Raw genomic sequence first — 103,199 nt, 5'->3', positions numbered from 1 at the left:
TCCACTTCAAGCTACGCTTGCAAAGCAAAGCAGTGGACTAAGAATTAAATCAGGAAATCCAAAATGTCTATTCAAAGTTAAAGAGAAGTAAGACTGTTGATGCCTGAAACAGTGCACTGGCCTGGGTGATGTACACACTGTGTAAATGGTAAGTGGCCACAGGACCAGGTCATTCTGACAGACTGAGGAAGGGTGTAAGAGAAGAGTGTGACACAGAATATTTTCTATTTTTTCACTAATTTTTAAATCAGTCCTTGTATCTGATCATTTTAACACTTAAATGTTTGCAGAAAGAAAAAAGCAGAAGAACAAAGTTTCTTTGCATTTCTACCAATTTCCTTGTGACAAAAATAATGATAACAACCAATGTTTTTAACAAATGGAAGAGATAACAGTTGATAATATCTTAACAATAATTAAAAACTCAAAACTTAAAATGGTTCCCTAATTACAAACACTTACTTTTGGCATCACATACTCAAACCAGGAGGTAGACATGACTCAAGCAAGAAATGGTAGAGCAGGCAGTTAACGGGTTTTTTTTTTTTGTTTGTTTGTTTGTTTATTTGTTTGTTTGTTTTTTTTTATCTGATAAACCTCTCATCAATGTCTTATCAATCATCTAAGCTAAAAAACAAACAAATAAACAAACAAAAAAAACACCCAAAACAAGAGGTGAACCAGTGTTGTGATGCATAACAATGGGGCAATTTAGCAAAGAAAACATTAGATTCTTGTCAAAATAGGATTTTGTTAAGAGTAAAATAGTATTTTTGTACACAAGTTGTAACAAGTCAATTCTGAAAGTTATTAGCAGAAAATCTGTCATCTTGATAAAAGTTGAAGAAGCTGGACAAGTGAAGAACAAAAGAAGTGCCAAGCCCTAATTAATCTCTACAGGAGTTGAACAGTGGTGTCCTTAAAGAGGCAATAAAGAACACTGGCAGATGTTCTCAGTGGGGCGCCCCCATATCGATCACTAATTCGGCATCCATCTTGCATCCTGCCTGGACTGTGAGCTTTCTCCAGACAGTAAAAGTCAGTGCTATGTTGGCTCTTGTCTCTTCTCTTGTTCTGTCACTTTCTGTCTTTCTTTTCCTCTCTTTCTCCGATAATGTCCTCTTATGTTTATTTGGTTGAATCAACCACTCTGTGTGTTCAAAATGATCAGTGTGTTGATATTATCTGATTGCTAGCGTGTGACACGATGCACAATAAAGTGAAACTCAGCTGCAACGTCACGCAGTGTCCCAGAAGCAAAAGTTGTGAAGTGCGGTTCTCAGCCTCAAGACGATGCTGTGATCACATGTTTAAACATGTTAAAACAAACTGTTCTGTATATTACTCATTTTCTGGCAATGCATAGGTAAATGAGGCATTTTAAAGCCCATTTCAAAAGACTGTATAGGCTAATGAATAAACATTGAATGCTAGAAGTATCAAACTTGGAGTCACATTGTCAACTGACAGAGTACTCTTCCTCTGGCCTACTGAAGGGATGTGTTATTTGTAGGTATATGTTTATTTGTTATAAAACATGAACAAGAATACACTGCTGTCTTTAAGTGAGCGCAGCTAAACCTCAGTGTCATTATGTTCATTCAAATACACCATCAACCCTGTGTTTGAGGCTGTGAAGCCAAGAGTTTATTTTGGGTGAGTGTAGAAGGTGTTCACTGTAGGTGCAGCTAACACCGTGTAGATGTCAATGTCCCTTCATCGACAGGTGCAGCCTGAAGGTGGAGAACAACTTGCCAGGATTAAGGCAAAAACCTTTCATCTTGTAAAAATATATGACAGACAGTTAAAAAGAGCTTTTGATTTATAGGTTATTGTGGAAGTCAGGCAACATCAACAGGCTGTGCTGGCGTTTCATCATTCCTCTTTGATGGATTCATCCTGAGGGCACAATGGCACTTCCTCTCAGTGTGAATCATAAAGCCTTCACTCAATAAACGATATCAAACAAACGAAAGAAAAACCCAGACTGCCACTAAATTACATGCTAATGGTTTTTTTTTTCAAAGCAACACGAGTAATTCTTCTTCTTGTTTTCTCTCTTTGGTTTTTTTCATTTAGATGCCAGGAAAAAGTATATGTTAATTTTGTGATTTAGTAAGACCAACTTTTGCAACAGGTATACTATCTCCAATCCAATCTCCAATCCAGTGACGTGACATACTATACAAGGTCAATATAAATCCCAAATTGGCCACCACTGCAAGTTTGAGAATGCATGGCTATAAATGGAGACAGAATCCAATGTACATGTGCTTTGTTTGTATGTGTGTGAGTTTGTGTGCGATTGTGTGTGAACTATTATGAGGTGTGTTTTTTATTTTTTGTTAAATACTTTGGTGTGTGAAGGCTTTTAAATTTCATTTTTGTTACGTATAATTTGTTTTTATTATGTAAAGCACTTTGTTGCTTTGTGCATGAAAAGTGCTCTATAAACAAAATTTGATTTGATTTGTTATGAAGGCGGGGCATGGAGAAGCAAGATGGAAAAGATGACCCTGCTGGCTCTATGGATGAATTTGAGAATAAAAACATTAATAGAGCAACACATGGATGTTGCCCTCGTGGAGAATGAGGGTGTTTTAATATCCACTTTTTTCCAGGTGAGAGGGTTCCACACCTGCACTTTTCCCGTATTTTTATTTAATTTTTTTTTACTTATCCTGCATTTGCACCAATGTGTCTGCTCTATTGGCTCTCTGGTCGTCTTTGTGTTTGTGAAGCAGCTGCTGCTTCTCTCTCCTGTCATGTTGTTCTGTGAATGGCTTGGTGATCAGCTGATCACTGGCTTTTCTCTCTTGCTGCATTTGTTTATCATTCAGCTGAGAAGGAGAAAACTAGCGGTTTATAGTTCACACCCTGTGATGGCCGTACCTACAGCCACATATTTAAAGGCGGTAACCCCCACTACACCAACACATTTCAGTTATGTTAGTTTCACTTGTTAACACCAGTTAATAAGGTCAAAGCGATTGAATTCTGTCCTCTTCCACAGACCAAGAAGCAGCCAAGATCTTTTCTAGGTGTGGCTCGCTTCTACCATCGCTTCTACACGGGAACGTGTGTGGTTCCCTGTCGTGTGTGGTTCCCTGTCGTGTGTGGTTCCCTGTCCTGTGTGGTTCCATGTCCTGTGTGGTTCCATGTCCTGTGTTTCGAGAATAAAACCTTGTCACCAGCACAGTTCTGCCTCCTGCCTTGACTGCCTGCATTTGGGTCCTCACCTCCGCCCGCTACACGTGACCAGAACCGGACCCAGCGGGCAGAATGAGCCGGCCATATAAGGAACTCTCAGAGCGCGACCATTTGGTGGACTGTTTATTCCTGGCCACGGATTCCTACGTCAGTAGTCTGGCGGGGCCTTCTCCACCCTTTGTACGGGTGGCAACCGCTACCAGGTTGGTGAATTTATGGACTAAGTACCTCACCTTTCCTGGAGCAGCTGACCTAGGGTTAGAGGCCGTTGTCCGAAAGGCGAGGGCTGAACTCCATACGCCGGCTCCCAGGTCTGCTCCAGTGCCCCAGCTCTCCAAGCCGGCTCCCAGGTCTGCTCCAGTGCCCCAGCTCTCCAAGCCGGCTCCCAGAACTGCTCCAGCGCCTCAGCGTTCGGCACCGGCACCCAGGTCCTGCCCAGCTCTTAAGCGTCCCACACTGGCGCCCAGGTCCTGCCCAGCTCTTAAGCGTCCCACACCGGCGCCCAGGTCCTGCCCAGCTCTTCAGCATCCTATGCCAGCTCTGAGGTTCTGCCCAGCGCAGCAGCATCCCACGCCAGTTCTGAGGTCCTGCCCAGTTCTGCTGCGTCCCACTCTGGCGCCCAGGATCTGTCCAGTGCCTCAGCTACCTCCTGTGCTTGTGGGGGTGCCTAGAGGGGATGCTCTTCTTCTTGTCCTTGCTTCTGAGAAGGTCCCTGAGGGGGACACTTTTCTTCATGTCCCTGTCCCTGAGGAGGGACCTGGTGGGGACGCTTCTCTTCATGTCCTTGTCCCTGAGAAGGTCCCTGGTGGGAACACTTCTGTTCATGTCCCTGTTCCTGAGGAGGTCCCTGGTGGGGACGCTTCTCTTCATGTCCCTGTCCCTGAGGAGGTCCCTGGTGGGGACACTGCGCTTCATGACCGTGTTCTTGAGGGGGTCCCTTGTCAGGACATCTCTCTCCTTGCTCCTGTTCCTGGGGGAGTTCCCTGTGGAGATGCTTCTCCGTCGACCCCTGTGGGCCGCATCACTCAGGGGGTTGCTCTTCCTCCTCCGCCTGTGGTTGACAATTTGACTATTCTATGTTCTCTGGTTCCAGGGCTTGTCATGTTATGGTGCCTATTGAGCCCTCTGGAAAGTCAGCCCCAGTTAGTGCGCCTTCCTGAGGTCCAGCCCCTGTCAGCCCACCTAACTGAGGCTTGGCCTGCAGAAGTCCAGCCAGCTCAGCCTGCAGAGAATCTGTCTGCTCAGCCTGCAGAGGTCCAGCCTGCCCGTCCGCCGCCAGAGATCCAGCCTGCCCGTCCGCCGCCAGAGATCCAGCCTGCCCGTCCACCGCCAAAGATCCAGCCTGCCCGTCCTCCAGAGCGCCGGTCCAAGCCTGCAAGTCCGCCTGAGAACCTCCTGCCTGCGCGTCCTCCTGGTCATCCTCCAGAGGTTCTGCCCCGGTCCATCCAGCCCCCCGGCCGGCCTCCTGACCTGATCCTGCCGTCTGTTCAGCCTCCAGGTGGCCCCCCCCTGAACTTTGTCGGGGGGCCTGTCTTGTTTTGGTCAGTCGGACAGCTGTTAGCTCATGCCCTCACTAAGACCTCACTAAGAGCAACAAAATGGATTATATAACCCCAGTCCTCAGATCTTTACACCTGCTTCTTGTTTGTTGTTGGTATTGTTTGATACCAGAGGGGTATTGCACGAAACCAAGATAAGCGATTAAGCCGGGATATGTTGGTTATCCTTGCTGAATTTAGCCCTAAGTCAGTTGCATGAAAGCAGCTCAAACTAATCCCGGCCAAGTTACTGTGGTTATTTATCCGCTGCAGCTAGCCTGCTCCAGACCAGGCTAACTGCTCAGGCTAAGATTAATCCTAGCGAGTCACCGGCATGTCCAACGTCAATTCTATGAGGAATTAATGTGTTTTACAGCATGTCCATGGTCTTCCTAAGTATGGCGCGTCATTTTAATCATCCAGTATTAAAATATTACATATACAGTCACTGTACATTTAATCGAAATCTGTTCGTAATCGCAACAGCCTTTTTATATGGATTCGAGTTGTAGTATTATTATTCTATTCTATTCTACAGTCATTTAGCAGATGCTTTTATCCAAAGCGACTTACATTTGAGAGTAAGAACAACACAAGCATGAATTCAAACAAGATGGGACGTCATAATTAAGTGTTAGTCAGACCGCTTTTGAGTCCAGTTAGACCCAGGTGCTGTCGTGTAGTGCTAGTGCAGTGCATATATATAATTTTTTTTTTTTTAAGTTTTTTTTAAGTTTTTTTTTTTTTTTAGTCATTTTATTTAAATACAGGATCACGATTTCATCACACAATATCAACTTGGTCATAAGTGCATGATTTCATCAGGCCAAGTGTTATATTGCTATGCTAATGAAGACTGCTCGTCAAATTGCTGTCAGAGTTTTTATAAATATGTGTTTTATTGCAGTAATTGAGATTACAAAACACAGCTGATGAGGTTTCAAAGGTGTTTTCAATTTAATCTGTGACGAAGACAATGTAGAATATATAGGTCCAACTCCCCTTCACCTGTTCCCTCTTCATAATGGCTTGCCCTTTTTCGGAGGATGTGCTGGATGAGGAAGCCCGCATCCTCAGAAGAGCATTCAGACGTGAACGAGTCTTCAGGGACAGCTCACATCCCCTGGCCTTTGGAGATGACTATGTCATTGAGAGATACAGATTTTCGGTTACTGGATTTCCAGGTCCAGTTTTCTGAGTGTCCGGCGTTTAATCTCAAGATCCAGCTCCATTCCTTGGAGCTTGCTCTTTTTGAGTCAGCTTTTAACATCTGCCAGCTCTATCTCTCTCTCCAGGTGCCCTAAATAAAGCGTTCTGACAGTTTGTGAGGTCTGTAAAGGAAATGTCAATTAGCACAGCAGGATTTGTGCATAACGTAGATGTACTTTAGCCAATACTCACAATGTTACCTGGCCACTTAGGAGACTGTGCAGCATCCGGATCCTGCTACACATTTTCTATTAGCACCACATCACTGACTTCATATCCTTCATGGAATAAATAAGCAGGCCAATCCCATAAAACTGACATGCCTCAAGCCTTCTGGACTCCACTGACACAGTCTCCTCATCTGCAGACATGCATTCTGCAGCTGCAGATGTGCCTTCCCCCTGCCGTATACATGCAGCGAGAGGACTTGGATTAAGATTTCACAGAACATACCAAGCCTGTGATTTCGAGACACTGTACTAACCGGATCATCTTCTGGTGGCTCCAAAAGTGTAATTGTGTTCCCAGACACTGCAAGGTTATCCAAAGTCAGACACTATATTATATTTGATTGTGTTCCATGTGCAGTAGAATTGCAGTACGTGATGTACCTTGTATGAAGCGGACAGTTTCTGTGGCTGGGACAGAGTCAGTTATTGTCCCTCCCTGGATCCCCTCCATCACTGGCCTCCCTTTATTTAAATGGAGGCCAGTTCCTCTGCTGGAGTCACATCCTGGCTTGGTGGGCCGCCCCCTGTACCAGTTTATAGGCCTGTTTTTAAACTGCTACAATCATACAGACATTGAACATGTCAGCAGACACCTCATCTATTCACCTCATTAGTTCACGGTTATCTACTTTGGAGTCACTTACCAGCCTGCAAAATGTTCTTATATTTAATTTTTACTTGCTGCCAGGTCCTTTTATGGCCAGACAGGTTTGTCCTTTATGAAGGACAGAAAGATAAAATAGATAAAAACGTAACATGAGGAAAATAGATTAAATGACACATTGTGGATAATTGTTTGCACCTAATCATACTCTACATTTCCTGAGTAACATGCACCTGCTTGTCACTCTTAAAGTATACAACAGTTAGTGGATTTGAAAAGTAACTCCTGTAATTGTAGCCTAATTATGACAGTTCCAGTGGAGCACTGTTTATTAATTGTACAGTTTTTGACTACTTACGCATTGAGCCGGTCGGCTATTGTCTGCCAGGCTTTCTCGCGTTCTTTACTTATGGCATTGGTATTGGATTTTTTCCTTATAATATCCTTAACTTCGTCAGAGAACTCCGTCAGGAGCTGTTGTTCAACGGCCGTGACGTAGGACGCGCGACTTTTATCCATTTCCCCATCGGTGATTCTGTGAGCGATCGCGAGGTCTGCTTCAGTATGCCGTGCACACGCACTTATCCCAACTATCTTCACCTGGCTTAACCTAGCCGCACCTTCTCATCCTGGCTCAGCAAACGTGCAACCAATTAAGCCAGGACAGGCCGCGCAAGCTAGGTCAAGCTGGGCTTGCTTAATTATCCTGGATTTCTTTATTCTGGTTACCCCTCAGGTGATAAAGATATTTTTTTTCTTGCAGAGGGCTTTAAGGGTAAAAAGACAATGTGAATAAGAGCCACCCAACTTGCTTTTTTTGTTTGCTTTTTTTTTTTTTTTTTTTTTTTATTTGTTACATTGTTGTTACTTTATATTTACAAACAATAAAAAGCTTAAATTTAATTTTCTCAGTTCTGCCATAATTTGTTAATGAGAGGTTTTATTTGGCAAAAATCTTTGTACTGTGATTATGATTATAATCATTATCAATAATTAAAGGAAAAGTCATTAAATGATAAAATTTCAAGTAAAAAAGCATCAGTATCGGTATTGATATTCGTATCAGTATCGTATCGGCAATACTGGACCTAATTTTACTTTTCGCAATATCGCCCAGCCCTATACTTTCTGTTCCCAGTTTCTATTTTCCTCACATGTGGAACAAACTCCCCAAAAACTGCAGATCTGCTTAAACTCTGGGCTGTTTTAAATCAAGATTAAAAACTTTTCTATTTCCTGCTGCCTTTTATTAAAACAATCGTTTAATTCTTCCTCCTGTAGTTTTTATTTCTTGCTCTTTATCTCATTCTATTTGAGCCTTTTTTGTTTCTGTTTGATTTATTTACCCTTCGTAGTTTGTTTTAATTCTCAGATTTTTAATACACTTTATAATTCTTTTTACACCTTGCTGTAATGCTTTTTGTGTTTTATGTAAAGCACTTTAAAATTGTTTTCTATATAAACCCACTATTAATCAAGAGAAGAAACACAAACCAAGCTGGCAAGCTACAGCAGAGTGGACCAGAAATCAGAGGGAAGTTGTCAACCGTGTATATTTCGTGTAGCCAAATAAGCTAGTGAAATCAAAGAATCAGTAAGTGGAATTAATAAATTAAGTGTACGTTGTTTTATATATTTTACAAGAAGAAGGTATATTAAATGAGAGCCTAGCAAATGAGGATAAAAACTATTATTTGCATGTTTGTTTTACTTTTCTGACTTGGGTTCCCCAGCTGTTGATTACTGGATGTTATGCGTCATGTAGCCAGCAAGAGCTTTTCAGTGCAGTGAAATAACATTGTTTGTACCCATGACACGCAATGTTTGTGTGTTTAGAAGTGACTATGATTAACTGATGAGTAAAATGTCATGGCAGGGAACACACACACACAACCACACACACAAAAGACCAACAGAAGCATGCTGGAAGCGCGAGCCCAGAGAAAATAGCGCAAGAGTTTTAAACTGGAACCACAGACATCACTTTCCCTCACAGAGATAAAAGAAGAGAACGTTATGACCAGAAACGAAGAGTTTCTTCATGTCGGCTATAAGCAGGTGGAATCACGTGAAGCTCTCCTGATGAGGAGACGGATCTACGATGTCCAGCAGTCTGAGATTCATGTAGAGGACTTTTTTGTTAGTAATTTATTCTATTAAGCTTTCATGTCATTCATTAGTCAGATCTAATGTTCTGTTTATGATTAAATGAACACGCAGATACATTTGAAGTTCAGTTGAAGTGAACATATTTGAACTTTTTTTTAAAAAGTAACTTAATTACTTTCCTGAGTAATGAGTTATTTTATAATGCTGTAACTCAGTTACTAACTCAGCTACTTTTTACAAAAAGTAACTAATAACTATAATTAATTACATTTTTTAAAGTAATGTCAACAGCACTGGTGTTTATTACTTTTTATACATTCATTTTATTTTATTAGTCATAATATTTTATTTTTTGTGCAACGATGTGCCATAAAAAGAGACGCATTCAGCAACAAATAAAGAGCTGCATGAGGCAGACAGTCAACAGGCACCAGCAACACACAGAAGAAAAACAAGAAGGCAAATCCTATTGGTGTGGTCATCCACAATAAACCACTTCCTATAAGAGTTAGCAGGCTTTGAGGACATGTCACACTAAGGTGTAACACCCAGTTTGTTTGTTTGTTTGTTTATTTATTTACTTACTTAATGTCTGTAGTGTAATTTCATGTTAGAATTTGTTGCTAGAGTGGTCTTCTGGATGGACTGCACTGTGAGTATTGCAAACCAGAGTATCCAGGTTGCTTCATTTGTTAGTAGCAGCATTATTAAAATACACTAAAAACACTTAAATATTGGGCTTTACTGTCTAGAATTTCCAGTCAGATTTTTCTGTCACTTTTCTATGCTGTGACCATTCCCATTTTTTTCCCCCTCTTTTGCATTTTGCATCTGGTTTGTAATTGTAATGTAATGTAAAATAAAATCTATCTGTATTGCAGTATAGTACATGGTGTTACATCTGTAACAGCTGTGTCATTACCAGATTCCAGCATCACAAGCAGCCTTTTAAAATCAGGTTTGATGTCCCACTTCTTTTACTTTGAGCACCTGCCCCTTTAGAGGTCTCTGCACCAGCCTGTTCTTCCTCCCTTAGAAAACCAGTGGTTACTCCTCTGACATCAACGAGGGATATTTTCTCTTTTTCAGACAAATTCTTTGTAAATCTAGAGATGGTTGAAGTGATTAAAGTCACTTTAATCCCCTTTCTCCTCGTGCTGATGCTCAGATTGACCTTCAGCAAGTCATATTCACCATGTCTACATGACTAAATGCGTTGAATTGCTGCCATGTGATTGGCTGCTTAGATATTTGTGTTAACAAGTTATTAAACAGGTGTGCCTCATAAAGTGCATGTAGCTAATGTTTTGTTTTTTGTTTTTTTTGTTTTTTTCAGTGACAACAGGGTGTTTCCATTGCACCTGTTCAATGTTTGTGTTTGGGACTCATCACCTGGTGAACAAAAATTAAAAAGCATGTATCATCAGATTTTCAGTCAATGTTGTGAGAGGATCTACTCAAAGACAAGGTCTGTTGTGTTGTCAATGTTGTGTTTAGTTGTTCATGTCTAAGCCTAGCCCAGTCATTTAAGTGTCTATAAAATGTAAAGTGAAAGTGAAAGGTGGCAGCAAGCAAATCCTGTATTTAAGTTTATAATTAAGTGTAAAAATTATTGTGTCCAACTGGTAGAAAAAGAGTCTGCCCTGACGTTTTCCTCTAACCATATATGTCTTATAAATAAGTAAGATGTGGAACAAAGGTTTAAACATGTAAAAAATTATGCAAACGTGCTTAAAGAGGTTTGGTATCAAAACATAATGTCATGATTCCATATTAAGAAGAATATATGAGCTTTTAGTACTGCAAATTTATGGTCTTTTTTTCTGCTGATTACATGAGAAAGTAACAAGGCACTGATTGTACTACATTATTACCATGTGGAGCAGTTGCAGAGACAAAGGCCCTATATGTGTCATGTAGCTATTATATTTCAACAAGTGTTAGAACATGAGTGCCTGCAGGATCACTGATTTGGCCTAAAACTGATGCAACACATTTGTATCACTGTCAGGTCTACTCCAGTATTATGCGCTTTATACAAAGTAATCACATATAAGATGTTAGACAGATATAAAACCCTGCATTATTTTTTATTGTCTCTACAGTCTGTGTTTAGCTGAATCATTGGCACAGTCTTTGTTGCTGAGAACTCCACCTCTCAACACAAAATATCTAGTTAACACGAGAGAGCAATGAGCGAGTCTTGGACCATAATTGCTGAAAAGCAAACTTGTGAGTCATGCTGTGGGAACTGGAATGCAAAGTGGCATACCTGTATATTTGCACACTTACATTTGAGGTGTATGCTGAAAGGTGGACACAGTTGGCACCACACCCATGCATGAATATCTTCTTCCTTTACTTCCTTCCCTTGATGCCCTTTTTCAAACACATTGCATGGATTTACATGGCTACAGTTTGTATGTTGATTTCAAGGATTTTTACTTGTTTTATTGTGTAATATAAACTAACCAGCAGCTTATTATTTATCATACAGAGGTTGTATCAACCTCTCATTCAACTCCTGTCCTGTAAATTTATAAATAACCCCAGCTTGGCAACTATGGCTAAAAATTCTCTAACAGCTTGTTGGCCTTTCACACAATTTATCGCATCACTGTGTCACTGAATGTTAACTATGCAAGTTCTTTCTCTAATCACACACGCCATCACTGCAGTCAGAGATGTCAATGTAATGATAAGTTTTGCTATATTTGCTTTTCATTAAGCATTGTCATTACTGGGAATTCTCTGATAAATTTACTGACAGATTCTCCAGTCTTTCCAAGCAGATGGCCTCATCCAATACTATAATATCCCCTAGAAATGTTTATAATTAATCATATTGTAACTTTTTATTTGCCTCTGGTGTTTCCTCACACAAACTTCTGGGTTTTAAATTAATATTTTAAAATGCATCAGTATTTCCTCAGCTTTTCACTATTATGACCCTCTGAATATAGTTTAGAATAAATTCCTTTTGTTGAATTTATTGAGGTGGGACAAGGCGAATTTTGCATGTACAATTTGTAATCAAATATGTGCTATTCAGTTGTGCTATATACAAATAAATTCTGACTGACAGCCTGCAAATGTTCTAAAACCACATTGCTACCGTTTGCACCAGTTAAGATCATGAATTGTGCCAAAAATCAAAGTCATTCATGTGACACTTAAATACTATTTTACAAACATATTTTTTCCTTTTTCTTTGGAACCACGACAATCACGACTGCTCATAAATCGCATATCTAAGCTCAGAAATGGCATGAGATCAAATCAAAATAATTTCTTACCCGACAGGGTGATGGGCTGTTGGCAGATGTTTTTGTAACTTTTGTTGCGGCACTGGAGGGCAAACTGGATAAACACTCTTGTTACTTAAGACATGATATAAGTGGCATTTCCTCATGAGAATTACTTTTCTCATCCAAACTGATTGACTAGGACAATTTGTAAAAGGACACATTTTCTTTGTTTTTCCTGTAATCAAAGCAGGATTGGCGAAGGAGAGGACAGTTTTAAATCGGTGTTTACGAGATGCGCACATCTCATAGATGGGTGGATGAAAAGCTGGGCTGCCCCGAAGGGATCAAAATTTATTTAAGCCAGGTTACACCCACTGGCAAAAACACCACCACTATTCTCTGTCATTCTCACACACGCTCATGTCTGTCGCTGACAAGCATCCATCCAAGCTTGCACATACCTGTAGCGGCCAAAACACGCACACACTCTCACATGCATTGTGTTTTATGTATAAACCAGGTGTGGCAATTCCTTCTGTAGTTTCTGCTTCTTTAACAGTCCCGTATCATGATCACCATCGTTAATCTCCTGCTGTGTGAGACGTGCGAGCTAACAGGCTGTTGGATTACTGCCTTCATTTATCACACATGCCACAATGGCGCACAACAGCAGCCGGTGCTGTTAACACACTTTTTCTTTTTTTTTTTTATCTCCCTCTTCCTGGATTGCATAACGAAAAAAAGGGGTTTCTACTCACTTTACCCTCATGCTTTATTGCTGTGTCAATAAAACTCACATGCCACCACCACAGCACCTCAGAAATAAGTGTAACTGTTAACGCAGACGTTGTGAAAACACAAACCTCCAGCATGGCATGTACAGTAATGCGATCACACGCAAGGTTGTGAGCAGCTGTGTCAGGCCTCACGCATCCTTATTTCTTTATCTACTTGTCACTCACTGCAGCGCATATGAGATTGTGTTGAGACACAGAGGAAAACGATGTTGGAGTGCTCCACAATGCATGCAGTTTAATGTAATCTCAGTGGTGCAAAAAAAGAGAGAGGAAAAAAAGGGAGGGTCGGTCGCGGTGTTCTTTTACACCGTTGTCCGGCGGCTCAGTCAGTACATCAGCCGCTGTGTCATCATCCCGCCTCTGTTCTCCCACTGCGTGTAATGAATCCGATGTGTCTGAGCACCTGGCACGCACAAATGATTAACTGGTGGCAAAGGGAATTGATTAAAGAGATTAAATTTGGCACACAATGGCCCCAGCACTGCGCGTATAAACCAGAGCTTGCTCACGCGAGGGAATCAATCATGTGCTTGGATTATTATGCAAGATTTTGTCTTTTTTTATTTTATTTTTTTTTGCCCATGTCCCATTTCTCACTTCAGAGTTAAATCATAACACATAGCCATAATATAATATGTAGCAAAAAAGAGAAAGTTTGCGTCCCAGTGACAGAAAATGGACCCGTTGAAATAAACAGGGTGTATACATACCGTCCTGCTCAATCAATGATCCCTGAACAAAGTAATGTTTGCAAAGGACATGGCTTTTGGCAGTTCACATAGGGGCATGGGGGCCACATTAAAACAAGATGAGCAAGAAGAAGCCATTACTCCACATGATCAGAAAATATCTCAACTTTTGGCATCCATATTCTTCTCTCTTCTCATTTAAGGCTCTTTTCTGCATTACATAATGTTAGACACGGTGACCTTTTACTGCAGAGAGAGCAAAGTTTAAGTACAGAAGTGTGTGAAACTGAGACAACTATAATTTATTCAGTTTTTCTTCTAATGTTTTGTTGTTGTTTGTTTTAATTAAAATAAAGGTCTTGGGGAATAATTAATCAGGCTTTCTGTTCATCTCAGTGTTTCTGGTTGCTTTAAATTTATTTTCAGAGTTCTTAGTATTGTCACAGGTGAAGTCTTTAAGTATTAACTCAAGCTTTACACTTAAGTAAAACTGTAAAAGTACTGGTTTTCAAAACTACTTATAGTATAAAAGTAAAAGTAATGTTAAGGGAAAATAAAATACCATTGAGGACAAAAGCTTATAGGCCGCACCAGAGGGGCCTATAGTATGTTTCCTCACCCACCACCCAACCTCCCCCAAAACCTATTATTCTGAAGGCCATAATGACTATAATTTATATTTAAAATGTTAATGTTGAAAACTGGGGATGCTATAGGCTACCTGTTCTCTTGAGTCTCTGGCACAGACAACAGGCTATATGTCTGCTATGTCTTGGTTGGACTATGATGTGATTTACTGATAAACTTCACTGTATCTCTAGAAGAGGGGTTCACTTATGGAATAGCTGCAGTGAGAACATGAAATCATGTCAATCAATAGGAAGATTTTTAAAAATTATGAAAAATTATAGAATTACAAAGCAATTAATGAGACTTATTGAAAGCAATGCATATCGTGTATGATTTGTATTGTGCTTAAATATCCTGATGAAATGCTGCGAAAGTGTCAATATTTAGGTTATTATTGACAAAAGGGTTTTGGACTAGATAATTATTTAACTTCATTCTGAACCCTTTTCAAACTCTAAAAGTTTTGTTTTTGTGCATTAAATGCTCCCCTTTTTGTTTGAAATTTTAGTTAAAAAAAAATAAACAAAAAAACAACCTGAACTATAAATCCATAAGTGCATTTTTTTTTCTCTTTCCATTTTTTTCTTTCTTTCACAACTTTGCGTGCTGTCTAAAAAAAACGGAGGATGATTGTTTTGATAGAAAAGGGTGACCGATACCTCCCTCACCTCTCTCTGTACACAACCTCCCGACCCTTGGCTCTGTCCGAGCAAACACAGTCTGCACGCAAGGCACAATGATTAACCCGGAGATCGTCTATTGAGAGAGGAGTCTCTCAGTAGGCAGAAAAATCGTGGGCCAGTTTCCTGTCCACAGAATCAAAGCATACACTTTTGCTCCTATCTCTTCCTTGCCACTGTATTTTTATGCTCTTCTTATTGTCATCACTAGTAGAAATCTAGTTATTAGCTATGTGCAGTTATGTGACTGATGTGCATATTTTTTTTTCAGAACATACACACAAATATGATATCCAAATCTGCTACAGCAATACTAATATGTTGTCCTAACAGTGAATGGAAATACGTTGTTGCAGTGCTTTGATTGTACGCTGTTGTTGAAGATTTTAAAATTTTGATTAATTTCTGTTTTTATTGTTTTTGTTGATTATGGTGTATGTTGATGTGAATCTGCAGTTACATTCTAAACTCACTTCATGCATATTTTATCACAGGTGACAAGTCATACCGAGAAGAAGAGAAAGAAGAGGAGGATAAAGAAGAAGCTGTTAAGAATAAGAAACAATTCTTGCTGATGCTAATGCAAGCTCTCATGTGTCCATTCCTTGGGTTTCAGAGAAAAAAGAGCAGAGTGAGACCTCTTCAGTAAACCCAGGCTCTCTGAATTAACCATATGATGGGCTGGTTGATGGGCCCTGTGGTGTGCCCTTCTCAGAAGGAAGGTTGCCGTGGGGTGACGTGTGTGCATGTGTGTTTTCATTTGTGTCATGCATGGCTTGTTTTGCATGACAAGAATGCCCACATATAATTTCTACTATGGGAAAAGAAATATATTGCCCTCACACTCTTTATACTCTAGAGCAGTGGTTCCCATCCTATTTGGACAACCTTCATGCAGCTACCAAAAAGCTTGCAAGAATGTTGCTAACATAGTTGCTATGGACGCTGCTAGTGCATGGCTTATTCAATTCCTGTCTGGGCTGTTTGCCGTCAATGGGCTGCATTCCATTATAAATTATTGTCGACCAGCAGTATTAGAAGTTTTATAGGCTTTGTCTGTCTATTTTCATGTATATTTCAGGAATATACAGGAGGGTTTTCCATCTTTTTTATTTTTTACAGTTTGCAATACCATCTGATAAATCACATCAATATTTTGTCCTGCTTTTTACATCACGATGATGACTTGAAAGTACACTGACCATAACCGTACACGTGGGGGAAAACTGTTCATGTGTGCAGATCAAATCTTAAACTATTACTATAAAAACATGATCAATATGGGGTTACACTGGTCTTTATTAAACCCTGTTTTACGTTAATTTATTTAATCAATCTGGACTTAGTGTGTTGCTTTAAAACCTCATGCAAATACTGAAACATGTTATGTCCAGTTCAAAAAGTAATACTACTGCTTTCTGTAAATCATTTTTACATAATTAAAACTTTGTCAGTTCATTTAATGTTATTTCTCAACGGTGATTGAAATGGTATCCTATCCATGTGTATACATTTAATAATAACCCTGACTTCGATGAATAGACTGTGTGATGAGCTTAATTCAGCTTTTCAGGCCTTCTTTAATAGTAGTAGTAGTAGTGGTAGCTTATTTGAGCAGTTCACATTGTCACCCTCTACAAAATTCTCATCATTAAACAACTGAAAGTCAAAAAGGAATAGGCCGAAGCAAGAAAGCTTATGTTCACCTACCCAGATTTTCAATGAAGTCTACATTCATGCATTTCACAATAACGCAATTAAAAATTCAAACTAAACATTCTATTCTTTGAGTGGAAAAGTGTCCTCAGCTCAGTTACTGTGCTCTTTGGAGGAGGTGGCCCTTTAAATGTCCTGGACGCCAGGCTGGAAACAACTGTTCTACACTTTAGGAAATGTATAATATTATACTGTTTATGTGCTACTTGTCCATGCACACCCACACAACCATGGGCACATGGCTGATTGTCTCCACTGCAGGTTCTTTTTGTTCATTTCTCTCATTTACCTAAGTTTACATATCAGGTGAAGTTTAGGACTGTGACAGTTGTTAGCAACTATGTGTTGTGTGGCTGGCTGCTCAGCTCTTTCACTAAATTACAAAATTACCTGTAGTTATGAGACTGTGAAGCACAGTCACAATTGTAAGTTTCTATCAAGCTTATAGGAATGTCCTATATTGTGAATAATATTATAACTCTAAATGTGAACTCATTTCAGAATATACTTTACCAAATAAATGAAGGAAAAGTAAAGGCTTAACATTATAAACTGGCACCTGCAAAAGCTCGAAGAAGTGCATCACTTTTCACAAACAGGTAATGGGAATACGTTGGCATGTTTTATTAATTCATTAGCTAGCTTCTCACCATAAATGCTTCATTCTGGCTGACTTCATTCCTTTGATGAAACAAAAGTTAAGGTAATCATCAACACATAGACTTAGTTTTTAAAAATAAAAATAATACGGACAATGTGGCCGTTATCAGAGATGTCTTATTAATGAAATGGTGCAAAGTTGGTGTTTTCGGACCCCCAAAACACTGGTTCCATGTGAATGAAACACCCAACTTATAGAAAAAACGGGGCTACACTGTGACAGCAAGACAGCCTTGAGGAGAGTACTGAGTGAGTGCATTGTATCATCAAACCCTACCCACAGTGAAGAGAAACCGGAGCATGAGTCAAGATAAGACTTTCTTTTACTGGCTGGAGAGAGTCCACAGTACAGGTAGGACGCAAGATGGATGCTGAATAAGCCATTGATAGGGGTCGTGTTACTGAGAAAATCTGCAAAATTTCTGTAGCACATCTTTATATCACACTGGCTCTGGACAGTCAAAGCTCTGGGGACCCCCTGTGCTCTTTAGGGGACCCCAGGTTGGGAACTGCTGTTATCTTGTTATCTTTTTCATATAATTTATTAAAACTTAATTTCTATCAGCTAAACATACTCATGCATACCTTTTTTTTTTTTTTTGTTTGCCAGTGTGGGTCATAACTCTACTTTGACATGCAATCTTAAAGTTTTTTGTCCTCTCTGATCTCTTCCTTCTTGGCCTTGCCTATTTACCCTCAGTTATGACACCTTTGTGCTCCACTAGAGAGGGAGAGGTGACAGAAAGACAGATGACCGAGATATATCCGCACGCAACTATTGTTACTGCTGCTGAGCACAAATATACTGGCTTGCATAAGGAGAGAGGAAGGCGGTATGGTAGGGAGGGGAGACCATTAGCTCAGTTACTAATCTCGTATTCACACTTGGCTAGGAAAGGAAGGTGATCCAGTAACCCCCCTTTGCCCCCACCCTTACACACTCATCCACATGCACACACATGAAATCTGTGTGATTCCCATGAACACAAGGTTTACACAATATGTAAAAAGTCCTGTTTTCCCCTGTGGGACGCTGCAGTGTTTGTGTTGACTCAGTTGCGTGTGAAGGGTGTATCAGTGTGGGCTGTTTAGCAAATTTTTTTGTGAATATGGTGACCCATTCTGACCTGTTATCTACTGGCTGTGTCCTCAGGTTTTGACCTATAATATCAGCTTGACCCTGTCTTCTGCAACAGTCTCCTATCACTAAAGTCATTCTTCCTAAGATAAAGAGTCTTATCACTTCTTAATTATCCCAAGAGCAGTAATAAGGAAAGGGAACACCCAAAACCCAATCATTATTTATTGCTTTTTCAATCTGAGAGTTGTGATCCTTTCCTATTGATCCTATCAACATTAGTTTAATAGTGATTATAAGCAGCTTGAATCAAACTTCTTGTCCCTTTAAGGCCCGACCCATAAAAAATGGTAAGCAAAGTCTTTTTGTAAAAATTTTTTATGAGTCTTTATTTGACCTTTTAACAAAATGTAACAAAGAAATTTACTTTTTTGGGGGGTATCTACCATTTATTACAATGTGATATTTTAAAAATATTATAATGTGGCTTTCTGCTTCTGGTTATCTATTAGGGGACAAAAGACAAGTATCAGATTGTGTTCAACAGGATGGGTTAAGATATATATATAAAATAAATACAATAAAGAGCTATTAAAAACTGGGCATGTTAAGTTGCATGATGTATTCCCCTCTGATATGTTGGTTCAGTTGCAATTTTCCAATTATCAGAAAACTATACCATCATCTGTTCATTTAAATCAATGGTTGAGTATAATGAGAGATTTCCAAACATTTTTTAGGGAATTAACTCTCTTTTTAAGGGCCTTAACATGTGTATACATGTGTGGGAGAATCCTGAATATTTAATATTTTATATATATAAAAACAGCTTAAATTCATACTATTTGCTATTAACTACACCACATTAATAACCATCATTATCTGGCATTTCAAAGCAATCTTCTTTCATAATGTGTAACCTCCTACATAGATCCGCCTTCTAAAATGCAGCAATTTTGCAATCTAAGGCTCAACTATTGTAAAATCATCTACCACTATGTCTCTCTTTTAAGATTGCAATGCTATGTAACTGCAATGCCTGAAACTCTCACTCATGGCCAAAGAAATGCAAAATTGCTGCATTTTCAAGGTTACAAAAAGCCTTACATTCCAGTCTTTTCTTTTGCAAACTGCAACAGGTCTGTGTTTTTGCATTACATGAAAGTGTTACAAAAGTGATGTTGCACAATGATCACTTGCTCAAAAACACTTGCATCTGTACCACAAGTGAGCCATGTCCCATCTGACCACATGTTGTACAACAACTTTTCACTGTGGTTATGGTTAGATATTAAGAAAAACTAATATGTTACCTTTTTAAAAAATAAACACATATGGGTTGGGTTGGATATTAATAAATACATGGTTACAGGTCATTATGTCATTAGAAAGCTTCCAGACACAAAGCAACAGGTTGTGAACTGCATTCCCATCTTTCAGTTTCTGCACCTTTGTATGTTTATTATGTTTTGGACTTGTGGAAGAGCATAACCATTACATGTTCTCTTGTGAGACTGAGCTAATCATCTTCTCAGGTTTAGATTGCTCACAATGACACTGCACAGTGTTTATGAACTCCATTAAATTATCTCCACAAAATCTAAATTAACAAGATAAAAAGAGGTTAAATATGTGGATTACAACATCCCATAATTCGACTTTTTGATACTTCAAGTGGATAAGTTGCACTGTATTCATTTCATATAACAGTTTTATGTTTTAACTTTGCTATCATCACATTTCCATATGTATAAATTTGTTCTTAAATATTGTTTTAAAAATGAGTGGCTATGGCAAAGGATCCAGTTTTTATCATGTGAAATTAAAAATTAATTAGACTCTTTATGTAATTGTATTCTGTTAGATGGACATTTAGGCAGCAGTGAGTCAGCATCAGAGTGGTGCCCTGCAAACTTCAACCACAGCCTGGTGAAATGAGAACATTCACATCCTGGAAGCAGCAAAGAAATGTAATGTTAAGCGAGACAAAGAACTATGCTCATATCACCTGCATCAGGTAAAATAATAAATTATAAAATTTCATTGCACGCAGCTTTGTGGAGCATGACATATGCAACCAAACTAGCATACATCTGAAGAGTGTAGGACACAATTGCACCACTTTTTACCCCACATTAATGCTTATGTGCAGAGCAGCGATCATGACCTGCTGCCCAAAATAATCCTATTAAGAATTGCTCAATGGGGCACACACGCAAGGCCAGGAGGCTGTTCAGCGATGTCCTGAGGGGTAAAAACTATTGTTCCCCCTTCACCGCCGACCAACTGTGTCATTCTGCTCATATCACAGTGAAGTTTAGCTTTTAAATTAGCAGGAGCAGAATGGCACTCAGCATGGTTTTAAATGAGGCTCAATTTATTCATCACGAGGAGTGCTTGTGTGAGAATGGCTGTGCTTTCTATTGGTTTGGAAGATCTCCAGAGTTGATAATACAGTAAATCTAGTGCTGAAGGATGTGATGGTCCCATAATTTTCACTAAAGCTCAGCAGATCTTTGTGTTGATTTCATAAAAACTTCTGTCTGTCTCTGGGAAGTATCTGAAATAACTTGGCTGAAACTGTGCAAATTGTTGGTTTTTGACAAGGCACAGTCCATAAGTCATATAGAAATTAAAGATTATAACAGTTATGAATATTCGTTATACAGATTCTTCAAAAGCAATTTTTAAGAAAGTTTTTTCTGAGTTTGTTTGAACTGATTTTGTGTTTGATTCCTCATTTCAAAAAGAGGGTAAGATCATTGAGGGGCTACTGGCCACTTTTTGGCATCTATTTTATTTTTAAGGTTTTATAACTTAATAACTGCAGTAGGTGTGCAACTCATTCTGATGCAAAACCATAAAAAGCACCACAAAGAGAAAAACAACCTCCTGACAGCAGTGGTATGCAAAGAGAGACACATATAGTCAGGCAGAGGTACACACCTGCTCTTAAGGTGTGTGCGTGACAGCCTTTGCGTGAGTAGAGACCAGCAACCTTCACAGTCATTACACCTCCTTTTATGTCCAAGAATTCTTTAAGAGGTATATGGCTGAGGGCAAAACATTTTTTTCACATGTTTTCTGTTCTTTTTTTTTTTTTTTCTTCAACCCAGGTCAGTGAAAATGGACACAAGCTAACTAAAAATACCTCGAGACCAGTGTCCAAGCTCTCCTTTCTAATATTTTCCCTGTGCTCAGCTTTGGATTTGTACAGTAGCACATACTGATCACTTTCTGTAATAGCCTGTAATCTCTTTAATCTTTTTAAGAATTCGTAAACTACTTTAACAAGGAATCCCCCTCCACTCACAATTGGGCTACCACATTCCTCTTCCCCAAGTTGCCAACAATCGTGTCCGACTCCACTCCTTGACATGGCGTTTTTGGGACAGACAAAAAAAAAAAAAAAAGTAACTGGTTGATAATTTCAGGGTTAGGGTTTAGTGTTAGAACGCAAATCTCAAATGTAAATTTATCTACTCTAGAAGTATGTTATGATGAAGGACAGAGTACAGTTCTTTTTATGTGACACTTTCAGTTGCTGTAATGCTGCTCACCTCTTCTGCAGTTGAGAATGAAAGCAGCCACTGGAAACACAGTCATTGTCACATTCAGAAATGATGTACCGCCCTTTAGTTGGATCCTGTTAGAGCTTATTATTGATCACAGTTTGTGATGTTGTTGGAGCTGCAATAAAGTTTATAAGTTTGAAATCTATAAGTTTTTAGTTTTTTTGATTGTTTGTTTTGTTTTATTCTGGTTTTCCTCACCCTCTGAGCTATAGGGTGAAGATCTGTCAGAGCTGGAGACCTCAGTTCTGTCTTCCTTAAGACCCATAATATGCCTTTAGGTACAATAAGATGGCCTACAGTGACATTTATTTTGATTTATTGTTTTGTGGTTGTGTGGTAGATATTTCCCAATATACATTATCAGAATGAAAGGAATTAACTTATCTGACCTTGTTTTTACTGTTCAAATCAGACGCTTAAAGCTGCTTTGATTAGAGGGGTGTTTATTATCACACTTAAAAAAAAGCTGTTCTTTATCATTATCATTTTTCTCTGTAGGGAGAGAAATAAAATCTCAGAAGGAGAAACTGGTGATTTATTAAATAAACGCGTTTTCCTGTGACTCCTTTCATCTCTTGACTGACATAAAGGACGACTAACTTCAACCTTGATACCAGCTTCCGTGATTTGCTTCGCGCCATGTGGGGTTCTCGCCTGTGTGGCTCTGGTTTTACCCTGTTGCATGACTACAATGAGTGAAGCATGATTGGCAGATTGCATGACTCCAAAGCCGCAATATCCTCGCATTTACAGACGCTATAGCGCGCAAATATGTGCACCTTCGTGCAGGCATGAAAGAGAGAGAGAGAGAAAGAGAGAGAGAGGGAGAGAGTCTCGCGTCTTGCGCTCTTTGTTCTAGGAGTTTAAAACCCTTGTGTCTTTTCCAGAGGCTGCTGCCTTTGCGTGACTTGACCAAGCAGATTTAGGATTGTCCAGAAGACCGAGACCCTCCCCTCTGGACGGCAGCTCCACTTCTCACGCAACCTGCTGCACCAGAGGCGCAGCGCTGAGGCGCACAGAGTAGGAGTCCCTGTGGAGTCAATACAACGTCCCACAGGACCAAGACAGCGCTAGTTTCACCAAACTAGAGCACAAATACAAGTTTTACACTTTTAGTTTGTATTTGTAGTCACAGTTTGTTTAGAAAATTGTGGCCTCAGTTGGATCACAGTGTTCAAGTTTGGGATAAAATGATAACATTAGAATAACTTTAACACTGAAGGTGAAAAAATGTATCTCTCTCAAAATTTGGAACTAAATTTCTCTCCACTGATTTTCTTTGGCATAGGCTGAACTCCTGGTCGGTGCAACTAATCAACCACTTTTTTAATTAAGCAAATAACATCAGATTGTACAGACGCATCATCAAAACATAGAACTAAAAGAAAAACAGCAAATTCTATAAAGTTAAAAATACAAATGATTGAGTTGAATCCTATACAGCACCTATGAATGTGCACCGTCAATAACGTTTTTCTTTTGGTTGCTGTTTGTTTGATTTTTATTTGTTTTGTGTGCGTGTGTGTGTGCGCGCGCGCGTGTGTGAGTCAGCGTGTCTATTTTAAGTCCCCACACTGCAACAAACGGTAGATATTCTTTAAGGTGGTCTCAGCATTGAAAATTATTATCATTTTTACAGAAAAAAAACATATCCAATACAAGTACTATGCCCTTAATAGAAGTGCACAGGGACAAAGTTGGGTTTATTATAGAATAAATTCTTCTTTGTTGAAAACTTAATTTATGCACGCATGTGCTGCCTGTAAAAATTGGTCAAATGATCAAATTTTACTTTATAAGAAACAATTAAAAATTGGCTTAAAACTTCCAGCCAGACTATTTAAGACTTTGTGATCTAGATGCCATTACAGATTATTAATCCGTTTACAGTGTTGCACATTTTTTTTAGTATTAAGGCGCAAGTTATGGTTTTACAGAATCCAGAAGAGAAATCAGAAATTAAATGTGTCGTTCTTATCCAGTTTCACAGTAGTTTCAACTTTATTAACCAAATACGTGATACACAAGAAAAAGAAATGTTTTGAATAGTATTTATTTAACTTGCTAAATTCACACCCGTCGACACATTAAAGAAAACAGTCAAAAAGTTGCTTTTTGGGAGGCTCACACTTCATTTGAACAGCCGTGCTGTGAATGCATGCTCAGAAAATCTGGTTATCAAAGGTTGAAAAGAGGACAAATGAGGAGTTGCATTGACCTTATCTACTCGCGCGCTCCGGCGGTGCTGGCTGATACCCTCCTCCACCTCCCCTCCCTCCCTCTCTCTCCCTCCCTCTCGCCCCAGCATCTTCTGCAGAGGGGAGGTGAGGGTTTGATCAGTGCGCTCTCACGCAACTGGTCAATCTTTAACTTCCATGGAGAACACAGGTACACGCACGCAATTGCATGATTTTATCAGGACTCCAATCATGCATGCGAGGCTGGTGTGGAAGCTGTCACAAAGTCCTGTTCCAACCTCCTCGACTCTTGTTGGCATGGTAGAGGAAAGTTTACTGAAGATTCCGACTTACATAAAGCAAACCTTTTAGGATTCTTCTCCGATCAAGTCCTTAAAATATTGAGCACAACTGCAACTTCATGGGACAAAACATGGGTTTAAAAAAAACCCTTCTTACATATCATATAATCTATAATGAGGCACAAATATTGCACAAAAATAAATAAAAAAAAATGCAAGATTGCATCTGGCTGCACAACAGTTGTCGTAAGACGTTCAACACTATTATCATAGATAATAAATTATTTTACAGCAGAGGAAATTATGCTTGCCTCAGATGGTTATATGTCTCTTATGTCCATAAACTAGGAAACATAAAAAAAACATGCAGTCTGTGAATTGTGTAATGTTCATTGTATCTCAGATAGCACGCACTCACGCACGCACGCACGCGAACATTTTTTTCTGTTCTAATCTTCATTCATGAGAGAGAGAGAAACAGAGATGATGTCACAAACACCGACCAATCAAGTTGCAGAGCGCTCTATAAAAGGAGTCCACTCACAGTTTTTATGACATGAAGAGAGGTAACTTCAACGATCATCAAAAAGGATCACTTTTTGTTTTGCACAGTTTTTAGAAGCACGTCTTGGATCCTTGGATCTTTTTCCTAAATTAAAGGTAAGCTCAATATGTGCCTAGAAGGACAAACTTTTCTAAAAGAACACCAGAGTGGAGTTTATTAGGAATTAACTATTTTAATAATGAGTTTGCACATGCAGTTTTTGCTAACATGGGGCTATTACTAAATATCATGTAGATTACCTTCATATTTACACTTACCTTTGCATAGCTGTGATCAAAGAGTCAAACATACACCACAGTTTTCAGTTACTTTAACTTCTATAAAGCATTTTCTGTCACTGCCTTTGCTGTTCTCATGCCCCTCCTATTTAATTTGCAGGTTGAGCAAAAAGCAGGAAAAAAAAAAAGAAAAAAATCATCATGGCATTAATGATACTGCCATTCATTGGAGCACTATCAGTGTTTGAGGGTTTAATAGCCATTACAACACTTTGTCTGGTCTACCTGACCCTCAAGCACTTCCGTACTGAGATCCCTGACGGTTTTCGTCAGCTTCCTGGCCCCAAATCACTGCCTATCATTGGGAATTTGCTGGATCTGGGCAGCAAACCCTACCTGAGCCTGACTGAAATGAGCAAACGCTATGGTGACGTCTTCAAGATACAGATCGGCATGCGCCCTGTTGTCATTCTGAGTGGCAGTGAAACTGTTCGACAGGCTCTTATCAAGCAAGGGGACGACTTTGCTGGCAGGCCAGACCTGTACAGCTTCCGTTTCATTAATGATGGCAAGAGCATGGCTTTCAGCACAGACCAAAATGGCGTCTGGAGGGCGCGCAGAAAACTGGCCTACAGCGCCCTGCGCTCCTTCTCCACCCTGGAGGGCACAACCTCAGAGTACTCCTGTGTGCTTGAGGAGCACATCTGCAAAGAGGCTGAGTGTCTAATCAAAGAGCTTGACACTGTCATGAAGACTGAAGGCAGCTTCGACCCTTTTCGCTACATTGTTGTCTCTGTTGCCAATGTGATCTGTGGCATGTGCTTCGGCCGACGTTACAACCACAATGACCAGGAGCTGCTTGGCTTGGTGAACCTATCTGAAGATTTTGTCCAGGTGACAGGCAGTGGCAACCCAGCTGATTTCATCCCTGCTCTGCAGTACCTGCCCATGAAATCAATGAAGAGGTTCGTTGAGCTCAACACTCGCTTCAACAGCTTTGTTCAAAAGATCGTCACTGAGCACTATACCACCTTTGACAAGGTACAAAACACTCTCTTCTGGTAATAAGAATTCAGTTCAATCATGTCCTTTTTTTTGGTTGTCATTTTCTTATAGACTAACTGAGACTTCATAATTATTTCATTTCAGAACAACATTCGGGATATTACAGACTCTCTCATTGATCACTGTGACGACAGGAAACTGGATGAGAATTCCAATGTCCAGATGTCAGATGAGAAGGTTGTTGGAATTGTCAATGACCTGTTTGGGGCAGGTAGGTTGACTACATGTTGGTGATCTGTTAATAAATGATAAAGATTTACAGAACACATGAATCCTCACAGAATTTGTATTTTCTAGGTTTTGATACTGTTTCAACTGCTCTGTCATGGTCTGTGATGTATTTGGTGGCTTACCCAGACGTAGAGAAGAGGCTTTTTGAAGAAATAAGTAAGTGCAGATTTTTCTTCAAATATTTCCCTACATATTTTGAATTATCTTTCATGAGGAGAAATATTTCAGAAAAAAATTGATTTTGATTAACTTTGATTCAATATATATATAAATATATATATATTTATTTTCATTTTCAGAGGAAAATGTGGGCCTGGATCGTTTTCCCGTTCTCTCTGATAGAAACAAATTACCCCTCTTGGAAGCCTTCATACTGGAGCTGTTTCGCCACTCTTCATACCTGCCTTTCACAATCCCTCACTGGTAAGGTTTATCTCTTTTACGTGAAGGAAAGTACCACATTTTCTTGTAAAAATAGCAAAAAAAATAACATACAAAGTCTCTTAGAGGTAAACAAAGTTGGACACAGAAAAATGGCATAACAGCATAAAGGAAAGACACATGTAACTACTCAGTGGGCTGACACTTGCTTGTTCTTTTTTTAGCACCACAAAAGACACATCTCTGAATGGCTTCTTCATTCCCAAAGACACCTGTGTCTTCATCAACCAGTGGCAGATAAACCAAGACCCGTAAGCTTGTTTTTTGTTATATTTGTTAATCTTTTTACTAGTCATATTTTAGTACTCATGGTAGCTGAAAATAGAGATAACAGTTGCCCAAACTGGATATGTCCTGGTTGATTAGGAATGTAAACCTCTAATTTGTTGTTCTTCAAGCACATTTAAGTTCTCTACTCTCTGCATCCTTCAGTGAGCTTTGGAAAGACCCCTCCTCCTTCAACCCAGACCGTTTTCTCAACTCTGATGGCACAGAGGTCAACAAGCTCGAGGGAGAGAAGGTGATGCTTTTTGGATTGGGAAAACGGCGCTGCGTCGGTGAAGTTATTGCACGAAATGAAGTCTTTCTGTTCTTGGCAATCTTGATCCAGAATCTGCAATTCCAAAAGCTGCCAGGAAAGCCACTGGACATGACCCCTGAGTATGGTCTCACAATGAAGCACAAACGCTGCCAATTGAAAGTCGCAATGCGAGTGAAAAACAAGCAGTGAAGCTAAATAGTCTGAGGTTGATGTATGTTAACTGTGACTCTATAGTCAATTAACTATCAAATGTAAGCACAGTGAAGTATAAGGAGAAGTTTGTTTCTTCTGCTCAGTTTTTCTACAGTCTAAAAAGCTCCCATTCAGAAATGATAAAACATACAAGACAACTTGTTCAGTTTTGGGACGATTTGTATGTTGTACTGAATGGATATCTCTATGAAGGGCATTGCAACTTGCATGTTGTCTGTAACATGAGACTCTGAATGGAAATGATGTCACAGTATACCATTCACACTTGTAAGCTAATTATCTTTATTTTATTTTACTGTAGATGTTAACACTGAAGCTATATTTGTATCCCAAAATGTGATTTATGTGTATACCAAGATCTCTGTATTTCTATAGGAAATGTTTATGTAAATACATATATATATATATATATATATATATATATATATATATATATATATATATATATATGAGGTGAAATACATTTGCTGGACATTGAAATTACTTTTAAGGGCAGTTCAATTTTTTTAAATATATAAGAAGGCTATACAATTCTGTCTTTAATGTATCAGTTATTGTAAAGGGTGCAATGCTGTGTAGCCATAAAATGAACAGAAATAAAAAAATAAAATAATGCTGCACTGATCCTCTGTTGTTTGCTAAAACCGACATAACCCTACACACGTGCATGCGCATAAGTGATCAAAATACAACAGCTTAAGCATAACAAGATAATAATGAGTTTTCAACCTTTTCTCATTTAAAAAATCAGAGACAGAAAAAAATCAAAACAAACTCACGTGGGAGATACGGGAAGTGACGTAGTGCACAAACACGGAAACAATTTAAGGAAAAACCAGGAGGTCCGGCCCTGTTATTTCACAGGTCTTTACAAGCTTATCCACGCGGTAAATTCATTCGTTTTCAATTGTATACGCTAAGATTGTGTGTTCAAAACGGTTAACATATATGTTTAGGTTGGTAAAAGTCCACTTAGATGAGAATTCATTCAAAAACCGAACAGAAGCGGAGCTAATGCTAAAAATGAAGTTAGCTAATACAGCTTGCTAGTTTGTGTTTGTTCTTGTTATGACCTGAATTAAGTGATTTCACTCATCTTTTTTTTTTTTAATGCTAGCCAAAAATAGATTAATTATTGTCGTTATTTCGCCTTGTGTTTTCAGCATTCAACTTGTTAAACAAACCTGTGTTTACTAAACACGTAGTTTACTTAAATTCGTTGACACTACTGCAGATATATATATCTTAATATTATGTCTTCATATTTGTTTTCATTATAATTGCTTTGTTGAGCATGGTTTAAAAGTTAAAAGCCAACTCAATCCTGAAAACAACAAAACTGTTGCTAAACGCGTCAAAACATGTCCACAGGCCTATAAAATGTGTTTGCTTTGTGAATGCTGCGTCTTATGACCTTCCAGGTGATTAAAGGCACTAACATGTTCTCTGTTGTGTGTCTTGTCAAACCACAGGGTCCCAGTGAGCAGAATGGCCACAGACTGGTTGGGCAGCATTGTGTCTATAAATTGTGGGGTTACGTTGGGGGTTTATCAGGGAGAAGTGTCATCTGTTGATCACACCAGTCAGACCATTTCACTGAGACAGCCCTGTCACAATGGAGTCAAGTGTCCCGTTTCTGAGGTCACCTTAAGGTAAAAAAAAAAGACAAAAAAAATATTACCTCTGTTGATTTATCCGATTATATACGGATAAATTATTTATTACAAGTAAAACTATTAACTTTTTACTGTTTAAAGGAGTAAAAACAGAGCAGTTGTATAGAAAAACCCAGTACCCCCTTACTTACACCATTTTTTTCAATTAATTTAAAATTAACTAATTGGTTCTGAATTTAGTTTCAAGTGACTAGCACCTATTTAAGGATTAACCTGATCATGTTACACCTCTCACATGTAATGCCAAATGTATGAAGTCTGGGCATTAGTACTCCAACACATCCAGTCCAAGGGCAGACTTTTAGATACAAATAAAGTATATGTAATCCCTAAAATTATTGAATTTATTATTGTAGTACCTTAAAGGCAGCACAAATGTACCCAGAAAAGAGGTGTATCAGAGCCAGATGTTTTTTTAAATATGATTAGGATAGACAGATAATTCTTTGAGCTGCAGTAAGAGGTATTGCTTCCATTGCATTGCAGGGATTCAGTTTGGGAGAGTTATCTCAGATAAAAGGCAGCTTGAAATAGCTAATTCAACCATGCATTCGCTGTCTTGTCAGAGTGCTTTGTGTGAGTGAGAATTTTTACTTATTAGAAAAAAAACTGTTTTTTTTTTTTTTTTTTGTTAATTCTACTAAAAACAGTCTTTTAAAGTATATGTAGTCCAACTGAAATTTTACTAAGCTGAATTAGTCAAACTAGGCCTAATGTACTCACAAAATGTGGTGGGAGTTTAAATTACTCCTGCTTGTATAAGCTCAGTGAGACTCAAACTGGCCTTGGCGCTCTGTGCTTGCTCCACAGTTCCCATCCTGGGCTTATTGAAAAAAAAACTGGTAACAACAGAGAATAACCACAAGGAATGGTGTGCATTTAATTAGTAAAAATACTGGAGTTAACAGCACGTGTGAAATGTACAGAGCTAAAAAGATGTTTTGGCTGTGTTTTAATAGGTCAGCTGGGGAAAACCCAGTACTAACAGGGTGAAAAAGTGAATCGTTCATCATCATTTTGAAGCTGGATATACCGATCAGTCAGTCAATTCATCTACTGTTTTTCTATGCAGGGACAAGGATCTTTAATGAAATGGTTGATCCAAGGTGAAACTGTAGTTTGACTTAAACTCTTCTTTGAAATGTGCTGAATGTGTAGCATTAAGGGCTAAAGTTAAAATGAAAGTGTAAGCAGGCTGTATCAACAGGATAATAATTCTCAGCGTACACACAAAAGAAGAAGGGTCATGGAATGGCCAATTCAAAGCTTGGATTTAAATCCCATTGAACTATTTTAGGAGGATTTAAAATGCGTAGTAGATGCAAGGAAAACTTAACAGATCATGCATCTGGTGGGATTTTACACAGAGGAGTGGTCCACAAGCTCAGCAAGCCGATGTGACTGATAATTATGTAAAATGTCTACAAGAGATTATACCTACTAAGTGGGGCAATAAGAGTTTCGGAGGTGAAAAGAGGATCATTACAGGTCCATTTATGTCTCTCTTAAAGAAGTGTTTTTTTGAGCAGATCATCTGTAAGCTATTTTTAAGAGAACCCAGTGTTTGAAACCATTCAAAATGAGTTAGGAATTAATTTAAGAAGAAAAATTCTGTTCTAGTTCAGTTGCATATTAGAGTTTGATCTCCAGGTAAGGTCAGTATGTTTTTTATTTATTTCTTATTTTTTTATGTATATATTTTTTATAGTGCCATGGATATCAAGGAATTGAAATTCTTAGACATCCAGGACACAGCAAATAAGTGCACCTCTAGGCAGGGGTCTGCAACAGAACCCAGCTTAATATCAGCAGGACGCCATGGCCAGGATAACAGATCAACTCACTCACATGCAACAAATGACAGCTCTCATTCCAGCGCTGCTCCGATCACCATCCTACGAAGAGGTGAGCAAACAAATGTGTTGGGGTTTGATAGCCACAAAGTTAATTTTTATTGATGGAGAAGACATAATGACATTGTTTTGAGTTAAAAATGATTAATGTGACAAAAGTACAGTACATTACAAATGGCATTTGTTTAATGCCTTAGATTCTTCACTGGTACCCCATGGAACAAAGAAAAAATTAAAGTGGTTCTTGATTCTTGTGATTTTAAACAGTCTTTAACACGATTAAAGTCATTCTTGTGAAAACTGCAGAGACCGTGAATGCACATGAAGTGGCAGAGTCTGAGGAAAAGTACTTATGACTCCTTAACTTATCAACACTGACTCCAAATAGAAGTAGATTACTTTAAAGGCATCAGTAGCAAGTAAAAGAATTTAAATGCTTTTGACCTTTAAACCTAGCAAAGCATGTGCTGATTAAGTTACATTTGATTACTGTTTGAAAAGAGCATGACTTTGAAGTGTCATATAAAGGGGTGGCAACTTATTTCAGTCATTCTTATTTAATAAAACAGTTTGGTGGTAAATGCTGCAAACAATAGTGTCAGAATAACCCAACCAAGTTTATAAGGTTGCAGCTAAGTGTAGGCCAAAAAAAAAAAAAAAAAAACAGGGCCACTCAACATCTCTCAGTTTTTGATTGTTCAGTAAAAATATTGACCACTTTAATGGCATCAGTTATTTACCAAAAGGCCATTTTCATAGATGATCAGTTAAAAAAATCTGATATTTCATATTCCTTTAAAAGGCTTTTCATTGAAGTCTCCCTGCAAAAAATAAATAAAAATATCCCTGGACTGATGTCATTTTTCTTAGATTTTTGAATATCTCTGTGTGGAAAAGTGTCTGTAGAGGGTTTATGATGGTAAACTTGTAACCACTTTGACCCAACAGTCCAAAAATATTTTCAGAGGTGGAGGATGGTTGTTTGTTGAAAGGGGGAACGGTATAGTTGCCATCTGTTTAAGTTCAAACTCTAATTAAACACTGTGGCTATAAAAAAAAGTGCAAGAGGACATTATCTGAGGAAGAGAGAATTGGACAGAGGGAAATATAAGACAAAAATCAACATTAGACAGACTTTTAATCAGAGGAAAGAGCTCAGAGTCGAGGTAGGATGCATGATGGATGCCGAAATAGCCGTTGTTAGAGGGCGCCTCATTGACAAAATCTGCCAAATTTCAGTAGTGCTTCTTTAAAGCAATATTTTTTCACATCCTCAAACATGTCTGTCTGGATATTTTTGTGAACATATTTGTTAGCTGTAGCCCTCATGCAGAAGTCCATCTTTGAAGAAGTTTAGCTTTCATAATGGGTACAAAAATATTCAATTTCTTTCTGTTGTTTCTGGAAAACATGTGTCAGATAGGTGTGTATTTTATATTTGCAGGGAACCAGCATTGTTTTCACCTGCACATTTTCTGCCGTTATTAACCTTATCCTGACCAGGGGATTGTAGCCAGCAATAGAGAAAAGTTATTTTAAGGTGATGTAAAAACGTACATTTTTGCTGTCAAGACACTGTGAGTCTTTGTTTAATGTTGTTTACTTTTATGCTGCCAACTCCTCCACTAGTCTAAATAAATGAATTTCAAAGTAACAGGAATGCAGCCCAGCAAAGTGACCCTAGCCAAAGCACTCTGCCATTGTGAAGCTTATGTTATTGTTTATGTTGCAGCTCTGACTTTGCAGTAGAGGGGACTTTGTGCTAAGTGCTCTGTAATGTGTGATTCTATCATTTGCAGTGTTAGCTTGCACGTGCCTTGTCCAACATCTTACAAACATTAGATAAATGTCAGTTTATGACCAGTGTTCCTCTTTGGTAGATGTTAATTTTCACTTGAGGAGTAGCTATTCTTCTACCGTTGGTGTCCATGGAACTAATACTTATTTTAGAGTATTACATTTTTAATCCTTATTACATTTTCTAGTTTATAAAAGATAACTATTAAGTGTTAGAAATGGCTCATAGGTAAACCCTGTATTTATCGTACAGTTTCTGTCAGTTCTACTTTTTTTTTTGACAAAATTAATCACCAAATGTGGTATGAAAAACTGTCAACATGGTTCCGCTGCTAAATTTTGCATTGGTAATGAGGCACATCTGCCTTCTACTGTGCATGTGGCTGTAAAAATACAAACGTGTATCTCAACTTTCCTGATTAGATAAGTTAAAAATGGCATTTCCTGCTATCAGCATCCAGTCAGCAGGAACTCTGCTCGGACAGCTATGTGGGCTCTGCTGGATTAAGTTAAAGTTACTTCACTGTCACATTCAAGGTCACCAAACAATGGAGAAGTCAGAGGTCAGAAAACCAGCTTATGCGTACTGTGTAATATTCTACACCATTGTTTAAAATTTACTTCTGTGCATGGAAGATGAAACTAGCACAAGGAAACTAGTCTTTATTTTTTCCTTTCTTATTTCATGAATTAATGAGTTTGACTCCTAACTTGTTAACTCAGTCTCTGTAACTCCCTTTGTGTCAGTGCTTTAGTTCCTATTGAGAAACTGGAGCTTGGGACCAAACAATGACCGCCTCCCCCTTCTCCATAAGATTCCCATAGCGTGCTAAACCCTTGTACCAAAGTTCCCTTTTACAATATGTGTGTGGCTAAAATCAATAAACATTCCCCCTCCCTCCCCTTGTCTGCTCCTAAAGAGAAGTTTATGTAAAGCCAGGCTTTCGTGCCCTCCTGTCCTCCCTCTCATCATCCCCCTGCCCTCGCTCAGTCCTGGCCAGCACAGGAAACTAACACCCCCTCCCCAACAGGAAGCCATGTTGTCTCAGTGTGCTCGGAAGGCCAAAGTGATATCAATTGTGGAAGCAGTGTTTACCTTTTGAGTTTGTGTTTTAATCTCTAGCTCTCAGGCTGGTGGCCAGGGACCTAATACCCAAATTGCATGGGGCCAAAGTGCTGAGTGGCTTGGGCAGGGCTGGTCCTTTCACACGCGATGCCATGCTCCCAAGAAGCCCCTGGTCACAAAGAAGGGAAAACAGTGGGCTGTTGCTTATACAAGATCACAAATTCCAGGAATGGTTTCAGAATATCAGGCATTGATCTTTCTGGGAGAGTAGAATGGGAGTTTTAGCAACTGGCTGCTTTTGTGGCTGATGCAAAGGCCCACTGAAGCACAGGCGAATGCCATCAGACGGGCATAAATTGGTATTTGGATGAGTAACTGCAGACTCTGTCCTTATGAAAAGCTTTTCCATAACAAGCATGCTACTGGTGAATGTGGTTAATAATACTCAGCCTAAAAGGGGATGCATGTCTTGGTCAATCTCTCCGTTGTCACCACATTCACATGTCAGCAACTGTCATCCTATCAGTGATCATAAGTGACACAGTACTTATTACCAGTGAGTTGACTGAAATTATAATTTAGTATGTATTTAACTGCTGTAAAAATGTGATGATCATCAGAGATGGCAAAGAAAAAGTGTTACAAAAAATCTTGTCAAGAGTTAACCCACTTCATTTTACTATTTATGTATTCAGCAGAAGAGTTTTACAATAACCTCTCTGCTAATTTGCAGTGGCGAGATTGTATGAAGTGAAATCAGCTCGTCTACTGCACTTGTTATTCATTAGCCTGTTTGACTTGGAGCTGTGCCCAGTTCATTCAGATTTTTGATTCACTGCATGACAAAACACTTCCTCGTAAATAAAGACATCGCTGACTTGCGGTTAAAAGGATGCCTACCTTGATCCTCGTTCACACAGCTGAACACTTTAACCCAGCACCTGTACGCTGATATATGGGGAGTATTCTGTTTAATGCATCACTCACCACCTGTAGTCAGCTTTGATTAGTAAATCACAACCAAACACTTATTTTATGTTTACTCGCTAACTTGCTTAAAGCAGCTGCAACCTTAATGTTTGTCTTGTGTTGGTTGGGTGTTCCTTAGAAATATATTTAGGCTGGTCTGAAATGATTTCAGTGGTTGTTAACAACTTAGTATTTTCATTGTTGATGTGACTTGAGACTCCCAGTTTGTAGCGTGAGAGAGGCCACAGCACCTTAGCTGTCATACTGACAGTAGCGTGCGACTGTGCCTGTCTGTCTCCTGCTTAGCGTGAGAGTCCTGGATGGTTGGAGTTGAAGGCCTGGTTTTTCCAGTTTTTCTTTCTTTCTTTTTTTCTTTTAATTCTTGGTTCATTTTGTTTTTTGTTTTTTTTTGTTTGCGCTTACATGTATGTAAACTTTACTGAGCGCTATTCCCCCAGAGGAGAGAATATGAAAGCTACTGACAGATAAAATGTACATTCGGAGCTGATTTAGAAAGAAAGCAGTCTATAAATTCGCTGAGGTTTAGTCAGGAGTCTCCATGCTAGATGTTTTGTGTTAGTAAATAATTCTAAAATTAATATATAATTCTCCTTTTTAATTATATCATTAGAATATTACAAAGATTATATGCATTTTTTAAATTTTAACAGGAATATTTTCTTGTATGAAATTTGAACTGAAATAAGATTATACTGGAAGGCCTGTTACACAGCCCTCAGTCCTGCAATCAGCCAAAGTTTTTTATTATTATGACATTTGTCAGTTATGACAATGATGATTAAAAATGGCTAGTTTAATATTTGGAGTGTTATCTGGAATATGATCTCATTCCACAGGATGACATGAAATGGGATGAAACTTTTAAATATGTTCAATATTTTATTTTTTAAATACTATAGTAAGTATTAGTAAAAGCACAGAATAAAGAAATAAGTCAAATAAATAAATATGCTTTTTATGGATGTGCTGTCTATGTCAAGTGATTTTAATTCACTTTTTCTTTCTTTTTTTTTATCTATTTCAGAGAATTTAGTTTCTAATTATTCTATAGTTTGAATATCCAAAATTGTAATAAAAAATAAATAAATAGGAAGCAAATGTGTATTTGGAAAATTAAAATAACCCTGAGATAGATGAATATAGAACTATAAAATTAAACCCCAAAGATGAATAAAATTGAATGCTTTTATTGATGTATTTAACTGATAATTTATTCCTCAGACATTTTTATTTAAGCATTTATTCACTAACTTTTTTTTTTCTTTTTTTTTTTGCGGGTTGAAAGTTCTCACAAACCACGATCGAGTCCCAGCCTTTGGGCCTTTATACTAACTGTCGTCTCCATTTCTCTCAGCATGCTTTCCTGTCTTATTTCCACTGTAAATAAAGACCAATAGTCCCTCTAAAATCTTAAAACAAACAGAACCCTATGTTATCTGAGTCTACTGAAACAGTCAATTATAATCGAATGCGCTGGAGTAAAAGTTTTGAATATTTCCTCAAGTAGCAATAACAATATTGCTACACTTCTCTAAAAAGCAAAATTTCTATAAAAAAAATCACAGAAAATGTACTTTGTCAAAGTAACACTTCCTGTTTAAATTTCTGTTTAATACCTACATACCTGCATTTTAGTGAATCACTTACTAATTATTCATTGTAACCTACTGAAAGGTTTGTATGTGACCCAGGTATTAGGAATATATTCTTTGTTAGAATTTGATACTTGTTAGTCATTATTTTTTCCATTACCCGTTTAAAAAGGGCCAAGAATTAAACGTGTTATTATGCATCTTTTTTTTTTCTGTATGTGTCATAAGTCGGCTGTTAGGATCACACAAATCCCTGATTTCTCCAGTTCCTGCAGGTTTATCTAACAGCAGAGGGGCGATGCATGCCACACCAAGGAGGAACATTGCGAGGAATGGTGGCTTTGGAGGGCCAGTGAGGTCTAAGGATGACGAGTGCTTTGGTGAAGGGACCGACGAAGACTTGGACACTGATTTTGACTTTGAAGGAAACTTGGCTCTGTTCGACAAGGCCGCTGTTTTCTCTCAGATAGATGGGACCAGTGGGCACACGAACAAGGCACAGCATCACAGCACGCAGACCGAGCAGAAGCCACAGTCCTATCGCCACGATGAGAATATACTGGAGGGGAAGCCTGTCATATACAGACAGATAACTGTGCCTCAACATGGGGGTAAAGAGTTCTGTACTGGTAAGAAAATATACATGCATTCTCAGAAATGATTTACATGCACCGTGTTTATATTGATTATTTTAACACAGTGTTAGACTGAATGTGACAACTAACTAACAAATATTTGGAAGTATTTTTGAGTGGTTGGCAAACAGTAGACAGATGTAAAGATGGCAGTGGTTACATCTATTGGATTTGTGTTAGAGCAGGATAGGAGGCTGTTCTGGTGAGATGAGGTTTAGTTTGTGCAAACTGAAACTGTGGTTCCAAGCCCAAAAACAAACAAACCAGATTTGATTTTGTTTTCTTATAAATTGGAATATTAACACAATCCAGACAGAGTCACCAGAGCATCTTCTCTCTCACATCTCATATATCTTCCTATAATTCCCATGAATTAATTTCACATGGAAAAAAAACAAGAGGAAACGTGATAGTATGAAGTCCACATTTAGTAAGTTGGCTTTGCAAGCACAAAGTTTGTTTTGGACAGACAGCTTTTTTTCCACTGGCCAAAGCTGAAAAAACTTTGGCCAGGAGTACAGTCTGGTTATGTAATAATGCTGTTTGGACAAGCACAGTAGGGAAGCTTCAGCTCCAGCTCTGGCTAAATAGCAAATATGCTAAACGTCCCCCCCGCCCCCTCTTTTTTTTTACACTTGATACTGAGCACTATATAAGCTCTCACTGCTAGAAGGAATGTGCTGCAGTGTCTGTTTTTATTCAACACAACAAGAAAAACAGCATGCACCATAAAGGGAGGCTCACAGTGGATGCAGTGCTTACTTCTACCTATTGGTAAGAGAGTTCATCCTGGGTCAGGATGATTGACAGTGCTCACCCTTGGTTCCTGTTTATCATGGGTGCGACCCCCCCCCCACTAGTTCCACTCCAGGAGAGTTACATAAGTAACTAGTACAGAAACAAGATAAGTAAACACAGGGCCCGGTGTCCAAGGTGTGAGAGCGGTGACATGGTAAGTGTATCAGTTTACTCCATGGAAACTAGACCAGAGAACAGTGAGTGGTCATGAGGGAAGGGCTGAGACCTTTGGTGTATCAGTACATGCAGATGTTACATCAGAACCAGCAGGATTAAACTCCTTATTTTTGTTGTCAGAGGTATATTTGTTCACCAAATTAACACTTTTAGATCCGTTGTTGTGCCCAATTATATTTCTTTTAAATGGTTAAGATACTGTAGCAGGATTCCTCAAATTCATAAACTTAAAGATGAAACTTTCTTTGTTGAATAAAACATTTTAAGGAAGGCTAGTGAGTTATCTTAGTTTGAGCCATAAGATAACAGGTACCTTAACCATGAGCTCATCAATGTCACTGCCCAGCCCTTGATAAATGAAATCAATTGAAGCCCACAAAAATAAAAAAAGAGCATTTTCAGGTGGTTTTTCCTCAGCTTGTAATACATATAGAGAAATGATAGTTAATGTGAACTATAAGGGTCAAGTTGAGGTCTGTCAGAAACTGAAAATATTCCTGAGAACTGCTCATAAGATTGCTAGAATTTAAAACCTCTACTAGGCTATAAATGAGTTTTCATGAAGATTAGGCAGAGTCCTGAGTGGGTTTGGATTATTCTAACCTCTGTCCCAAATGGAGGAATACCTTTCCTGCACTCCTGTCTGCGGAGTTTATCATCAGAAGATTGTAAATTAAACATCTGACCAAGGCAGAGAAATATTGTAAATGGGTCTTGTGGACTGGACTTATAAAGTTTTTTTTTTTTTGGGGTTGGGGGGGGGGGGGGGGGGGGGGGTGCTTTTGGGGTTGTGTTACAGCCAGAGACACGTTGAATAGTTCACTACTATTGGGAAGAATGGCTATAATGAAGAGCAAAAGAAGCCAGTGATAAAAAAAAAAGCACAACAAAAAATGCATCAGAATATCTGGAGAATACATGAGAGGTGCACGATCAACATTTCACAGTTACACTCACTGTTTTTGTTCATCATTATTGAAAATCTGTTGTTTTAGACCTCAGCAGCCCAAAATCTCTCAAGAGTAAAGCATTTTACAGAATAAATGGGCAAAAATCCCCCAAAGAGTGTAGAGTGTAGAGTGTCTACAAGCTGTCAAACTTGCCAAAGGGAGTCTTGTTAACTTTGAAGTTTCCCATTTTTTTTCTTTTTTTTATCCGTTTATTTTCATAAAAAGTTAACATCTTGCCTTTTTTAAATAAGCTAATCTCTTAGTCCCACAGCTGTGCAAAGTATTTCTACCAGTAGTGGTGGCACAGCAGAGTTGTCTGCCATTCAACAAATAGCTGCCAAGCATTGCCTCCTTTTCTTACTGTGCAGACAGATCTGCTTCCCATGGCTGTCATCATAATCCCCATCCTCTGCACTCTGTAATTAGCATGCCGCCTTACATAAACAGCACCTTTGAAGCAGGAACAAACCGCAGTGCTCTTGACCTGGAATCTTTGCCAGTAAACAGATAAATCAACAAAAGGAGAATACAGAAAGAAAAACAGCACCCAGCTTTAGATTTGGTTGACATAAGTCACTGACATGGGGATTTGACAGACCTTTTTTATGGACCATTGTTTATTGTAGAAGTCTGTGTAAGTTTAGTTTTGCCATGATCTTGTTTTATGTGGCAAAACTGCAGCACAGATAAACCTGACTGCAACACATATCACAGTCCCAATTGCCAGTATTTTGTGCTGGATCACTGTGGAGAGAGCAGAAAGCAAATCCTGTATCATTGGGTCCTGTTTTTGTTTGTTTTTGTGTGTGAGTCTGTGTATCATTGCAACTGTCTGACCCATTGAGGGAATATCATAATCAGTCATTATGTAGGTTAAAAAATTTATCTGTGGAAATTTATGTGATTTCCTTAAGACCCAATTTACAGAATTTCTCAAACCACAGAATGTTGTGTATTTCAAGTAGTGTAGAATCTTAAAAACACTGGAAGATGTCTGACTTATACTAACAGTGTGTTGTAATATTCAGTACTCAGGCCTTTGATTGCTTGCGAGTTTTTGATAAGGGCTTTGTGCAAAATAGACATTTATCCCAAAGTTATTACCCCAGTGATTATAAGCAATCTCAGATCTTTGTAGTTTTTTTTTCTTTTTTAGTTTACATGCATCCCATGTTGCTTCTTCTGAATCACGCAACCTTAGGGTTTACACATGGCCTACATACATCATCTAGTATCTATACCTTTCGGCCCCGTCAGCTGTCATGCTTGAAGGACTGCATCCTGCTCAGTTTATTTAGCACCGCTGTGTATTCATGGCCACCCGGTTGAGCTAGTTGACTCGAAAGTGGGTGTGTGCCGAAATCATTGAATATGTGTGAAGGAGGAGGAGATGGCGTGTGTGAAATGGGGGTAGTTTTGGCAGCAGCAACCTCTGAAGCACGCCAGGTGGGGTGTTGGAAGGGCAACTCCCACTCCCTCTGTGCTTGGCACTCAAGGCAGCACTTTGCATGACAACAAGCAGTTGACTTTCCTGTGCTTATCGCTCACATGAGAATCGACATGTTCCGCATTTCTGTTACCCACTGAAACACATTAGTGAGTCCTTGTGTGGCATCTGTAAGAATAGTGGGAGCAGAGCAGAGACAAGCAAGATTTTTAGTTTGGTCTGGGATTAGTCTGGGATGTCCGGTTGGATGAAGTATCAATTTGTGCAAACCAATGGCAACCACAATTCTCTAATATCTGTAGTAGGCCATTAGAAACTTAACCGCCTCCCAGCAGCTTTATTTATCAAAAGGACTCTGAGCCGTGCACATCCCCCAACTTGACTTTCATTACCCTTTTAATATGCCACAGGCAATAGACAGCTAAGGATTAGCAAAATCCTTAAAGATTTCCAAACACTTTGGTTAGTACAATAATGAAAGGCCAAATTCTTATGTTATGTAATAATTCAAGAAGTACACAACAGAAAACTGTTCTAACAATGTGGGGTGATATTTAATGACAGACATATAACAACAAAAGGATTTAAACAATTACCACATGAGAAATCCGGTTGCTAAGTAAAACAAGATCTTCTGAACTTGTCCAGTCTGCATGCAGTCACCTAATATTAGACTTGTGAAAATCTCAACATCTGCATGGTTTCTAAACTAGTCAATTATCAATATTCAATATTTAAGGGACTACATCAGTTTAATTTTAGCTCTTTGGGACATAGATACCATTCATAGAATCTTATTATGTTTTTAAACAAATTATCTACGGCCATTCAAGCCTTGCAAAGTCAGTTAACTCAAAGCATTAGCCACTGTTGTGTCACACAAGTAGCTTAGCAAAAAAACAGTTTTAGTAATTGTATTTAGTATTTGAGAATTTTCAGGCTACTAGCAACCTTTTGCAAAGACACATTGTTTGTTCATATTTTTAGTTAAATCTGTCATGCCAAAGGTAACACAGTTTGACAAGAGCTGTTAGCTGAAAACTTAGAATACCTCAGCGTGGTGTGCAGCGTGTCCATGTAGTAACACTACATAGGTTTCCAACCGTAAAACTTTGCGTTTTTGACTCGTTCTGATGGTACATTGATATTAATTATGCACATTCCTGGAGGTGCCCTTGCCCTGCAGCGCCCCAAGATTAAGAAACCACACTTCATAATTTTTGTCACAGGACAACAGCTTTACAGCACCACATCATACTTACCAGCAACTGGATATCAACACTTACCGATTTGAACACGTATTGTGACTGATCCATTAAAAAAATGCAATACGGACATTATCGGGGGAAGGAAGGACAAAAGAGACAAAGGGACAGAGTCCTGAACATCGGCTGACTTTTACTGACTGGAGAGAGATCAGAGAAGAAGCAGGATGCAAGATGGACGCTGAACTAGTTTTGATTACTACCATTGATTCAGTAGCAGGCGCCTCACTGAGAAAATCTGTCAGGATTCAGTAGTAGGGCTTTAATAATGTAAGAAAACTTAACAAGTGAGGCACAAATTTAAAATCATCAGAATTACGCAAACTGCTGTTGCCTTTTACTTTTGTATTTATTCTTGTGTTTTCACGTTTTAATCGATTGCTCCATGTATTTCTTGTTTTTCCGGCCACATTTAAAGAAAGATTTTTGCTCAGTGCTGCACCTTTCATCTTTTGTTTCCCAGGTGACAGGTATTTGCTTCTATCTGCTGGGTCATATCATTATTAACAGCCCTTGTCATTGTAATTGTGCCAGGAAAATACAAGAATAGGTAGTTTACTGAGTGGAAATTGTAATGTCTTTCATGCAAGCATCATTCTGAAACATAAAGGTTTGCTTTTTTGTTGCTAAAAAATAAGTTTGTCTCTTCATGTAAGAAGTTAAAAAATATCATATTGACATACATAACTATACATAAAATGTTATTGCATTTACTTGTTAAAGTTAAATAGATAAAGAAAAACTGATCCCAGCAGGCTGCTTCCATGTCTTTCCTGGTCTCTGACTGCAAGTTGTAGGGATACAGGTGCAGGTGTTGCTACGTGTATGTTTATCCTCTTTTTTTTTTTGTCTTGTCACGCTAACCTGCTGTGTGTTTTGACTGAAAGAGCAGCCTATGTGGGGGGTCCAACCTGGTGTTGCCCTGTCCCACAGCAAAGCGCTAGGGATTGGTCAGAGTCCATGTGATGGTGCGTGTGAACTCGGGGTTCATGGGGGAGAAGTGTATTGCTTAGAGTACTCATGTTGGTCATGTTTTGTAAAGCCTGTCAATCTTCCCTTTGTTGCCTCAGACAGCAGGAATAAACAGGAGAGGAAATGGAGAATCTTCCGTGACGGGAACAAGATGAGGCCAGAATGAGGACGAAGGGCTTTTCCCCAAGGAATTGGTTTACTCTCATATGGATCTTTGTGGGGAATTGGCAGCTACCATTGTGGTAGAAATGAGTTTGCCTCATGATGTGAAAAGCAATCATTTTTGCTCAGGTATATATCTGGTAGATTTTAGAAAGGTGGTTTCCTTGAGTGGCTGGAGAATTTGAGCATCAACTGTGGAAGACAGTTAATGACAGAGGAAAAGTTATTTTTTGTGTCACTTCAGGGACATTTGCTCTGGGCTGTTTTCACAACAGGTTCATGTGTTGTTTTGCCACTCGACTTCATATTCCCACTAAATCATGAATAAAAAAATAGCCTTAACACGCTTTGTGTTTAGCTTCATTTTGTTTTTGCCTCTGCAGATTCAGGTCTGGTGGTTCCCAGCGTTCCATATGAGTTTCATAAGCGTCTTCTAGGAGCTGCAGAGCGCTGGGGCTTGTCTCTTGAGCGCAGGCTGGAGACGATTGGTGTTTGCTCCGGTCAGATGGCTCTCTCATTGCTTGGTGGACCAAACAGGTAAGAAAAAAGACCTTGACTTCAGTGTAGTGTGAAAGCCTGAATGAGTTACAAACCTTGTGGCTGGTGAGTGTGTAGAAGTGTGAAGTGTCTTCCTCTTTGTAGTTATGAAGACAGTCCACGTCAGCCAGTAGTTTCCACCTCACATTGCATTTTCCTTGGGAACAGAGAACATTTTCCATTTTTTATGGCAATCATCTTAACTCCTGTTTCTACATGTGGCAAAAGGTTAACATTGAAACCCCTCTGGGGTTTATTTTCCACTCATACTCAATAGTTACTGCATTTCAAGAACATCCTATCAGACTGAAGGTGCACTTAGTACTGCTTACCTTCTCCTTTATTAAGGCTGCGGTCTCATTAATGATTACACAACAGCTGCACAGTGGCTCATATAACAGGTTTATGGTCTCACAGCCTTTCATAAGTTTAACACTGTTTAACACTCACTTGGCTTGAATTTACACTGGTACTACGTTGAGCTTATATCAAGTTTTACAGGTGGTTTTGTACAGCGTACAGTGAACAGTGTCAGAATCACAGATGCTAAGCGATGTGCCACTTTTCCTGCCATCAGACAGTCTGACCAGTCTTCATTTAATTCTTTTTATACTGCTTCCAAATAATGCCTTTATTGTATGAGCAGTAATATGAGGATGTTTAAAAGCTGTGATATGGTGTAACTACCCTATCGGCTGCCACAATTATGATCAATATTTCTTTGTTTAATTAAGTTGAGGTGCATTGTGAGCTGGGCGGCTGCCAGAGGCGGGGACCCTGGCGGTCTGATCCTCGGCTGCAAAAGCTAGCTCTAGGGACGTGGAATGTCACCTCTCTGGCGGGTAAGGAGCCTGAGCTGGTGCGCGAGGTTGAGCGGTTCCGGCTAGATATAGTTGGACTCACCTCGACGCATAGCTTGGGCTCTGGAACAACTGCCCTCGAGAGGGGCTGGACCCTCTTCCATTCTGGAGTTGCTCCCGGTGAGAGGCGCCGAGCAGGTGTAGGCCTGCTCATTGCCCCCCAACTTGGCGCCTGTACGTTGGGGTTTACCCCGGTGGACGAAAGGGTAGCCTCCCTCCGCCTTCGGGTGGGGGGACGGGTCCTGACTGTTGTTTGTGCCTATGCACCAAATAGCAGTTCAGAGTACCCACCCTTTTTGGAGTCCTTGGGGGGGGTGTTGGAGAGCACTCCTTCTGGGGACTCCCTCGTTCTGCTGGGGGACTTCAATGCTCACGTGGGCAATGACAGCGAGACCTGGAGGGGCGTGATTGGGAGGAACGGCCCCCCTGATCTGAATCCGAGTGGTGTTTTGTTGTTGGACTTCTGTGCTCGTCATGGATTGTCCATAACGAACACCTTGTTCAGACATAAGAGTGTCCACATGTGCACTTGGCACCAGGACACTCTAGGCCGCAGTTCGATGATCGACTTTGTAGTCGTGTCGTCGGACTTGCGGCCGCATGTCCTGGACACTCGGGTGAAGAGAGGGGCGGAGCTGTCAACTGATCACCACCTGGTGGTGAGTTGGCTCAGATGGTGGGGGAGGATGCCGGTCAGGCCTGGCAGGCCCAAGCGTGTTGTGAGGGTCTGCTGGGAACGTCTGGCAGAGTCCCCTGTCAGAAGGAGTTTCAACTCCCATCTCCGGCAGAGCTTCAACCAAGTCCCGGGTGAGGCGGGGGACATTGAGTCTGAATGGGCTGTGTTCCGTGCCTCTATTGTCGAGGCGGCCAGCCGCAGCTGTGGCCGTAAGGTCGTTGGTGCCTGTCGTGGCGGTAACCCCCGAACTCGTTGGTGGACACCGACAGTAAGGGATGCCGTCAAGCTGAAGAAGGAGTCCTATCGGGCCTTTTTGGCCTGTGGGACTCCAGAGGCAGCTGATGGGTATCGGCGGGCTAAGCGGAGCGCGGCTTCGGCGGTCGCTAAGGCAAAAGCTCGGGCGTGGGAGGAGTTTGGAGAGGCCATGGAGAATGACTTCCGGACGGCTTCGAGGAGATTCTGGTCCACCATCCGGCGGCTCAGGAGGGGAAAGCAGTGCTCCGTCAACACTGTGTACAGTGGGGATGGGGGGCTGCTGACCTCGACTCGAGACGTTGTGAGGCGGTGGAGGGAATACTTCGAAGACCTCCTCAATCCCACCAACACGTCTTCTGATGAGGAAGCAGAGTCTGGGGTAGCTGGTGCTGGCTCGCCTATCTCTGGGGCTGAGGTCGCTGAGGTGGTTAATAATCTCCTTGGTGGCAAGGCCCCGGGGGTGGATGAGGTCCGCCCAGAGTTCCTTAAGGCTCTGGATTCCGTAGGGCTGTCTTGGTTGACACGCCTCTGCGGCATCGCGTGGACATCGGGGGCAGTCCCCCTGGACTGGCAGACTGGGGTGGTGGTACCCCTCTTCAAAAAGGGGGACCGGAGGGTGTGCTCCAACTACAGGGGGATCACACTCCTCAGCCTCCCCGGTAAGGTCTATTCAGGGGTGCTGCAGAGGAGGGTCCGTCGGATAGTCGAACCTCGAATTGAGGAGGAGCAGTGTGGTTTTCGTCCCGGTCGTGGAACAGTGGACCAGCTCTACACCCTCTTTGGGGTCCTCGAGGGGGCATGGGAGTTTGCCCAACCAATCTACATGTGTTTTGTGGATTTGGAGAAGGCATTTGACCGTGTTCCCCGGGGACTCCTGTGGGGGGTACTCCGGGAGTATGGAGTGCCGGACTCGCTTGTAAGAGCTGTCCGGTCCCTGTACGACCGGTGTCAGAGCTTGGTCCGCATTGCCGGCAGTAAATCAGAATCGTTTCCAGTGCGGGTTGGACTCCGCCAAGGCTGTCCTTTGTCACCGATTCTGTTCATAACTTTTATGGATAGAATTTCTAGGCGCAGCCGAGGTGTCGAGGGGATCCGGTTTGGTGGCCTCAGGATTGGGTCTCTGCTCTTTGCAGATGACGTGGTTCTGTTGGCTTCATCGGGACGTGATCTTCAGCTCGCACTGGAGCGATTCGGAGCCGAGTGTGAAGCGGCTGGGATGAGAATCAGCACCTCCAAATCCGAGACCATGGTCCTCAGCCGGAAAAGGGTGGAGTGCTCTCTCCGGGTCTGCGATGGGGTCCTGCCCCAAGTGGAGGAGTTTACATATCTCGGGGTCTTGTTCACGAGTGAGGGAAGGATGGAGCGAGAGATCGACAGGCGGATCGGTGCGGCGTCCGCAGTGATGCGGGCTCTGCATCGGTCTGTCGTGGTGAAGAGAGAGCTGAGCCGAAAGGCAAAGCTCTCGATTTACCGGTCGATCTACGTTCCTACCCTCACCTATGGTCATGAGCTGTGGGTAATGACCGAAAGAACGAGATCTCGAATACAAGCGGCCGAAATGAGTTTCCTCCGCAGGGTGGCCGGGCTCTCCCTTAGAGATAGGGTGAGAAGCTCGGTGATCCGGGAGGGGCTCAGAGTAGAGCCGCTTCTCCTCCACATCGAGAGGAGCCAGATGAGGTGGCTCGGGCATCTGGTTAGGATGCCTCCTGGACGCCTCCCTGGTGAGGTGTTCCGGGCACGTCCCACCGGAAGGAGGCCCCGGGGCAGACCCAGGACACGCTGGACAGACTACATCTCTCGGCTGGCCTGGGAACGCCTCGGGATCCCTTCGGATGAGCTGGTGAATGTGGCCGGGGAGAGGGAAGTCTGGGTTTCCCTGCTTAGGCAGCTGCCCCCGCGACCCGACTCCGGATAAGCGGAAGAGAATGGATGGATGGATGGATGGATGGATGGATGGATAATTAAGTTGATTAACTTTATCCACATACTACCATCAATAGAGTTCCTATAATCATTTCTGGTGATAATTTCACATTCAAATAAGACAGGGAACCTATAATGTTAGAATAAAATATATCAAGAGAGGGTCAACAAGATTCTGTACAGTAATCTGTTCACGTCTTGGATTGCATGACTGTGTACTATAAAAAGCAGCACAGCAGGATTAGAACTGTCAAAATTGACATAACTGTAAAAACATCACTCTTTCCCATTATCAAGACACAGACAACTTTAAAATAAAATCACCTTCTTTTACTCTTTGACGTATCTATGTAATTTAGGAGAAACCATTAATGCTCTTTGAATTTTCTTTTGAAATTGAATTTTTTTTAAACCAACAAGTTTCCAAAAAAAAAAAAAAAGAAAGAAAAAGAAAAACGTTTTCAAGTTGCAGACATCAGTAAACCTGCCATCTCACCAAAGACTTGCTGGCCACTGGAGAAGCTTTACTTTTCACAAAGATGAAGTTAATGTTTGCTGGCTGTTAATGTTTTCTTAAAAGGTTTTACTGGGTGAAACAGTTACGTTTTAACTCTGTCTCATGTTGTTGTTATATGTGCAGGAATGTGCTGTTTTTGACACTAAAAAGTGAGAAAGCATTTAAAAAATTATACTTGTAATAGTTTTTCAGAAATCTGTCAATGCCAGGCTGTGAAGAGATTAAAATAATAGAAAATAACAAAGCAAATCAGTTACTGAAGCGACCATCCTGTCTTTAAAAGCTGTCTGATCTCTCTGTTGGCACCACTCAATATGTTTTAGGACCTGTATGTCATTAAAGTTTAATCTTTATTGCTCTGATCGTTTATTTTGTCTTCTTGTCTTGCTGCTGAATGAATTAGGTGCAGATCAGATGCCTCTCTAATGGAACTCTGTGATGGAAAATTAAACTAAAATCTTAGAGTTTACAAAGTGACTGGATCACAGCATGAGTTAGTGGTGCATACGGCTTCAAATAACACTGGGATATATGAATCTGGCTGACTCCATCCATAGTCAGGGTTAGATTTGATAATTAGCTTTTTAGCATCATGTGCTCCTGAAATTGTGCAACTTTCATATTTCTGTTTTTTTTTTTTCCTTTTTTCCAATGTTCCAAAGGCTCAACCCCAAAAACATCCACCAGAGGCCAACAGTGGTCATTCTGTGTGGTCCCCACATTCAGGGTGCCCAGGGCATCAGCTGTGGTAGACACCTGGCTAACCATGAAGTGGAGGTTATCTTATTTCTGCCCAACTTTGTCAAGATGGAGGAGTCGGTCACCAGTGAGGTCAGCCTGTACAACAGGACCAATGGTGTGCAGGTGTCCAGCGTCAAAGGTAAAAGTTGCTACTTAAGGAGATGTTTAAATCCTCTTCTGCACAAGATTAAATTATCCTGATGTAGAGGTTTAAGCTGATAAAATGTCTGAGGGACTGACCTCGGTAGTTACATTAGTTCATCTTCTCCTGTTGGAACAGGTTAGCTCAGGCAAATGTTGCCCTCTAGTGGAGTCACACCGTTCAAAACTACCTGACTTTGCACTTGAAAACTCAGTCTTATATTTTCGATCATATTTTAGTTTCAATTCTGAAAAAGGTTTTAATAAATAAAGAAACAATGAGATTCAAAAGTCTTCGTTAAAATGAGAAAAACCAGTTTCCTCTTTTGATTAAGTGAAGTAACTTTTGTTTTCTCTTCTACTTGTGTCCTAGATTTGCCTGTGAGTCCAATTGATCTGGTCATCAACTGCCTGGACAGCCATGAGAATCCACTACTGAGAGAGCAGTCCTGGTACCAGTCCACTGCTGACTGGGCCAACAGAAACCGGGCACCAGTCCTAAGTATTGATCCTCCAGCCAACGGGCAGCCTCAGACTGTGGAGGCAAAGTGGACCCTGTCTGTAGGACTTCCACTGCCGTTAGCAGAGAGTCAGAGCAGACCCTACCTGTGTGACATTGGCATTCCCAAGCTGGTTTACCAAGAAGTTGGCATCAGCTACCACTCACCTTTCGGATGTAAATTTGTCATCCCTCTGCACCCGGCATAGGGATCAGAGGAAGGTGAAGCATTGTTCATATGGTGGACCATATTTATGACCAAAAACAAAACTTTGTTAAAGGTTTTCCACACATTTGAGAGCATCTTATCAAGACTAAACTGTGCATGAGCTGAGATTTGTCCTCTCAGTGGTTGCCACTTGTTGCGTGCAGCCCCTCTTATTTTTGAGAAGGAAAGGCTTCCTGTTCTTTGTCATGTTTTGATAAGGGTCCTGTGCTGATGGGAATATGTTTACAAAAATGCTGACCACTGAGTCTTTCTTTGACTTTTGACTCCTGTGGTCAGTCAAAGCAGCAGGAACACAGTTCCTGTTTCCTTCTTTTAGATTGCGAGTGGAGACTGGTCCTGACCCTGAGACTTGGAGCACAGCTCAACCTGAATCTGTCTACCAATCCTCAACTACCATTCATCTTTCACTGTTGATGTCTGTTACTCACTGATGCTCCAAATTTATTGTAATTTATTCCTCTCAGATAGGTGCTTTTTTGTCAAGTACTGTATTAGTTGTAACATTAGTAAAACGGTGATTATTATGCAGAATATATGTTTGTATTTATATTTTATGCATCTCAGGAATAATCTAAAAAATAACTTGTATTAACATTAAATTGATGGTAATTTTTCAACCACTACCTGAAGATAAAAAGAGCAGGCAGCTTTATTTTCAAGGATTGTGGCTGTTTTGAAGTAGAGAAACTGTAAATATGAAACATTATTCATTTTGACACTTCCAGGGAAATAAGCAACTCTTGATCAGCATTGATGTTTTGTTAAAACTTTGGTAAAGCTTTACCACAACACAGAACATAGCTGTGTGTTTACATGGAAAAATGATGCAAGAAGAACAGAAATTTGTCTAATAAACTTCTGTTCGGGTCATGCAGAATGCAGTATTTTCAGTAGAAATGTGAGTCTGATGAGCTGTTAGCTTTTACTCTAACAGACTCGCTACATTTCTTTAGCTTTTTTGTACTTATTTAAAGCGTCTAAAGACATTAAATTTGTACTAATTTTTCTATGTTGTGAAAAACGAGTGATCATTTTGGATACGGTAGTGGCTTTTTTTTTGCCACAGGCAATAATAATTAATTGAGCAGTTTGTGTTGAATATTTGGTTGACAGCTATTACTGCAAATTCTTACCTTGAGAAAAGAAATCTCCTCAAAAATCCCTTCACTCAGGATGAAACAAGAAGTGGCTGCAGCCTTGTTTCCAGTGCACTCAAAGAACTGCTTTACTGTGTCTGTAAACTGTAGCAAATTTTTTTTATTTTTTTAGAGTGAAAATAGGAGAAAAAAAAATAAATAAGCAAAAAAAACTGAGTTGACACTATTGAAGCCTTCTTGGTTATTGCCAACAGTGCAGCTGTGTCTTGTAGACAAAAGATCATCTGTTTGCCTTTGATCAGAAGAAAATATATTTATTATCTCAGACATTTAAAAAGAAACTGTTGTAATCATTTAACAATAATAAACAACATATAATTCTTAATAACTGCAAGATGCCTATTGATTTTTCCTCATCTAGTACACATCCCTAATCCCCACTGCCACACTTCAGTAAGAAACCATTTTTTGACTGTCTTGAGGATATTCCTGACAGCTGAATTCTTTATCTAATAATTTGACTTATAACTTTATTTGCCAGATTCATAGGTATCCACAGAGAGCTCAAACTTCAGCAGAAGATGTGTTAGATGCCAGAGCTTCCACATGCCAATTCCTGGAGAAGTTCCAAGTACTTATCTGAAACCACTTAGTTTAATAGATTTAAAGGCATGTTTCCTATTCTTCACACCCTTTTGTTATCAATTTTGAAAGTGCAAATTGACTATTTTATCTGCTATTTGAGTGTATAAACTTTCCTAAACGCTAGTGTTTTAAAAAGCAGCAGGTATTTGCAAGAGCAAATATTTAAAGAAGCAAACTGTTTCCATGAAATATACTTTGTTTTTCCACAGAGGAACCAGCAGGCAAACCATTCATCTGTACATTTGTCAATAATGAACATTTTGTCTTTTCTGTCAGACAAAATTAATATTACTCATGTAACAGAAGGAGCTCCTATATGCACAGAACACAATATACTACACTTAAGATTACTTTCTATTGATAAATTGAGCCAAAAGTCATTTACATTAGGGGGGACATGTGAATTACTACAGCTATTATCCTTGGCAAATTTTACCCCACTCTGTTTGACAGCTCTAATTATCTGATACTACCGTTGAGATTAAGATATTAAATAAACCATCACCTGATAGAATATGAAATTTCCTTAAATCCAGCAAGGCTGTCAAGAAAGCAGTAGTACCCCCATTGTAAAGAGAAACAAAATACAGCCCCCTATTGTGGCCCAACACAGTGGACTACTTGCTCAGACACACCTCTCTTTAGTGAGGTTGATTAAGGGCTGCATAATTCCGTGTAGCTAGTCTATGCAATCCTTCAGGACCCTGAGGATGACTAATCTCTAGCCTTCACGTTCAATCTGTCCAGCTTCATTTTAACCTTACTGCTGCAGACAAACAGGATGGAGAAGCAGATAGTCTCCAGTGTCCAAATGAGAGGAGATATGTTGGAGGTCACTGTGGCAAGGGGTTATGTGTAAACATTTTTTTTTTTTCTATCAGACACTTAATTGTTTAAGGCTTTCCATAATAATAGGTGAAGACATTTCATTCATTCATTCATTCATTCATTCATTCATTCATTCAAAACACAAAAGGCTTTTATACAAGATGTACATCCTGATTTGAAACGTACCTCCCAGTGTAACAAGTCTGCCATCAGTTGACAGTCTTACCTGTTGGCCACACGGCTGTGCTCACAGACCGTTGGCCCCTCTGGCTGTGCTGTTTCTCTGCGCATGCGCTCTCCATTGATTGAGCGGAGACCATTTCCTTCCAGCAGAAGGCCTTGCTAACTGGTGCTCCTCCACTTACACGCAAACATACACACATATGCAGTCAGAGATCAGACAACCGTCAAAGGAGAGCCACGTTTGGGATTGTCCGATATTACCACCGCAAAATCTGGATGTCCCTAGCCGCAGGAGTTATCCTCATGGGCCTTCATCGCTAATTTGCAGCAACATCTGGTCGACACTACAGTGGTATCTTTTAGGTGAGTTGGCCACAGCGCAATGAGTGTTTTGTCTCGGGGTTGTTGCTGCCGCCGCTGCAATGTTTTAGCAAGTGGAGGTCCAGGACAGCCCACCGGAGGGAAATGCCATTGCTAGTTTTTTTAGGCTCGGTTTTGGTTTGCAGTTTACATTCACCAACAGCATGGAATTGCTTTATTACCAGGTGCTGCTGTGTAAAGCTAACGTTAAACCAGGCTAAGTGTTAGCGTTAGCTGCAATATAACGTCAAGTGATCCATTACCGGACACAGTTTAGCGTTATGCTAGGTGTTACAATATTTTATCATATGCTCCTCAATACAGAGTTTGGGCTTAATTGTAGGATATAAAACACATAATGAGATAATCTGTTAGAATTATGTCTGCGTTGTTTGCTTATTTTATGTTTAGTTCTGTCAGTGGTGGCTGTGTCCCAAATCACCGAGTCACCCCATTTTCTTTTATCTGGTTCCATAGTCGGACACATTGGTGGTTGTCTTATGATGCTGACATTTTTCTTGGACTGTCCTCTCTGTTCACACAGTGTGATACAGGATTTCACTGAAAACCACAGATAAAATTGGGAGTCAGTACGTCGAAAAGCAGTCAAGCATGGTGTTTTAATAGGAATGTTTTGTTTTGAGTGAAAAGGGGGTGTAACTTATTGTAGAGGTTTAGCTAGTGTGACATTGAACAAGAAAAGACCTTCTGTATACCAGACATGTGCGAATAATGTGGTTAGCTCGTTTTGATATTGTTTAGCAGTGTGCTGGGAATTGAGAATGAGAAGAGACAACAGAATCACCGTGTCCGATAATGGACCCGGTTATTTTAGCCTCAGCTGCACTAGGACAAGGATCGAGCTGAGGTTCATCTCATTGCATGGGAGAAACATTGATCCGTATCTCTCCACTGATCATGCTTTATTATAAGATGTCTAACATCACTGGAAGGTTTATAAATGGTCTTTGGTTTTAGGGGAATATAACTTCAAGCAATTGTGCAGAAGGAGCACAGTGCACAAAAGTCACTTTATAGAACTGAAGTGGTATAAGTCCAGTTTTCGCTCAAAGATAGATTGGGAAGATGCTGTAAACACAAATGTTTTCAAATTAGTGCATGTGCCATGCATGATAATAAGCTGTGTACATTTATGAAATATACCAAGAACCCTGACCTTCCAGCAGCTTTTGCATTGTTTAGCTCCTCGGTGCTTTAACGTAACTGAAATGTTGAAATGTGCATACCTCTGCAAGCCATGGCAAGACTGAGAAAAAGTGTGTCTGTGGTGTAATGTTACTCTGCGTAGTATTCCCATGCAGTTTAGTTGAAGAGCATGTGCCTGCTCTGCTTTGTAACACACCTAATCAGTTTCAATCTTAGCCCTGGGTTGTTCTCAGGGAACAAATCTTATAATTAGTGTATTATCTCAGTGTCTGTGCTTGTTATCTGACACGTTAGCGTGTTGTGGTAGCTCATAATCTATAATATCATCTGTCCAGATCTTGTTGCCTATTTTAATAACCGATTACCTCTGCAGGTTTGACCAATGAAGAGTTTTTGCATTAGAATCTGAAGAAGAATGGTGGCCAGTTTAGCGTCTGACTGAAAAGAAAGACATTTTCCACATTTCTTGGTTGGTTCAAGCTCCAAAATTCTTAGCATGGCATGTGATGGTTTGGAGATGATACTTGTTCATTTGCTCCCATACATCACTTTTATTGTCATTCAAGCAAATTACATCACAGATGTACTGTAGAACGAAATGATGATGCAGGCTCAAGAAGAAAAACACACATGCTAGTCAAGTGAGTGCACGGTGCTGATGATGGCCGCTTGGGTTGTCCTTTCTGATAAATCTTGTGGTGTGAGGCCTTGGCATTCATTATCCCCAGAGGAATTTGGTGAACCAGACTGCAACATGTTTGGAATCTGTTTACTGTGTCTTCTGCCAGGATGCTAAGATCTCCAACATGGCACCCTGTGTCTTGGTGCAAAGAACAAGTTTAATCACACCTTTTTTTTTTTTTTTTTCTTTCATTATGTGTGTTGTAAATTATATCTGCAAAACATGCAATATTTCCATGAAGCGCATATTTTTGTGTGAAGTGCCAGTCCACTAAACTAAACTCTCTAGCAAGGTGGCTGAAGGATCACAGATGAAACCAATGACCACTTTGTTCTCTTTGCAGTATCTCCCTCTAGATTGATGGCTAGAATGAAATAGTCCAGTTAAGGTGCAGCTTAACAGGGGCTGGGGTGACAGTCCGCAGGAGAAGCTGTGTTGGCTCTCTCCTAATTAGTGATAAGTGTATCAGGGGGTTAGAGGGCTGGTTGGGGAGGGGGCTGTCTGGTCGATCTGTAAAGCTACAAGAGGCTGAGCTGTTTTACTGTTTCATGTTAAGCTTTGAGGCTGGCTTATGCGCTCAGCAGGGAAGTAATGGCTCCTCTGTCTGTACACTGACCATCTCATTGCACATTTGAAACCTCTCCAAGGCCCTGCTGACCTTGACACAATGGCCGTGTTTAGCTTGTTCTTTCCTCTCCTGACTTATATCTTCATTTATTTTTTTAATCAGCGAGTGAAATAACAGAGAAGGGATTTATTGGTGACCCCGGTGCACAGCTTAACACTGTACTGATACTCAGGAGCAACAGGGCATCACAGATGGTATAAAATGTACCCTGCAAGATAGGCTGAATAGCACCGTCACTCTGCATGGATGCATCCAGCTTTATTTGCTTCATGGTTGTCTGTGTTTCTGCAGCCAGTGTTACTAGCTGTGAAAAGGATAGAACTGCAAGAAGCACGTGTCTGTGCACACAGCATGGTGTCTGATTAGATGCATGTACTTTCTGAGTAATGCATTTTTATTGTGGACCTTGCAAGAAGTAAAGTGGCGAAATCATGCCACGGTCTACTAGTATAGGAAGAGTGATGGAAAGTGAAACTGACAGTAGAGCTGCATTGCACCTGCACTGCTTCCTCATTTGAAACCAGTTAGGAAGCATCATATACTAGTACTGCACACACTTGTGTATGATTGCACAGTAGTTTCATTGTCTCTGCTGAGAGGTGATGAGGACAGTCTGTGTGAATATCAGACACAACTGTTGTTTGGGCTGACTTCTGTTAGGGATATGATTGATTGCTACACTCCCAAATCAGATTATTACTGCTGCTGTAAAGCAAGTACTGTTAACTACAAATACGTTAGGGCTATAAGGAATCTTGAATACTTTTTATTTAATTGTTTTTTTCTGTATATTTCCATTTGCACGGTACATAAAATGCAAGATACAATAAAAAAAAAAAAAGGCAGTTTCCAGAAAGCCATATTTATGTCTTCATAAACTCTTAACTACCCAAAACCTACATAGTCATGTGAAAAAGAAAGTACACTTATAATTGTAAGGCTTATATGTGTAAAGGAATAATGATAATAAAGTAATTCTTGCTACAGCCAGGTACTGCTAATCAAAATCACTTTATAAAATCACTTTATAAACTTGAGCAGCAGCAGTAATAATGACCATTTCAAAAGCAGAAATATTTAGCAGTTTGCTTGTCAGGAGTATTCAAGTTTTTGTAAAAGAATAAAGTTATTGGTCCTACAGAAGCAATAATTTCTGCCCATCATTCTGGGATGGGTTGTAAACAGTGTTGTTTTTGGCAGGCATCTCAGTTTTAGTCTTCAGGATGAAAATGTTTATTAGTTTTATTCACGTTTTATTCATTTCTAAGTTTGATAGTTTTAGTCCAGTCTTAGTCAATAAAAACTCAAAAAGGTTTTAGTCTAGTTTTAGTCAAATAAAAAAAGTATTAGTCTTTTAACAAATTAATTTAGGTCAATAATACGTATAAAAAAAAAAAAGTGGAATCAAGGTTGACAGGTTATAACAAGTATTGCAATTCGTAAAACAAGTTAACCTTAATGCTTTTACACAATAACCAGATCCTGTACCAGACTGATAGCTTTAGCCGAGACTTTCCCATCAACAGGGATGCAATGCTGCCGTGATACTTAACTGCTGTTGGGCTGAAACCTTTTTATTTCTATATTTCATCGTTTTCATTAATTGATGCTGTACTTCATCATACAAAAATGTCACAAGAAAATAGCTAAACTGTAAGTTCAACATATAGCAGCACATTGTGAGCTTGTTGTTTGGTTATTTTCATCAGTTATTACAAAACTAAAAGGTATGGTTTTAGACTTAGAAGGTTTCCCAACCAACAGTAAATACTTTCTGATCTACTTCGGGTTATGCATTGCACAGATAAAGTGCTAACTGTGGAATCAATTACTCCTAAAAAGCAAAGACCAACAACATCCTTACTTTGGTAACTGTGGCTTTATTTCAGAGAATTTTCTGAAGTGCAATACTCTACCCTAAACATACACATGCCCAAAATATGAACAAAGGACGAGGAACACGTGCTCAACTTGACCTGGTCTGACAGTGAAATTATGATGGATTAATGTTAAAATTTGTCCATATATCATTTCGTCGCCTCCGCGAAACCCCTTCGTTGACACTACCGCCATAATTTATCTATGAATGAATAAACTGCTTGTCTGTGTGGAAGCTGCACGTCTGGTGGTGGGTGTGGCCAAAGTGCAGCAGCATTGCTGACTACCAGATTGCGCTGACAGCAGGCAGAAATGTCGGCCATTTTTAATGCCCAGCCCTTGAACATTTTCGCCTCGTCATTGTCATCAAAGAGCCATTTTTAGCTCGTCATTGTCTCGTTATCGTCATGAAAAAAGGTTCGTCAACGAAATAAATTTGTCATCATCATTGCTGACGAAAACAACAGTGGTTATAAAGCCATTTCCAAACAGCTTAAAGTCAATTGTTCTGCTGTGAGAAAACATTCAAGATGGCTGTAAGTCTTCCCTAAGGTGGAAATCCCAGAACATCCCCTCCAAGCTCAGACGGTTCACTTCTCAGAGAAAGAGCCGCATCTCAGACTCTGCAGGCCTCATTTAGAACTTGAAATGTTAAATCCATCACTATACAAGTGAAAAAAAAGCTAAACAAGGATAGCATGTTTGGAGGAATTGTTGGGAGAAGGTCTCTTTTGGGGCTTTTTGAACAAACCACAAGATTTCTGGAACAATATCCTTTGGTCATATGGGACCAAAGTGGATTTATCTGGCAAGAATGCTCGGCGCAACATTGAGTGAAAACTAAACGCAGCATATCCGTACCTCATACCAACTGTCAAGCATGGTAGTGGAGGGGGTGATGATTTTGGCTTCCTTTGGAGCAAAAGAGTCAGTGACCATGTCAACCATGAACTTCTCTATAGATAAAGATATAGAATCAAATGTGAAGCCATCTGTCTGACAGCTTAAGCTTGCCTGAAATTGGGTCATGCAACAGGACAATGATCCAAAGCACAGCAGCAAATCTACACCACAATGGTTGATGAAGAAAAGAATCAAGGTGTTGCACTGACCCAGAAATCCAGACCTCAGGCTGACTGAAATACTGTGGCGGGAATTTCAGAGAGCAGAGCGGACCAAAATTCCTGTAGTGATGTGAAAATGATAATGTCATTCAGAAAACAATTACTTTAGGACATGGTTGCTAATGTGGTTCTACAGATTGTTTAATCATGTCATATATTTAGTTAGGTTTTTTTTATTATTATTATTTTTTTTTTTTACTTTGCACGGCTCCTACATTTAGCCTATTACTGTTGTATACCATAAATAAAGAAACTGTGTAATGCACTGTTGCGTATCTGAGGTTTTTATCCTCACTTTAAGACTATGAAAGGACCGGACATTTATATATATTATATTCTGATGCATAAAATTTCAGAACTGTATATTTTCTTTCTTCACATGCCAGGAAATGTTACGGGCTGGTAAAAATGAAAAATTATCAGTATATTTCCTTTACAGACGATTAAATTGATCAGTTCTGTGTCAAAATAATTGCTCATAAAAATTTAGTTTGACTGTTTTGTCAATAAACTACTTGTTTCAGCTCTGCTATTTGTGCACAATTTTGGGTCATTTCTTGTTATTTATGTGGGGAAAAAATAAATCTGTCCTAAAAAAACAAAGGTCATCAAGTATTTTGAGCCACTCCTTCATTCCTGTCTTGTCTTCTGTGTGCCTCACCTGTTGTGACGTGACAGTATCATCACTCTCACATTCCGTCCCTCTCAAGCCATCACGCTGCCCTGCAGAATAGTGCTATTGTGGCTGAAATCTTGGGCACAAACTCAGCTAGGCCTCTCCATCTGGGCAGCGGCTGGACAGCTCCTTGACGAGCGGGAGGCTCTTGCCGCCACACCCTCTGTCTGGCTGCACAATGTCAGCAGTGAGGAGAGCTGCAAGCCTGATGCATGCCACAGTGTTTCACTGCACCCACAGAGAATTCCTTCAGGGAACTTCTTGACAAAAGGAAAGCGATGATCCAACTTTTTAAACTCTTAAAGAAACTGCAATCTCCGGCAGCTTCACAGTTTAAGCTCCTGATTAAGTGTTGCTGCAGGACCTGTGGTGTTCAGATTATTTACTATATCAATTCATTCCGATTTTTTTTTTCCTCTTTTGACGATTGTGCACTTTAAAATAGTTTTTCTTTCTAGACAAATTCGGTGGCCGTTTTGTGTGTTGCGCCATCTTGCAGTGCCGCCGATACTGAGATGGCGAGTCCTACTTACTTTATATCTACTGTAGCCTGCCAACATGGACAGCAGCATGGAATTTCTGGACTCATGATGTTAGATGGGGGTCTACAGTTACTGAAAAGGGTATTTTACCTGGAGACCTCAAATTCACTCTGTTTTTTATTAGTTAGACGTCAGTGCATCAACTATGATTCATCTGACAGAAACCGCTTTTAATAAAATACAATCCACACTGGAATTTAAAACATAAATCATGTAAATTTTTCAAATGTTGGTAAAGAAATGGCTTCAAATTTTTGCAAAGGCTGAATTTTTTTCTATTTAGTCAGATTTTTGACTTAGTTATAACTAGTTTAAGCTGCAGGATACCGTGTAGGTGATCTATTTGTTACTGACTGAATGATTTTCATTTTCTGGTCACAGTGTTGCAAATAACTTTACATTGAAACGCTGAATAATATCTCTCAAATTAGACATTAACTCTTAGCAACACTATAGCCCCTTGTCTGTAGCCCATTAGCATTAACTAGCATAACAAATGTTGCCCATTGTGTCACATTCAGCTGGACGGCAACAAGAAAAGGTACAATTTAGTGTTGGATTGAAAACTGTTGGCCAAACGTGACTGTGCTTGTTGTCGGAAATAATACTCAGTGTTTCCTTTTGTCATAACAGCGTGTCCTTTCTCTGCCCTCTGTATGTCTGGTGTTCCTCCATGATGCAAATATAAATGCCATCAGAAGACAAAGTGTCAACATCTGCCTCCATGTCCCACAGCCAGACACAAATAACAGCATTTTTCATCAAGTGAAGCTCTGTGTTCTTCTCATTCACCTTGAACAACCTTTAAAGTGTTCCACTGCTGTTTGAACATTCAAGAACTGCGTAACGTCTTTCAGATTTCCTTCATATTAAGAAAAAAGTCCAATTCCCATCTGTTCTGCTCTGTATGCACAGAAATGCCACCTCAGCAATGGTAGAGGGTCTATTCTGGTGTTTGTCTGGATTAGTCTTATTGTGTATCTTAATGTAATCTGTGTCCGATAGCTGAATCAGTCAGAACTGCAGTGGTGTGGCCTCTTGGTACCTCTGCAGACGTTACTGCTTTACTACTTGTGTGACTAAGAGTTGGCTCACATTGTGCTGCATCCCAGACTAATCAGCTTACTTTAAATGACAGGTCAGCTTGATGACATCAGTCTGTGTTTTGGAAGAGCTGATTTGAATTAATGAGGAAAAGGAGAAGTGTTTGCTGAGGGAAACAGTTGGTCACTTCCTCTTTGAGCAGAATCATGAAGAGGAGCTCAGAAACAGATGCTTTAATGCTGCTGAAACTTTTCATGCGAGTGATACTGAACTTGGGATCTAATTTTTGAGTTGGTTGTTAGTTAAATGTTTAAGTATTTTTTTTTATTATTGATTTCACACCTTTAAGGCACATTTAGCACTCACTTGTTTTATTAGTGCCTTACCTGAATGCCTCCTGTGTAGAGAAACGGAGCACCGGAGCTGCTGGTGCTACTCAGATGCTTGCTGTGGGTCTCTTATGTAGACAGTATGTTAAACTTTAGCAGCTGTCTAAATATGCCATCAGTTCCACTTTTCACATATCTGACTAAATGACCCATTATTGGGACAAAATTGGACTCTTTAATTTTTTTTTCTCAATAGTTGATTTTCCTAACCTCTGGTTATTTTTACAATATCAGATTATTCAGTGAAAACTTACTTGTTCTTTTTTTTTTTTAAATAACAAACTGATATCTGACTCCAGACACACAATTTCCACTCAAGCAAGAAGTTGGTTGTTTAAAAAAATATGCAAACCTTTTGTTAAGTTATGTCTTATATCTGGGTCTCTACCTGGTTACTTTTAGTGTCTGATCAGTCGGCCATCTCACACCTGTGTTCAGATCATTGATGCGCTTCATTCTCAGGCCAGCATGGGGAAGTACAGAGGAAGCAGTGCAGCTGGTGTGAAGCTGAGCTTATTTTCTCCATTCAGAGATATTTAAGCCTGCTGATGTTATTGTGATAAGATGAATCACTGATGAGGACAATATATCTTCCCTCAGCAGAAAGCCCCATGCACTTCCTCCCTTTATTTGCTTCGCAATACACTTCAGAGTAGTTTCTACATGGTTGAGTCATGAGTCGCACTTCAAAGGTACAGGAAACGCCTCATGATATCACAGAGCACAGGAAACCTATGAGAAGTGAATTGGGGATACTTTGACACTTGTTTGTCAGCTGAGGAACGATTTTGCCTGATCTCTGTGTAGAATGTTGCTTTGTTTTGGTCCCGTCATTGTTGAATGATAGATTAAGGCAGAGGATTTGCGTGGTGTGGTTACAGTTTGCATCTGGCCATGTTTCTGATACAAATCAGCTGATGATTTACTGAAATGATTTCCCAAGAGTTTGTGTTTTAGATGGCCTTTTAGCATTTTTTAAACATGGTAATCAGAGGAGCATATAAATACAGTGGTTACAATATCACCGCCCACATGCCCCGGTCTCTGCTTGAGATGGTAAAAGAATTTGAAAATGCTTTTGATTTTATTGTTTTTTTAAAATTATGAATGAAGAGGACTCCAGAATAATTTTAATCTGCAGTCGTTAAGAAAAAAAAATGTCTTTTAGACTTTTCTTATTTAAGAGTATTGCTACAGATAAGGGTCGGTAATGAAACGTTCACACCAAGAAGGTCTGGGGTTTGATTGGGCGGGGATTTCAGGAAAATTACACACTTTCATTTGGTTTGGTTTGTTGTCACACTGCACTTTACTCAAGCGTACCCAACCACCTGGACAATGTCACGAAGTTACAACAACCACTCATTAGGAGCAATGTCCCGACAGGACCACCGTCAAAGGAGAGAGAAGAAAATCTAGCACATCAATTGGCTAGGGCCCAAAACAGCTTGTTCACCACAAGTAAGGAATGGAGCAATGTAGTCTGGGGATTTTTATCTTTAATTTGGTGCAGTTTTCACCAGAATCTATCCAGTTTGAGCAGGAGAGGCAGCAAGCTATCTGACATGTTGCTCTATGACTTTCTCTACGTCACTTCCGCTGTTTGGACCGTGGACCATCTCACCTGATGGTCCATTTGTTTTCACACTGCAGAAGTACAGCACCAGGGGTCACTCGCTAGTGAACAAAGACCACTGCTTTCAAGTGGACCAGAATGTGCTTCTTTGGGCCGCACCAGAGAGTGAATGAGCATTCAGACTTCTCTAATTGAACCACACTATCCATGGAAGTGGGCCAGGTTTCATTTAAAGCAGACCAAATGGTGCCAGTGTGAACATGCCCTGACGCTGGGATGTTAACGAAGTAGGGATGGGCTTTTTTGGTGATTTTTTTTTTTTTTAAGTCGACTAGTCAGGCCCTTCAAAATGGATCAGTCAGTTGGTCGTGACATCATAGTGGAATAAAAAAAAATGCTCTATCTCCAAATGAAAATTGTAAAACGTGTGTTAGATGTTATTTGTATAATGTGTGTGTTCCACAAAAACATGTTGTTTTTTTTTTATTATTATATTTTTAACATTCCTGTGACTTCTAGAGTTCTTTTGTATTCATCAGGTACATGAGAAAGTGGGTCAGGAAGGCATCGTGATCGAACCTGGGTTGGGTGCACTGCATTTATATAGGCTAGCAGCTTCTTGTCTACATAAGCCAAACACCCTGCCCACAGGAACATTCAGCAACAACAAAGCCAGTTATTTTCTTCGTCCTTCTGTCTGGTCTTTTTGCTCCTGAAGCAACATTTCTGAGGGTCTAATAACCGTGTTACCCAGGTGTGTTGCCTCCACTATCAGTGAAAACTCAGACCAAACAGCTGGTAAACTTTCCGTCTCCACACTGACGATGGAAGGCGTGATTACTCCTGGGTGAAGCTGCAGCTACCTTCAGAGTTAACTCCCTTCGCTTTACCCAGCAGTGATGAAGCAGACATGGGACTCTGCTGTAACTAGAAGTGCTGTTACTTTCTCTGCTCTGGCTCCTGCACTGTGAGTCTCTTTCTCTCTCCTCTCCAGCTCGACCATTCTTAAAGGGACCACGCTGTTCTTTTAACACACTGCTGTAAACAGCACCATATCTCTGCACAATGACACATAACTTCAAACAAAACATCAACTTTTAAAAAAAAGATGTCACTTTGTTCGCCGTTTCAACTAATCAGTTAGTTGACTAGTCATGTACATCCCTATAACGTACAATAATTTGGTCGGTGAGTGATGTTATGATTTATTATTTTCCAAGAATTCCAGTAGCCAGTTATTGGGCTGGACAAATGTAAATAGAAATATAACTGCAAATACATATGAATAAAACTTAAAAAGACATAGTTACACTCCTACACATTGACAACATAATTTAGTTCTCTATCACGATGAAGATTGAGATATATCAGACAATGATCTTGGTGTTTTTTTTTCTTTTCCCATATAAGCCAGCCCTAACAAGTTTTGACATGAATGCTGTAATTTGGTAAGCACATGTTGTGCTATTGTGTGACTCTCAAGTTATTAAACTGCTGGAGACTAATAACCATGACTTTGTAAAGCGTCTCCTTGCTCATCCTCAAAGGTTACCATGTCTCAACAATCATAATGATTAACAGCATGATAAAGACATGTTAATTTTGTCCGGTGATTGGTTATCTTATCATCATTTGAGTGTTTTTAAAATTGTAACCATCAAAAAACTGGACAAAAGGCAGAGTTGTACAGTGATGCAGTGAACCAAAGCATTATAATCACAATTACTAAGTATACATGAGCACATGCCAGCTTATGTAAAGTGGCAAAAAATATATTCCGCTTAGTGTTACTGGGGTCTAGTGCAAATATTGTTTAACTGGAGTATTACAACAGAACTGTAACCCTTCATCCCTACAGATGCCTAGAGATAAAATGTGAACATTTTATTCAGGGTGAAGCTCATTTTAATGTCATTTTCTTCATTAACATGCGATCTCTTAACAACTCTGACTTCAGCACACACATGTTAAGTAACTTGTGCACGCAGATCATCAGCTATTTTTGCTGATGTGGTGGAGTCAGCATCGAAGGAAAATAAAGCAACTCGTCTCATGTTTCTGCAGAGCTCCTGGAGTCTCCTGGGAAAGCAAGAATGTCCCAACCATCTAATATAAACTAACACTTATCATCTTATTTCATTAATAACTCGAAGAAATGGATAAATGTTTGGTGGTCAGTTATTTTCATAACCAATTCCAAATACGTTTCCTGCATTTAGCTCAGCAAGGCAAACATAGGACTGTGTATTGTTATTGGTGTAATAGGAGCTTTATATTGTCATTGTGACTTTTGTGTATGTTTAGGAAGCTTGTGTTGTACAGTCTTGTGTAAAGCAATGTTCCCGGACCACTATGATAATTTATGTGTCTGGTCTATATGCAGCAGTGGCGATATATTTATCAGGGCCTCTGTCATGATGCTGTATGGAGTCAGGATGTTTGCTCAGTGCATCCTGTGCTGCTCCTTGTAAGTGCATCCATTGTTGTAATGGAACAAAAAATTAAGTGCTGATAATTTCTCTTCAGAAAGTCAATAAGCTATCATTTTCATTGTCATTTTATTTGGTAATCATTTAAACCAGCATATAATAAGCAGACAGAAGTCTTTCACAGGAGAAATGTTCACCTTTTTTGGCATTTATAGGTGATACAGTATACTGTGGGCTTTTAGACCATTTGACAGTGATGCTTTATTGGTTTAATTGAAAGAAAATTAATATTTCAGTACCTGATCAGTATATTGATATTTATTAGCATATAAGTTATCAGTTGATTTACTTTCTGCAGACATGTTGGTGCAGACGTTGTCCAGTATGCACCATAAACAGATACTGAAAATGGGAAACAATAGGGGAAAATGTTAGGTGTAACTATTAATTTAGACATGGCAACATTGCATTGCATGACCATTATATACAGTGCTTGCATTACTACCAATGCTGTATTCAGCTTACATTGCAGACAACCTATGACTTTAATAAGATAGGGAGTATCAGGAGTCAGATTGTACTCACTCGAGGTTGTTAACTAGTTCATGAATTACCTTTTTTATGGAATGATGATGATGATCCAATATACACAAAAGAACATATGTCCATGTATTATAAGAATATTGACAATTATATTTATGTCAAATTTTTTTTATGTGGTCAGCCCAGTAATAATCCCGTTTTAATTCTGAGATGGTTCCAATGTAACAGTAAAGCCATTTTTACACTTTTACATTTATACCTTTTATCCAACATAAACATCTGAATCTCCCGTCCAATGTGACAATGTTAATCAGCATACAGTTTCCTGTCAAATGAAAGCATTTGACAGGAAACTGTACGAAGTATGAAACTGCAAGAAGTGTTTTTTTTTTTCTTTTTTTTTTTATTTTATTTTATTTTTTTTTAAATTAGCCCAGGTTTGATGGGCACATAATATTAAGCTGTATCTGCTGAGGATTCTGGGGCAGAAACACCTGTCTATCCTCTATAGCCTCTCATGTGACGGTTAAGGGAAATATTTTTTTAACTTGTCAAGACAGCTGGAAGGTTGCTCTCTGTCCCGCAACAAGAAGCTGATGTCCGTGTTCCAATCAAGACTAGTAAACAAACTTGATTATCTCACCGTCAGGATTATCAGAGACACAGCATATGGGATACAGCAGAAGTGGGGAGCCCTGGTCCTCGAGGGCCGCTGTCCTGCATGCTTTAGATCTCTCCATGCTCCAACAGACCTGATTCAAAAGAATGAGTCACTGAGCAGAACTTAAGAAGTTGTTGGATCCATTTAGTTTGAATCAAGTGCGCTGGAGCAGGGAAACTTGCAGGACAGCGACACACGAGGACCAAGGTTCCCCACCCCTGGGATACAATGGTTTATTCTATTTAAACATGTGATGCATGTAAACACACATCATGATTAGAATAACTTGTTCATTTTCATGTAAACAAAACAGGTCTGATCAGAACTGTAAGCAGTTTGAAAACATTTTTCCACATGTAAACATGACTACTGTCTTTAGAGTAAATGAAAGGGATGTCCTGTGTCTTCTTAATATGAACAAGAAAGTTCATGCAGACCAGAAGACCCTACATGTTAAACTGTTTTTACAGATATTCCAGAGAAGCTGTGTGTGAGAATACAAATGTCCACATCATTCATACTCCAGAACATCGTAGGAGAAGTTAGTGCGAAAAAAAAAAAGAAATTAGTTTTCTGGAGAATTGGTGTTCTTTTTGTTTTCTTCCATTTTTGTATAAAATGCTTTTAAACAATACGCTGGGCTAGAGTGCTATGTGATACACAAAATGTTGTAGCAGGCTCATATTTAAGAAAAACTCAACGTAAAGCCATACTGCCCAACTTTGTTTACACAGGCTACTCTTTAAGGCAGGGATCCTCAAAGTCTGGACCCAGCCCAACTTATGTTTTGAATTACAAAACGCTGTTATCCTAAGTCTTATTCAAAATTAATCTTCTATAGATAAAAAAATAAATCGTTTATAATGTGAAATACAATGTCCCTGGATATTATTCACGTGATCTAATGATAACATCTCTTTATGTTCACCATGTTTTGCCTTCTCGCCCATGAAGCTGTGGGTCTCGACCGTATGTGACACCTAGACTGTATGGTGACAGCTAACCTGCCCTCTGTGATGTTATAGCCGCAGAGGGCGGCTATAAATGACAGGAACCAGTAGCCTATGATTTCACAGGGGTTTGTGATGTTAGGGCCAATCAGAAACAGAGTAGGGCGGGCATTTGTAACAACTCCGCCAGTAAAAAACTAAACAAAACCAGCGCCATGTCTCCCACTAGGCCTGATGCATAGTTTGAATGTTGTTTATTATACATGAAAGAAAATACAGTGAAAAAGTTCGATCAATAAATGTGTTTTTGCAAATTTTTCCAGACCTCTGTCCTTCAATGGAGAGTATATATGGACCTTTTGAAAAATAAGTTTGAGAACCCCTGCTTTAAGGCTTCGTGTTTGTCCCTGGGCTGTGGGTGAACAGGGTTATCATCACATGCAGTGTGTCAGGCTTTCATGAGTTTACTGAAGAAATCCCTGAGCTCTGCTCTCTACAGTTGCTGCCTCTGCAAACATCGGCTCTGCGTTAGCTGAGACTCCTCTGTGCTGCCTCTTGTGTGTCCACAACATTGCTCTCACCATATCACCTGATGTGTTATTGCACAGGTTAGAAGAGATGCTGGATATGCAGCCTACACATTACCCTGTAGAAGGCACATACACACATCTGCATGTTCTTTTAGACCAAATGGTTTCTGTTTTTTTTTGGGAGGGTTTTTTTTTCTGTTTTCGTCCCATCCTGCCTTTATCTTTTAACTGGAGATATTTTGTTTTCCGGCCTGATAATGATAATAATAATAATACTAGAGTGTTTGGCATGTTGTAATGGCTGGCTTTCTCTGTGGATAAGTTATTTTTAAAGCTTTGATTGAGGGGTGTGTGGAGCCCAGGGTAATCAGATTTACTGGTTAGTTGGCCGCTGCAGCAGATGTTAAGGTAGTTGGAGCTGCATTTGTTTGTATGTTATGACCAAAGTGTTTTGGTTTGTGCCTCAGAATGTCTTGCTATATCCAGTATGCTAAATGTATAAAACTAAGTCAAAAGAGCATTGTGCTGATTTACATGTCAAATCTTCTTTGAGCTAATTAGGCTACAGTTCTTAATCAAGCCTATGAAAAGAAACCATTGACCTAGATAATATTGTCTCTTGGGTTGTGCTATTGTAGCTGAATTTGCAACGATTGTTAAATTGTTATTTTAATTAATATTTGAAAATGATTGTTTACTCTTTCCGTTAAAAGTTAGGAATCCGATAACAATTGTACTGTGTGTTTATGTTTAACCAGCATCTTAAAGATTTTTCTGTGGTGTTGCATGAGGGATTTTTTTTAATATTACTCTTTGAGCCTTCATGGATGATCTAACATGACAGTTTAATGGGTGTAATTCCACCTGCGTTATTGTTTTAAGTGTAAAATATATCAGCATCTCGTCAATGGGGATAATTCTGAGTAAACCTGCCAGACATCTGACAGTGAACAGCAGCAGTTTCATTCTGTGGGTGTATGGATATGCATGTGCCACACACTTTCTTCATGTGAACACAGACATGTTGTACAGTCTGAGCAGGCAAATGTGCCTAAACCCCACAGTGCGTGCTAATGCAAGTCTTTGGTTGTGAATTAATAATTCAGCTTGCTGGCATAGATGGGTGGAGCCTCTATTATTCATGGTTGGCATTAGAATCGACAGATGACTGCTGGTAATATTAAGGAGCACAGATGCGTGTTTCTGCCAAGTTGCTAGGCAGTCTTCAACACTTTCATGCTTCTCTCCTGCTTTTTCCACCCACCAGCCAGCCATGCTCCTGACTTGTCGTCCTTGCCGTGTCCTTGCTCGCCCAATCTCTGTCCTCTCCATCTGTGAGCACCTTTCTCTCTCATTTTGTGTTATCTGTCTCTCCCTTTATGCACTTCCAAATGTCTGTGGGTATGTTTTTTTTCATCATCTTAGCGGCTCAAAAAAGTCTGGTAAATGATTGTGATTTACTTTTGTTTTCTTTTGTTGGTTAAGGTCAAGCTTGTGTATGTGCAAGTGTAGTTACTACAGATTGAATCACTGTACAATGGCTTCATCTTTTTTGTTTACATTTGTTTACATTTTTTTATTGCAATCCCTCTTATGTTTGTGTGTGTGTGTGCGCGCATGCCTTCTTTGTACTGGCTGCAGTCACTCAATCTTTTTCTCAGTTCGGGATTACTTACAGTGTAGGTAATCTATAATCTCTGTTCTGTGCCAATAGTTGTAGTCCAATGTCATTTGCAATTTGATTTTTTTTTTTTTTTTTGTAGCTTCTCCCTCTCTAGCTCCCCTGTGCACCTCCCTCCTCCTAACTCCCTTCTTTTTAGTCCACTGAGTTTGATTTTTCTCCATGCTGTCAGTCCTCCCACCACTGAATGTGTCTTTTATTAAAGAGATTTGGAGCTGCAGTTGCTGCTAAAGCTGCTGCCATATTGTACCAGCACCCTGCTGTGTCTGCCTCTAATGAGATTCTTTGTGTCACCATCCTCGTGCTTCGCCTCCTCATCTCTTCCTCTGTTCTGAATGGAGGAGTTGTCATGCTCTGCCTTCAATAGAGAAGGAGAAGCAATGAAAGCAGCAGCAGCATCAGCAGGCGGTATTCTGCCTTCTTCCTTAACCGTTAGTTCACCTCCTGGAATGTTAAAGCCACTTTTGTATGTGTATGCATGTTCAACAGACAACATACACTAAAGTCGTGTCTGAAGACCATGTAAACATACCAGTGGCAGCATTTTTTTTTCTTCTTTTTTTGGGGTGGGGCAAACCTGTTCAGTCGCCTCTCAAACACCCACCAACACTTTTCAATCTTTAACATTTTCTGTTTTTCCATAAAGAATAAACATGCGATTAGCTTGGTGCCCTATCCCCTTGTGTCTTAGCCTGTCTCATCAACAACGACTCTGTTCCCCATGTATTTTTCTTTCTCTCTCTTATTTTGATCTTTTTGTTGCCTGAATAAAGCTTCCGTTGTCTTTTGTAGCAGAACTTTCAGCCTCATATCCTTGCCACTGTCAGATATTTTGTTTACACTGTTTTTCAGAAATCTGAAAACTGATTTTTCTATTTTTCATATTCCGGATATTTTATCAACAACTTTTGTGAAGTTTTTGTTGCACTTGCAGACATTAAAACACCGCAGGCTCTTACTTGTTAAATACAAATCTCAGTCTGATGTTTGGCATTTAAAATAATGTACTTGATTTATGTTTTTATTCATTTTGTCCATGTAGCCTGTCAGGCTTGAACATTTGTAGATGAAACACTGGTTCTACTAGAATGTACAACTAGAAGCACCAGGATGATGTTCAAACGTGCCTACCTTTTTTTTTTCTATTTATTTGCACCACGTCTGTGTGATTTAAAATGGAGCTCTAACATGAGGGTTTTGTCATTTTGAAAAAAGCTGAGTGGAGACAACAATTTAAAGACTTGTCATCTGCTTGTGTGTAATTCATTAATACTCTCACATGGCCCTTTGTTGGCCATAAATACAAGATCGTTTTACCTAAGTAAAAGATGAAGATAAATCAGAATTGGTAGGTGATCCTGAAAGGCAAAGATCCAGTCTTTCTTACATAAATGGCTCAGTGCTTATGTGGTGGAGATATTCCAGACTATATATTTGCAGCTTCCAGAAGCTGTCATGGACATATGAGAAAGAGGGTTTAAAGGCACTTCCCCTCTGGCACTGTTTGGTCCACTAAAACAAACCTGGATCTGTTTCCACAGCTAGTACAGTTCATTTGGAGCAGTGTGAATGCTCATTTGCTTTCAAAAAAGCTCATTTTGGTCCGCTTGAAAACCAGGGGTCTCTGTTCACTTGTAAGTGAATCCTGGTGTTGTTTGCTTTCAATGTGATAGCAAATGGGCCAAAGAGTGGAAGTGATGTACAGCATGCTGTAGTGCAACATTTTTGATAGCTTGCGGCCTCCCCTGCTGCTCATACTGGGCCGTATTAGATTTTTAACACCAGAGTAAAAACAGTAAGACAGCATAAACTCCATTGTTTGGGGAAGGATTTCTGTTTTCGGTCCTGGCTAATTGTTGAGGCAGGTTAAAACTGCTAGCTAGGAGCTGTTGTCATTGCTTGAAATTGTTCAATCACTTAAAAAAATGCTGTGCAAGCAAACCCAAACAAAAAAAGGTGTGAAAGTTTTTTACACCAGACTATCCTGGTGTCAAGGTGCTCTAAGTGAATCTGACTTGCAGCTCCAATAGGACCCGTTATGGTTTTTTGGAGTTATTGAAAAATTTATTAAAAAAGGAAGCTCGATGAAAAAAGAGGCTTCCACTTCAGATCTACATCTGGAATGGACGTCCAAAAAATTTTAAATGACAAATAAATGGATGACTTTATTTGGCACTACTAGCTGAGTCTTTAGCTAGTTAATTGAAATTAGATTATTTTTATAACTTCAGCATGTCTTTAAAAATAAAAAAGAGAAAAGCTGTACAATTTTGGAAACACCATTAAACATGGTCTAATTATAAAAGGGGAAATCCTGCAAGAAAAGTAGCACAAATAGACGGTCTCCCAGCAGGCAGGCACTTCAGGCCCAATAATGTATGCAGCCATCAAAACAACTGCAGCCTGCCTCCGCCTGCATGGATATTGAGAGGATATAAATAGCCAGGCCTGAATGAGTGTGCGCTGAGACTGGAACCGCAGCACACAGGGCTCAAACAATAAGCAGTCATCACTACCCTTCCTCCCCTCTGTTTTCTCCAGGCCAGCAGCCTCCCTGAGCCCAAAGAGGGTTGGAGGAGAAGGAGGAGGGGGATGAAATGGGTGGGCGGATTCTTCTCTCTTCCTTTCTTTCTTTCACTTCCTGCCTCCCTGCTCTTGTAATCTGTCATCAGTGGCAAGCCCGATCCTGTCACTTGTTACGTCAGAGAAGCAGGCCGTCTCCTGTCTGCCCACCTGCCTGTCAGCCTGACAGCAGTGGGAGAGATGTGCCACTCTGCTTTGCATTCAGTTTGGAATGACTCCTTTCATCTACTGCAAAGAAAGACAGATCTGTTTGTAATACCAGTGTATTTTTCTAATTGGTTAATTCATTTTTTGCTCACCGTTAGATCCTACATAGGGTTTACTTCAGAGCTATTCAACTATATTCCCATGGGTCAAGTCTTTGGAAGGCTTCACATTCCCCTCTAGTGTTACACTTATATTGAATGTACAATTAACATAAAGCCCAATACATTTTTATTAAAATCACAGTCACTCAAAATTACAGTAACATTAACTGCTGACTTGAAGTGCAAATAAGAAAGTAAACATAACCAGTTTATGATTTTAAGAACTCTCTATAACTATCAATATTTTCTAGTAGACCAGCTCTCTGACTAAGACAGATCTAAAACACACACGGGCCATTTTTGTTCTCCTTAGTTGACCTCATGACAACCTTATCACCTCTGCTGTTAAAGGAGATTGTGGTCTTCACACACACACACACACACACACACACACACACACACACACACACACACACACACACACACACACACACACACACACACACACACGTATGCTAAGTTAAAGTAAAAAAGAATCAGAAACAATAGTGCTCATCAGGAAGAGGTTAAGACCATTTAATTTTTCCAATGTGCACAGACTAGTGTGAATGAGGGTGATATAAATAGGACCACATTCACACCACAAATAAAATACGTATGCTTGCTGTGTTGACAGCTCAATATTGCATCATTGTCTTTTAAACGGAACATAGAAAGGAATGGATTTTTCTGAAACATTGATGTTCCTGAAAGGTCATGTGTGAATCCAACTTCAATCACTTGGTTATTTGCAGGAAAGCAGCTACAGATTGAGCTGTTGCACCTTGCCAGTGGTTATTGCAGAGGAGTGCCAAATACCATGTGTGTTGCCTTTCATTCCAGATGTAGGAGGAAAAGAATTTGGTGCAATTTTTAGCCAGAAGCCCTAGAAATGTTCTGTACTCTTGTTCATTTAATGGTGAGTTGTAAAGGTGAGGAAAGCAGCAAATGTTAGTTTTGTCTACAGTCAACACAGATGCCTGCAGAGAGCTCCCTGTGGATGATCATATGAAGAAATCCCTCTGGTGCAGCTGTTAGTTGTTACTATAACTCTGAAGTTATTTTGATCAGCATTTTTAGAATCAGATAAATGTTTAACAGGCCACAAAACAACCTCGACCCAGAAAAGCTCAACACTCTGTTGCTGCTAAATCTCCCGTGAGGAAAAAAAGCAAATGATTTTCTTTGGTTCAGTTTTAGAATAACATGAAAAAAGAAAAAAAAAAAAAGAAGAAAAAGGTGCTTGTCACTAAAATTTGTTTGATGTTGCTCACCGAGATGCAGAAATGTAATACCTGAGTGTGCAATGCTGGCTCTTGAAGACGCACTTGTAAAATGTAACTTTTCCACCTTAAAACGCTTTCCTGACTTGTTTGATGGCACAGTGACCCTTATTATGTACATTTCTGGAGATGCCCAGCAGTGTCCCAAAGCTGAGAAAACACATGCAACTTTTTCTTCCTATTTTAGCTTATATTTTGTTTACACTTTGATATTTATATTGTGCACATTTGTACATTCTTTCAAGCAATTTCTTCATAGAACCTTCAAACCAAATAATTTACCATGATGTTAAAATGTGGGTTGGCCTATTAATGGCCAGTCTTCTGCATTTAACCAACTATCATCAACATAATTATTTTCCTAAAACAAATGTTACCATGGCTGGATGTTGAATTTGCATCATAATTTCTTATTAACTTTGAAGGCTAAAAAGCTGCAGTCGGAAACTTTAGCAGCGCCACTAGAAGCTCTCAAGACCTTTTTGTTGTCAAATGAAGTTCAGGTGCATTCATACTGGTGCCATTTGGTCCACTTTAAATGATCCCTGGTCTGCCTCCCCCGATATTACGGTTCTTTTGGAGTAGTATGAACACTCATTTGTATCCTAAAGTAAACCAAAGAAACAAACTCAGGTTTGCTTGAAAATTGGGGGTCTGTGTTCACTTGCAAGTCAGTCCTGGTACAATCTGCTTACAGTGTGAAAGCAAATGAATCATCCAGCGAACCAAAGAAAGTTAGTGATGTGAGGGTTAGTTGTTGTAAGGTAACATGCTGGATAGCTCTCTGCCTCTCCTGCTACACATACTGGACAAATTCTTGACAAACCTTATTAGGTTTGAACACCAAAGTAAAAACATAAAGCCAAGACTGTATAAATCCATTGTTGTTCCAATGTTTACTTGCAGTGAACGAGCTGTTTTCCATCCTGACTCATCGATGAGCGTGGGTTTCTTCTTCTTCTTCCTGCCTTTTTTCGTTCTTGGTCAGTACTCATGTCGAGGAGAATCATTGCCTAGCTAGCAGCATTTGTAATTATGTGATGTTTTCCATGTGGTTTAGTTTACTTGATGTAAACCAAACCAAGATGCAACATTTCTTGGCATTACCTGCCCAGTTGGGACCCCTGGACTATCCTGGTTTAAACGTGCCCTCAGTTTTGTTCCACGGATTTAAAAAAAATCACTGTTTATATAATCTAAACTAAGCCAAAATGCAGAATCAGTGTAAAAAATTAAATACACAGCATGATTCAGTAGATTGCTACTTGTATGATGTCATCAGACCCTCACATTACCGAGGAGGAGTTTTGGTCATTGAGTTTTGTTTTTGGACATATCTCCTGCACTTTGACATGATGTAATGTCTAAAGTGTAAAAACCTTAACACTGCTAGAGGTTGTTCTTTCTTTTTCTTATGGATGGTTTCAGTTTAAAAACTGCCTTTTTCCCCCCTTTTTTACATGCAAGTTTTATAAAGACATGTCGACATGATGAGAGACGACTCATCCAATTGAAAAAGATATGACGACACAAAGGCTTATTAGATCTGAGGATGTTACTTGCATCGCTGCCCACATCATCTCTACATTTGCACTGAATGATTCCTACATCCTGGTTCTCTGTTGTGGTCCTTTTGGCACAAACTCATGCTCACATTTCATGTAGCTGGACAGCAGGGCGTTGTTAGGACCACTCTGATGCACCTTAAGCTGAAGCTGCATTACTTTCCTGAATTACATTGTGATTCAGTTCAGTCATTTTTAGTGATACACATAACATTTTCAGTTAATCTATCTACAGACAGCTGTACATGTCTCAGCACACTTCAGTCCACTAGTTAGTGGCTGCTCTAAGATTGCAGCTAACAACCACAAAACCTAAATGGAAAAAGAAGATAAAAAAACTTGTCAGCAGACTGAGAAAGAAAACTGAGCGGAAACATAGGGGAGAACAAGTGTGGCCAAAGAAAGCTCCCTGAAACTGTTCCCACATCATTACCACACTGATGAAGTAGTCACAAAAAAGGCCTCACTATGTCAGTAATATGATTTGGATTCAGTAACAAGGAACTGATTAATACAATGTGCGAACTTGGTCTGTGGTCAGTGAAAGCTAACAGAGGAAACAAACAACCGTTCTTGCAGTGCACGTGTCAACCAAAAAAGCATCATCTCATCATTTACTATATCACTGCCACCCCATATGAAAGCGTTCAAAACAAAATAAAAAGAGCACAGCAGCAGTTTCATGTTTCCAGACAAGTGAAGCATTCAGTATTGACCATTGTGGTCAAAATAGAAAAGAATCATGTCATTTTTAATGCCTTATCACCCATCCCTGCTTTAGGGTGGGTGGTTTTCTTCTCCAGGGGCTTTAAAAATCAGGAAGTGGTGAATTAAAAAAGAATTCCTCTTATATTTTTCTCATACTTTGCCATTAATGCAATAGGTTAGTCTGTTGGTCTTGCTGTGTGCTATGATGTAGTGAAGTCATCGTCTTATTAAACACAAGCCTTCAAAGATAAACTTCTGCTCTGTTTTGCTGTAGAAATGACTTGAATATCATTTGTTTATACTTTTCATCATTGTTAGTAGAAAGCAAAGCTCACAGTTCAGGCAGCAGACCAGTCATGATATAAGGGGTTTATTCTGTAATGAGAAAGAAGAAATGGATCTGCTCTGTCAGTAACAGCTGGGGTGTTCTTTCATGTTAATAATTGCATGTCTGTCTCTGTGTCAGCTTAATATCTCAAATGTAAATTTTCTTATATGTCACATGCAAGTAACGTTGCAAAATTTCTCATCTCTTTTGTAAAAGTATCTGTATGTGCACATTTCCAAGCCTGAAGATATTGTGTTGGTTTTATATATGATATTATTACTCCATTTGTTACCGCAAACAGGCGGACTGTCAAGTGCTTTGTATAAGGGGAAATGCAACATGGCCACGAGTCATTTGTTGCTGAGCGTTCCACGCTGACCACTACGCCAAGCCTACAACCCTGTAAGGACTTTTTTTTTTTGTAAGCTAATACTCGATTTGCATACCAAGTAGGCCACATTTCCACCGTCCCACCCACCTATTTATATTTGCTGCCATTAGAGCTTTTTGTTTTCTATTTTTTTTTTTTACTTGACTGCTCACAACTTTTAAGCAAGTTAAAGAATAACAGCAAATTTAGATCTGAAAGTCTCTTTGTTAAACACTCAGATGTAATTAGACTTATTAATGAAACCATAAACAAGTTATAATGTTTTACTTTGTTGATGATAATTTGTTATCTGAAATTTAAAACCCAGTGGCATCAATAAATAAGGGACTTTCTCTTTTGTAATGCCATGTCAGTTTTTTTTCTACTGCTGTAGTAGATTGTGCGTCTTTCTGCCAGAAATATTTTGAGATGAATGTTTGACTGACTCAGGTATTGCAGAATGTTTTGCTGATTTTTACTCTCTAAAAATCTGGAGTTGCATTAACTGTATGTTTGGATCTCTGTCCTTCAGTAAAGTGAAATAATGTCCAATCTTTGCTGCATTTGGCTGAATCCAAGTACATTCGACTGCTTCAATCTCATCATCCATAAGCATTCTTAACCCAGAGCACGCTCCTTCTCCCTGATATGATCATTCACATCGGTTGTTTCAAACCATTTAAACTTAAATCAGTTGTTAAGATTATCATCAAGTTAAAGCAGATTTTGAGCATGAAGATTAGGCTAAATTCTTAATATAACAAACACATCTATTTGGCTAAATTGGGTCAGTTAGAAAATCAGAAAATGGGTGAATCAATTTATTAAGTCCCAGTGCTGCTAAAATGTTTTGGTAAAACGCAGCTATTGATTTGTATCTTGTAGAGGAGAGCGGTTTAGCCAAAGCTGAACTCGGAAAGGAAAGTCACGAAGGGAAAATCTGCAGACAGCTGAAGTTGAACAAATTGAAGATGCTGAAACATCCATGTTGTGCATTGAGCTCTGTTTGCAGTGAATTGCAGGGAACTGTGTGGCACTACTTTGCGAACTAGACTCGTAATTCGAAAGGAATGTTGTTTACTGATTGATATATATAATGCTGCCCTTTGTGTGATGGGAGCCACTGTTAAATGCCGGCTTAATAAATTGAATTCCCCCCCGGGACAATTCATGACATCCTCATTTAAACAGACATATATCTTAGAACAATTTCACCCTCAAATAAACTTAGTTTTTCTAACCTCTGATGGAAGCTTTTCTGTTTGACTATAATCTGAAGTAGGCTTTGGTTCAAAGAATTACCCAACTTAATGTTAACCCTTTCTCACTGTAGTTTCAGAAAACAGCTTAAAGCAGTCTTGGTTAAATATGAGTCTTCTCTGTGATTACTGTTTAATCACTTAATCACTTTTTTTGGAAAGCTGACAAAGCAATGAATCAGCTAAACATTCTCACAGCGGCTTGTGTTTAAAAGGTGTCTAGTGCAAACAGATCCAGGATTCTTGGATTGGGTCACAGTTAATAAGAAGAGGATTAGATTGGAAGCTGAATATCCAAAATTATAACTAATTTGCTACCAAACTAAATATGTGAACATAAGGCATCAAGCTTTATCAGACGATTCAAGCAGATTGGATCATTTGTGCTATTATTTATTGATGATTTAAGGATTTGCAGCTAAATTAACTTAATTTCACTACGTTCCCAACCATTGTTAATCAAAAATTGTGCTAGGAAGAATCTTTATTTTGTTTTTTCTTTGTGGCTCAAGCCAGTCTTTCAAAGTAGCTTTCTATCTGAAGTGTGAAATTAATGGAAGTCAAATGTGAAGAAGCAGAAATATTTTGCATACACCACACTGTTGGTACATTACCGTGTAGTGTGAGTGTAAGTTCACTGCGATCTTTGTATACTTTTTGGAATAAATCTATTCCCCATCACCTTTAGACAGTTTGTCATTAACAAAGCCTAGAAAGGCTGGACACACTGCTACAGGATGAGCGTCATAGCTTCAAGATTCCTTCAAGATTTGTGCAGTTAAACAGTCATTGTTATTTTATTTCCTGATTTCATAGGAAGTCCCTGAATATGTGCGAACGGTAACAAGATCATCAAGACTTCTGGTGAATAGGATGTAGATGAGCTCTGACATTTCCTTTATCACTTCGATCTACATTTATCAAGATGTCAGCTTCAGCAGCAAAGTGGCACAAACATATGTTCACACAGTTTAAGAAGAACAAAATTTATCCCATAATGCCAGTTGCAGTAAAGTTGCAAATCACAAAACTGTTGCACAGAAGAAAGCTGTATGGAGGAGCAGAGAAGAGTGACATTTCTATTCATTGGCTAGTTTGAATAAAAGTCAACTCAGTTGTGACTATTTAAATGATTCAGTTGTCTGTTTCTAAATGCTAACCTTCCTTATCTTGATGCAAATACAAATTATTCAGGCTATTTTAAGACTAACTCTAAAATAAAGCATCTGGCAGAAGAGATGTTTCCCCTCAACCACATGTTTAAATTGCCTCAATGAATCAAACTCCCATTTACAACGGTAACGTCTAGAATGGTATGCTTGTAAAAAGTCCCGTTGTGTTTTAATTTAAATCACATTCAAAGAAAATGCACAACAAATCAAGCCATGCTTTAGGGCCTTCTTATGATTTATTTGCAAGTCACTGCATTAAGGGGGCAGAGGGTTGTTTCTGCAGTCATTTGGATGATACCTTTCACTTCTAACACTTCTAAAACAAGACCAAGAAGGTTAAAATGTACATTTGTTTGCTCGTGTTGAAGAAGTAAGATTGTCAATCTAAACAGTTTTGTGTTTCAGCACATATATTCAGCTGTAGTGATATTATTCCACCAGATCCTCTTTCTTAATTTCTTCATTCATTTTCAGTATGTGTTGTAACTATAATTCTTTTCTGAGTGAAACTCTGTGGAGTTGTGACTCTACAGTCTACAATGGATGTTTTTACAGAATAGTCACAGGCCCTTAGTGAGAAGCACTTGACTAACTTAAGGAGAATGATGTGAGCAGTGTGATGCTGAAGCTCTTGAATAGCTGGCGGGCATTCCTCAGTCCTGGAACGAGATAAGAATAGCACTCGCTTGTCTCTGCCCTCGCACTTCGCCAGCAAGTTTGGCTGAAGGTTGGTTAGCCACGCTTGCTCTGTCTCTGCAGTGCTGCTTTAGAAATAAAGAATGGCGAAAGGGAAAAGAGTGCATGCTCTCTGGGTTCACCAGAGCAGCCTGGCCTCAGATATATTTGGCTCTGTCTGTTTGCATACACATCTGCAACGGTGTGCAATTAGGCTGTTTCCTGTTGCACAGGATATGGCAGCGCTGTGAGGCTTAGCCATAGATGCTCCTAGGGAGGATGCCAGCCAGTAGCCAGGATGTCTAAAGGAGATTCCTTTATTTATTGATTTTTATGGATCAAAGATTACACAAAACACTTGAGTTACTTTATGTAAAATGGCAGACAAGTGATGAAGGCAATGCGGTCTTACTGAGGAAATCAGAGAAAGTTACAGAATGCATTTCAAGCTCAGATGTTTTTTATGAATTAGTTCGTAAAGTTAATCTTTTCTGACCTGACTTCGTTAAGAGCTGTTGTAATTATTACAGTGAGAGACCAGAGTACCCTAGCTCACATACAGCCCCTCCCTCATACGAAGCTCTGGAAAATATGCGTCGGCTACTTCCTCCTTCTCTCTCCACCCTCCTCATTTCAGCTTCCTGTTCTCTCCACTGGTTGGAAGTGAGATGCTTTGAATGGAAGCTGATGTCTGAAATGTTGTTCAGTTACTGTTGCAACATATAAATTGCTTTCTTTTGACAAGGAAAAGATCATTTTGTAAGATGGAAAAAGAAAGATATGCTATCTGCATGGAGCAGCATCACATTTACTCGTCAGACACCAAGACAAAAGAGTAAACGGTAAATCTTAGTCACATGTGTAAATACACTTTCTCAAGTGCACATTGCTGCGCTCTTCAACACAAACATGCTTCAGGTCACTTACATCCAACCACGCATGAACTCTTTATAGCCACAGCTGTGCCCTCTTTTCACTTATACTTTGTCTCTGTTCTTTTTATATTCATCTGTCTCTTCCTCCTATCACTGTATCAAAGCTGTCTTTTTAGACGACTATTAAATGGCTTTAGAAACCAGATGCTCAACAGAGTGGGCTAGGATCAAACATCAGATGTCTTTTATAGCCTAAGGCAGTTGTTGGAAAAGGGAATCATATCAGCAAAAGGGCTGGGTCATTTATTGACGTTTTAGAGAATGATACAACCACCTTTTGGTATCAGTATGGTGTGATGTTGTTATATTAACCTGTTCTGTCTGTAAAGCTAATGTTTACCTTTTGACCTTTCCTTAACCCTGCTGCTGTGGCATAGACTATCAAATCCCTGTTTTCAACTCTAAAAGGCAAAACGCCTGATAACATCTAAATTTTGTTTTCAGTGGGAAAGTGGAGACTCTGCATTTATTCATTTAAACAAAAACTACTTCAACATTATAATTGTACTTCAGGGATTAACAAAGTATTTTGTATTTCATTTCATTTATTTTAGGGTCCAGTTTGGCATAATAGTTCCTTCACTGTCATTCAATAAACATTTTATTCTCAGTCATGATTTTTCACATATTGATTGTGCCTTATTGGCTTAAAATTTTTTTAAAAACCTGCCACTGTTCCTTCTTGATAATTTACAAAACCAAACAGAGCGGCTCAGCCTCACACTACTGTGTGCTCATACACATCAGGTCACTGTCATTGCGTCAGTTAACTGACAGCGTTGTTAAGAGTGGCAGCTTCCATGATGCCAGCTTGTCATGTGTAAACACACCCGCTTAAAAAAGGTATATTATTTAAAAAAAAAAAAGGCTTTTACAGATTTAATGACCTTTAAACAATGACTGTTGTTGCACAAGGTTTGTGCTAAATAAAAATCAGTACCATTGATTATGTAAAGATAGATGCAACAAGTGAACATCACCATGCTTTTAATTGTGTTCCTAATGCCTTTGTTTTGTGTGTTGCAGCTCTGATGGTACTAGCTGAACAGTGACCACTGCCTGCCTGAGGACACCTGCTGCCCAAATCCCCTCATCATGTCTGGGATCCATGTAAGAGCCAATAATAACAGAACATGTCTGTGTCATTCTAATGTTCATAACACCATGTGGTAATTTGTTTAGTTGCCTGCTGAACTTAAAGGTTTAGGGGTTTCATGGGGTAAGATTGTGCAGCTGTCAAACTGAAAAACAGGCCGTGGTAAAATATGTCGGCCAAAAATTGGCACATGTGTACAAGCATGCACACACCTGATCCTACACACATTTTCTTTGTCAAAAATCCTTATTAAATGTGAAGCTGGGCATGAATGCACAAGCTAATAAGGCTGAAAAAGACTATTTAGATTACTGTAACGCCTCCAGTCACATGTTGTCAGTCAACAATGGTAAATCCTTCTGTAAAGAAGAGGACATTAAAAGACTGAGAGATCAAAGTGCTGATCAGAGAGGTAACCAGAAAAATAAGTATTAGTCTGCTATTTTATCATGTGGAACAGCCATAAATCTTGTATCATCACAGTTAATGTTACTGGCTCAGAGAAATGCACAGATGCTGAAACTAAAAATAAATTTAAAACTAAACAAAAATAGATTTTTTTTTTTCCAAGGGTGGTCTGACATGAGTGAGAGCGGTATGACAAATGACTGAAACAGAAACCTGCTAGGTTACTGCAGGATAAACTAAACAGCACGAATTGCTTTAAAAACAAATCAAAAAAGTAAACGTGGTTATTGTAATTTATTTAAAAAGTAGAAACTAGGGAGTTCCAGATCGGTTCACCATGAGTCCATCTGAGTCAAACAGACTTAGAGAAAAGAGGAGACCATCAGAGTGCGCCCAGCATCTACATGGCCACTGCTCCAGTGACCTGTTACGTCTCAACTGTGGACAGCCTCAGAGCACAGCAGGGCGGGTTCTCACAAACTCACATATTGAATTATCAATACCAGCCTATGAAAAATAATTGCCATGATTTATAGAGGAGTAAGTGAGGAGTAAGCCTCGGGAGAGAGTGTGGGTGGAGGTTTTAACAAGGTGGTATCATGAAGTAATTTGTTTGCGATACACACGGAACAACAATGGAGGACATCGAGCTCATGATTTACATGCTGCTTGGTTTAATGCTCACAATCAGAAAATGGTTTATTGAGCGAAGCCAGAGAGGACGCAACACTTAGGATCGCAAACTGCCGTTGCTGCCAGTGGTGGCGGAGTCCGGAGTTGCTCTTATGACTCATCCCATGACATGCTATCTTGACCATTTTCAGCCCTGCTCCCCACCTTCAGAACCCAGACGGACTGAGTAGGTGCTAAAAATGTATCTACTCTGCCCGGGAAAGTCCTGATGGGAACACCTACAAAGGCTGAGGGGGTACTAGTGGGAAGGCCACAAGTAACTGGTTAAGAATACTCACCAAGATTAAGCTGCCAGTTTATTTATTTATTATTTTTTGTTTTTTTGTTTTTCCAATTTAATTTTATTTATTTATTTATTTTTAATTCTTTGTACCACATGTCCCAAAAATGGTGCATAACCACTGCATTTGTCTGGGGTTTTTCTTCTCTGAGGGGGATAAATCTGTGTCTCATCTCTTGTCGTCTGTTCCTCGGCAGCAGTGCAGACCCTGACGTTGTATGTTCAAGTCACAAGAACAGAAAATGCTGTAATTCTTGAACAGAAGATTATATTTTCACCATATCTCACATTTTGGTCTTATAATGAGTTAGTGAAAGAAAGTCCCACCATGAAACTGGTGATTGTATTGTTCATCTGAGCTGCTGGGATGATGATATCTTGTAGTCTTTTATGAAATCTCTTGAAAATCTAACCGCGATGAATGACATGCCATGGATAACTGCAAGTTCTGTGAAAGCTTAGCACATGAATTATTGTAGTTTATTTAATATGTTCTGCCTTAGGTTTGTCTGCTACGGACAAAAATAACTCTTATTGGAAAAACTTTCTTCCTAACTGTTAAAAAGTCAAATTACATTACTGATGCTCTCTTGGCAGTTGATATTTCCCAACATCAGCTGTAAGATTTAATACAAACAATAAACCGTTAAACAGACTTTTTTGTGACTTTATGTGATTTAAATGAATTGAATGATGGTAGACATTAATTTGTGAAGTAGTTTACTTGGAGGAGGAGCGCTAACAGAAAATATGCACTGTTTGCTACAACATTTAGAAAAATAGAAATTTATTTTTCTATCATATTTCTTCTCCATAAACCCAAGGTTTCATCATCACACTGCTTACTTTAGCTTTGCAGAGGCTAACATTGACAATGGTTGCTTATATGTTCAAGATTTTACTAGTTTATACTTTATTTAATTAAAAGCTGAGAAATGAGTGTGTTCACCTGATGTTTGTCTGCTTTGGAGTTCCTGCAAAGCAGACATAAACAAGAAGAAGAACCACATTTAATACTTTGAAATAAATCTGAAAAGCTTCCTGTGTTGGAAAAGTACCCAGTAAGACCACAGACAAGCGAAGTTAGTCATACAAATATTTATAACTCCTTTACAGTGTTGTCCTGACAAACCTTGAGACCTGACATTTATGTGGTTAAGGCTTTGAATAAGTCTTTTTTTATGAGAAATGTGTCAACAACAAGGTACCCATACTGTGACATTTCATGTACTGTTTCAGACTTTTAAGGCCCATTTATGCTGTCTAACATACGTAGAGACGTCCGTTTCAAACATTGTCATACATCTCCGTCCTCATTTTTCCATGCGTCTTTTGTGTTGCCATGGTTGTTAAGTCAGTTCTTCCACTAGTGGGCTCTGTAAAAACGGACCAAATTACACCCGTAACCGACGCAGGAGACGGATGAAACTGTCTGTCCGTATCAGTCTTCTGCATCGAGCATAAATGGGCCTTTACTGTGGCTGGTAACAGAAACTGGAAAGACTATCAGGAATTCAGCGGTACTAATTTGTGGTAAATGATAAAAATGGTAAACACAGAGCTAGATATACGTCTATAAACATATTCTGAATGTTAATGCTGTAACACATAACACTGATTTGAATAAATATTCTCATTAAAAATGTTAACTGTATCATATATTTCTATTTGGTCTAAAAACATTTGTTTCAGTGCATTTTATCTATCTTACTCTTGATACCCTTACGCCCTCCCGTGACATTAGATGCTAAGAGACAACAAATTCCTCCAGTGGTATAATAAACCCCACAACATCACAAGAACCCCCCCAGGAAAAAAAAAAACATGACACAGAGCCCAAAGTGTTCCCACTAACCTGCGAACTCCCCACATCCTAACACAATGGACCTGAGATGGGATGCCTCACCCTGGAAGCTACGGATCATTTGACGTCATTCTGGTCTTGCTCACTGGAGGACACCCTACTTGCATGCCCATGATCTAAATAGTCAGATCTGTTTTGTTTGCATGACGGGTCCTACACCATATCACTCAGCTGGTCCTGATGCTTTTCTTGCTAATCAGTGTAGAGGACGTTGTTAAAAAGATGGAAGTGCAACTTGACATTAAATTTAGCTCCGATTTTTCCCCCCTAGCTGTGTATGAAGGTTACTGTAGAATATGAAGGAAATTCCCACCTAAAATACTTTTTATTTTACTGATTATTCACTTCATTTGGCCACTTAGAAATGGATGGCACAGGAGAGTCTGTGTTATCACCCGTGTGCAGGGGCTGCCATCAGCAGTGGTCTAATACTCATGATCACTGTTAACTGAGACTACTTTGAATAAAGCCTCTTACTCACTCACACCTGCTGCTTTGTACTTTGGCTTTGTCATTTCATCAGATTCATTATATTCAGGCATGATTTCGATCACATTAGGGAGCTGATCAAACAGTCCAGACTGAATACACTCAGCTTTCCTGTCAGATTAGACTTGCCAGAAAAAAATAATAAGAGGCTTGCAAATTTAATGACAGTGAAGCCTGTATCTGCTCAGATGGTTTGATCAAATTTCATTGATCACTTAATATTTGAGGTTAGTTTATTTGAATGTTTCAGATTTTTAATGAACATGAGAAGAACATAAAATCCCCAGATGCATTCTGAACAAGAGCTGCCCTTTCAGATTGTGGTGTTAATGATTATTGAATGAGCCTTGAGTCGAACTGAAAACAGATTAACTATTTCCATGCCCCCCTTTAGCAACTCATTACCCCCAACTTCGAATTTGTTGCTGCTTGTTGTAACCAGCTCTACTCAGCTCCTCGCTCCAAACTGAGCTTATTCCTCTGTGTCTTGTGTGTTGCAGGCGCCATGGTCGACTGGCACAGAGTGTGTAGCCAAGTATAATTTCCAGACGGCAAATGAACAAGACCTGCCCTTCTGTAAAGGAGATGTACTGACCATCATTGGAGCCACCAGGGTAAGAAAGCAGGTGTCTCACAATACACAGTCGTAGCAGTAAACTGGCCAGATCTGCTGTCATATTATATTCACCATCATGTACTGATTGAGTTAATTTCCTCAACAGTTACCACTAGAAATGTCACAATTATAGTTCCTTAGTAGGGTTTTTGTCAAGGAAATAAACACAATATTACGATTATAACTATTTTTCTGCATTCATTTCATAACACTGCAAGTGTGGCAAATCACATGAACACTCCTCATATGTCTACAAGATTTATTTATTTTTATTTCCATATTTTGATGCCAACATACCAAAATATGGTGCCAAAGTAAAGTAACCAAGAAGTCCCATTCCAACAAAATCGCCTTTACTTTGTAAACAAAAAAGTGTTAGAGTTTTAACTAGGAGAGATCTAAACAATCACACCAGTTGTGAAATCTTTACACTGGCTTCCAGTCAGTCACAGAACAGATTTTAAAACACTACTGGTAGTGTACAAGAGATGTGTTCAAAGATTATAACCCTAGCAGAGGCCTGAGGTCAGTTAGTCTAGACCAGAGTCCAGACTAAACATGGAGAAGTAGCATTTAGCTGTTAGGCTGAAAACAAGTGGAACAAACTGCCAGTAGAGACGAAACTTTCACCTACACTTTTAAATTCAAGTTAAAAACCTTTCTTTTCTCATGTGTCTATGCATGAAGTCTACACGGTATCTTTTGACTTATCTAGGCTGCTTTTTTTGCTTTTAATCATTGTAATTAATTTATTTTGTATGATTTTATATATCTTATCATAATTTATGCACAACCTTTTCATTATTTTTTCCTTTTACTGCAGCTATGTTATGATTGCTTTACAGGCTGGAGAGTGGCATCTTGGTCATTTTTTATATCCAAAAGAAATCCATCAAATTTGACTTCATCTGTTTGGAGAGAACAACTCTTCCTCTGCTATATTTTCTCGCTCAACCACACCTCTTCTGCTGCTTAGAATGCTGATTAAGGACCACAAACTGTAGCACGTGGATGTCATGTCACTTTGTTTTCGTTCTGTGCACAAGTTATGCTGATCTACATGTATGGTTGGGACATAGTCTTCTATGGAAAGTGACTAATTAATCATGACATTTAATACTGTAATTAATTGTGAAATCAAGTAATTGTGAAATCCCTAGTTATTACAGTTGATGAGGTTAGATTTAGCCCCTCAGTTGTGGATTTTCTATTGAAAGGTCTTTATATACATACAATGTAACCGGAGAACTTCCTCTAAGAAAAATGCTGCAATTATTTGAAAGCTATATCCATGATGTATGACTCCTATCTTTATTTTTTTGTATTTTAGTGCCAAACTAAAGCTAAGTTTTGTACCTACCTGATAATCTGAGGACATCCAACTTACAGAATTCAAACAGCTTTGTAGCCTCAGTCGGTGGGATTTCTTGTAACCAGAGGCTCTCTTTGGTTTGTCAGTGTTTCAGATGCACAGCATCTCTCCATGTATCTCCAATAAATAAGCCCTCAAATATTGGATTGAAGCAGTGGTGTTGGATTTTGGCTTCCTTTCCCCACTACATGTAGTCAACTACATTTGTGGTTTTACTACTCCATCTCTACTTTAAATCTCTGTACTTGGACAGAGACCCGAGGGATAGGAAGGCCTCTCACCTACAAAATGCCCTGAATATTTCAGATGCTATAACTCATGGTCCGTTTTGACTGTTTCAGGATCCAAACTGGTACAGAGCGAAGAACACGGTGGGCAGAGAGGGTACCATTCCAGCTAACTATGTCCAGAAAAGGGAGGGAGTCAAGTCAGGAGGGAAACTCAGCCTCATGCCGTAAGTATCAGAGTGCTACTACACTGTGTCTGTGTAATTCATGGTATAAACGTTATAAAACCAGCTGGTTGTTCTGAAAATGTCAGAATGCAGCAGAAATGCATTTTTCACATTTGCGCTTAAGTTTGTGAACTAGTTGTATAACACCCTGCAGTGAGGGGAAAATATAGTGTTGACTTCAAACAAAGGAAATTCTCTCTTTTAGTCTTAAACTTATTTTTTATTGTCTCTTCCATTATCTGTGTTGCTGTCACACGGGCCAGACGCTACATCTGAGTGACATTTCAGGCTCTTTGAACTGCAGCAGTTCAAAAAGAGGACAGCCTAAGAAGAGTTGTATGCAAATTAAACAAGGCAGGAACGGCAAGCAGCAGCATCAAAAGCTAGCTATGATATAATGAACGCACCAAAAGAAAATCTGACAAATTGTTCTTGAAAGACATGATTTTCTCATGCAGAGATACATATCGGCCATTCGGTAGCCCCTCCATTGTTCACTCGTATAACATTTCAAGCATTGCCCTCAATTTCTTTGGAGGAAATGGGTTCACCAGAAGAGTTTGAGACCTTTACATACTGAGATGCTGAAGCATGCAGTTTGACTCTTCTTGTTTTCAGGAAGTATTCAATGGACTTTTGACCCTTTGTCTCTTCATCAGCTGCTGCTGAAAACTTTAACCTCTCCTTTTGCCACCCCTCGTACTGTCTGTCCACACCGTTTTAAACTGTGTCACTGTGTCATCCAGCTCTGGCATGCTGTGTGTGTGTTATCTGCAGGGGCCCAGTGGTAACTTTACACTCGCCTTGTTAAGCTGTGATGGCTTTATAAACATAGCTTATACAGCTACAGCTGAGTAGTTGCTCTTTTAATTTTAATGTGGCTTTAGCCACAGTTGGTCATTGCCACGTTTATTGATCATGTAATTGTTCATTTGGTCTTGCAGACTGTTTCAGTCCTCTTTGTAGTGCGTTATTGTCATTGTTTTTATTTGCCCAGAGAAACAAGCTCCACATGTACTAGAATTATTGCCTTGAATTTCTTTGTAAAGATAGGATTCACTTCCAAGCTTTTTATTTATTTATTTATTTTTTTTGTTTGTTTGTTTTTTCTTTTTCTCATGACCTGAGGTTCTTATGGCAGCCTTTGAGATCTGTGCATTTTTAAGTTTTTCTTTAATGTTCTAACTATGGCAAGTGGTTCCTCTGGAGCCAGTTGGCTATAACCCACAGGGACATTTTGATTTAGTCATGAATTACTAACAGATGTCTCAGAGAAGACCTCTCCCTCTATTCTGGGTTACATAAGGGTTCAGCTGTGGTCTTCTGTCCCCAAGCTGGTTCATACTCTGCAGCAGAAAGTGTCCTGTCCCCCCCTCACTGCCATCTAGACTGTCTGCTGCCCCCTTGTGGCAGACTTGCATCATCCTAAAGAAAGACAGAGCAATTAATCCTGCTGTCCTACTTCTTCCCTTCAATGTTGTATTGAGCAAGTTGTTTACCACAATTTTTTAACTCTCGCTTCTTTTCATATGAAGTCATTTCTGAAAACTGCAGTCAATTTCTGGGGACAAAGCAGCAAGTGTGTGTGTTCACTGATAGCCTCTGTGGCCGTCCACTCTACTTGGCTCCTGCTCTCAGATTAGTGGGAGTGAAAGACCTGCTGTCCATCAGAGAAGCTGCCTGCGCTGATCTAATCAACTCAACCTATATTAAGCTGCTTTTCCACAAGGGTCTCTGCTGTCTCAGAAAGCCATATATGGCGGAGGAGGAGGGCTTGATGAAGACAGCCAGAGGAAAACATGATAAATCAATTAGAGCGGTTAATTACCACCCATTGACCAGCCAACGCCTTTGGAAAGAACCAATATTTGGGCTACTGCTGGTGGCTAATTTGACCCATGACACAAAGACTGGAATAAGTCAAAGGAATACACTGCAGTGTTCTGTTAATTGTTAAAATGTAGAAGTATTATTTAACGGAGAATATATAAACACTTCCTACTTTGTGTCAATTTATTTGCTGCAACTAAAACCCAACAGAAAGTTGCAGTTGTGTAATCCAGCTTCTTTATGTTACCATCAGGCCTCTGAAACAGGAACGCTAATTCTTTACAGCCCTGACCAGTGTTTCTGCCCCTTTCTTTATTTTCTTTTCTTATTTTTTAAACTGTGGCTTGTGCTGAAAAGTCAATCCATGTCTAAGTCTCCCCGACCTCCGGTAGGAATGGGTTACCCAGCTTGTTCTGCTCCCTGCCTCGTCTGAGCAGTTTTTGCATTTTCCTGTTATTGCAGTGCCTGCATGTCAGTTTCCGACTCTGCCCCCAGACTTCTTGCCTGTGTGTGCATGTTTGGGTGTGTGTGTGTGCGCCATGTTTCCTGTTGTTTGGGCCCAGGTACATTCTCGCTGTGGCTCCCTAAGACAAGCCCCCACCTCTGCTTTGCTGAAACTGAGCCACTGGAAGTGCTGCTGCCGGCTACGCGTTATCGCCCTTCTTTTTTGTTTTTCACTTCTCATTTCAGGGAAAAATTGTGAATCTCTCTGTAATCTCTCTTTAATAAGAAGACCATTGGTGTGATCATTAGGGTTGTCCTGACAACTTTTTCACTTCCGATACAATACCGATATTGCAGCCATTAGTATTGGCCAATACTGATATTAATCTGATACGATATTAGCATGAATCGTATGTACTTTGACCTATTTTGTAGTGCAGAATGTGAGAAAAGGCTTGATCAAGTGATATTACTCAGAGACTAGTCAGGAACAGTAGTTATGAGGAAAAAAACACTCATTTATTAATCATGGGTTGCATAAATTTGAATCTTTAACATAAAACTATACAAGTGAATGAAATAAATAATAAATTAGAGGACCCTGAAAAATAACCTTAACAGATCAAATATAAACAAAAAGTTAAATTTTTAAAGTGCAAAAAAAACAATTCAAAGTCACTTTAGTTATTTTATACTGTCAGTATATAAAATGTATATATAATGGAGCGAGGCTCAAGGTGCCCGATCAAGCGTTTAAACCCGACATTACTTACCACTGACAGGGGCTGGTCATCGAGCACAATAAACTGGCCTATCTTTTCTGTTATAGTTAATAGAGATGTGACGTTCATGAACGAATCGATTCTTTTGAACGGCTCTTTTAAATGAACAATGGGAACCGAGTCACAGCTGTAATCTGTTCATTTGTGGGTCATTCTTTTTATATACAAATTTTCCACACTGCCTTCATCACATTTGTGACATCATAGAAGTCTGATGTCCAGCATTCATGTGAAGCATCTGTGGGCAGACAGTATTGTTCAGAAACAAATACTGTGAGTTCTATCCAAAACATTTACTAGAATTTGTACTGACTGCTCAGGTTTATCCTTTTTTATCTATATTTTTCCTATCATTTTTTTATCTCGAATAGTAGATTTTATATAGGTACATATTTTGATTGGCTGTCTAATAGTTAATGCCTTTTTGCCATCCCGTGGGAGTTTGTCACACTTTGCAATTTTTTCGGACAGCGTTGGTTGTTTGAAGGAGACAGAAGTTTGTTTCTTCACCTCAGTGGTCCTGCGAAAATCCTAATGCAGTTTTTTTTTTTTTGTGATTCTACTTCAAATGCATGATAAGGTTGGGCATATTAAACTTCCCGTTTTTGTTCCACTTTGGGAAACTTGTGCATTACAAGTGTTGCACTCAGCTGGAACGTCTTTTTCGGACTTTAACGGAAAAATACTCCCACATGGCTGACATCGCTTCTGCTCCTTGTTACTTTGCTTACATGCTGTTGTGATCACGTGGGTTCTGCATGCAGAATCCGGGCGCTGCAGGATAGAACTGCTGAAGCGGATGGACTGCTTATATCGGAGGTATTTTTATGCAGGCCGATATAATCCGATACCATTTTTTTTCCCGTTGATATAGGACCTACTTCCAATATCAATCTCAGATCAGGACACCCCTGGCGATCATATTTGAAGATATAAGGGATTTTAGCCTGCCGGATCCTCTTCCAAGTGTTTTCCTTGTTTAAGATAAAGAGAGAAAGAAGTCATAAGACTGTAGTTGCATTAGCATCAATGTGTGGCCACTCACAGCTGTCACTGCCTGTGTCCCTGGCTTGTCCTTACATTCTCAGCTCTCCCCCCTCTCTCTAGCTGGTTTCATGGGAAGATAACTCGTGAGCAGGCAGAGCGGCTCCTCTACCCTCCAGAGACGGGTCTGTTCCTGGTGAGGGAGAGCACCAACTATCCTGGTGACTACACCTTGTGCGTCAGCTGCGACGGGAAGGTGGAGCACTACCGCATCATCTACCACAACGGCAAACTCACCATCGATGAAGAGGAGTACTTTGAGAATCTCATGCAGCTGGTGGAGGTGCGTGGTGACTAAATGCACAGTTGTCATTTCTTCTCTCATTTTATCCACACTTAATACTTTTCAAACACATGGCACCATTTTGAATGGCAGCTGTAAAGAAGAATTGTCCACTTTTAAACATAGCAAGCTCAGTGTTGAGTTAAACTAACAAATTGTGCAAACTTCCCTTCTGTTAGTAAACAAAACCTTTGACCTTTGACACTATGTCTGTAAATATGATTCAGTAGTCATGTTCCTGTAGTTGCTTCCTCCTTCTTCCTGAAAGTCACCAGCCTCTTTTATGTGTGATCCCACTGCTGTTCCTCTTTGGTAATGTACACGTCAAACAACAAGAGGCGACTTTATCAGTGTGTGCTTTCACACATCATTTGTCAGAGTGGTGAGTTCTGAGGGTCTGTAGTACCTCTGTCTACTCTCCTTTGCCAGATCAGAGGCATATCAACTTTGACCCACCTGTGCCCTCTTTGTATGTGCACATAATGCACTAAAACCTTAACAGGTGAACTTAATTAGACCTTCTCTAAACTTTTGAATGCACATGTACAACTGTTGGATGTTTAAGTATTTATTTCACAGTAGGGGTGTGCAATAACATATCGTTCACAGTAATACCGGTACAATTTTTGACACCAGTTGAAAATGTAAAATCATGATATCACATGATCACACGTTTCCACCCTGATGACGGAGTTTAACACTGTACAGGGTAGGACTATGGACCGCAGCTGAACAAGGAAACATGGCAGAGCAAAGCAGAGTGCAGCTGTAAAATGCATAGAATGTTTATTTTGGCTTCAAAGAAAAAACAAACAGTGATTTACATGCTTCCAAAGACAACACACTTGTGCCACTTCTGATTGTGGATCCGGAGAAATACTGGAAGTAGACCCACCGCCATTGCAGCCCAATCCTGCCAATTTAGTAACCCTTTTGCTATATTTAAAGAGTATTCCTAGACCCTTATAGCGACTGTTTTTCAAAGCAAGTGTAGTGACAAATCCACTGACTTTTTGAGGTTTTATTGGAGACTTATCTCTGTCTGATCTCTTATCTACTGACTGTAATCTGCTGTCATTTCTCCGTACATACGTCACACAAACACAGACGCGTCTGCAAAAAAAACTTGAAAAACGGCACGGGTGAACGCAGCTGTTGCTGCAGCCCCTACTGTAACTTTTGGGTATTAAAAATTTAATAAATACCAGCAAACTTCAACGTCTGTGGCTGGATACACCACATCCACCATCATGCACCTTAAAATACACCTGGAGAGGTTAGTCACTGTAATACGAAGCTAATGTTAGCATTTAGGTTAGCAACAAGCTTAGAGCCACAGCTGTGTAAACATTAGCCTGTTATTACTTTAGTAGTGCAGGGATCCTCAACTGTCAACCTGTTTGAGGCACTGTCCTGCGGATTTTACATTTACATGCTGCAATACATTTGAGTCAAATTATTAATGGGTCATTAGAGGCTTGTGCAGAACTTGAAGAACAAGCTGTCATGTGGATCAGGTATGTTGATGCAAGAAAACGTCAAAAACTGGCAGCATATTGACCGTCCTCCTGATATATATATATATATATATATATATATATATATATATATATATATATATATATATATATATATATATAATATAACATAACAGGTACACATAAATAAATGAAACAAACATATAAAAGGTATAAGAACACCTCTGTATTTACAGAAAATAAGAGAATTCAGAGCAGACAGTAATATTTACAGGGTGGATAAAGTGCATCCTTGTGCAAGGATAGTGTGTGTGTTTCTGAGAAGGTGGTGTAGATGGAGTCCAGATCTGGTAGATGGCGGCCCGGGTGGTGAACTGTCCTCACCACCCGGGCTAAGTTCCTCTTGTCCTGTGCTGTGCAGCTGCCATACCACACCATCACACTGAGACTTGGGACTCAGTGGTGGCTCTGTAAAAGTTCACAAGCAGCTGAGAAGAGAGTCCCATTCGCTTTAACTTCCTGAGAAAAAAGAACTGTTGTTGGGCCTTCTTCACTAGGTGTGAAGTGTTCACAATCGAGGAGAGGTCAGAGGAAATGTGGATGACCAGGAACTTGATGCCGTCCACACGCTCCACTTCCTCTCCGTGTATGTAGACAGGAGCATGCTCCGTCTTCCTGGACCTCCTGTATTCTACTATGATCTCCCTTGTCTTGTTGATGTTAAGAACCAGGTTGTTCTTGAAACACCATTTTGGGAGACTCTGAACCTCTTCTCTGTAGTGGGTCTCATCATTGTTGGATATGAGACCCACCACGGTGGTATTGTCCACAAACTTCACTACCTTTTTGGTGGGGTGGATGGCAGAGCAGCCCTGTGTGGAGAGAGTGAAGAAATTCTGCCAGTTGGTCTTCACATGATTTTATCGTCCGACCTGACACCTTATCTGGACCCGCAGCCTTTTTTATGTTGATCCACCTCAGGGTGGAGGTCACTTGGTGCAGCTGCAGGGTAAGGGGCTGATGCTGCAGCTCTGGTTATGAAGGATGGACGGTACTTCTGCTGCTTGGTGTCAAAGCGTGCGAAGAAACTGTTCAAGGCAGAGTGGGATTGTTGTTAACACTTGGTTCTCATTGCTGAGTCGCACAAGAAGTAATAACTCTTTTGACCAACGGATTGCAGTGTGTCAAGCTTCACCATTTTGGGTCAGACCAGTAAGATTGCAACCCCTATGGAAGGGTTCCAAAAAAGTATGACTGGTCGGTTGGATATTCTGGCACCCATATTTATTTTCCTTTCTCATCTTCCTAATCCAAATAGTGTAAATTCCTAATCCAAATAGTCTATAATGGATAAAATTAAGTTATGCCATGACATGCAGCAGCATAGTTGCATAACTCTATAAACTTAAGACTCGCACACACTGAGTATCCACATGGACTTCCCAAAAAAAAAAAGAAAAACCCAGATTCAAGTGCACATTCAAAAAGCTGTCTGATCCTCTCAGTCTCTGACTGTTATCTGAAAGCAGGTTCAGAGGAAGGACACAGAGAGAAAGACAGGGCACATGGTGGCAGAGAGAGGAAGGGAGGCCTTTTATCCCCTTAGATACAGAGTGGAGCTGGATTGGCGGCTATCACACTTTTAATTGGGCCTCATCTTTTTACCCTGCGGGACGTTGGAAGTGGACATGAGGAATGTGCCAGCTGGCAGTGAGACCATCCCTACATCCCTGGTGCATTCTTGTTATCAGCCACCCACAATCTCTGTTTCTCCAGCCCTCTCTCGTTCACACCCTCCAGGCTCGGTTTTGGCTCTACTATCTCTCTCCACCTCCTTCCCTCTGTCTCTCCCTCTCTTTGTGTTCCCTTGTGGATACCTGGCATATTGCTTTCTGTCCTTCTCTCTCTGTTATCCACCTCTCGCTTTCTTCTGCTGTCTCATATTCTTTGTCTCTTCATCTCTATCATGTAGCCTGTCTGCATTCCCCTGTAAATAGCCTACGATAGGATTCTTCACATTCTTGTGTTTTTCCGCTTACTGTTCCCCTGATATGACTACGTTGGTCACAGCAGGTTGTTACAGAGATCTGTGCAAACACACATGGCATATACTCATCGTGCATACTCATACTGTTACTGACAGTTGCGGACTTGCTTTCCGGCAGCCATCACACCCACAGTGTTGTTCTGCCTGTGATAAAAACCAAAGATAGCTGCATGTGGTGTAATTGCACAATGGAAAGTTGTCTGTTGTGCACTCATTGTGTATTTTTACTATGGTGATTGCAGCCTTCTTTGTTTATTGCATATCTGACCATCTTTATTTAGCCAAGACGATTTTGTACCAAAAATACATTTTCATGTGTCAAACTGAATATAAATGATTGCAACATGTTACACAAGCAGTATTGCTGTAAGATCTTTCATTAAAAAGATCATCGCTGCATATGCACTAACAAATAGAACAGGTTTATCATAGACAGAAGCAGAATGTAATCTAGATGCATATATGAGGTGGCTGTTTTATATGTGTGACTCCATGCTCCATTCCTCAGACTCAGTGCTGAATTATTCAGTGAGATTACACCCTTCCTGCACAATGTTACCCCCTGGTGGTTGTAATGCTAACTTGCAGTCTGTGATCTGTACTAGTGTAAAGTGGGCTACAGTGAGAGAGGGACACTGATTTATCATCAAGCCTGCAAAGTTCTTTCTTTAAAAACAAGAGAGGCTAAATTAATTGTTTGACCTGGATTTGCAATGATGATATCTAATCTGATTTCACAATGAGTAGATGCTTGATTTGTTTAGTTAGTTGTGTCTGGCTGTAGTCAGATGCACTGACCTCTTTCACACCCACACATATCTCCCAGCAGGGGAGCCCCTCCACACTCAGATGCCCCAGTATGACATGATGTGAACGCTGTCAGCCTCTTGCAGAGCGCTGCAGATGCTTCGGGTTTTTGACTTTCTGATGATGAAAACATTTTGTTTGCACAATTTGTGCAGGTTAATTCTAAGTTGCGGCTCTGTTGTTGATCCTGTTTAAGTCCACACATTCATTTTGAAAGAACTGAGCTAAAATCATAGTAAATGTATGACTTTTCAAGTTTGCATTACATTAGAGTTACAAACATAGCGTGTCCACTAGACACTCCCCTCCTCAGAAGGACGAAGCCTCTCTTAAAATTCCATTGAACAACATGTCCTGATCCTCCTCAGGGTAAAAGGCTGCACATCCTCTCAACGTGCTCCCCCCACTTTCTTCCATCTTTTTATATGGAAATGAGGCATGGATTCTTTCCCTCAAGACAAACCTCCGCCTCCAACACTGATGCATGTTGATAACGGTTAAAACTGCTATGCAGAGTCTCTTTGAAAGGAGCCTCTTTGCATCAAATATTACAACAATTGCCACCTTCCTGTTCTTGTTTTTGGAAACATCGGCCTTGCTTTTGTTTTGAATATCAAAAGCTCGTATACAGATTTGCCAGTCTGGATTAATATCTGAATATCAGTCCCTGATCACTCAACTAGCTCCACAGTGGGAGAGGACAGTAAATATACTAGACTTTCAGATGTTAAAAGATTGAAATTTCCCTCATACCTTTTGATGAAACAGAGAACCTGGATCTTTGTTGTTTTAAAGAAGTATTTAATTTTCCCAAACTCTCTCTCTCTGCAGCACTACACCAAAGACGCTGATGGCCTTTGTACCAGGCTGATTAAACCCAAGTTGATGGAGGGGACAGTGGCGGCTCAGGACGAGTTCTCCAGGAGTAAGGGCACACTGAGCTCATTAAACTGCTCTACAGGGACTCTGCAACCAAGACACACAAGGACATTTGTGCACTCACACACACACACTGTATAAACAAAGCCTACATCTCCTTTAAGGTTGTGCTATCATCACCAGCCTAATAGCATTAGTCAGCAGAGGATGATTAATCTTTTTGTGTGTGGAAACAACTGCTAGGCTTCACCAACACTCAAGGTCAATCTGGATCACCCTCTTCCTCCTCCTCCTCCTCTTTGGTCTGTTTTCATTGCTCCTCATGTTCCCATCTGGCCTGACAGCTTTCTCAGCATGAAAAATGATGAAAAATTAAATGAAAGATTCATGATTCTAAAAGTAGAATTCCTACTTTAACATGAAGTAAAGTGTCATTAAAGTGAAAGTGAATATGTGATTCAGTTTTCTGAATACCTAGCCAGCTGTCCTGCTCTGTCAGACTTGCAGCAGGATTTCTAAATGGACCTCTGTCCCTTCTTGGCAGGTGGTTGGGCCTTGAATAGAAAGGAGCTGAAACTCCTCCAGACTATTGGCAAAGGGGAGTTTGGAGGTGAGAAACTGATTCATTCTGTAATCCGCTTATAAAAAGTCGCCTTAGAAAATATCCCATAACACGGAATAAAACTTTTCCGTGTCTGTTTCAGATGTGATGGTGGGAGACTACAGAGGGACCAAGGTGGCAGTCAAGTGCATCAAAAATGATGCGACAGCACAGGCTTTCATCGCCGAGGCCTCCGTCATGACGTAAGATCCAGCTGTTGGCTCCCCCCCCCCCATAACCTGTGAAGTGTTTGTGTCTCTTTAAAAATTTGTTCAGAATTCAGAATATTTTCTGCATGCTGACTGTATGTTTTGCTACTTCTTGTGTGTTTGTACAGGCAACTGAGGCACAACAACCTGGTGCAGTTGCTAGGTGTCATTGTCGAAGAGAGGGGCAGTCTCTACATTGTCACAGAGTACATGGCTAAGGTCAGCCGCATGCATCACTCTGCCAATGATGTCATCTGCCACTATCAATTTTTTTTTATCATTGTCACATGATGCAAACTCCTCCATCAATCCTTCCATTTTAACAGGGACAATCTTTACATCATACATAATTATTGGTATATTTATCTTTCTTCATATGGACAGTCCTTGATACTTCTCCAGATCTAGATGGTTCATTTCAGTCTATAATTTTTTTAGCTGCATTTGTTATTCTGCAGCTTTGGCCATTCAATCTATTTTTAGATAATGTGTAAACATGAAAGCTTTCCTCCGAGTAATGTGTCTAATTAGCATGTTCAGGATGTGGTTTAGTGTGCATGTCATTACATGCTCACATTTTTACTCTATTTCAAAATGACGTTGTAGTTTTGGTTACAGATATCAACTTATCAGCTGCTGTAAATCATTTTAGAATCTCGTCATATTTTGGTTTTTTCTTTCATGTTTCATATAAATCAGTCCCTCCAGGAATTTTGTGGCATTTTATTTATGATTGTTGTGACCTAAAATACCTGATTTTGCAGAATCTTTTGCGAAAAGCTGCAATGAGTTAGGTGATGAGTAAAACGTTTTTGTTTTGACTACATTTGTAATCTCTTTCAGTGGGGTCCCTTTTGAAGTTGCAATGGTTTTTAGTATTTGTTTCCTTGCAGAGGTAACTGAAATGTATTGTTTGATATTATATTTATCATATTCCAACATTGCTTATTAAAATAAGTACACTGGAAGTTTTTTTCAGTGTTCAGCAGAATGCTCTTAAAGCTGCAACTTATTGTTCAAATAGATGGCAAGATTATATTTATTCTTATTCTTTCAGCATTTACAGCAGATCTGAATCTTCATGGAAATTTGTCTCATTTTTTCTCACATTTCAGATGTTCTCTGGAGGAGTTTTACTGTAGAAAAATGTTTGTCAGTTGACATCTTTTGTTTTTTGTTCACCACAATGTAGCAGCAGTACAACACAGCTTACCTCTACTTTCATGGTCAACGCTGGGGAAGTAGTTTTAGGCTCTGGGGCCTTTTTATAAACTGCTGGTTGACAAGGAAGTGGGTCAGAGAGAGAGAGGGGGGAGTGCAACAAAAAAAACTAGGCCCCAGTCTGGGATTCGAACCTGGGCCGGCTGCTCTGTATGTGAGGCAGCCGTTCAACCAGTGGAACTAGATCCCTCCCTAAACATGGGAGGAAGTGTCATGCATGCAGTTATTTTAGAGAGCAGATGTGATGCATTTCTCTTACACATGTGGGCATGTTTATAATGTGGGAACATGGAAGTAAATTTGATGAACGTATATAAAGTAATGTCAAATGAGCGCTGAGATTAGTCAGAGTAGTGGTGATAAGACAAAATTACAAGGACATGCAGAACTTGCGAGGATTGGCTCAATTTGTGTTAATTGATCACAAAATTGTAAATTCCTAGAGGGACTAATGAATTTATCCTGTTTTAGTTCATTAACATATAGGCAGTGAAATTTCTAAAATCCCACCTCACCAGTTTGATGTTCAAAACAAACTATCTAAATCTACCGCATGTAACGCAGTCATATGTTTATGTTTTTCAGGGCAGCCTAGTGGACTACCTGCGCTCCAGAGGACGGACCGTTCTCGGTGGAGACTGCTTACTCAAGTTCTCACTGTGAGTGAACTGTTAAAGCATAAAAATCAGAAATTCCTGCTTTACCTGTCAGGACTTAAAACACATCTTCTGTTTGCAGCTTTTTGGCTAAAAAAAACAACATTATTCAGGGTGTTTCTTTGGTAAATTAACTTTATTAACGATTAACTTTATTTTCAGGTTAATAGTTTTAAAGTTACGTGTTCTTGATTAAACAGTAATTACGCTCATGCTGCATTCAAGCGTATGATGAAAAAATATGGCATAAACATTCAGATCAGTGGGTGGTAACATATGAGTCTACTATGAGGTGTTACGTGGTTCATTTTCAGCAGGAACCGGGTAACACTTGACTCAACTTATTAGAGAAGTGCAAGTGAATAGATTTTTACCTGCGTGACACAAAACAAGTAAAGAAGGAAGCTGATTTAACAGGAAGCTGCTTTTTTGTTTTGTTTTTTGTCCCCTCAGAGCAGCATTTCTGGAACCACTAAATTCATTTTTCTCAGTTAACTGTTGATAATATTTTTATTAACATGTAAAGGAACACATGCTCATCTGTGAACAGTTATCAGCTCAGTCATCCTCTCCTCCTTCATCATCTCACCTTTCCTGTCAGGGATGTGTGTGAAGCCATGGAGTATCTGGAGGCCAACAACTTCGTCCACAGAGATCTGGCAGCTCGTAACGTGCTGGTGTCTGACGACAACATCGCCAAGGTCAGCGACTTCGGCCTCACCAAAGAGGCCTCTTCTATTCAGGACACTGCCAAGCTGCCCGTCAAGTGGACCTCCCCCGAAGCACTAAGAGAGAAGGTGAGAGGAGGAGGACTGATGGGTCAAAGCCTCCTCTTTATTTCTGTTTGCTTGAGGATTGAAGTTGGGAGTCTCATCTTAATTTTTTTTGTAGCGCTAAGATGTACAAGGTTATGAAAAAAAACTTGCTGCCCTACATTTGCTTTTAATATCTGCAGCCACACGCACACACTCACTCACTGCATGCTGAATTTGAATTTCCACTGGCTTTGCACATGAGCTGCAACTTTTTGAAGTTAATTTTTTTTTAGCTTCAGGCAGCAGCTGCTCTGTCACACTGTGGAATGGCTGGTAATTGTGTCAGCTGTATTTGCTCATTTGAACTCCTGAAATGGGATCAGAACCAGACCCATTTTGGTTGGCTGGGTTTGATTCTAACTCTCTTTGTTCTAAGTGTGTGAAATCTCTTGTTTTTGTCCAAACAGCGGTTTTCCACCAAGTCGGACGTGTGGAGTTATGGAATCTTACTTTGGGAGATTTACTCCTTTGGCCGTGTGCCTTACCCTAGAATTGTGAGTAGCTTTTTCTGGCTCTCTGCAGCTCACACCAGCAGATGGCAGGCTTCAGTGTTTATTTTTGCTCCACATTAGAGTAATGTCTGGTTCCCTCAGAGCTCAGAATAATTAGTTTATACCAATAAATGATGGAGCAGGTGGTGAAAATGCAGCTCAGTATGTCGTGTCAGTTATTTCTGCACGCATCACCTCCTTTCTCATTTTAACTTCCATGTTTGGTTATTTGTTATGAAGAATAACCTTTAACTTGTCACATGACTTGTTGATGAAACAGGCTCTAAATGTTGCTTTGTGTGCGTCTCCCAGCCGCTGAAAGACGTGGTGCCACGGGTAGAGAAGGGGTACAAGATGGATGCCCCAGACGGCTGCCCGCCCGTGGTGTACGACCTGATGAAGCAGTGCTGGACCCTGGACCCCGTGATACGGCCCTCCTTCCGCATGCTGAGGGAGAAGTTGCAGCATATCAGAGCCAAGGAGCTCTACCTGTGAAGAGGAGGTGCAGATGAGGGGGAGCGGGGGCGTAAAGGGAGAGAGAAAGAGGGGCAACATGCAACCTCAGCACAGATGGATACTAGGAGGAGGAGAAGGAGAAGTGGGACCACAGCACCTTCCTCCTGGTTGCACAGCCTGTTGACTTGTGGGACTGCCATATTGTGCCCCCCTCCCCAGACCTCAGACGTCCACCAGCCGTCCTCTGCTTCCACACTAGGACTGTTTTTCTGTTTGTGTTGTATAACTTTTGCCAGACAACTTCCTGTTCTCTGGACAGGCCGCTGCCCCTTCCTTCCTCTCCTCCCTTTCTCACCATCACCTGGTCGAAGCTGCTCTTCTTCCTCCACCTTCATGATCCCTCTTTCTTCTTTGTGTTTCTACCCCTCATCCTCCTCCCCCCCCTGAAACATGGCATTAACTGGAGGGGGGGCTGGCCTTTTCCTCCACGTTTGTCAGGTGCTCTTATTTCTTCACCCCACCCCTCCTTTATCATTCCTGGATCCCCACATCGTCATGTGATTCTGCATGCCTTTCAGCCCAGCTCTGCCATTCCATCCTTCCTTCGCTCCTCACCTCCCCCCTCGGTCGTGTTGTCAGGTGTGGGGCCTTCGCTCTGTGCCAAAGTGCCTCCAGTCTACAGGGCGCCAGACTTCCCTCCAACTCTTCTTTTAATTGGACTGTTGAGGTTTCATTTTTTATTACTTTTTTAAGGCAATCTTTTTTTATTGCTTTCTCTTTTTTTCAGGGAGTTTATTTTTCTTTCTTTTTTTATTATTATTACAGTTGTCTCCCCCACCTCCATCATCCCCACTTCAGATTTTTTTTTTTTTTTTTTTGGCTGCTTTTGGTTACCCCCCCTCCCACGTGTCCATGAAGAGCACATGAACAGGAAATGAGGGGATTTGGGGCCCAGTTTTAATGTTTGCAGCCCAAAAGAGTGGCGTAGGGTGGTAGTGGTGGGGGGCAGGATTATAACATGGGAAGAAGATGGGGGGAGAGGCAGTTCACAAACATGGTTGATTCATCATATGTGAGCTTGTTTTTATATCAAAATATATTTAAAGGATTACAAAAAAAAGGAAAAAAAAAAAAGGAACAAGGAAAAAAGCTGAGCGGGACAGAACAGAAAAGGACTGAGGAGCCAGGAGTGTCTTGGCCTTCAACATGTTGGGTGTCTCTGAACTCTGGGGTTGGGGTGGTGCATGCTGTGTGTGAGAGGCCTTGGGTTCAACTGTCAGTGCTTTCAATGTTAATTGTTTTATTATGCTATCATGATTATGAATAAATCATTCCATCTGAACAGACTGGGAACACCTGCATCATTATATCCATCTCTGTGTGAATGTAAACCAAAGTGAGTGTGTGTGAGATGACTTTTCAAACAAGCACCTCCCCTCTGTGTGTGTGTGTGTGTGGGTATGTGCATGTTTATATGAAGTTTTTTTTTTCTTCTGAGATTGAACTGCAGAGTGAATAGTAGAGCATTAAAGATTTTCCTTCAACTAAATGACATGTACAGTGCAAAGGTTTTGAGTTGCCCGTCATTAAATATATGCAGTAATTTACTGTAAGTCAATTTT

The 103,199-nt window shown here is 39.9% G+C and overlaps 3 protein-coding genes across 4 annotated transcripts; all 3 read left to right on the top strand.

The window, feature by feature from the left end:
• Positions 1-24,992: 24,992 nt before the first annotated feature.
• Positions 24,993-28,351, top strand: LOC121636125 (cytochrome P450 1A1). The gene is made up of 7 exons (XM_041979445.1): positions 24,993-25,112; positions 25,396-26,276; positions 26,385-26,511; positions 26,598-26,687; positions 26,831-26,954; positions 27,137-27,223; positions 27,405-28,351. The coding sequence occupies exons 2-7, from the start codon at positions 25,437-25,439 to the stop codon at positions 27,700-27,702; spliced, it is 1,566 nt and encodes a 521-aa protein (XP_041835379.1). The 5' UTR covers positions 24,993-25,112; positions 25,396-25,436; the 3' UTR covers positions 27,703-28,351.
• A 192-nt stretch (positions 28,352-28,543) lies between these two features.
• Positions 28,544-50,658, top strand: LOC121636199 (enhancer of mRNA-decapping protein 3-like). Of its 2 annotated transcripts, none has more exons than XM_041979483.1 (7): positions 28,544-28,613; positions 29,199-29,378; positions 31,111-31,307; positions 36,967-37,329; positions 43,490-43,643; positions 48,537-48,754; positions 49,130-50,658. In XM_041979483.1, the coding sequence occupies exons 2-7, from the start codon at positions 29,215-29,217 to the stop codon at positions 49,462-49,464; spliced, it is 1,431 nt and encodes a 476-aa protein (XP_041835417.1). In that variant the 5' UTR covers positions 28,544-28,613; positions 29,199-29,214; the 3' UTR covers positions 49,465-50,658. The 2 variants fall into 2 exon arrangements, with proteins under 2 accessions (XP_041835417.1, XP_041835408.1); XM_041979474.1 differs by having other exon boundaries at positions 28,552-28,590.
• Positions 50,659-52,357: 1,699 nt separating this feature from the next.
• Positions 52,358-102,919, top strand: LOC121642954 (tyrosine-protein kinase CSK). The gene is made up of 13 exons (XM_041990044.1): positions 52,358-52,600; positions 81,289-81,372; positions 85,593-85,706; positions 87,422-87,534; positions 91,698-91,917; positions 97,081-97,174; positions 97,673-97,738; positions 97,833-97,932; positions 98,067-98,157; positions 99,745-99,818; positions 100,417-100,612; positions 101,038-101,124; positions 101,434-102,919. The coding sequence occupies exons 2-13, from the start codon at positions 81,358-81,360 to the stop codon at positions 101,614-101,616; spliced, it is 1,353 nt and encodes a 450-aa protein (XP_041845978.1). The 5' UTR covers positions 52,358-52,600; positions 81,289-81,357; the 3' UTR covers positions 101,617-102,919.
• The last annotated feature ends 280 nt before the right edge of the window (positions 102,920-103,199 follow it).

The sequence above is a fragment of the Melanotaenia boesemani genome, chromosome 1 (assembly GCF_017639745.1).
Source record: "Melanotaenia boesemani isolate fMelBoe1 chromosome 1, fMelBoe1.pri, whole genome shotgun sequence".
Classification (NCBI taxonomy): Eukaryota; Metazoa; Chordata; class Actinopteri; order Atheriniformes; family Melanotaeniidae; genus Melanotaenia; species Melanotaenia boesemani.
Note: the sequence above shows the minus strand (reverse complement) of the source record. Positions and strands in the feature narration are given on the sequence as shown.

Excerpts from the sequence above, each read along its gene's own strand:
- LOC121636125 (XM_041979445.1), top strand. The coding sequence starts at position 25,437 with ATGGCATTAATGATACTGCCATTCATTGGAGCACTATCAGTGTTTGAG. Across the intron at positions 26,688-26,830 it reads GAGGCTTTTTGAAGAAATAA|AGGAAAATGTGGGCCTGGAT; the intron begins GTAAGTGCAGAT and ends TTTCATTTTCAG. Across the intron at positions 27,224-27,404 it reads TGGCAGATAAACCAAGACCC|TGAGCTTTGGAAAGACCCCT; the intron begins GTAAGCTTGTTT and ends TGCATCCTTCAG.
- LOC121636199 (XM_041979483.1), top strand. The coding sequence starts at position 29,215 with ATGGCCACAGACTGGTTGGGCAGCATTGTGTCTATAAATTGTGGGGTT. Across the intron at positions 29,379-31,110 it reads GTTTCTGAGGTCACCTTAAG|TGCCATGGATATCAAGGAAT; the intron begins GTAAAAAAAAAA and ends TATTTTTTATAG. Across the intron at positions 37,330-43,489 it reads GGGTAAAGAGTTCTGTACTG|ATTCAGGTCTGGTGGTTCCC; the intron begins GTAAGAAAATAT and ends TTGCCTCTGCAG.
- LOC121642954 (XM_041990044.1), top strand. Across the intron at positions 87,535-91,697 it reads GGGAAACTCAGCCTCATGCC|CTGGTTTCATGGGAAGATAA; the intron begins GTAAGTATCAGA and ends CCCTCTCTCTAG. Across the intron at positions 97,739-97,832 it reads TGGCAAAGGGGAGTTTGGAG|ATGTGATGGTGGGAGACTAC; the intron begins GTGAGAAACTGA and ends TGTCTGTTTCAG.